We start from the raw sequence: 124,486 nt of genomic DNA, 5'->3' as shown, positions 1-124,486 counted from the left end.
CTCGAGCTGATCATCATCATAAGTCACACACTCCACTGACTGTGCGTCTATATTATCCTTCCTACAATGATCTTCTTCCTCACAGAGCTGACTTTTGAATGTTTTTTCATGTGCATTCTTGTAAACAACAAAGTCAGGTGACTTCCAGGGCAACTTTGCTCTTGTCTGGTCACATGCGTTGCTTAAAGCATTTCAGGCCCACAACCCAGTTGTAGTCCATGTCAGATTCAGTCAAGCATCTCAAAAAATAAATAAAAAAAATACACTCTATCCATCCAATAAAAGCTCTCCGTTTTATTATGTGTATCATGATGAACCTTCATTTAATTTTCAATAGCGCAGCGCCTCTTTTTTATGCAGAAATGTGATAATAAATTCCACTCGCTCCAAGGGCTGTGGCAAACTTAATATGGAGTGACATTTCCCTTTGCTGGGACAATCAGCAAGGTAAATACCAGAAGCATATACTGTATTTTCTAACGGGTTTGTCTTCAAAGCCCCTTGTCAGATGCAAAACTAATCTTTCACTAATTTGCTTCAAGCTCCTCCATTATTACAACCCACTAAAGGTTGTAATAATGGAGGTAACTAAAGATAACTCTTTTCTTTTTTTTGGCTTGAATTTTTGTCTGCTTGTTTTTGTGTGTATGGATGTCTGCATGCAGATGAGCAGTGTGGGTCACAATAGACAAACAAGGCAAAGTGTTGCCCACCTGCTACGTGAATCCCACAAATAGATATGCTGTGCAAATAGCTGTCTATGCCCCCCCTCTCAGGTTTCACTATAGCTCATATAAAAGCTGTTCCTTTGGGACCTCTTGCCTGGCATGGCTCTGAGGTGGGGGATTGAAGTGTATTTACCGAGCAATGGCGAAGAGGAGGGGCCGGTTTGGAAAGAGTGTTGACCATATGGAGAGAGGAACGCTGGTTTAAAGGTTTAAGGGCTAACATACTATACACTATTTTTTTTTAAAAAACCCACAGAGATGAACTATATGTGGTAATTATCCGTTAAGAACGTCCACAGGTCGACTTTTAAATTAATTCTGAAGATATTTCGAAGTGGAAAAAAAATGTACAATGTGTTCCCATAAAAAACCATAACAATCCCTCATGCTGCTCGTGTTTTTGAAACAGGCCAGCAAATGCAACACTCTCTTAAATAGGATTATATGGGTTTTTCACAGAGATTAGTTTTGGCTTACAAAAGCCTCTCAAAAACAGCAAATTCAGTATGACTAAATACATCCAATTTCCATAAAATCTCTGACTCAATGTTGTTTCATGCTATAATCAGTATTTTTAAGCCAACACTGGATCAAATGACTCTGTGTGATGTAAAGGGAGACACCTAAGTGACAAACTAAACTTCCTCTATATATTTTGGCTTATTGTTTTGCTTTGACTATAGCTTTTCTCCCTTTTTTTTTTTCCATTGCTCCATGTTCATACACAAAGTCTTGATAATTTATGTGCACTACCTGCCCTGCCCCAAAAGTTAGTGCACAGGCAAAGCAGATATTCTTTCCCCCATAGAGAATAAGAAAGCTGCAAAGAGAATGAATAATATGGCCATCAATATGACACGAATGCTAATCTGCTGAGGCCTGCACTGCAAAGCAGGATCTGAGGTTAGTCGGGTAACTTTGTCACGTTTACCCCAGTGGTTCAGTTCTTTGCGGGGCACCATGCAAGTCATGCATGTCTTCTTGTGTGAAATATGCAGCTGTTTGCAATAGGTCACCTGGTTACAACACTACTGTTTCTGTTCTAATGGTAGATTCAGAAAGCCGGTGTTTTCTGGGAGACTTGATAACTGCCATCAGCCGTTTAGGTTTAACAAAGCAAGCTAACAAAAACCCAGCTGCTTGACTATCTATTTCCTTAAATTAAGGCTTCAGTATTTTGGAGCAATATACTTTTTTTTTTTTAAATGCTATTTCAAAGCCAATCCTAATGCACCCCGATGGCAGCACACTTAAGTCAGCATATTCAGCAGATGGGAAATTGTAGGACAAAATTAAATAGGTTAAAAAGACAATACTATGAACACAGATAGAAAAAAATGTTCTTCATTTGGCATTTAAGACTGTACCCTGTGTAAAGGTTGTGTTGATTTCAGTCATGCGATTCACTGCACTTTTGCTTTAACCTGTTGGCCGCTAAAGTACAATTTGCTTCAGGTTATGTTTCCAGAAAAGAGCAGGAGGTAAAAATCAGCGCAAATGCGTGTGTGTAACAGTGAGACAGGTGTGTGTCTGTTTCTGAGTGAATTAGAAATGTGTATATGCGTCTGGCGGGCAGCAGGTGTGGCCTCTGTCATCAGCTCGCGACCCCACCCACCTGTCCAGGGAATAGCCCCCCCGGCCGTCGCCTAGCAATGCATTTGTCGTCAACTAAGCCACAAGGCTGTTTTTTCTCATCCACTGAGGACACGCCTAACATGTCCTTGTAGAAATGAAGCTGCAGAGACAATCACATTTACAATCCCAATTCCAAAAAAGTGTGTAAAGAAAAAACATAATGATTTGTAAATCTTATAAACTCCTATTTTATCCACAATAAAAGATAGAAAACAAATTAAATATTTAAACAGAGAAAATGTATCACTTTTAAAGACTATTGGTTAATTTTAAATTTGATGGCAGTCTTCTTGTCATAATTTTTGTTTCATGATGCACTAAATACAAACACAGCTGTTTTGGAATTGAGGTTGTAATTCACAAGTGTGTGCCGTCAATTTTATTCAGATCATCATTCAAAATGTAAGTTTAGTTTCCTGTCAGAAGCATAAAACCAGGAATTAAACTAGGCCTGATTGATTCAGGATGGCACTCTGGCAACTTTAGTTAATGAGGTTAATGTATATTATTATTACATTTGGTTTTTTTTGTTGTGTTTTTTTACTGGCCTGGCACTCCTTCCAGCCCCCACATGCTACTACCGTCTAACATCTTCAGCGCATCCTCTTTCCCTCCCATCCCTGTGATGCGTTCATGCTGCAGATGTAAAGTTGTGGTTGCAATACTTCAGCGTCTCACTAGTTACAGAAGAGGAGCTATCATAAACACAGTAACATGTTTATTTATTTTTTTAATGCTACATGATTCCAAATGCAACTTTTCAAACAGCTCAACAAATTTCACCAAACACACAAACTGTTTCTGTGAAGTCTGTCAGAAAACATGCCTGTGAGCTAAATGTACAGCTGGTGTATTTCACTAGTAGGGAAGATCAGAGATTATTTTCAAAGGTCAGCAAATTAGATTTAAAATTTAAATCTTATATTTAATATCCTTGTTCATTTTGGAGTTTTAGATCTATACACAATGTTTAGCCTAATTGTGTTTTTGTAAAAGCTCTTGCAAAAACAAATCGAAGCATAGTAATTTTGTTGCTCAACGATTCCATTAAAACACAAAGCCAGGGGTGTGGGGGAACTCCAGGCCTCGAGGGCCGGTGTCCTGCAGGTTTTAGACGTATTCTTGATCCAACACAGCTGATTCAAATGGCTAAATTACCTCCTCAACATGTCTTGAAGTTCTCCAGAGGCCTGGTAATGAACTAATCATTTGATTCAGGTGTGCTGACCCAGGGTGATATCTAAAATCTGCAGGACACCGGCCCTCGAGGCCTGTCGTTGCCCACCCCTGCACCAAGTAGTTTAGTGCAGGCTACACCGGTTAGTTTGAATTATTCTATCAAAGTTTATAGGGATGTTTGATTGAGGACTAGTTACATCTATGGTACTGTTACCAGGTTACAACTAAAGTACCAGACAAATCTATATTTAGGGTAATGACGCTGATTAGATTCACTCACTGGGTTGTGCCTTTCATACTTAATAGTGTGTAGGGATTGGAAATCAGCCATTTAGGCTTGCATAACATCAGCTTATATGATGTTTAAATCAGTTGGGTAAACCTACAAAGAGCAATGGATCTCTGTGTAGCAGCACAGGTCAGCTGATCACAGTGACTTATTATTATGTGACTTATTTCTAAGTAATTATTTTCCCCACCTTGCACATTTACACCGGAACTTGGGGTTTCCCCATCAGCGACATCCCACTGTAACCCCTAGATATAACCACATCATTTTTAGTGTAATCAACCAGCTCTTATACACAATTTCTTAATATAACAGCACAAAGGATGAAGATCTATCAAGCAATAAGGTTTATTTACCCAATGTATAAGGTCATTAAAACACATTTGCAGGGCAAAATGCTTTGCATCATATTCAAATAACAAAAATGTACCTATGGCTATTTTTCACATCAAATAACCACTTCAAGTCAAACAAACACTGTGTGTTCTTTTCCTTACTTCCTGCATTTCTGATCATCGCCAATTACTTTTTTGCCGGTACTTTTTCATGATGCTGACGTCACCGAAAAATGCAGGTTGTAAGCATATGGAGAACATTCGGAGCCACGCAACATGATAAAATATCATGAGGCATCTGTCGCATCTGGCTTTCATCTCAAAAGTTTAAATGTCACTGTCATATCCTGTCACATTTTTCAGTATTCTGCAAGACAAACAAATTGATACATACTGCTGAATCTTCCCCAAAGAGCAAAATTCTGCATTCATGCACCCACCCTGCCTGCCCCCACAGGATGCCAAACGCAGTTCATTTAATAACTCGTCTGTGGTACTGTGGCGATAAATGATTTCCAACTTTAATCACATCTCTCCCCACACACCATCTTTCTGGGAAAGATTAAGGGCCATGTGTTTTATCTCAGCATGAGCTAACAAGGATGTAGTCTTCACTGTCAGTTCCAGCTTCTAGGGAGGAAAATGATGGAGTACAAGGAAAGAAATGAAGTCTTTTGATTCAGATTCAGGTCATTTTATTAATCCACAAAAGGGCAATTTGTTTGCAGCTTACCCACACAGTCCTGAATTCAGATGACAAAACATTGAAAGGACGGTTAATAATGTTTTTGTTTTCCTTCTTTATAACCTGATTTTTCAGAGTGAATAACAATCTCTCTGACTGACCCTGATTTTGGAGCAGGTGTTAATGTTGCTGAGGGAGTTTTTATGTTCGATAGATAAAACACTAAACCAGCAGACCAAGATGAAATATTAAAAGACTTTCAATAAAATGAATAATAAAAATGACATAAAATCTCCTTATTAACATTTAAAAAAAAAGTTCAGTTCCTTAACAAATGAATGCTCTGTTGACCCCGTTTTACATCAGACTCCGTGTTAGATGGTTCAACCATCAACTCAAGTTGGTGGTTGTTGATGGTGTTGATGCCGAAAGGTTGAATCTGTTCATCTGGACAGAACATTAAGAGATGTGTTGATGATTTTTATCTAAGCTTTCTTCGACAGTCTTTTTTTTTTTTCCTTTTGAAAATGCGCTTATTTGCTTTCTTGGCAAGATTTGTCACTTCGGTCTCTCAACCTACAGTCAGCACACACAAATTCAGATAATCATGCCTCAGAACAGGAGGAATTTACTGAGCTTAAGCTGTGCTTATAGGTGGATATTTTCTAGCATTTTCTAACACATCCATGTACATATGTCCACTTTTTTCCAATTGATATTAAATTGGTGCGTTTCCACGACCCAGTGGAGTCACACTTTGGTTAACGAAGGGTCTCTCATTCAGGGGGGTGCTGAAAAGCAAAAAGATTAACTAGCTCGCTCACTGGAAAATGGACCCATTTCATTCAATTTCTTCCAGGCACTTACAAGAAGTTTCCTGAAACGCTCATACTTGTCTTGCTTCTTTTGCCTTTTCTTGTTTACTGTTACCTGCATTCATAACAGAAAGCAAATTGGACCTCTGCAGAATTTACATGTTCTTAGTTAGTTTCCATTCATGGTTTTATGCAGCACAGTCTGGGGCACTATTGCATTTACAACTTATCCTGATGGAGAAAATCATACTCCATTAGCCACAACAAATAAGATTTGTTGTGCAGTAAATATACCACGAGTATAAACAAATATATAGATATCTTTCAGTCGAATCAGGTTTTCTTGGTTGAGGAGGACAAAGAGGCCTACTACACCTGCATGGCCTATTGTTACTTAAATACCTCCCACTAATACACCCATTATTCTTCAGTACTGTTAATTCTAATATGCACTAAAAACTCCCACACACTGCATATGCTTCACCCTCCACACTGAAACCTCTTGATTCTGTTCATCACACTGCGCTGTGTTTATCATAGCTGAAAGATTTTCTTACTCACACAGTATCTCATATGAATAAGTCGGACAGTCTGCCTTTAAAAAATACTTCTTACAACGTCCAATCACAGGACTTTTAAACATTAGCTCTACCACTTAACCAAACTCAAAAAAGAGTTCAAATTCTGAAATGACAAATAGAATGATAAAATAGAACAGGACCATATCCTTTGTTTCCATTAAACATATAATAAGCAGTAGGAAAATGTGAAGCCTTTGTGCTGTGCCAGGGGAATAACTCCGGCTGTACAATAGGTCATTGGTCAAAAACAGTGACAAGAGAATTATTCTAGCCTTGAAAGTCCTTGGATGTGTGGGTTTCCCCCCATGGAATACCACAGAAACATGAGGAGAACATGCAAACTTCACACAGAAACACACAGGAAGGCCCTGGGTTCTTGCTGTGAGGAAAGAGTGATAATATTTTGCACAATGTCAGTCCTAGGGAACCAAAACACCAACAGCTATGCTGGCTACGTACGTGAGGGTCAGTGCGCACAGCGCAGGCTTAGCTTCAGATGAGCTAGCTGTTGCATGGCTGCTTGCCACGATCCTTGGATTTTATACCCAAGCTTTTGGGTTTTTTATGTTTGAAATTCATTCGAACATTTTTGGTTATCTTTGAGTTTGGGTTCTGTGTTCCTTGGATTAATTAGGTAATTCCCTTTTGTGTTCTCATTCTGTTCCTCCAGTCTTGCTCTATATTTGTATATTTATAGCAACCGGTGCCTCTGCTATTTAGGTCTGATATGCACTAGTCTATGAGAAGTTACTGTACAGGAGCATGAAATCTCCCAAAACAATAACAAATGGCCAAGCTCCTCCTTCAAGTCTCCTTAATCATTTGATTCAGGTGTGTTAACCCAGGGTGCGATTAAAACCTGCAGGACACCGGCACTCGAGGCCTGGAGTTGCCTTCCCCTGCTCTACAGCGATGCTATTTGTTGTTAGCATACAGTATATGCAAGTGTCTGATTTTCTCCTGAGACGTCACATCATTTATTTATGATTGATTCAAACTTATTGATATTTATATAGTCTTAAAGATTGTGTTTGCAAATTCCTTGAATATCCTCTTCTTTGCGAGACACAGCGTTTGTAGGTCACCCCATAAAAAACAACACTGGTTTTCTTGCACCACAGTCTTGTCTCGGGTGATGGCCGGAGTGGTTACACCTTGTTGACTCAGTGAAAGAGAAGTGACGGAGAGTGTGTGTGATATGATGTCTCATTTGGGACAGGGGCAGCCTCGGTCCCCTCTGTGCACTGACTGATCACATTACTATTAGTGAAAACTATTCTGTCAGTAAGAGAAGTCATGGCCCAGCAAAGGATGGCCTTAGGGTGAAACTGGGCATCCAGTGATGGGAAGCTGTCTTCAGGGGGGATCTGAGGTGATGAGATATGAAGTGTCTTAGCTGTCCTGTTCTCTTTTTTAACTCACAAAATCTTGAATCCTTTCTAAAAAATTACATTTTCCTACTCAAATTCTCAAAAGAATTTTTGTTGACAAGACTCGTGTGACCACATGCATGTAGAGCAGTAAACTGTCACATATGTAACAGGTGACTCTGATTAATGTCTTATCCTAATAGTTATGTTAACATATGTTTTCTGCATCATACACAACTGCTGCAGCTAAAGCTCATGGTCTACAACATCATCTTCTGACACTTGCCAGCAAAGATCCCTTTCTCAATTCACATTCATGTGTCCAAATGCTGGCGTCTCCTCTTATCAAAACACTACCATCAGTCACTGGTTAGAGACAGCACATCCGTGTCTGTGTATCATCTGGACATCTGGACTTTACCAGATGTGAATTTCAGAGCAAGAGAACAAATTTAGGAACAAGGTTATGGAAATTCAATCACAATCCAGATGCTTTCTTTTACACTATTCTGCAGTGGTAACTAAGATCATTTACTCAATCAATGCAAAAATTAAAGGTAAATACCTGTATTTTACTTGAGTATTCCAATTTAGGCACCCTTATCCTCCACTGTGTTACAAGGGTAGTTTATCCCATCAGCAAAAGTCTTAAAGAAGCAGTGCTTCCAAGTGATATCTCAAGTGAAAGTTTGCAGCACCTCTTTGGAGATCAAGGCATATTTGATGGATGTGTAACCTCTGTCTAACCTTGCATAAGCTGATGCATCCGACGACATTGCCTGATCCCGCCTCGTCAGATCTCTGTTGTTTTCATCAAAGTTACCGCTATGTGAATCACAGATGCAGGACAACAGCACAATGTTTCCAAGCCACCATCTGATTCAGGCCACATCTTTGAAGACAAAAGAGGGGAACAAACACATCTTTAGAAGCGAAGGATGTAAGGGATCTATCAGAATCAGAGAGGGGGGAAAACAAAGGGGGACTCACTGAGAAGCGGTATGAAGAGGGGGAATATGAAAGAGATCACAGGGAACATGAAACAAACAGGGGAGACATAAAGGGAATAAAGTACACACCAGAGAAGAACCTGGCAGAGAGAGCCTGGCATAATTTGATCAAGTTGTGGAAATTTTCAGCCAGAAGCACATCATAACTTAATCAAACCATATAATCTAAGGTCCTCTATCTTTCTCTCATGAACACTTCTGGAAAGAACTTATACAGACAGCTGCAGCATTACAGACTATAGAAATTGTAGACATAAAGCATATTTTTGCTTTATGAAGCTTCTTAACTTAGCTTGAGACAGGAATTTATTTGTGGGATATTATTTGACAGAACCAGGCTTCTTTCTAAATGTATTATTGTGTAAATTTAAGCTAAGCTACAGCTAGCAGTTGGCTAGCTTAGCTTAGCACATAAAGGTAAAACTGGAGAAACCTCTGGCTGAAGGTGAACTTCTTCTACAAATACGCAGAGTTTAAATAGCGGACAATACTTCATGTGAACATTAGCCAACTGTCAAGCTTACTGGGTACGCTTTTGTTCTAGCATGCAGTAGCTAAGAGCTTAGTATCCTGCTATACTTAAAGTTTTTTCTCCAAAAGATCAATTTGAGGCTCATTAGTGCTCACTTTGCTCCATTCAGCGATATCTGGTGTAGTGTTTGCAACAGGTGTTCTCAGAAAGATTACAATCGTACCAGATCACCAGCGATGATCAAGGTTCCCCACATTAGTCATCTTTTTGCTTTATGTACCTGATTAGCATCATCTGCTTTTTTATATATATAATTAATTCTTTTTTTAGGACACAAATTAACACTAAGGTGCTTCACAGCAGTAACTTTGGCTTGGTTTCATCAACACCAAATGCCTGATCAATTCTCTATCACTGTACACCAATAAGCCAGGAGAAATACATATCTCTTAGAACTGCAATTCAGCCGTTAGAAAAGCTAACTAGCGCATTAAATAGTACTTGTGTAGACTGAGGAAAGGATTTTTGTTTTCTGTTAACCATATAGTTACTGTGCATTTGCATATTCTTTGTCTTTCAGCTGCTCCCTTTAGGGGTCACCACAGTGGGTTGTCTGTCTCCTGGCTATCTACCTGGCACCTTCAACTTCAACCATTTGTCTACTATCCGTTCTCTGCACCTGTCCAAACCATCTCAACTCTTTCCTCCTTAACTTTGCCTTCAAACCACTCACCCTGAAATGCCTCTCTGATATACTTGCATCTAACCATGTTCCCTCCTGGTCACTCACAACAAAAACCTTAGTACTTTCAACTCCGTCACCTCCAGCTCAGCCTCCTGTAGTTTTGACAGTGTCACCGTCAAATCATGAACCGTAGCAGCTCTCATTACAGCTTGTAAACCTTTTCATTACTGTGCATTTGTATAGATTGCTCATTCCTATAAAATAATAGATAAAATCCTTCTTTTGTTGTAGGTATTATAACTGTAGGTGGTCTTCTATTTTTCCAACACATAATTATTTTGTGGCAGACTCAGCTGGCAGAAGCAGGTGTTTTTTTCAGCTGCAGAGTCAACATTCAGCAGGTGCTGACACAGGTGATCCATCCCCGTCTGTAAACACACAGACACACACACACAGACTTGCACTACTCCCTGAAAAAATGCAATAATAAGTAAGTTATTTATAAGTTTAAATGCATTTAAGCTTATGGGATCTCTATTTTGAACTCAGAAATACTTAAGGTCAAAGGTCCAAAAGGATTCCACTACAGAGAACTGTGTGACTGTGTAAAATGGATTTCTTACGCCCCCTGTTGGTGTAATATACATATGTATAAAAAGTCTAAAACATTTTTTAAAATGAAAAACTGTTACAGATTATTTCTATGATTTGGATATGCTTTTAGGTTGTTGTATGTTGCAGTAAACACATTATTCCACCATCACTCATGAAGTAAATTCAGATCTACTAAATATGAGTCAGTGGACTGTATATTGATTTTAGAAGGTTTTAGTGCAAACCTGTCATTCTCATTAGTCGCCTCTGAGCTTTTTTCAGAGTTTCCTGGCTTTAAAGAACAGCCCTCCAGGGGTGAAAGTACAGCAAGATTTCAGACCCATGGTTGCTGAGCTGAACAACTGAATCTTTTCTTCATGATGTTGCCGGGTGAAGCTAATGAGAAAAGCCTGTCCATGGAGAATGTCAGACACGTTTTTTCATGTAAGACATTTTGAGACTTCCCAGTCTCCTTTGTAATCTTTAGTTTTATTGTGTTTCCTTTTCCCCATGCTTGCTTGCTGGTGTCTTACTGTTTGTCTCCATGACTTTCTTTGTTTTGCTGTCAGGTACTGCCTATTTTACTTTCATCCTTATATGTGCCTTATAGTGGTGTGCTGTGTAGTTTAGTCTTCATCTTTGTCATTGTGTGCTATCTATCTATCTATCTTTCTTTGGATGGTTACATTTTGCTTCAGTTTAAGGTTTGGTTCTTTGTTTTTTTTTAACACAATTTTGTCTCATACCATAGACTGTATATAAAAAATGGGCGAGAATTCTACATCTTAAAATTGCATTTGTTTCTGACGGCCAACGGGGGGAATTCCATCTTCTCCTTTGCTCTTATGGTCTTACTGAATACAACATTATGTTAATCTTACTTGATGTAGTGACACCATTAGAGTTAACAAGGAGGATCAAACAGGGCATGCTATATGGTGCTGCTACATGCCATATTATACCATATGTTACCATAGTGCAACACCGTATACCATATTATATATATATGAAAGTAACATAGCATTATAGACACATCTGAGCACATGTCAGATATCCTATTATAGCACACAAGGACCAACAAATAGCCTTGAGCACACATATACACACACCTGGTGCTGATTTGTCTCACAAAGAAGCCGGACCAAATGATGCTACAGAAGGATCTGTCAGCAAGCCCCATCTGCACACTCCCACACAGTCACGAAAAGACTAATCAGTTATAAGTGAAGACACGTGTGAGCACTGCAGGCTCGCGTAGGCTTGCTTGGACGTCACCACGGAGCTCCAACTGGCCAAAACGATAGCAGCATGGCACCATCTTGTGGCTGTATTCTGTTACTTCCTCATATGCAAGCCATGTATGCAAACCCCCCCCCCCCCCCCCCCCCACCCGGAAATATACACACACACACACACACATATATATATATATATATATATATATATATATATATATATATATATATATATATATATATATATATAAACACTGCAGTTTCCCAGAAATTGCACTTTTTAGGCTCAAAATAAAATCAGTGGAACATGCAGTAAACTCAATGCACGCTAACAATGCTTCATTTATATGATATTTAATATTTAGACATGGGGCAACAGCCATTTTTACAGCACATTTTGCATAATTTATCAATACCTCCTGTATACAATCACAAAACCATGACATTAGATTTCTTTTTTTTTCTGTTTACTTACAAGTGAAAAACCAGACAGGTTTTACAAGCATACTCTTTGTACACTCAGCATACATCATCAATTATAAGTTTTCTTCATAACTTCCCCCTCTATAACATTTGTTCTATATCTCTCTCTACACCATTCTTGTTTTTTCTTTAATAATATCCGGACACAAAAATAGTATGAACCACCAACAAAACATGCAACATCCAGTGTGAGCACATTTAAATTCTCCTGCAACTACTTGAGTTGTTAAGATAGACTTCTGTGTTAGACTCTGGTAAACTTTTAGTGTTTGGTGTAAAGGGTCGGGTAAATCTGGGTTCCTATAAACAGACAGAAGCTCTTCCCTCGGCCTATCCACTGTACAGCGATCCAAGGAGAAACAACTCCCTGTTACTTCTAAGATCACGCAACTTTTTTTTGTTTGTTTTTTGTTTAGTTTTGACTGCTAAAAGACCTATTGCGTCCCCAAATCCCAGTATAAAAAAACTATTTATTTACAAGGTTGAAGATAGAGATGGCATCTGGGTGTGTGTGTGTGTGTTTGTATAATTCATTGTGTGTTATGAGAAATTTTAGATAATTTAGACAGATAACATGTAAAGGAAGGGATACTGCATTAGAGCTAATGACATGCATGGACTTGGTGTGAAGATGCTACACACACACACACACGAGCACATGGATAGAAAGTTAAGAAAAGCAACCAAAAATGCACGTTGCACCTTACGTTTGAGGTGTGAAGTCCACTGACTACAAGGTTTTCTTTAGTTGCTTTTTTTTTGGTAATTCATACACTTACTGGAAAATGAAACAAATCGAAGGGGGAGTGCAAAACAAAGATAGGAATCATGACTAGGAATGTTCGATTTTCTTCCTTTGATTTATAGCTACGTGGAATTGGCGTTTTTAATGTGAGCGTGTGTTCGTGCACAAGGGCAAAAAAGTTGGTTCTCTGAGTTTCAGGCCCCTCTAAATATTGTAAACAAGCACTACATAGTGTATAAAAACCTAATTTCTCTGTACATCTGATATGTACTGTAAACAAATATAATACAACATATGAAATTGTCTCACAGGCAATAAATAAAGATTCATATAGCAATACAAAAAAATCACACGGTAAATAAAAAAAAACAAACAGAAAACAACAAATCATATTAAAGCAGTAACCATTTCGTGGAGGACATGAAAACATAGCAGTGCAAAATAAACAGAAATGCTTCCTCTCAAATCAAGTGTCATATTTCTGGCAAGTCAGGGTGCAGTTATTTACGCTATATAGTAGATGTTGCATAGAAATCACTCGGATATTTCACTGAAAATTTTAAATGAACCAGCCTTCCAGTCTTTTGACACCTGTACAGGACCTTTCTCATGAAATAATGGGCATAATAGGCGTTTAATGAAGTGCGCGTGGAGGTGGGACGAAACATCATCATGCTACTGTTACAGCATCGCGTCTTAGGATCGTAACTCTGGGTAGTTCCTGGTCTATAGTTTCTCACTTTCCCAGTGAAAAAATAATAATTTAGCAGGATGATGATGTTAGTTTTACATTCTAAGCAGAAAAAGTGCAAAATACTACAAAAGCGAGTGTCGTCGAGTTGACTGCCCTTACGAACGAAAGCAAGACTGATGCAAGACTTCTAATGTGCTCCAATCTTACAAGGAAAAAGAGGAAATGCTTAACTCTCATATAGTAAACGTCTCACATTCTAAGGGGCGTCATGAATAAATAAAACCTCTATGCCACAATCATCAAGACTTGATTGTCTGTGATAAAGATATCTATATATATCTATATATCTATATCTATATATGTAGAATAATGTCCAGCTATGACACTTCACTATATACAAAGTGAACCTTGGAGGTGTCTTTTTTTTTTTTTTGTTGAACATGTGGCACTCCATACCAAATAGATAGACTCATGCGCACAACATGTAATGTCCAATTTGATATATATTAATATTGATGCTATATCAAACAATAGTCATCATTGGATAACATCAGGGAAAAATCTGATTAAAAGGGTAGGGAACAAGTAGTTTTTGTTAATAAAGTCAAAAACATGCTTGCAATTTTTTTTTTTTGTATTGAACTGGAATGCTAGGTAGTGTATTATAAAATATACTTCCTTCCCAGAATAGATTGTTAAAGTACTTAAATAATTGAGGAGAAGACAAATCATAGAACTCTACGCTAATATCATAATACAAAAATAAATAAGAGGTCTCTATAGCAGAGTCTTTACTATTTCATTCCCAAAACGCTTTGTAAATCAATACAATAATAAAGCGAGGGTGAGCGCCCCATTTAAAGAACATTTAATGGATAAAACGTCAAAATAAATCAATTCGAATCTATAAGTGTGTCCATTCCCTGTATCTATTAGATTTGAAGTTCTGTGTGAATGACTGTGTGCAATGTCGTGAGCGTGTGTGTGTGTATGTGAGATAAAGTGTGTAATACCTGGTTGATTCTGCACTTGACCTCTGAACTCAGCACCTGTGTTCTTCTTCTAAGTCCTGGCTACACTGCTGTACACTGTATGTCCTGTAAACATGTGTTTATTCCCTGTAAACACATAATGGTTTTTCACATAATCAGAGCAGATATCATCGTTTGCTGAAAGCATTTTTCCAAATTGCAAGCTATGCGAGCCCTGAAACAAAGGTTGAAGAAAAAAATCCCCCCTCTTCCCGTGCCCAGACCTTCCAGAAGACTGGATCAGCGTTCCAGATGTGGAACCCAGATGTCAGAAACCTGTTTTCCGCTTAAGCTTATTTCTTTTAGATTGAGTCCCCTCCTATGAGTGGATCTGGGCAGTGCTGGCAAGCAGCTTGTGCCAGCTCACCACTCGCTTGCGTAAATCAACTTTATCCAGCCACACGTAGGCCTCGCCTATTAAGGTCTTCTTCACAAATTTGCCACCGTTGGACACCAGGAATAGCTGGAAAGAACAAAAGGCAGCAGTTTTGTGCGTGCTTAATGGGATGCTAACGTGGCATGTGACTGTGAACATACACTTTGTGTGGATTACCTGTAGCGCGTGTCCGGTGGGGTTCATGCAGAAGCGGAAGGTCTCATTAAAGGACGGCTCACGGTCGTGGCGACAAACCCTGGTCTTCTTCTTGATGATCCTTTTCTGGGTGGCAATATTCACCACGTAGAGCTTCACATAAAGATCTGTGGACAGAAACAAAGCAAAACAAAACAAAGTATGCGATTTCTCTGAGTGTGACTTTGACAGAGTGGACAGGTTGGAGCACATCTGCAGGAAAATGTCTTCCTATAATCATTAGTTTTAGGTATTTTTTAAAAGGTTTATTTAGTTCCGTCCTATTTTTCCACTTAGGATTAGGGATTAAGAACATATATCTTTAATAACTTTTTATTAGTGCAATAAAAAGATGCCTTTTTTTCATTTTCCAGCTCGTAAATAAAGGCTTGATCCTTTCCTTTTGTATCATATTTCAGGATTTAAGCAGATATCTTTTAAATAATTTCCTGTTTTCCTCTGACAGTTGTTTCTTGCAACCTGCTTTTAGTTTCACTTCCCTGCTTTCTCGTTACCCTCCTGTGTCCACTTCCCTGATTACTCCTTTGTGTATAAATAGCCATGCCTTCCCTTTATTTTTGCCTCAGCATCTGCTCTCTTTCACAGTGTGGTTCACTTGCATATTTCTGTGATTACTTTGGATTCCCGATGGTTTGTTTTGGACTTTGTGTTCTCTGTATCAGTGCAATAAGATGGCTTTTGTTGCTTCAATCTGCCTTTTTGAGTGTGACTCCCAATTCTGCGAATCCTGACACTGGGTGTCTATAGCGAACACAGCTGCACTGAAAACTATACTTTTATATAATATATAAATAGTTTATATAACTGTCATAACTATAAAGTGTTACCATTATGAAACACCGAGCAAGATTCTGTACTGCAGAGCGACAGTGTATTCTCAGCTGAAATAAAGCCTTTTGTGCAGGTCCCATCTGGTAGCAAATGCAAATCAAGCAAGTGGCCGGCAGCTTGGGTATTAAGGAAGTAAATACTACAAGCAGAGGCAGTGTGGGCAACAATCTGCATTATATCAGCAGAAAGATTCATGTAATTGTGCTGTATAACTCCCAACGCATTTATCCAATGTGTCTAAATAATAATGCACAGAACAATCTTTAAAGGCTAAATAGCATACAATTGTACTCTAATGAAGCTATTTGTATTTTTTTTAACACTTTAATTAATTTTCAATTAAAGGGAGTTACATACTGTAATGTATGCTACTACTTGAACTACACAGTTTCTGTCAAATATAACTCATAAATGGCACATCCCACATCTTATTTGCCCAGGCTTATGTGTCATTAGTGAGCCTTTCCAGTCTTTTTTTTAGCCTTACACATATACAGTACATATTACTTAAGGGTTAAATGCTCTACGTGGGCTGGGAAACACTTTATTGCAACACCAGTTGTTCTGCTGCTATAAAACTGGCAAACATTTGAAGGGAAGCTAGATGCCAGAACACATATTTGTGTGGGCTTCTCAGCTGTTAAATGCAATATAAATTATGCGTATCATGGAAACTCTCTGTAAATATACTTTTTCCTCTCTTTCACCTTCCTCTTCCTAAAACACCATTCTTGACAGAATGGATGACAATAAGTGATATGTCACAACAGCTTGCTCAGTTGGTGTACTTTAGCTTGGCATTGGTTCGGTCATGTGCATAGATCAGGTATTTTCAGTTACCAGGCAGGTGATCTGGAGTCTTGAACTTGTAGGTGATGTTACGACACTGAAGAATCTCAAGGACCAGGTGTTCACCTTCCGTCTTCATTTCCTTCTTCAAAGCGATCTTTATCTCTCCCATTACCTGAGTCTTACCTAAATGCATACACACATGAAGCTAAATATGCACTAGTCAAGTTAACCTTATTTATATGGCACATTTTAAAACAACAGAGGTGCTTTCCAGGCACCTTCTAAATGGGTAAAAAAGAAAAAAGTCAAATAAAACAGCAATAGGATGTATTTACAGTGAACTTCAGCAAACTATTAGACCTCAAGTTAAAAGCTACTGAAAATAGGAAGGGCTTTAGAGCTAATTTAAGAAAATAAGGATGGGTATAAGCTCGATTATTACAATTATTTTAAATGTGGCATCTTTCAAAGCATCTGTACTCTACAGAGCACAAAGTGTGTGAATGCGATGACTAATATCAGACATGGTCTGCGAGCAATCACATTTATTGATTTAACAAGGATGAGGAGAAGTTATGATGAGCCTTGCCTGGCCTCTAGTTGCCTTGGCAACTGAATGGAAGTGGCAGTTGTGAAAGCTGGGTCAACAAGTCCCTGGCAAATGTAGGCTGTGTGTAAGTGCACTTTTATTACTCATGTTGTGGGGACATAAATCTGTTTACACAGTTACATTGTGGGGAAGCAGCTCCTTTCTCAGGGCAATAACATAAATCTTTACAATTTAGGATGAAGTCTGGGGTTTAAGGTTGACTATTTAGTCATATACAGGCAGGGATTTGGTTAAATCAGTGGATGTAATGTCTTCTGAAGTGATGAAAAGTGAGAAATCCAGTGGCACAAAAAGACTGAGCGCAGATGGTGAAACGATAAAAAGATAAAATAAGTCCATTTAAAATTACAGTGTCATAATTACAGTGTGGTATGTCGTAAGCCAAATTACAACATAAGAAGGAGTAAGAAATCATATAATAGACCAATAGAGCTGACTTAAAATTGGATGAGAAACTATTGTGAGCAGTTATAAAATATATATACTCCCCAGCAACTTTGTTAGGTACACCTGTTCAACTGCTCGCTCATACAAATTAGCCAATCACATGGCATCAACTCGGTGCATTTAGGCACATGGAAAACATGGTAAAGGGCAACCCACTGAAGTTGAAACTGAGCATCAGGAATGGAGAAGAAAGGGGATTTACGTGTCTCTGAATGTGGCGTTGTTGGTGCCAGACAGCCTGGTCTGAGTAGTTTAGATCTACTGGGATTTTCAAACACAAACATCTCTAGGATTTATAGAAAATGGTCGGAATATAATATAAAAAATATCCAGTGAGCAGCAATTCTTTGGGAAAAAAAGCTTGTTGATTCCAGAGTTCAGAGGACAATGCCCAGACTGCTTTAAGCTGATAGTTAGGGCACCAATAACTCAAACAACGACTTGTTACAACCAAGGTATGCAGAAGAGCATCTTCTCCAAGGTTGGACGTTTGTGTGAAAGCACAAAACATCCAACCTTGAAGGAGATGGGTTACAGCATCAGAAGACCACACCGACTGTCACTCAGCCGCCAGCTAAGAACCGGAAACTGAGGCTACAATTTGCACACAATTGGACAAAAGATTGGAAAAATATTGCCTAATTTGACTGGTGTGTCTTGATATCTGCCGCAACATTTAGACCGCAGGGTCAGAATCAAGATAAAAGTATAGATGTAGTGTGTGGTTATATCAATGGTTCAGGCTGATGTGGTGAAATGGCATAGGGCACTTTTCTTGGTACAGTTTGAGCTCATTTAATACCAGGTGAGCCTTATTTAAATGCTACCTGTCAGTAGGTGCCTACCATGTCCAACCCCTTTATGGCACATAACAACAAGGGACTAGTTTAAATGTTGGTCATGCAAACTTCAGGAGCCATTTGCTAATTGCACTCTTAGATAATCATGTCATGAATGTTGTAATGAATACACCAAAAACACACACAAAAAACATTTACTGTATAACAGATACATGCCCAACCTTCAGTGTCACTGTGTCCCAGTGATGATTTTATCACATCTGTGCCATTTGGGATCTTTCCACTGAGGAAGAGAAAAAAATATATAAATTATTTAAGTGCATAGCATATTACAATGTAGTACAGTATATCTTTAGTACAGCGAGGAATAGTTAAGCAAATTAACATGTTTAAAATGCTAAAGTGCCGCTCTTTGTGGGATAAATAAATTGACTCACAATCGGGGCACTTGGAAGATAGCACTGTCCACCTCGTTTGCCTCTGCTTCCTCGTCCAGTAGGCTGTAGGCGCTGCCGCTCAAGCCACTATCTAACGAGGCTGCTGTGACCGGGGCATCTCCTGATTTGTAGGTTGACCGAGCTGTGCATAGATATCACCACACCCATCACGACAAAGACAAAGAAAGAAAAATTGCCCCTTCCCCTCCTCGGTTGGTTCCAATAATTAAAAAAAGAAAAAAACATGGGCCAGGTAGCATTACTTATTTGCAGCAGTGGAAATCTGCTATAAAAAAAGTTTTTGCTAAAGTCAAAGAGAAAGCTACTTTAAAGCACACAGTACTGGATCGCAATGAATAGCACACAAACACTGAAGACTAGCGAAAAGCACATGGACAGACATCTTTCTCTCGGCAAAGACAAGACAGTAAAAAGTCACATTTAAAATTTAAAACTTAAAACGCACACATAGAACCAGAGCGATATCACATGTATATGTTTATGCAGACTAAACAAGAGACACGAAGACTCCACTGACATCGTTAGTCGTCTACATGAAATAAGAATCGCGTTCCGATTCCTCAAGTTTAAGTGAAACTGCCTCAGTGTGCTTCAGTTTCATATTTTCGGGACTTTAAAGAATGTTTACGACTGTCTCTTTATAATCTTTTTAACTGTTTAATGCAGGATATTTTAGATGATTTTAAATGTTTTAGCTTTTTTGCTCTCAAACTGCTGATCAGGCAGTGTGATAAGAGTATGAATGAAGTAAGATGCGTGGATGCGGTGCACGAGAGGATCCATGCCGACACGTTTTTCTTTCAAGCCACTCAACACGGCATCAATGCCGGATTGCGAAAAAGCTCACTAATAACAGTTTAATGATGCAGCAGATGTGGCAGTGGCAAAGTGTTAACATTCAATGACTCATCTCACAGTTTTGGATATTGACTTCCTGGTATTAGTGAACTGTGTCAGTGGCCTTCAAGAAAAGTGTGTGCCGTGTGTGCATGAATCTGTGGTGATGTGGCTGAGTGCAACTTTCTCTCTATCTTCCTGTCTCTTTTATGAATATTCCCCTCTTTCTTTCTGCAGGTGTGCGTTAGTAGTACTGCATCCTCTCTTTCTCTCACTCTCTCTTTCTCTCCTTGCTCCATCTGTGCTTCAGTCACACGACAGAGAGGAGACTCTTGGGCAAACTCTCACCTCCGGTGCTCTGCGGTCTCTCTTCTGACACGGCTTTCCTGAGGGTCAGGTGTCTGCCGTCTGCTCTGCTCCCTTTGGCCGACACAATCGATGGCAGGGCAGGCAGCCAGTCAGACTGGGCTCTCTGAATGGTGAGCACGCCCACTACGCTGTGTCTCTGGTGCCTCAGTGAGAGGCGGCCTCTTCGGCCTGGATGAGTTTAGTTTCACAGGCACGATGTCAAGGGGTCAACGCCGGGAAACAAAGGTCATGGTGTCGGAATTCAAATTGGAAGGAGGGAGGAGCGAGATGGAGATTCAGAGAGCGGTTTATCTTCATCATGGCAACCAGCTTGACTGTCAATCACATGCAGCCACAGTGTGCAGTGCCCCTCCCACATCACTATTGGGTGGGGCGTGCAGCATCTACTGAGGTGCATCGTGGGTCCGGTAGTTGTTTAAACAGAAAAAAAAGGGTTGGGAGGGGGGGGGTAGCGGACTGCATGCACAGCCATCTCGGTGGAGGAGCTTCAGAAAAGCTGGTCGTTGTTTGTTAACAAAAAAGGAAATTATATAGAATTCAAAAAATAAAAATAAAAAATAATAATAATAAAATCAAAGTAAAAATCCAAATAGGTAAATGATATAAGGGAGGGGACTGCAACTGTCTTCGGTTTTAAAGTCGGATCACTTAAATGAAATGATTTAAGTTCTAGCTGGCAGCAAAAGTCATTTTCTGAATTCTGAAGAATTATTTTCCTGATGAACTGTCCTCTGTTACGAAACTGTTTTATCAGTTATCTTTCATCATTAGAGCGAGCTGCTCTGACATTATCGCCAAGCTCGTTTGAACATCTTGTGCAAATCTGCTTTTTTCTGTTTCATTTATTTACTACTGTTTACACTGTCATCTTAAAATTAAAAGCTAATGTCAGTCAAAATAAAAGGTAATATTTATGTTTAACTCCATTAAAGTACATTTAAGCCTCTTTATTACATATTTTCTTTTAACACTAATAGGATTTTAAATAGTTAGAACTGGATACTTATTAGCTAGCATTATGCGTATTTGGAAGGAGGTCAAAATAAGTAAGGGTCAAAGACAGTGTGCTACTATACAGGTGAGGTGCTGGCTGCTGACACTTGTGAATACATACAGAAGAGAAGCCATGAAAGGTTGACACACTGTGGATACAATGCTGAAGAGAACCAGAGAGTGTGAGGAGTGAGGGGAAACTAAGTAAGGAAAAGGAAATAAAGGAACGGAAAAAAAAAAAAATTACAAAAAGGTAGAACAGATGAGTGCCAGGAGGCCATGCTGCGTAGGCTTTATTTGCGTCTTGGTTTACTTGGTTGGAGGCGTTGTGGCGGCTGCTGCTGTGACTGCTGTTGGGCATCGCCCGTTGCTACGGCAGCGCCTCCTCTGCTTCCATTGAGGCTTTCCTGATGGTGCTGTCGTGCTGCGCTTTTGCTGGAGCGTGAAGCGCCGTGTGAGCGAGAGTGTTGGCTGTGTCCGTGGCTGTGGCTTTGGCTCTGGCCCTCGGACGGGGAAGGCTTCGATGTGCCAGGGCTACTGTGAGATTTCTCGATAGAGGGCACCTGTGTGTCTAAAACAACCAGATTCACCAAATTACCAAAAAAAAGGCTACCTTTTGCTTTTCTTAGTGGTTGTCACCTGTTGAGCACCACTCACAACGAGCTGAGTTGCTGGCTAGTGAGATACTGAATCTAGCCAGTGTGTCTTATAGTCTATCGTGCTCATTAAATTTGATGTTACTTTGAGGTTATTTTTTAACTAGCATTCAAAGCCTTCCACGGCCATGTTGCCCTCTGTGTTAGGAGAAAGATAGAGGGAAGCTAAGGCAAGGCCTCTAAGCAGGGTGACATCATGGCAACCAAGAAAACAGACCACGAGAAAGCAAAAAGCATGAAGCGAAAGCTAGAATGGGTGCAAAAATGACTAGAGGAAGGTGGCGGTAATAAAGGAGACAAGACTGTAAAGAGAAAATGGACAGAGGTAGAGGTAGAAATAGAGAGAGCAGTGACAGGAAGAAAGCAAAAAAGAGAAAGAAAGGGATAAAGAAGAACAGACTACAGAGACGAGGAAACAGCAGAGAAGCAGCAGAGTGTTGTTAGGGGAAGATGGTGATTAAGTCGAGGTGAGGGGAATACATCGTGTCCTACCCTTGGCCGGATCTGGAAAGATCCCATGGCTTCGACTCTTGATGACAGATGATTTTGGGGAATCCTGATTATCATGCGAGGAGCCAGTGGTTTTAGGGGAGGAGTGCTGTGAGGAGGGTTTAGAAGAACTGTGACGACCCTGGCCTGAGTGCGAGCGTCTGTGGTGGTCCCCCTCGCTCTGCTCCTTGAGAGGGAGCCACCGCGGGATGTTGTCCAGCTGGGCAGTGTTGGACAGATCAATAAGCACCTACAAGCAAATAGAAAAGTTTTCAAAAGTTATAGAAAACCTTTATGGATTCATATATGTATAAAATATAATATCAAAGGAGCTTACCTCCCCCAAGAAATCATTAGAGGAGCCCTTGTCATAGTCCCACACGCTCACCTCCAAAGTCTTCTTCTTAAGCTAAAATGTACACACAGTTGAAGAGTTCATAAAAAAGTTTCAAGTTTAAAGCTAAAGTTAAAGCAGTTTCTCGCCTTCAAGCAGCTGAAAAACGAATAGAAACGACGACAGAAGTTGGCAGTTTTGCTGTGATTGATACAGGCTCACTGAATCTAAAATGGGATCTAAACAGATATAATAAATCTCAGCGATACATCCATCTGCTCCACTGAAAACCAGTGGCAACGATGACAGGTTGGCATAGAAGCAGTAAAAAAAAAGCAGTATATTGTGCTGCAGTTTTTTGTTATTTTCAATCTGGAAATGAATCAGTTGAGGGCTTTCTTATTTGTCCATTCATATATGAACTATTACAGAGTTATAGAAAAATGCCATTAAAAAAACAGCGTACGATAACAAGTGTCTGAGCTCATAGTGTCGGTTTACATGTACTAGTGGTTTTGTTACTCTGTACTTTGGCAGGGCATGCTAACAAGCTCATGATGAAGACACTTCCAGCTTATGATGTTATCATGCTGATACAATTGTGTTTGCTAAGAAAAAACCCTAAAACATTTAAGCAATATAAAGACCACCATGTACGGAAGCAATATAAGTTGATTCTATTTTCTTACTAATTATATCTGGATGTGAGAGTGAAGAGCAAAGTTATCAGCTAATGTTAGCAAGCTTGGTTAGCAGGTTGCATACAGTTAAAAAAAATGTTACAGATACTGTATATGTGCACTGCAAAGACACAGAATCAAAGCTGGGAGACAAAAGTTTTGGAAACATTGTTGGTATGATTAATCCCAATTACACAAAGTGAGTCATATTACTGTATTTGTCAGATAATTAAATTAATAATTCTCCAAAAAGCACCAACACCACAGTACAGTGAGGCCCAGTTCAGTGGCTCGAATTAGAAGAAATAAAGCTTAGAAGCAACCCATGGGTATGGATTTCACGATGTGGAAAAATAGTTTTTTTTATATAGGGTGGTAAAAAATTTTATTTCTTCTACAAATTTCACAATTTGAATGTACGAGACTATTTATTGGCTCAAGTGCACTTTGAATTGGAGATTTTGGTTTGCTGCTGGCTGTGTACAAAATTTCATTGCGAAATTGTGAGATTTCCTAAATGAATCCAATAGGGTTCAAACGTGTCATGTGTACCTAGACACCGTTTTAGTGTAATCAAGTGTCTCTGACCACACAGTACCTGTTCCAGGTGGATGTTCTTATAGATGACAGTTTGGTTCCACTCAGGGTTGATAGTCTTGCCTGCGTGTTTGGTCTTCCTCTTGTTTTCGGCACTGGGGGGAACACATCACAGCAACACACACTTGGTCAACGACATGTATGCAAATAACATGCGTGTCAGTGAACCTACGCATTGCAGGGAGCAGAAGATACTGGAGTAGGGCACAATGTCACAGTAGAGGGAAAAGAATGAATGTGATGCACATTGTTTGGATGGTAACAATGTATGGGCCTATGTGCATGGATAGCAGGGTATGATGTCAGGGTGTGCTGCAAAAAAGTCCATTTCGATGCCCATCAAGTCATTTAGTTTCACAGAATTTTGATGCATTGAAAGAACAAATGTTTCAGGTCTCCAGTAAGAAGAAAAGCACCAATAGTCCCAATGACAAAAACAAACATAATGACCGTATACCAAATGTTTGTTTTTTTTACCTATTCTGAGTTAAGATATTTCACATGAAAAAGTTATGCTGGGCATCAATAAATGACTTGTTGACATGGATATTTTTGCAGTGTGTAGGGTTTGAGTTCAGACTGTAGCATATGAGTAAGTTTGGAAGAGTTAGGTTGGAAAAGACAGGGACAATCTACTCTATACTGGACAACAATGGTATGAATTGGCCGTAGGGCAAAATAATAGTGCACACTGGATGTGGATGCAGGGCACTGAGGGTACATTATGATGTCAGGGCACAATGTAGGATATTACTGAGGGATTTTAATAACAAAACAGGGTCAAAATCTAGGGTATTGGGGCCGATGTTAGGGTTTCAAATTACGATGGTTAGAAAGGAAAAACAGACCATCTACCAGAAAAAGACAACAGTTAGCTCTGAAAACAACACAGGGGACTATTAGTTTATATGTGGTAAGGAAAACAGATGGTAAAATAATAATATCTGGGGCATCCAAAGAGAGTATCATGAAATAATGGGTACTAAGGGAAATATATTCAGGTTGAAAGGAGTTAGTAGGACTGAACTAAGTGACTTTTATCAATAAACTTCCAGAGAGAAATTGACCTTGCTCTTTTTTTGCCTTAACCAAAGTGACAACTAATTATCAACCAAAACAGAACCAAAGTGCCAAAGTGGGCAAGTCACATACCTGGCATTCTGGACAACCATGACCTGACTGAGGGGGTCCAGCATGCATTAAATATAGAGAACAACATACAGAAACAATAGTCAGAGGGAGGGTGGGGGGCGGGTCAAAAAGTGTCTGTGGACTGTGAGGGGAGATTGAGTCTACACTTAGCTTAGGTTTAGCGTGTGATTTGTCAAGTGTGCCTTTTAGAAAGGGGCATGAACAGGAAGCTGCGGTCTGCTGCAGTGGTGGAAAGAAATTTTGCTATAGTGTGTACATGACTGCATGTATGTGTGCTGAGAGGACTCCCAGGTCACATGACAGATCTTGTGGCAACCGGAGTGGAGATCTGTCACTCATGAGCCAGATCGCGCAGTCTGATTTATTTCTTGAAGTTTCTGCTGCAAGAGCTGGAGGCTCAACATTTGTTTTACGTAAAACAAAATAAAACCCACTGTTTTTTTTTTCTGGCTTCTCAGTATTGAGACGCTGTCCCACGTAGTTGCCAGAAGACCTGCGATGCAACTGAAAAGCCTCTCTATGGATTGCAGCTGGCATTGATAGCTGTGAGATTCCATGTATACACACACAGGGTATACACGAGTATGTGCACACATGCCTTTAAGTGTGCATGTTTCCATAACCACTTTAAAGTGGCCGTAGGGCTTGTGGCTGCCATTCTCTCAGTTTCTTTAGCATAGCCCCAAACCCATTCATAACTCACAGTGGCATCGGTGCATGAGTCACCCCGAAGGCGTGTGAGAGTGGCAGCTAAAAACCCCACAGCTATACAGTATATTATTACTTTTATCTGAAATGATCCCTGGAAAAAAACAAAAAACATTCTCTCGAGGGACCTCATCTCATGGCGAAGAGAAGGTGGGAGAGTCAATTGCATTACAGTGCAATCACAGTGGGAAAGGGAGCAGTAGATTTAAGCAGGAGTCTGGATTGTATTGCATATAAATATGAGAGCTATTGATTTTGACTGCACTCACACCTACAGTGGAACACACATCAACAGGGGCAACTCAAGTGCCTCATTATATTTACATAATGTTTATGCCATTCGGGAGCAAAAGAAATGGGCTGCTGAGTTTTGGACTTATACTATGTCAAAATAAAAGACAACCTTATGCATAGTAGCACATAGGCGTTATGGAGTTCATATCAGGAACATCCACGTGTTGCACATTGAATGATGTCATGATAAGCCAAAATCAATTGTACATCGATTTTAAAATGAATGGAAACTAAGTTACTGCTTAACAGACTGGCTGTCTGTGTAGCCTAGATGGAAAAAAAGATCTTAGCTAGAATGCTGCTACTGCTTCTGAAAATCTGTATACTTAATTACTTGTTCTAGCTCTGAAATCCTTAACATGTGCTTTCAGTCTAAACACTACTAACTCACCCTCTCCCTGGCAGGAGATACACTTTAACGAATGGATCGGAGTAGCCATTGTTATCCCGCGGGGCAAGGTTTCTGGCCTGCAGGACGTGAACTATCAAGTTGCCAAGCTGCTTGTCATAGTGGATTTGAAGCTGCAAAAAGAAACACAACTGAATTACAATAGATTCGGCTGCATTTTAGTCTTGCATCTATCTAATTTTAGCAAAAATAACATCCATCTACTCAGATTCTATACTCTTAGAATTAAATCTACACAGATTACAGATTTACAGTAATAGTTTTGTGTCACAAACCTGTATCTCTCCGGATACAGGGTGGGATTGGCTCTTTGTTCCCTCTGCAATCTGTAAAAGATGAAAACAACACGGTGAAACAGACAAAAGTGTAGGTGGAACTTTTGTGTGTACTGGTAGCTGATTATAAGGTGGTGTACAGTACTTTATGCTGCACTTTAGGCTAAACTGTGAAGTCTCAGAATCATAGAATCTGTGCATCTGTTTCAGGGATCCCTTCAGATAATTGACATCCTTTAAAAAAGACATATACTGTTACCTAATTATAACTAATAAATAATTATATTATACACATCTTAAATTCATATTGAGTTAGAGGTAGATATATCTCTTATGAAATCAAAGACAACTACTAGCAAACGTTAAAACAAAGTTTACAAGAGCTCTTCAGAAACTCTCTGCAGACAGAGGTATAGCTTCAAAATAAAATTTCCCAGAAACTCAATATTGCAATCTTAATGGTGCTTACGGTGCAGCCAGGACTGCTGTAGTCAAAAGAAGACCATGTACTTCCATCTCCATGGATTTACATGGATAGAGCAAGCATCAATATCAAAGGTTGTGACACAGAGTCAGAAACAGCAAAGGAGAAAAGGAGGAGCTGGGGCGAAGGTTGGTTGCAAAGCAGCTTGCAGATTTGCAGCAACTGTGGGTAAGCTAAAAAAGCCTGTGTGAATAGCATGCTCTACGGTATCTGTGTATTGTGGCTGGGGTTGACATGTTTGCTTGGCTGCCTAAAACTTAAAGAATGCGATTGATAGCGTGCCTCTAAACTCGCCTTGCTGCTGTGACGTTTCTTGCTGACTGAGGGGGATCCTGGCTGACCGGGGCTGGAAGTTGCTGAAGTGGTGGCAGGCAGGCTGGAGGAGGAGGTGGACAGTGGAGCCTGCTGCTGTGACACTTTCTGCAGCTCGGCCGCTAGCTGCTTGGGATCAACACCTGGAGATCTGGGAGGTCTGTCACCTAGAAAGTTAACACATATGGCTATGAGTACAGATCATCATCACTGCACATAACAAACCAAAGGATCTTGACAATGATCTGTCTAGGGACCAAATGAATCATCACTATGGCTCTTAACCCAATTCACTTCCAAGTCAAATTCAATGGAAAAGAAAAGTGAATATTAAAGTGACAGCTCTGTGAAAACAATCGCATGTTTCCAGAACTGTTCTGTGTAACAGACTGAGGAACTAGGCCACAGAAAAAAAAAACATGGCTCAACTTGAGAGAAAAAAGAGAGCTGAAGATAAAAAGCGATATGAGAAGAGCATCTGAAAATAACAAGAGACAAAAGTTAATAGGGAAAAATTGAGGACGGAGGAACAGCAGTGAGGACAAATCAGTGGAATCAGTTCCAGTTGAAATTATAATAAAAATAATTAGGTAACAACTTACCTTTGCTGTGCTCCTGGAAATCTAGGTGCTGGGAACCCTCAGACTCTGCCAACATGTTGAGATCCCTGTTGGAAAAATTACATTTCATACATTTCTGAAAAGTGAAACTAAAGGAATTAAATGACAAGGAAAAAAGACAAAAAAAAAAGGTACTAGAAAAGCCACGAAAACATCACAGAAATGGAGAAAAAAATGATGTGACAATAGTTAATTAAAAAACAGGACAGCAAAGCTAGTGATTAAGACTAGCTTTTAAATATTAGACATGGGGCAACATTAAAGTCATGAAGAGGTTAAAATGATCCATCTTAAATATAAAGAAAAGAAAAGAAAAGACAAGAATGACACTATGGCGGGTTGAACAGAGTGCACAAGAGAAAGATTGCAAGTGACACAGGTTATACTCACAGTCTGACACACACTTCTGCCTCATTGCATGGCTGTCCAACGAGCCCTTGTACCTCTTCATAGGTTTTCCCCGTCAAAAGAACACCATTCCACTCCAGGACCTGCATTCCTATATACGATTTGCACACCCAGAAGAGCAATCAATATTGATCCTGTATTTTCCCATATCCAGTGCTGTACAGACGCATCCCTCTAAATAAAAAAAGGAATCAAAACCTATCTCATAAAACAATCAAATGATTTAAAAAAATCAGTCCATTCATTTTAGTCATTAGTTATTAGTTAAGAGCAAGCAGAGTAAAAGGGTCTGTTTAATCTTAAAAATATATAGTTTACAATCAAATACACTTTTCTCCAACCTGCTTTAGCAGTGACAGATGTTTCCCAGGACAGGCTGATCATTTCTATATATAAAATAGCGCAGTGATATTCCACTCAGCACAGCAAACCCACCACATGCTCCAAAACACACCCTGCACGCTGGCAGGACTTACACGGATTGAAACAGCTCATCAGGAAGGTCCTCTGTTTTCGACGGTACTCTCGAGCTGCGTGCATATGTGACACGAAAGCTAGAGTACACTGTATTCCCACACTGGTATTATTCATCAACACCCTTGAACTGTATATAGTAGCTTTTGGAGGTTGAATTCCAGCGATCAAACAAGCACCCATTCATACACACACTGTGTCATTCTGAGACACAGAGCCTCTACCCCTGTTGAATCTGACAACGTTTCTCCATATTCGCACCAGACAGAGTGAGGCATCGTGTTCACACTGGCAGAACCGAAGTAATTTGCAGCCATTCTGCTCGGTGTTGATGACAGGGTTACGGGTGTTATTATGGTTGAGGTGTCTGGCTAACGGCACCACAGATGTACCTTGACTCTTGGACTACAGCAGCCGCTAACAGTTTTAGTTTTTTCTCTGTGTTAGAATAAAATGCATGACACAATTGCTCTGTAGAATGTTGTTGAATCCTCTGGCCTTTGACTTAAAGAACAACTTTCAGTATCATATTTCTATCTTTTCATGGCATTGTTCTCTCTGGAACCCTTTATAGTGTGCTTACAAAAAAGTGGAGAGCGTTAAAGCAAAATAAAGCAGCCATGTACAACAATAAAAAGGAAACAGGAGGAGAGGTAAACAAGAGCAGCAAGTGGTCATGCTCAAGTGCACATAAACACATCCTCAGAGTACAGGCAGATGGATTCTACACGTCTAAACTGTCCAAACTCAAGCTTTACTGATTGTGTGACACCCTTCATGTGAGTATGACTAGGAGTTCACTGATCTCATACTCCCCTATGTAAAAATCAATATAATGTGTTCCTGTTACACACAAAACACGCAATTTATTGTTAAAAAAAGGCCATATCTGTGGGTTAAGAACTATAATATAATGATTTGTATTTTAGAACAGTCATCAAATAATACAATAGATTTGTTAAGAAAATAACTCTGCTATCATGACACAGCCATTAGGTTCTATCTCCATTCCAATTAGTCAAAAGGTGAAAAATGATAATAAAATGATACAAATATAACTGCTGGTTTAAACACTCAACACCCATAAGCTTCTTGTTTTTGGTTCTCATCTCTCATGACCAAATGTCAGTCATGGCCCGTCGCCTGCAGGTGATAAAGCTAAATGCAAATGAAGACCTATTTTTGTAATCTCCCTGTTTCTCTCACTCCAACTACATGTTTGATTCTGTCAGTCTGTCAGCTGCGAACAACCAAAGATGTAAATGCACCCAAATTACACGCGTGAAGAAAAGGTTTGTTTGGCTTGCTTGTTGAATTTTATATGAGAAGACTGACACATTTTGTATCTTAATTTTGTATCGCACAATACCTTATGGCACCCCTTAACTGTATGACACAAGACTAGTGAGTTATCAGTCACATTGTAGTTACACTCCATTTACTCTACTTAATTTTCACAATAAGAGATTTAATTAGATGAAAGAGCTTACCTTCAAGAATCTTTCCTGTTTGTTCTGCCGCTCCACCAGGTAACACTTTGGCAACATATGCTCCAATGTCTCCATTACTACCAGGGACTTCTTTTCCTCCGACCACTCGGATACCCAGACCATTTCCTGTTAATGCCCCAAAAGAAAGACTGGTGAGTGTTTATGGTAGAAGTAGCCCACAGTCTACAACATTTATAATTCAATATATGATTTCTTTTGTATGACTGTACACAAAAATAAACTCACCAAAACAGCCAAATAACATAAAAGTGTGACTATTATGTAGAAAGCCAAATACACTGACTACAGAGTCAGACAAAATAAAGACTGTATAAAAGGCATGACCTGAATTCTTTTTAATGGCCACAAGGGGGCAATGCCTATGGTTTCAAAAAAAGGGAAAAGTGCTTTTGAGTTTGAGTCAGTTTTGAATCTCAGTCACTTGTTTTAGACCATATTTAATAAAGCATTAGGTCCATTTTCTAAACCCTTGTCATACCATGTTCCAGAACTGAGGATTATTAGAAATAAGCTCATTGGCTAACTACTTGTGATTCACGAGTCAACGCCCAATGAGCATGCAGTTTCACAGCCAGACGTGCCCCTTTCTCAAAACCTCTAAGTTTTGAGACCAACATGGTGAAAATCCTCATCTCGAGGCTCCTAAGGAGACTTCACAAACCAAAAGGTGATGTAGCTGTGCCCATCTTTTATACTGTCTATAGTCAAAATAGAATTAAGCCTGTAATTTGATATTTTGTATCAAATTAAACATGTAAGTTATTTACTAAAAATACAATAATTTTTCAGAGATAAGCAGGTAAAATGTAGCTAAAAGTTATGGGTTTAGATATCGTGGGAGTGGGAATTAAGCTAGGGAGCTAGCCAGAACTAGCCAAAGCTAAAGCTAAAGCTCATTATAGCATACTTGCTGGTTTTGGCTAGCTGTAAACTTTTGACTGAAATATATGCACTTTGATGCAGTCTCTGAAACTTAAATTACTAGATGCTTAATCCAAAACTGATGAGAAAACCCAGCTAAACTCCAGGTAAAGCTTAATAGCTTAAATTGATATGTTTATTTAAATCACAGTCTTAAAGAAATGTGTGCATCATTTTGTTTGCAGATTTTCTGTGTCCAGCAGCAGTTTAGGTCATATGTAGGCAGCACACTGTCTACACACAGTACACTGTTAGCCAGATTAAACCACTACCCTTGTATTGATTTTCTCAGCCTACATAAAGAGGCTTTCAATTACGCAAAAACAGAAACCTTACTAATTTTGAACCATGAAACCATTTTTTATGGTTATTGAAGCCAGAACAAAAACATTGCAGCAAAATGATTCAGTTCAGCACTGGGCGCTAGTAAACAAAACGCTTCCTTTCTGGGCTGCTTGTTAATTGCATAAGATAATCCTGAGTGTGAGGGATACTCCATTTTGAGCATGGCAATGACTGATGAGCGTGGAGGAGAGCCAAATCGAAAGGGAAGCCAGGAAATGAAATGCCGGGCTGCTTTGAGCCTGGAAGAGTTGTGTGATGCAACATATAGGCTAGCAAAGTGACCTGCTAGTTTGCTGAGATTTGGCTTGAATATTAAGTAATATGCATTAAGCTAACTAGTCATGCTCTGTAAACCCAAATAGATCTAGGTTAATGTCTATATTTTGTTATGCATATTTTGTTGTCCATCCTTTGTAAATATTTTTATTTCATTTATTTTATAACACTCTTATTCCTAATTATATTTGATGCATTCCTGACTGACTGTACAACAGTCAATAACACATGAACATACATGCCTTTCTGACTGTATAGTCAGTCACTCTACCATTAACATGATGCTCCTGTAAACTGTGTTACTTTACCTGAGACACTGCGGTCTTTAGGATCCCTCTGCAGTTTGACCCTGAGGTGAGGGAAGGGGTAGTATGGACCTTTTCCCTATGGCCCATACACAATGGTAAGACGTTAAGTGCCTTGTGCTACTATACAAAAACCATACACCATTCATGCAACATATTTATATATATATTTATATATATCAAGATGATTCCATGTGGATGCATGCAGCTTGGTATTTCATAGATGACACTTTGAGAACTTTACTACAGTGTATGTGTGTTTTTTCCTCTTTCACCTGTCTCTTCTCCTGTCCGTTCTCCGACCGCCCATCTCTCGGTTTGTCAAACCAATCTGTCTCTTCCCGTCTAAGGTGGTAGGCTTCAGGGATAAAAACAAGCACAGCTTCAAAACCAATCTGAGAATCTGGACTTTTTCATCCACTTACAGAGGATGGTTATCAGGTCATTTAAAGGTGATTACATGCCATTGAAAAAACGTCTACATATTAGTTGTTAGGTTCCAAAAAATATGAGGAAAAAATATGAGCCAAACAGAAGTTTAATCTGTTACACTTTTTGCAAAGTAGGAAAACGATGCCAAAAACCAAAACAATTCCATATGTATGCACAGAAAATAAGGTAGATTGAGAACGATTAAAGCACTATTAGTACAACACAGTAGCATAAACTAAATCTATCTTGCCATACTTGTCGATAGATGTAAATGTTGGGTATATTTATATAATTTTTCTCCAGTTGTTAGGAAGGTGAATGAGTCTCCTCCCCAACAAGTGTGTGATGAATCTTATGAAAATTGTAAAAAATGTAAAATCATTTAAATTTGTTTTAAATTTCCAATATAAGTATTGTTTGTATTTCCAAATTCGAAATGTCTTAAACCTCCCCAACATTTAGACACCATTTTGTTGATATGCATTTTATTTGTGGTGCAAGTTAATATATTAGCGTAGAGAACTGAACTAATACTCTACCATTGGTTGCATCGTCTCTGTTCAAAGCCATCAGGGAATCACTTAGGGCTGCAATCAAGGCAAACGGGTTTAATGTATTATAAAGTATGAATAAAATATTGGGATCCATATGAATCAATAGGTAAATAATTAAACTGCATTCAAGACAACTCAGACATGGCATCTTTAAGCATATGAAACAAAAAGATAGGAAATGTTACTATGAATGTAGTTTGCACTTAATGACAGCCCATTTTGCATCCTGTTTTAGTAATACATTGTCCTCAGCTTAAAGTTTAGAAGTTCTAGAGCTGCTTTATAGAAGTCGTTTTTGAAACGCATGATTTATTGCGAACCACTTCTATCACGACAGCAAGTGCTGGCAACAATAATGTTTTTTCCCCTTTCCTGTTGTAATAGTGCTTTTCAACCACTGTTTCAGAAAAAAACACTGTCCTCATATGTATGACAGCTCATTTGCTTTCACCTGTAGAAGCTGCAGAAAAAATAATGAACTATGTTTGCTTAACAGAAGTTAATCAAATGATCAGATTTTCGGTGATCTTCTTACATGAAGGAGGCATGCATGCATTTCATGCAGCATAAAATCACTCATGTATCACAGTGCACAAAAGCAGATATTTAAGACAAGACATGCATGTAACAGTTTTATATTTATTAACACAGAAGTATTGCAAACAAATATCATGCATTTCAAACAAAATGAAACAAAACAAAACAAAACAAAACAAAAACATTTTAAATCTTCCTATAGTTTAGTCTTACTGGGTACTAGTAGAAAGTTAAACGCAATCATTGAATAACTAAGTAAATATCCTGTATTCACATTGTACATCAATAATCCAAAAATATATATTTATATATTACTGGCTATGTAAATGCAGACAGGACACTATTATGCTTAAGAGGAATTGACTGAAACTGACAGGAATCGAACTTTTTGAGTGGCAAAGGCACTTTTTTCATTGCATCATTTACAGGGAAAACATTTTCTCTATGTGATCTATTTTAAAGGATCAACATACTACTGTCGTCTAAATGCTTAATTAGAAGGATTTAAAATACTTCAAGCATTTCAACAGCTACGTGTGACATCATGTTGAGTTTTAAAGTTGTATTTCTTGGGGGACGCCTTTCATGTATCTGAAACAGGATGTCAGACTGTACAGTGCAGTGAACTCATATAGGAAGATGTTACACAATAATTGGGATGAGAATAGAACAGAAAATAGAAAACAGTGTATACATAAAGATACATTCAAGTCTATAGGAAACAGAAAAGTTTACAAATGATTTGCATGCACAAAGGAACTCAATATTAAATGTACTTGCACTAGAAAGGAATAAGAAGACACATTCAACAGAATGCAAAGGAAAAACAAAAACACCTCAAAAGACATGCTGAGTCTGAATGAAGAAACACAAGCTATATTTTACCCACTTTAGTAATAAATTCATGCAAGACAAACCATAACCAAAAAGTGTTAATGATGAAACACTAATTAGGAAAGAAGTGGCAGTGTAACAAGTCTGTTTTTTACCTTCGCTATCTGACATGGTGCCCTGAAGATCATCCAGCAGCACATAACTCCTACCCCTTGTTGGCTCTTCCCTGATATGTTGCTGCTGCTGGGAGTCTTGCAATGAAAGGCAAGAACCAAATTGGTCCCTTGAATCGGCTGAGATGGGAGGCAGAGGTCCCGCTGATGCACGGGCCATACCCATAGGCTGCCCAACAGGGCTCAGTGGACTCTCTTCTTCTGAATTCTGGGCCACTATGGGTATTCTGCCGCGCCCACTTTGGACAATGGGAAGGCTAGTAGGTTTGGTGCGACCAGATGGGGTTTGATAATTTGGGCCGTCTCCAGATGCTTCACTATCTCCTTTCAGCCTGAGTGAAGAGCTTGATGGGTCTCTTTTGATAGACAAGTCCAGGCCATAGCAAGATGTGGGCCTGGAGGATGGTCTTGAACGACTACCACTAGGATAGGCAGAATCCAAACCCAAGCTCTGACTCAAGTTAAGTGACCCAGCCAAGTTAGCACCCAGGGTGGATCCTAAATACTTTTGCTGCTCTGCAATATTCTTCCGAAGACCAAAGGTAATCTCATCTTGCAAGAGACGGCTGGATCTTGGGGATGCACTGGTGGACCCCAAATAGCTAGTATAGTCAGTCTCTAAACCTCTACTGTCTGTAATAGAGGAATACTTGGAGGAGATTTTAGGATCTAGTAGTGGTGTCTTATGTTTTTGGTACAACATAGATGCTGGGAGTTGTTTAGCTGCCTGCTTCTCAAGAGTAAGTCGACTGATGCTATACTTTTCTGACTTTGGATAGTGTCTCTGAGAGTAACCAGAGATGCTAGAGCTTGGTGTATAGTAGTGCTGTGAGAGACCTGTCAATTGTTCTAAGTTTTCAGTCCCACCTGTACTTCTCCTAAACTCTTGCTTAAGCTGCTGCTTTAAAAGTTTCAGTTCATAGGGTTCCTCCATGGTATCCTCTTCGTCAGGGGTCTTTCCAAAGGTATGAAGTCTGGACGTGGATCCCAAATAGTCAGTAGACCCCAGATCAGCAGCACTCCTACGAAGCAGTTTCTCTGCCTTTGCCAGCTCCCTCTCAGCCAGACTATAAGATGAGGACAGACCTGTGGAGCCTTTAGCTAGTTCTGCAGCATCTTCCAGCAGCATGTAACTTCGAGGTGTGTGGTGATCTACATCTGTGTAGTAGGAATCAGAGACAGCTGACATTGGGCTACCTGCTATACTTCCCACTTCTAAGGCTCTGAGATCAAGATGATTCCCATATTTGTCATACTTAACACCAAGGTAAGCTGATGAAGTGGGATCAGGCTGACGGCTAATGACATCATATTTCGTTGCATCGAGCTCTGAGAGTAGGGCTGCTTGTCTCGCAGCTTTCTGCTGCAACAAAAGCATTTGGTGGTAACTCTGCTGCTGGGAGGTAGTGAGCGAAGGGACAGAGGAGTAGATTGAATGAGACTGGTAGGACTGAGGTGTCTGGTAGAGAGACTGCTGAAATTGACTTTGAGCGTATTGGTACTGAGAGTATTTTCCATACTCGTGCTTGGTTTGCGGTGGGACAAAGTCATCCAATTCTGACTGAGGAGCTGTCCTGGGACGTTCAAGACCATGACTTTCAATCTCCTCATCCTCACCACCTCCTCTAGTCTCTCGAATGTTGCTAACCTCACTGTCTGACATGTAGTCTCTGTCCTCTGCAACACTCTGTAAGTAGGCCCTTTCCCTCTTCTCTCTTTCTTTAAGCAGTGCGTCCTTTCTACGATTAATGCCCATCTCCAAGTATCTTAGCTTTGCATCTATCTCTTTCTCCTCCTCATCTAATTCTGCTTGTCTTTTGCGGAGCTTGGAAGACTCGCGCTCCACCAGATCTAGCTCTCGATCAATGTCTTGTAGGATCTTGGCGCGTGCCATGTTGGAATTACGGCACATTCTTCGACGGGCTGAGCCAGTGCTATATGCTGTCTGTCCAGTGGTTGTTGACTCATCCTCTGATGGAGGATTTGGGAGAGTCCTCTTCACCTTCTTTTGAGTCCCTGTTGGTGTACCACCTGAGCCTTTGCCCTGTAGGAAAAAAAGTGTTGTAAAAGTAGTTTAGTTCCCAAAATAATTGTTTAAGGAGCCTTCAGCTTCATAAACAATATGTTACTCAGATAAATTAATTAGTGATAACTGCTACATTTTATATGAGTAATTAAAACAGAGCAAACTGTATAAATTTAAGTTGTTTGATAGTCTTCCTCTATAAGGATGTATTGTAGTAGAGTGATTGAAAGACAAATTATTGATTACCTTTTTTCTAGGTAACAGTAACATATGTATTTCTGCCCATAAATATTCCACACTACTGTTGCACAAGAAATAATTTATTCACAAACCCTTGATGGATCTCTGACAGCTCAGTGTTTCCTGCAACCTCAGCTTATTTCCAACTGTTTATGTATGTATGAGATTCTCAGTGGTGAATTGCCCAGGCAGAAAACTGACTACAATACTCCATGATATTTTACCTAGAAATGGGATTAAGCTGAAGATAACTCTCCAGAAATGTCAAAATTAATCAACCAAAAGAAAAGTTTAAACACAGATCACACCATCTGAAAGTTAAAATAAATTCATATTTTTGGTTTGTGGTTTTGCTTCCTGGATTTATGTCAATTACGATGGTAGTACTTACAGTATAGCCTTCACCATACTGGGTTCCAGATGTTGCTCTTTCTTCTCCTGTTGGACTCATGGGCTTAGGATCAGACATAGATCTCTGCATGGATTTCTGTCCTCTGGGACTTGCTGGAGAGGCTTTTGATGGATCAGGACTTCCTCTTAGGTTTTGTGGGCTTGTATCACCAAGGGATTTATCATAAGACACAAACTCAAGGGATTTGCTTGGTGAGATACAAGGGGATACAGGGGAATAGAGCACTTTGGGGGATTTTGGAGGGGCCTGAAGAGTAGAAGAATCAGCTTTGAGGTTAGCAGACTGCCCTATTTCTAAGGGGGTAGGTCGTTTCTTTGGTGAGGTCCTTTCAGAATCTGAAAGCTCCATTCTGGTATCCATTCTAATGTTCCCATCTGTATCAGTTTGTATAGAAATCTCAGTGTGGGCTTGAAGAGACATCTCAGACTGCCCACCCCTATCACCTCTGGCAGTACGTGGACGGCTTTGTCTGCTTCTGTTCTGAGCCTCCCATTCATCTTGATCCTCATCATCTGTCTGCACACAACTGTCAACGCTCTTTTTAGCAGTTCTCTTTTTTCTACCTGCTGTGTAAGCTTTGCTGACTGCTTCATCCTCTTCATCTGTCTGGCACCCACTATCTGTGATCTTTCGGGCCAGTACAGTGCCATCAGGTCCTAAGACAACTGCCTCTTGTATGTCCCCACCTGGGTACATCTGACGAAGCTTTTGCTCTTCCAGTTGCAGACGGAGCTGCTCTTGGAGTCTCTGAATCTGCTCAAGCTGCTGCTGCTGCTGAGCGTAAGTTTCTTTCTGCATTATAAGGTGAGCCTGTCTTTCCTCTTCTTGCTGGGCAAGTATCTGCTGTTTCATGGCCTGCAGCTCCTCCAGTTCCTTTTGCACCATGAGTTGTTCGTGTTCTCGGAACCGCTGAATTTCCTGCCGTTCCCATTCTAATTCCTCAGCCAGGCGCTGTTGCTTGAGTTTTTCCATTTCTAGTCTCTCGCGCTCTGCCTGATACTGGCTGTCTCCAGGAACCATGGGTGAAGAAAGCGCTTCCAGTGAAGCAGCTATAGCCTCCAGAGATGCATCAGTATAGGTGTCAAGCGATAAAGAAGTTGCTGCAGTAGTTGCAGCATCACCAGCAGTAGTGCCTCCTCTAGATATCTCTAGATTGAGTGGGGCATCTGCTTGTTCTTCTGCTGCAGTAGTAGAGATGGTGGATAGAAAACTGTGGGATCGAGTAAGTGGTAGGTTCTGGAGGTTGGAAAGAGAAGGCATGGTGTCGCTGGTATGCATACCTGACAGGGTGTTGTATGCTGTACTAAATATGGACCCTGGCTGGGTGGTAATGGCATATGTAGATGGGACTGGAGCTGCGACAGAGGAATAAACCACTCCATTTGATGATCTCAAAACACTGCTTGTACCAAAGAGTGTGCCAACAGCACTTGTGATTCTATCTTGAGAATAGGGAGGAATTGTCATTCCAGCGTAAGTTCCTTTCTTGGAGTAGTCAACAGCTTCACCTGTCAAAAGTCAAAGATATCATTTCAGTCCCAGTATTACAGAATTATTAATTGTTGCAGCAAGCCATGCCTTGTTCAAATAATGAAAAAAGGTGGAAGACCAAAAAAAAAAACTCCAATGAGGTTCAACAAAGTAACAGCATGCAGGTACATGCAAAAAATATAATGGTAAAACAAAAAAATGAGAAAAAAAAAAGAAAAAATGTCCATGCAAAACAAAATAAAAACAAAAAGTAGCCATTATTTCCACATTAACCATGAATAAGTGGAAGCAGTTCAAAGTGACATTTAAGTGACAGGTCTGCAATGTCACTGCACTGACCTGCATCAGAAATCTTTGCTGAGGTAAGATCTACTGCACCTTCAGTTGTGCCACTGAAATTATAGCTGTTTTTACTCTTGTAAATGAAGAGACCAGCTTCTGCTAGGTTAGTATCTGACATAGAAGGTTTAATTCCACCAAACCCTCTCATGCCATAAGGCGACCTGTCATACTGATAGTGGTCGTCACGATATCCAAAGCGATCTTCAGGCAAGGGTGTGGTAGGTTGGTGAGTTGCACAACTTCCTGCAAATGGAAGCTTGTACACAACATCACAACATACAGCTCTTTTCCCTGCAGTCAGATCCACTGGTTTGCCATCGTCTGTGATTACAGCTGTAACCACTTCGGTAGACGCAGCATCCACTGAAACCACAGTGTTGAATGGTTTATTTGTGCTAAGGTCAACAGCTCCTGACACTGTGGTTGTGCCATTAGTTAATCCATTAGCAATACAACTTGCAACAGAAGCGGGTGCAATTGTTACAGGGGTGGCCTGGAGTGTTCCTCCACTCGTACTAGATCCAACTGAAAGATTAATAGGGATCTCAGCAGTAGCATGAGTAGACGGCTGAGAATCAATTGGTCGATAAATAATTTGAGAAACAGGTTCAAATGATTTGTTTTTTGTTAGCTGAAGGGGTACTGAAGAGGTCAAAGAGGTGTCCAAGTTGTTGCGTCGCTGGATTGTGGCAGCACAGGTCACGATGGTGATGCTATCAGTCACTATAGAAACTGTAGATGATTCAGCACTGAGGTTGACCACAGGGGACTGCACTGCACTGCTGTGACGACTGACATCAGTCGTAAGGGACTGATGTCTTGAGTCTGGACCAGCAGACAGATCCACACCACGTGTGGTTGATTCTGGATCCACTTTCATAGTCCTAAGATCTACCACCTCAGAAGGTTGAATAGCCTGTCCATTCTGTGCTGGCAACTGGGGCATAGGCTTCTGCATTGATATTGGGAGACCATTTGCCCTTGGAGCTGGCACTGGTGGTGGTGTCCTTTCATGAACAACAGAGACAGTGGTCCTTTGGACTTCTGTGGTAACCACTTGAGAGATGAGGTTGGGCATCACCACAGGTGGCTGTGCTGAGGCTGATATAGCCTCAATTATATGACAAGAGCTAGATACATGTTTTTCAGGGCCACAAATTTCTTGACTTTCAATGGATTCTGTGACTCGTGTATATGCCAGAGGCACCCTGGTTGTTTGAGGAGGTGTTTGTTGCTGCTGCTGTGAATATGGTTGAGGTTGAGGCTGCTGATGGTGGTAAGTCTCAGGCTGAGCTTGCCATGAAGGAGATGCTGGACCAGGGCTAGAGGGAGCATGAGTGGTAACACTATCTACAGGAGAGCTAGGCTGAGATGGCAGAGTGATGACCACATATGTGTCACGAAGATTGCTGGCATATCTTGGAGAAGAAGGAGACTTTGGTGATGGTTGAAACATTTTGCTTTCAGAAGTGGGGCTTAGATTAAGGGCTATGTCACTAGGACCTGTGGGAAGTACAGAGGGTCTTTGTGGATGTGGGGCATGGGCAGGTGATGAAGGCTGTGAGCCAGGCTTTGGTGCAATTGGTGGTTTAACACCATGTCCTGGTTTGTGGCTATCCCCAATTCCAACGGGGATGGATGGCTTTGGGGGTACAGGGGGGGGAACATGAGGTTTGTATGTTGGAGTAACTACTTGTCTTGTAGGTGGTGCTTGAGCTGTAGTCATAGTCACTGTCTCTTGCCTTACTGGAGCTGCTGAAGCCTGAGGTGGAAGTGGAACTGGAGCTTTCCTGGGAAAAACAGTAGGTTTTGGAGGAGTGGGAGGAGGGAGCGGCGGTGCAACAGGTTCTTCTGTTTTTTCCTGAGAATTAGCCCTACGCAGGATAGTTGGCTTCGGGGGCACAGGTGGGGCAGTTGATACTACACTTGGTATACCAGGTGTATACTGGGGGACTGTAGGCAAGGGTGATACACTGGCAATCACAGGAGCTGATGTTTTTGTAGATCCACTAGTCAAGTCCACAATATCACCTTGGGATGCTTTGATTGTGGTTTCAGGTTGCTGATCTGATGTGGGTGATGGAAAAGTTTCTTTCACAGGCTCAGTTTCCATTGCTGATGTGACATCTGATACAGGATTTTTCTCCACTTCCTTTTTAGGTATAATTTCATCATCAGAAGATAACTCTCCTGAAGAGCACTGCGTTACTTTTAAGTCTGGAATAGGGTGGAGTGCCTTTCTAGATGCAGTGGCTTCTACTTTTGGCTCATGCTGAGTTGGACTTGTTCCAGGAGTCAGGACTCTTTTCATTAGCTCTTCATAGGCAGTTTCAGCATCCAACAATGGCTTCCCATCCATGTCTAATGTTATTGTACTGCTTTTGGAAACAGTAATATCAGCAGGTTGTAGCACAATTTCTGGGTTAGTGCTTTCCTTTTTTGCCTGCATATTTTGGTATTCCTGCTCCAGCTGCATGAATTCCTTTCTTTTCTTTATCATGTCTTCATAAACTTCATCTGGCGATCGCAGCTTTTTGGGCTGAGTGGGAATAGTAATCTTCTCTGTGTCCTCGAGATCAGCTGTCGAATTGTCAATAAGAGATGCATATGCATAATCTTCGATGAGCATGCCTCCATATAGGGACTCTTTTTCTGGCTGAATCTCACCTTTGTCAGCTGTTGGAGACTTGGCCCTCAGCATTATCTCCTCATAAGCTTCATCAGCAGATCTGAGAGGTTTTTTCTGTGGTTTATCAATATTTTGATCATCTGTTGGGGAGTGAAGAGATACAGACATGGGCAGCTGATAGGTTTTCTGGACTGCCGCAATCTTTGCAGCATGGATTTCCAATCCTTCAGGATCTGATTCAATACTGGGTGAAAAGTCTGAGCAAGATGATCGTCTAATCTCCTCCATTTCAGCTTCTTGCCTCTGCTCTTCAGTTGGTGAGGCATCTTCAATAGGGGAAAGGTTGCTTGGCGGTGTCTTTTGATGCTCTCGCCTCCTCTGGGCTCGAATCTCATCTTTATCTTTTTTGGATTTTTTCCCTGAGCCCTTCTGTTTTTCTTGCTCCCTGAGCAGCTCCTCCTCTTCCCGTAACTCTTCTTCCTCAGAAGAGTCTTCGATAGTTGGCAGCATTTGACCAGGTTGTCTGTGTTTGGCTTTCCTGTGCTGTTTACCTTCACCACTGCGGATATGGCTCGGACTACTGCTATCACTGTCTTCATCCAGTGATGAGAGGGATGTTGGGGAAGTTCCAGGAGTGAAGCTGGACGCATGTAGACTGGAAGACCCCTCACCTCTAGACCGATCATCTGGAGAATCTGTCAGGCTTTCCATTTCAGGCTCTCCATCATCATTGGGTATAGACACAGGGCTACTAGTTGTATTCAGCTCCATAGTTTGGAATTTGCGAACTGCAGTACCACTTTGTTGCTTCCCTTCTTTTGTTTCTGCTTCCATATCTTTGTTTATATCAGGTTTATCCACTAAAGTACCAAATTCCTTATCTTCATCATCTGGGCTTATGGTGCTTTTCCTGGTAAGCCGTCTGACTTTCCCTGTCGTGCCCTTCTCTACAGTTTCTGTTTTCTTTTGTTCCTTTTGTTTCTTCTCGTCCTCTCTGATCTTTCGCCGAACTAGGTTTTCCTCATCAGATTGTGAAGCATCTTCATTCTCACTCATTTCCATTATCTGTTTTCGGATAAATTCTTCATCATCTCCTGACATAGGGCTTTCTTTTCCAAAGCTTTCACTGCTATCGTCCAGGGAATCTGCCTTGACATCCACGGGCACAAGGAGCTTTTTCTTTGTGGTACCATTGCCGTTCTTATCAGAAACCTCTCTGTCCTCTTCTGAGCTAGGAGAGTCAGGTGAGAGAGGAAGCACTTCTAATTTACGCCTGGCCTTTAGAGTGTCTGTTTGTTTCCCCTCTTCTTGTGTGGTTGCCTGGGCCTCAAGGATGGGCAGGACAGTGCTTTCTAGCTTTGCTAGGTCTGATGGGCTGGTTGGGCTGCCTTCCTTGACAGCTGCTTCTTTAATTCCAGGCTCTTTCAAGGTCTCCACTGTTTTCACCTGATGAATAAAAAAAAACAAACTTTTTCAGTATATATGCTTAATTTCTGACAATTACGAAGACAGTTGTTTTAAATAAGCACAACATGCAAGTTCATATAAATTTAGGAATGACAGGAATGAAAAATGAAGATTTAAAATATATTTCAGGAGTTAATAGGAATGACTAGTGTGGGGTATTTTCAACAATGACCATATGAGAGCAAAACCTTGAAATATTATCCAGCTCTTACTATTCCACTTTTCAGGAATGTCATATGCTTAATGAGTAATCCAAACATTAAACTGTATATTTAACAATTTAGACATACATTGTTTAATTTGGCACAAAATTCAGTGAGCATTTTTATTATAATTAATATCTTTGTGTACTTAAAGTAGATAATCATGGTATTGTAATGTAATGACTCATTGTGTTTCACTGTGTGTGTAATAACATGTCAGCTCATTTAACTAGCTCTTTGGAAGTGTCTACTACTGCATTTCCCTCATTTGTGCTTCTTCTATTTTAACATGTGAGTAATATTGCTTTCACTATCTGTCATTCATTTGGCACAACAAGAAGCCATTAAAAGCAACTCTGATTAGGGCTGCCACAAACGATTATTTTGATAGTTGACTAGTCACCGATTATTTTTGCGATTAGTCGACTAATCAGAACATGCATCCATTGGACGTACAACGTACAGCTTATTGCACCAGCATGCATCTGCTCTTATATAACTATAATTAGCTTACAGCTTTAAGTGTTTAAACTAAAAAATAAAGACAAGATGACAGTTTATTAAATTTAATGAAGTTTGCAGATTGTTTCGGTGAAGTTTAATAAACTCCTTGCTATCTAAAATATATCAGGACACTGGAGTATATTCTCGAGCATCTGGCACTTCTGATAATCAGCTGTCTGAAAACGATTTGCCGGGAGTCCGGTGTTCTAACGGGCTCTAGTGAGCCGTGCCCCCGACTAGCTATCGAGCTGGTGGGTAACAGACGTCTCCGAAAACGTCGGAGCGCTTTTGAAAATATGTGGTGTCTTGATAAACTGAGCAGATATTTGAGGTTTACACAGCTACATTCTCGCCTGAAAATATGTTAAACGTTTATTTTGTGACCCAGAAAGAATAATAAGAGTAATATTAAAACTAACTAGCTGCCGCCATTGTTGACAACTGAGCAGGGCACTATGGATTCTGGGACACAGCTTCTTCTTCTTCGGGGTTTAACGGCAGCTGGCATCCTTGTACATGCAGTGCTGCCATCTTCTGTTTCAGTCCGTTATTACACTCTTAAATCCTGCTACTTATTCCTGCATCTTTTGGGATCTTACAAAGCCTCAAACGAGGCGTCGACTATTAAATTAGTCATCGACGATTTTAATAGTCGACGTAATCGTGACTAGTCGACTAATCGTGGCAGCCCTAACTCTGATACATCAAATTAACTGAGGAGGAATCTATTTAGTGTAGCAGCATGTTTTTAAAGAAATATTAATATTTGGTCCAAGATTATCAATAATTTTATTGCAAGGTGAGGCAGTAGGATATATTGTTCTACCAATACTTCATTCAACCTCTAGTAAAACACATCTGGAATTAACAATTTTTCATTTCCTCCAACTGTAAATTCTTGTTTTATATTTAAGTTATTTAAGGTTTTTTGTTTTTGCAATGGTCAAGCAGTTCTGAAAGATCATTTTTTCTAATCTACCACTACATCTGCTAAATACTATGGTCACCTCAGAAAGTTCGGCTTCATCATTGAGTTTTTCAAGGGGCTCCTTTTCCTCCTCCATGTTAGTGTTTTCCTCCTTCGGGCTGCTGTCCTGCTCACTTACTACAGAAACTGGGATTTCAGGTTCTGTGACAGGAGCTGAAGATACTGATAGAGGCACACCTCCATTTTCAAAAGCTGTCTCTGATACTTCATCCTTCTTTGATATTGCATCCTCGCCTACATCAAACTCTGCAGTGCCTTCTTTGTCGCACACTGCGTTTGCCTCTGATACTGAAATAGTTGTCTGCATGTTGCCAGCAACAGGTTGTGACTCATCGTCTTTTTTGTCACATTCTGCTTCGTTCTTCTCTTTGATTGACAATTGCTCATCGCTGCCTGTCACAGCTGATGTATCTTCCTCTGCTTCGTGTTGCTTTTCAGCAATACTCTTTGTCTTTTGTGAGCCCATCTCTGACTCATCTTGGAAAAGGTTCCCCTCACTGGCTTGATCGCTGACATTTGTCTTACTGGTAACAGCTGAGGATAACGCGCTGTCTACACTTTGCACTGGCACCTCATTGACCATTTGTGGCTCTTCGAAGTCAGGGGATGGTGGAACAGAGATAACCGTTGCATTGTCAGATTTATTATCTGATTTTAACACCGTGGCTTCGGGTGTGCACTCTTCTTCGACCGCAGTCTTTCCTTTCTCCTGTGACTTCTCTGGCAAGCATGCTGTTTCAATAATGCTCTCCTCAGCTGGCTCATTCTTTGTTCCTGCTTTTATCTTGTTCTGTATATCTATTTCTTCTTTTGGCATTTCCTCTGGAACAGTTGCAGCCGGCTCTAATCCCGTTGCAGATTCCTTCTTGTCGAGAAGAGGAGACGAATTTTCTGTATTAGTAACATTCTGTTCCAGAGGTTTCTGGTTACTGTCATTATGAACTGTATTCTCCTCATTTTCTTTTTCTTCAGCAGCTTCCTCGTCACCAGGTTTTACCTCAGTAGTTATCGGTACACATGCATTTGTTTTAATCTCAACTGATGTTCCCTCATCAGCTCCCTCGGGTGCTTTCTGCGCTGTTGTGTCTACCTCATTATTAAGTTCCTGAGAAACTTTATTTTCAGCAGTGTTCTCCTCATTTGATTTCTCCACAGCTTTCGTTTCTCCTTCAAAATGAGCAACAGGAGAGGATTTATCTGCCAGATCAAGTAATGTGGGCTCCTGATCTTTTTCTGACTGTTCATTTTTCACTTCATTTGCCTGACCTTTTCCCTCTGAAGCTGAGACAGGATGCTTTTCTGATACTGCAGAAGAAATTTCAGGTTCTGCACTTGCTGCCTGTTTTTGTTTTAATTCTTCATCAGCTTTATCAGGTTCAGGGACATCAACTTGTTCAACAGGGGACACAGAGTTTTTCGGTTCTACTTCTGTCGTTACTTCTGCACTAACATCACTCTTGACATTAGGTGTTGTTCCACTGTCAGGTGGAGTGTGATCTGCTGGAGTAACTTGTGGTTCACCTATCAGGGGTTTCTCGGCTAAAACCTCTGTTGTTTTCTCCTCTTTCACACTTGCAGCTGTAGTATCAGGTTGAACAGGAGCTGTTTCCTGTCTAACTGCTTCGGGGATCAAAGCAGGCTTTGGCTCAGCTGCATTTGTTGTCACTTCTGGATGCTTTTCTTGACTGGGTTCCACTTTCTTACTATCTGCCAGGGGAGCGGCAGCCTCACTTTGCGTAATCTTGGGATTTGGCTCAGTTTCTGCCCCAGCAGGGTCTGTTGTCTTGTCTAAACCTGCATTAGTCAATGGATTTTGTGTCTCACCTTCCACAGGGAGAGAAAGGTCCTCTGTGGGTTTCTCAGAACTACTCTGATGTTGCACAACTGCTGGGATTTCACTGACAGTTGCACTCTGTGCTTGTTGCTCATCATTAGCTATCTCTGTACAGGGATGAGGATGGTCCTCTGATTCTTTCTCAGAGCTACTCTGTTGTTGCTCAGCTGCTGGGAGTTCACTGACAGTTTGTTGATCAGAATCAAATGGCTCTTTCCCTGGCTGAGGGGGATCCTCTGCTATTCTCTCAGAGCTGTTTTGCTGTTGCTCAGCTGGTGGGGCTACATGGGTACTATCAGCTAAACTCTCTGAAACAGGAACTTCTTTCTCAGGGTAGATGGCATTCTCATCTTCTCCTTGTTGTTCTGTTGTCTGTGGTGGGTCATGCGAACTGTTCTCAGGAGGAGGAGTGCTATGATTAGGTGAAATTACTGCACTATCAAGCTCAGCCTCAGGGGGTGCTAATTTGGTCTGAGAAGTTGGTGGGGTTAGGTTTGCTGGTTCTACTACTGGAACCTCTTTCTCAGGGTGAATAGTATGCTCATCTGCTAGTGTTTGATTTTGTTCTTTTGAGTGTAAACCATTCTCAGGAGAAGGAATACTATGATTAGGCATGGAGTCAGTAGGGGTTGTGGTCACTACTTTGGTTTCAGAAGCTTGTGGGGTTAGGTTTGCTGGTTCTACTACAGGAACGTCTTTCTCAGAAAGAATAATACTCTCATTTGCTAGTGTTTGGTTTTGTTCTTTTGATTGTGAACTGTTCTCAGGAGGAGGAATACTATGATTAGGTGAAATTGGTGCAGTATCAGGTGTTGATTCAGAGGGGGTTGTGGGCACTACCTTGGTCTCAGAAGCTGGTGGGGTTGGCTCTGCTGGTTCTACTACAGGTTTGCTATCTACAGCAGCAGGGGGAGATGTGAAGGAGGGAACAGGACCAGGAGGCTGCTTCTTCGGGGAAGCCATGGATGATGGTGAAACATCTCCCAGCTGGCCTGACATCGCTCTTTGAGTTTGACAGGTGAGGCAAAGCCATTCTTTCTGTAAGACAAACATTAAAAAAAACCACTGTTAGTAATTTTGCCTGAATGTTTTTACAACCCAAAGTCCAACTGTGTAGCATCCCCTCTTCTTGTGAGAACAGTTCATAAACTCTGGGAACTCAGGAGACCAGTAGATGGACTTTTGGGAGAGAAATGAAGTTCCATACTTCTTTGTTTGATAGAGGATTATAGCTGCTCAAAAGTCCTGTGTTTTCTTTGCTGTATTTTGAATTCCATGGTGCTCCAAATGTTTTCCATTAATGAAAAGTTTACTGTATGTTGCCTTCTGGAAGAGACAATATGCGGCTCTAAAACCAATACATATACCTTTCAGCATTGACGGCTGGCATCAGATGCAAGCTTGAGAACTGATCTGTCCTCTTTAGTCCTCTTAGAGAACATAGCATCCAAAGAGACTTTTAAAATTTGATTAATCTGACCTGACCACAGAATATTTTTCCATTTTACATCAGTTCATTTTAAATGAGTTCTGGCACAGAGAAGACAGCAGTGTTTCTGGATCATGCTCGCATATGGCTTCTTTTTTTGCATGACAGAGCTTTAACCTACAGTTGCGGATGACACAGTGAACCACGTTCTCAGACGGATATTCTGGATGTGTTCCTGAGCCCATGCAGGGATTTCCATGACAGAGTCAGGCTTGTTTTTAATGTTGTGCCTTGTTCCTTGCCCACATAGATTTGTATACTGTAAGCTATTCAAAGTCTTTACAATTTTGAGGAACAGTATCCTTATTATTAATTGTTCTACAATTTAGAAACTGTTTTGCAGGTTGGTGAGACTCTGCCCAAAAGATGCTCTTTTTATCATTATAACTCTAACACTGTGAAACAAAATGTTTCTGCACATTTAAAATGTCACTGTGACAAGTTACCCTGTGACAGTATAACTTCTATTTTCAAGGGGAGCTTTTACTTTTGTGGGACTTAAGAGATAGGTCCATGCATAATGCATAGTAATGGGACCAGGGGTTTACCAAGGCATGTCAGAAAGGGTTGGGTGGCCTATGCAGACATTTATGAGGCAAACTAAGCACAGAGACTGCATTATTATAGGACTTGCTGTGTATGTGTACAAGTATATATGAACATAAACAGTGCATCTGTATCAGCAGAATTTTTACATCTGTTGTCATCAGCAAAATGTTAATTAAACACTTCAAACATTAGCAATTTCAGGGGTACTGGTTTAGTTTACCAGTTACCTAACATGGAGGTCCAAGTTTGAATCCACCCTGTTACTATTTACTACATAGCTTTCCCCCAGCTTTCCTGTCTATTACTGTCCTATTGCAAAAAAGCCCCCTCCTCACCCCCCCTTCCTACTTAGCTAGCATGCAGAGGATCTTTTCCAAAGATCCTCAGGTTCTTAAATATGTCATTTACCTTCATAACATCTCTAATATGATTGTGATACACAAAAAACTGTAAAGAATATTTTTTTTGCAATATTTTCGCAATAACTTCCTGCTTAAAATTGCGTGGGATGTAATTCTGGAAGAGGACACGTGCTGACATAACTCTAACTTCTAATGTGTTGTCTCTGAGCTCCAGTAAAGCTCTGCTGGAATGCCAATCCTATTATGGCTGGGTTTTCCTGGGCACTCACGTAAACAGAGGACACTTGGGGAGCAAGGAACTATTTAATGTAGGGACACAAGACCAGACCAAGTAGTCTGGAAAAGCAAAGCAAAAAACAAACAAACACACCACAAAACACCTCATTTCACATTTTGCCAAGTGCTCTGATATTCTTCTGTGAACCTCTCTTGTGAATGTCTTCGCCTGGCTTAGCAGCAGGGTTTATGCTAAATTCATAAAAGATCACAGGCTGTATGCTAAGCCATGCAGCAGACAAGCCACCTCTGTCCAAGCGCAGACAGAGAGAAAGAAAAAAGGAGACGGGAGGGGAGAAGAGAAGATGACAGAGGGAATGTTGCAGCAGCACAGTCAGATTAAATAAGACATGATATGCCATGTTTTAGACCTTGCCTATAAAATAAACCTTACTCTTGTACCGAACTGTACACTTTACCCGAAATGACAGTTGGGTATTGTAACTCACGAAGGAACAATATTTTAGTATATATGAAATAGCAACTCAAAAATGATATTACTGCATGTGTGTATGTCCAAGTATTATCCATTTGACCTCTTCTGTGGGTCCCTGCTCAAACAACTTGAGACAGGAGCTCCTCCGGCTTGAGGGCTGCATCAGTTAAACCAGAGAGGGCAGGCGCTGATAGCTGGAGTGATGGCCGCCGATAGGAAATGCAGGAAATCAACTCAGACTGTCGGCCAGCCTCAGCCACTTCACAGCCAGTCATCACCAACGTTATCAAGACATCAGAGCTGGAACACCTACAGCTATTACTGCTCCTTTTAATACACTTACTGTAATCATTGTGTCTCTTATAGCTAGTGAGATAAACCAAACCAAGCCTTTTAAGCCTTGAATCACTGCCCCATTAAATTAAATGTGCTAATTTTATCTACAATACAACTCACTGGCAATCTCAAATGCAGTTCCTACCTTACAGTTATCACTCTGAAAAGCAGTCAATAAATTGTACCGCTAGCTTTTAACAAAACTAGACAAGGCAACTTTTTCACTGCAGATGTCAGAACCTTAATACATATGCCGGATGTCCTTTGGCCCCAGAAAATATGCAGTGAATAAGTAACTTCGGTATCTGAGTTTTGGCTTAGCATATGCCTGACAAAATGAGCAACTTGGGCTCTGGTAAGTAACAAGGGACAGAGTATTCTCAAACTTATTTAGCAAAAGAAAACTAGAAGTCAGACTGTAATACTTCATTCACAGTCATCATCTATTTCTACCATCAGAAAAGATTTCTCACAGGTCTCAGCAAAGTCATCACAAATTCTATTTACAGGGTGATGAAACAGCATCTAAATTAGCAAGAATCTTACACTACTCTCTGAGACTCACCATGTAATCAAGCCATCTCATCTCGCGGTGAAACCTGAATTAGTCACGAAAGCAGTCTTTTTGTACTAGTGCATTTAGACTTGTGTGTAATGGACAAACTGGCCTCAGACTGTATGACAACTGTATATCCATGTACATGAAAAATGATGAACATCAATCGACAGCTTCCATTCTCTGACTAAATCACAAAGGGCCAGAATCTGTTTCACAGCAGGAAGTAGTTGGCATTAGCTGCTTTCTTATTTCAGATTAGAGTGTGCATGACGCAGAACAGGTGAGAACTTCTTACTTGTTGGGAATTCAGTGGGAATATTACCTGTACTATTTCTACATCAGCACAAATCCAATGAGTTGAACACACTAGGGAAGTTCAAACTGCATCAAGAATTTGTGATGTCACGAGAACCAAGAGGAACGTTCAGGGTCTCCGTTTACAGTGCAAAACTACTGAGCTACCGCTGATTTCTTATTTTATTAGAATTTTTTTTAAAGTGGTCTTGAGAAATAGTGAAGGTCTTGCAATGCTTTTCTTTGGATACTGGGTGTTTTTTCACTCATTGTCAGTCCAGTCTTGTACCTGACCTTTTTTTCTTGTTTTTTTCTTTTTTATTCCCTTGTTTGCCAAACCACTTAATGCTGACTGCTGAGTCATTCAAGCATAAAAAGGTACCTCACTCAAGGAAAAAAACAGTATTCCGTCTGCAAACAAGTTGGCAAAGAATCAATTTTAAAATGTATCTTTAGGCATTCTTTTACTTGCAGCCTGTCACAAAACAAGAGGCAAAAGGTTTTACTGAGTGATTAATCCAAATTTGAACATTTTGATTCAAAGTGCCATCAACATGTATGGAGAAGGCCAGGACAGAGGTACAACAGTGAGAGCCTATAGCAATTTGGAAAAAATGGTGGAGGTCCATGGTCATGTCATGGTTTGAGGTTGTTGGGGATCATGCCATGACAATTTGATTCACCATATAAGATCATCTGGAAAGGGCCTGGTTGGCAGCAGTATGACAATGATGCCAAACACTGCCAATGAAGTAAAAGCATACCAGGATAGAAAAGCCCACAATGGAACACTGTCAGTCATGGATTGGCCTCCTCGGGCCCGGACCTCAAAATTATTGAACCGTGTGGAATCATTTTCACAGAGAACAACACAAAAACCAGCCAACATCCAAGGAAGAGCTTTAAATGTCTTTCAAGGAGCCTGGAGAACTATTCCTGAAACCTACTTGAAATTGAAAGGAATCTTGCCTAAGAGGGTTCAGGTAAAAGTGTGGAAAAATAAAGGTGGTCATACCAAATATTGACTTTCATTATTTCATTATAACTGCCTTTTATCCTTTACTTCCATGTGTGTTGTCATGTTTCAATAGACTGCTGGACCTACTTTCTATTTTCCTTACTAAATATAGAGAAATGAAAGATGGCTGAAGAGTTTTGCACAGTACTTTATCTTTCCACAAAAACAAAACAAAAAAATCTGAATTTTTTACATAATGATCTTTTCTACATCAGCTTTCAAATAAATGTGACATGCCTCTGTAAGATAGCTGTGATGGCTTCTGCAAATCGCATCATGGATGATTCATGTAACCTAGGGAGTCACTCACGCACATCACCGTCAAGGATTTTCTGATATCACGTGGGCACCAAAGAGCTGACAAACACTAACACCCACAAAGATGAATTTGTGGCAATGTTGTTGAAATGCATATACTCAGATAAAAAGCATAAAAAACCTTGGAAAATAAAAACAAACGCCCTCTCTCTTCCTACATGAAGCTCTCAAACAAGCACGAGCTCAAACATGAATGAATCATGACAGAGTCAGAAATTTTCCATCTCCGTCAGGCTTCCTCCAAGGACGGAGAAAGAAGACAAACTGAAAACCGCAGACAGGAATCAGATGCTGGGACGAGGCTGACCATACCCATGTTAGGTTATTGTCTCCAACTGAGAGTAGGAGTGTTGTGAAGGTCGGCGCAGCTCTTTGATTAACACGAAGGATCCTATGAGGGTTTGGCTCATCTAAATTTAGACAGCGCCTGGCCCACAGACTTGGTGAAGTCGCTTCCTCTTACCACTGCCTGCACTTTACACATTCTTGGACATATCCACACATACATATACTTTTCGTGTATTTTGATGAGATTTCTTTCTATGACTTTTCCTCTGAACTTCAGAAGCGTCGTTTTAAACAGATGACTTAGAGGAAGATGGGACAGATGGATAAAACAGATGAAAGGGAGGCAGTGGAAAAAAGACTGATAATGGTGGGTTAGATGCAAGACAGGATGAAAGAATGAGGGGAAGATGATAAGTAGAGAGAGTAACAGACAAGGCTATAGGCAGAAGGAGAAAATGAACATAATACAGCACACTGAAGGACAAGCTGAACAGTAAAGGGAAGGAGCTTAATGACCATTGGAAATGACTCAACATCAGCTACTGCCAACAAGCTTAACGTTATCACCCTGTATATCTGCAAATCAACTGCCAAGAGGACAGGACAAGCTGCAGTTTGTGACTGCCCAGAATGACTTTAAAATGTTACACTAGAGTCTGTGAATGTTTTTGACGTCATTTGTACATACATTGGCAAAAGTTCCTGCCATTCTTCCAGGTTAACGCCTCTTCATCAGCTTTTTTTTTTTGTAGTGTCTTTTCATTAATTAAGTTTTCCTTTATCATATGTAGATTGGAGAGATAGTTCCATATTGCAGTTAACTTGCCTCATGTCTTTATGTCAAGTAGATGATCATTTTCATCCTGGTTACTCTCATTGCTCTCATCATCTTGGTTAGCTGATTTTAAAAAGTAAAATGCGCTAAAACACCCTCTATTTCTCTAAAAATAAGATGCATCAGAGTTGTTTCCACCACTGTAATTTTTCCTTAAGCAAGCGAAATAAAAGGTGCTCATGATGATGTTTCTAGGTGCTAGCAAGTTAAATTTGCCACCTTCAGAAAGAGCCAGATTAGCTGTTTCACACCCTTTCTATTCTTTATGCTTAAGCCAATGCTACCCACCTGCTGGGGTTACCTATTCCAGTCAAGTACTGGCAAGAAAGGGGAATAAAAGGACATTTATGGGTCTATTCCTTTAATATTTTAATATTAACGTTATTTTACATTTAAGCCCACAAATGAATGACATGTCTTGGCAATGGTGATATCTGGATGTATATCACCAGATAATTAGCAAAAACACAATATAATCCACTATATGAATGATAAGGTTAAAAGGCTAGAGACTAATGCTCTTTTTGCAGCACCGCTCGTGCATGTTTCTGTCATAAAGCTCTAGCTCAAATTAAAATCTGGAAGTCTCTGCCCTTTTCCCATTGATGAGCATGCTCAGTGGCCAACTTAATTACAATTCACTAGACCGCAAGCAGCATATCACAGCATCAGCTCCTTTGCGAGCCAAAAAAGATCTTTGTTCTAATCGATGTCTCCGCGTTAAGGATGTTAACATTGTGGTCTCAATGTATTGTATTCACACTTACATGCACAAATGTTTATGTAATTCTCAAATGAATCATGAACGTAAACGTTACATGAGTGGTAATCGCCTTAAGGTTTGAGAACTGGGCTCGAGACGAGGAGATTGTAGGCTCTAATGACAAAATAAGAAGCAAAACCTGAGTGGGGAATTTGAATAAGTCCCATCCTGCTACCATCCTCTGGGAATGCATTTAGCAAAATGTTAGTGAAGCAGAATGTTGCAGGACAAAGTATAAGCCTACTGAGGAATATTCCCTGGATAAATGAAGGTTTAACAGGTTAATTATCCCATTCTAAATACAAATCTTTTACTCAAATCAAACCTGACAGTTGACAGAAAAGAGCCTCAGTGTTTCAATTCTGTCATGACGATACTGTCAGAATATTTCATTCCACTATGGAAGGTGAATGAAGACGAGCCGGAAGAGAGAAGGACAAAGTGTTTGTTGATGTGTAAAAAGTCTGTTTTTAAAGTGGGTTTGACACAATATATATACACTTCTAGCCTAGGGATTAAGGACAGGGAGAAGTTTCAGTACATATTCTGTGTGCATCTGTGTTTGTTTATCTAGTTTATCTCATAAACTGTCTGCATGAGTCAGCTTCTTATCGAAATCAAAAAAGTGACAGGGCTTTGTTCAAATTTTAAATCAAGTGTTTCGCTCCTTTCAGCAGTTATGAATTACATTTCAAAACAAAGAAAGAATCTTTATAGAAAAGTTTTTACTCTGCACATCCCCTCGGCTATATAAAGAGTTTTTGGTTTCTTCAAGGTCATTATTTTGATTTTATAGTTCAAAACATTGATATAGTCGCTATAGCTGACTGTTGGATTGTCAGATATTTTGGTCATCACACGGGTAGATTTGTGGCTTTACATTCATGAAGCCAATTTCCTATTCCATCACATCCCAAAGCAGCAAAGATTGAGTATGTGGGTAACACCCATGAAAACTTGCCAAATATTCTCTGCCTATGCCAAACCGCTTATTCTGCCATTGACTGTTGTTTTGAGTTTCTGGTACCCCAGGTTCCTGGTTAGCAGTACCTGTGAGCATGGACACTTCTACAGAGGTCACTTGGTGTCTGCTCCAAGAATGCCATGTTTGACTGATCTGAATAGGACATGTGCCATGGGGCAACTGCAAGCTGGTGTTCTGCAAACCCAAGTTGCAGCATTATTTGGAGTGAGCCCTACTACCATCTCCAAATTAAAGCCCAAATCCCATATAATCAGGATGTCAGAGACAGGCCGTGAAGTGGACGTCCCAAGAAGACGACAACACAAGAAGACAGTTCCCTCACCCTGTCAGCAGTCAAGAACCATAGGCAGTCTTCTACAGCAGCGGTCTCCAACCTTTTTTGCGCCATGGACCGGTTTATGCCCGACAATATTTTCACGGACCGGCCTTTAAGGTGTCGCGGATAAATACAACAAAATAAAACTAGTACCGGTACCGAAAAAAACGAAGATTTATTCATAACACACGTGAAAAGACCCAGGAAAACCGAGTTAACGATAAAAACGATAACAAAATAACGCTGAAAACCGATAAAAACCCTGAAAACCATACATTTCACACCTGAGCCTCAACTCTCGCGGCCCGGTACCAAACGACTCACGGACCGGTACCGGTCCGAGGCCCGGGGGTTGGGGACCGCTGTTCTACAGTACAGGTTTGGAGGATGTTATAGCCGACTGTTCTCTACCCAGACAATCTGGGATAGACTGCAGACAGCCAAACTCTAGTGGAACCTGAATATGTAGAGAAACTTTATGTCCAGCAATGAGTCCAGATTTTGCCTCTTGCAGTTGATCAGAGGGTCAAGGCCACTTAACACTTGTGGGATTAGCTTGAGCTTGGGGCTTGTGGCTAACTTTGCAAAGCCCTCCCACAGCAGTGTGTTACCATGCTGGTGACCACCACGAGGATGAGGTGCCTTGCTGTTGGGGCTGTGTAAGGTTTTTTCCACATTCTACTGACGCCCCTGTTTGTTAAATGAATAAATTGTTAAGTTGGCAATTTGTCTTGTTTCTTCAGACTTCAATCATCCAATGCAATAAACGACAACAAACAACAATCAATAGCAAAATAAGCTATTTGGCAGCCCACATACCCACAACCCACATACTCAACTCTCTTTTTTTAAAGCAAACCACACAATCACCTTTAAGTCACAACTGCAATATTGGTCATACTCCAATTACATGTTTCCTTCAAACTTGCAAAAAGAAAAGTGTGTATTCTAACAAACATTACTCACGACAGAGACACAATTCAAGACAAAAGCCAGAAATGCGTGCATATTACACCGATGTCTCAGCATATGACAGATTTTTTTTTCAGGCAATGCAAAAGAAAGAGGCACAATTTGGCCTCCAGAATCTATTAGCACGACAATATAGTGCACAACCATTTTTATGTTGGCATAACTAGGGCTGGCTGTTTCCTGTACATTAATAAAATCTTATATTATGTTAGGATTCTTGCATTATCAGATTTTCTGCCTGACAGTCAATTCTGCCCACAGGTGCTGTTCATGTGACTCGCAGGCGTGAGTCACGAGTGCTAAAACAAACCGCAACAGTCAGGTTGTCATGGTCTGCGCTGCTTAGGGCAGCATGGGCTGGCACCCATATCCTTTGTGACACCCCTTTCTTCCTCCACCCCCTCATGGGATTCCTCTTTCTGTCACAACCATATCTCTTGTCTCCTCTCGCCTCTGCTTTGGGCCTGTCCTCCTCCATTCTGCAATGAAATGTTATCTGTCACCGTGTTTTTTCATCTCAGTGCTCTCTTACTTTCATTTCATGCTTAAAAAGAAGACTGTGGTTTTAATATTTTACATTTTAATTAAAAAACAAAATCATAAAAAGACGCTTGTGAAGTTTCTGGTCTATTTCTTATAACTTGTCAGTCAAGGTAGCTCCCTCCAACTGCTCTTCCTTTACCAATACCTATATTCTCCAATAAAGATGAAAGGGACCACTTTAAACGTGGGATAAAAGTTAATCCTCTTGCCTTTTTTTTTTTTTTTTTTCAAAAAATGCATGAAAATGATTTTTTCACAGGTGAAGCTAAGCTGTTTCCCCTCACCCACTTAAGGTCACTTAATAGTCAGACTGAGATAGTCCAAAATCCACAAAACCAACTTTCTGCTTTATTCAAATTAGACCCTTCCCTGCTGGTGAAGTAAAAGCACGTGTTGGAGTGCTGACAAGAAGGGGCCAGTGCCAGAATCTGTGTCTTCATGTGTCTCTGCTTGCCTGTCTTTTGCTCTCAGTGTGATGAGGCCCCACTGCTGGCACACTTGACGTATTCGCTTGGTGGTGAAAATTTAAGTCTTGCTAAGCATTTAAAATAAATTTTGAAAACTGCAAATTCGAAAGGGGATCATTAGAATTTCTTCTAGAATAGAGCATGAAGGGTTCTATATAAAAAGGAAGGATCTACCATTCATAGCCTAACCAAGGTGTAATATCTGTTAATATGGCAACTGAGACAGCAACTTGCTAGATGCATTTCTCAGTAAAAATAAATAAATAAATAAAATCAGTATAACTTGTGAGGTATATTCTTACTCAGGTGCCAACAAAATCAACCAAAACACATCCGCAAACACACACACAGACACACACATTCACCTTAATGTCTAAAAATACCCTCACAGCCTTCCAATGTGGCCATGTGCGGGTCTCTGTGGGTTGCCTGGTGCGGCAGAAGAAAATACACAGTTAAAGGAGTGAATATGAAAGAGGGAACACAAAGAGCTACAAAAGGGAGTGTTGAGGAGGAGGAGGGGGGGGGGGGGTCTGCCCTGCAGTTGCTTGTGTTCTCCCCCCTCTCTCTCTCTCCCTCTCCTCTTTGTGGCTCTCTTTGGTGGCTGTGGCTATTTTTGTATGCTTCAGCCTCCTGACCAACTGATGGGAGAGCTGTGAGAGCAACTGGACTGTATGGATCGGATTGAAAGCTTTATAACTGTGATATATAACTGTGGTTAGTTTCTAAGTATTGTAAACAACAGGATCATCTAATATCTGGATTCTGCAATGACGTGTGACTTAAATAAGGCAGAAGTTTTGAGCGGGGGGGGGGGTTCAGAGATACCAAGCGCTACACAGAAGCCTATTCAAGCATGTGCATAAGTGTATGTATGACCACGGAGCAAGCCTTTATCTGGCTGTGCAGACTCAAGAGGATTCAGACTGTGGGCGGAGGCGTGGGCACGATTGCAGAATAACAATGAGGAAGGAGGACACGGGAATAAATGCAATAAATGCAGGCTGAGGTTTTAGAAACATGAGGATGCCCAACACGGGGACCTAGCGCTCAAGTGGCTTTTTGGTTTTAACCGAAACTTTACAAGCCTAAACTAACGGCTTAACTTAAGCAGATATTAAGAGAGGTGAAGTTAACGAAACAATCTTGAATGATCCTTTCCTGTCTGACCCAGAGGAGCAGATTCATGACATCTTTATGTCATAAATAAGGAAGTGTTTACTTTTGCGCCAAGAAACCACTAGCCTAGCATTTGCATTTTGCTCTGCTTACTCTCTTTGAGGCTAAACAAATCTTGAGAAGAAAGTGATGCTAGCCTCCTAACCCGAATGTCAGTTTGACAGCAGACAAGGGTGACCTACTTACCAAAATCCTAAACTATTTCTTTCCACCATTCCACAAAAATAAGTGTACTCAACACTTTATGCTTATTCATTTTCCAGGATGACGATTTTTTAAGATCTTGTAGTTGTGACTAAATACAAAAATGGCAAACTGGAATAAAGCAGTTCAGTTTCTAGGATACATTAACCAACAGCCAGAAAGTATTTAATAATTAAGTTAGGGAGAGCAGTTGATACAGGATAGCAAAGCATAATCTTGTAGATGTTGGCCAATGTCAAGTGGGGGGAAAAAGCAAAAAAAAGAGGAAACACCATGCATCTTCATAACTCTCATTTATATGTTTTTATACATCTTTTCATATTTAATTTATCTAAACAAGGCTCGCTGGTAGAGTGTACTGTGGTGACAGTGGAGGCCATTTCACGATCAAGAAACCAGCTTAAGGTGATTTTGTGACATGGTGCATTATCCTGCTGGAAGCATCCACCAGCAGATGATCCTCTCTGTGGTCGTAAAGGAATGGACGTTGTCAACAACAATACTCGGGCAGGCTGTAGTGTTTACATGATATTCATTTGCTGTTAATGGATCCAAAGTGTGCAAATAAAATATACCCCACACCATCACACCTCCAGGATCCAGCCACAGCAGTTGATATAAAGCAGCATGCTTTCATGTTGTTGACACCAAATTCTGGCTCTACTATCTGAATGTTGAAGTACACATCGAGACTCGTCGGTCCAAGCAACATTTCTCCTTCTGTTGTCCAATTTTGATGAGCCCGTGAGAACTGAACCCTTAGTTTCCTGTTTTTAGCTGATAGGAGTGGTACATGGTGTGGTCTCCTCCTGCTGGAGCATTTGATGTGTTCCACAGTCAGAGATGCTCTTCTGCATACTTTGGATCTAATGAGTGAATATTCGAATTGCTGTTGCCTTCCTATCAACTTGAACCAGTCTGGCCATTCTTCACTGACTTCTGACATCAACAAAGCATTTACACCCAGAGACGTTGTGCTCACTATATATTTTCTCCTTTTTGGACCATTGTCTGTAAACCCTACAGACGGTTGTTTGATAAAATCCCAGTAGATCAGCTGAAATACTCAGCTGATCTACTGGGATTTTATCAAAGCACCATGTTTGAAGTCACTTAAATCTCCTTTCTTCGCCATTCTGATTCCTGGTTTGAACTTGAGCTTGTATTGACATAGTCCAAATGCATTAAGAGTATGAACTAGGGTTGGGCGATTGGACAAATATATCGACAATCGATGATAGGCTGAGCCCATTGGCGATCGTTTTTACAAAGGCGATTTATTTATTCATTTGCCCATGAGTAAGTTTGCTAATAATGATGGAGCTATTCGGGCACTTTGTCCAAAGGTTGTTCATTCTGCGCTCCAGATGGGTTGAGCGCGTTAAAAATTTTAATCGCGTTAATTGTGATGACCTGTTAACGCTGACAGTCCTATTTTTTTTTGGGGGGGGGGAGTGGTTTGTCCATGTTTGGACTTCTGAGTTGTAAAGGCGCAAATCAGTCCATGCATGATTACATTGCTCCGCCCATCAAAATGTCTGCCCATGCGCGAATACATCGCCCATCGTCGATTATTGGACTGACGAGTGTCGGTTGGAAATTTTTTTACATATCGCCCAACCCTAGTATGAACATTACATTAATATGTTCAATTTCAAAACCACAGATTACCTTCTGCAGAATTTAAATAAAAAAGGTGGAAATCTCGTTGGTTTATGTAGGTGACTCTCTGATTTGCACTTCCCATTTTACGTAAGGCTCCTCCAAAAAGCACACTCATTACTGATAAGGACAATATGACATGGAGCCTGAGCTAAAGTAACACTGCTGAGCAGCAGACACACATTTACACACTTTCCCTACTTCAAAGGGGGCCCCATTGGTAAAAGCAGGGGGATAGCACTGTTCAGGGAGGGTTCTCATAGAGAATACACAGTCTTTAAAAAACACAGGTATTAGGAAAGTCGTTCTTTGTCTTATAAGGATAGGAAAAGACCAAGAATACAAAAGAGTGGGAAATACAAAAAAGACAGAGAAAATAGGACAAAAATGCAAGGAAGGGAGCTGTGTTTGAAAGAAAGCAAGCAACAGAGAAAACACATTAAGGTGAGTGCCTTTCCTTCCAGGGTGGCTATTTTCACAACTCATATTGATGGGATTAAGCAGAAACACCTGAGTCGGGGCTCACGCCTCAACAGAAATGGCAGACTTCCTGTTGCCCTTTAAATCCTTTCAGGACACAGAGATTATGGCTACACATGCTGACACATTACAGTGCAGATGGACGCTCACCCTTCAACATTTCAACAAAATGACACATTTTAGCAAACAGACCCTGAAATGCCTTATTTCTAATCCTTGCACATGCACACCGTGAGAACAAAAACACACTAAAAGAAGCAGCTCTCCTGAAGTGTGAAGGCTCACCTGGGCCTACTCAGCCAAATGTCAATAGCTCGACATTCTCACAAATTAAACAAACTGTCCCCTCCCACACACACATACACACACTCTGCACCACTCACGTCAGCAACTAAACCCTCGCTGACAGCCGACATTATGGCAGCGAATGACACACGAGTGAGGCGTACTACGTAGGGGGCAGATGACTCAACCTAGGTGCCGTGTGTGTGTATGTGTGTGTGCGTGTCTTTTATGCCAAACCTTCAAAAGCTTGGTCACAACTTCAGTCAGAACCTTTCATTTTTATTCAACGTATGTGTCTTATTCAGCCCTGCAAGAGAAAGAAATAGTCATCCCTCGCCGTAAGAATTTCTAGCTACGCCTGTCCTAAAAACAAAACGGAGTCGGGCTTCAAGAAAAGAGGATGTTAAGAGGACTAATCTATGTCCAATTAGAGCATCAGTGGCTTGAATGCCCATCTCGCCTTTGTAATTACATTTCCCCCTCCATGCTTGGCCTCAATTAAGTGATTCAGCTCCTCAGTCTCCCAGCAAGCATGTGCAATTAAAAAAAATCCGAGCTTCAGAAGACGACAACAGTACAAAAACTTTAATAGTCCTGTCACCACTGTAAACTAATAGTGGTCATATATAAAAGGGGAGTGTAGCTGTGACTGTGACCTGCTTGTGGACTCTGGTCACTGGACAAACATGGGAGTGAGGGGTGGGTGCAAAAACTTGAGTGTAAACACAGAAACTCCCTGTTTAAAGGTTGTTTGTGTGCCAAACTCCAGGAGACTCCTGGGATTGCTGGCTGTAGCATTTTCTTTAACAGACAGATATGAAAGCGGAATGGGAAAATGGGAATAAGGATATTTTTCATAATGTCAAACTGCCTCTGAACTGGCAGCGTTCACAAGCTCATTCTCAGCTTAGAGCCAGAAATACACAGCAGATTACCAAACCTTGACCTAACAAAGCAGTTATCACGTGAAACCAGGATACGGCTTCGGCCTGGCAAACACGTGTTTGCGCTCTGAGTGGCATGACCATGTCGAGGATATTAGCCATCCCAAGTGACCACTAGCTTTAGTTATGTTATACTTTAGTTCTCAATGGATGTTTGATCTAATTGTGAGATGTGACTCAGATACGCTATAAACAAAATTGGGACAATTCACATGTTCACGTGGGTGCAGCATATGTGACTATGCTTTGCCTGCATGCTGGGAAACTGCTCAACCAAAAGCACTTTTTGGCCTCTGTTCCCATTATATACTGATTCGACACCACAGAGTACCATCTGCTGTGTGGAACTCAAAGCACGGTCTCACAGTGCTGCTTCCACATAGAACAACACGTGGAAAACACCAGCAAACCTGTCCCCGCACCTTGATAGATAACCAGGCTGGAAGTGACTGGTTGGAGATGCTTTCACATGCAGAAAAGCAGACAAATAAGCATTGGCATTTACAGATTTACCAAGTCGCATGTATCCAGTTTCACAATTAAAGACTGCTCTATATAGAGGAAAGCGTGCATTCGCTACACATTACCACACAAGCGCACACAGCCACATACACACATATACAGACACACAGTGTTCAGTCAAGTGCTCTTTGATGATGAGTCCTCCATTTAAAAAAAAAAAAAAAAAGCTATTATTCTTCACGTGTCTGGCCGCGCTCTCAGCTAAAGAAAGCTTGACAGTAATGAGGCTTACAGATTTTTTTAAACGCTGCATAATTGACCACATCCATTAATTCAGCGGTCAAATATGTGCAGATGCCATTACACTGTCTATCTGAGTCAAACTAATAGACTTAAAAGAAGTAATAAAGGGTATTTTTGTGAGATGCTAGTGGGGAAAACGTTCAACTGAATAGTCCTAATTGTATTTCTACTGTGACCTATTTCAACGAAACATCTAGAGGATGTTTGTGGTCTATTTATATACACCAGAATGCATAAATTAGCAGTAGGTGCACGGTGCTGAGAGCGCAGGAAGCTGTAGGGGCGTAAGAAAAGAGCAACAATGATAAGGGTTTCTTACCTCTCCTAAGTGAGGAGTAGGATTGAATCCACACAGATTGCACACTGTCTTCTTGCACTCGGTGCAGAGGCTGTAGTTGGGCGTGTCTGTCGAGCCAACGTTTAGCTCCACATTACACAGAGGGCAGTTTTCCTTCGTCGCTGGAGTTGAAGCGGGCACGGGTTTGGTTTCCGGGGCTTTCTCTTCCCGCTCCACAGAAATGGTTCTGGGGGGTTTCTTGGTCTTAGGGGGCGGTGTTTCAGGAGCAGAGTCTGAATCAGGGGGAGAGCCAGGGCCAGAGAGGGGGGAGTCAGGTGGTGAACCGGGACCAGAGTCTGCAGGGGAGTCAGGTGGTGACCCAGGAGGTGAACCCTTTGCTTTATCTTCCTCTCCCGTGACAAGACTGGTGGCTGAGCTCAAGAGGGATGATCCAAAGCTAAACATTTGAGATGTGGCCGCAGGAGGTTTAGTGGACTCTGTCAAGCCTCCAAAACCTCCAAACAACTTCCCAGCAACAGATTCCTCCTGTTTTGGAGCAGCCTGGGCCTGAGGCTTCGACGACTCCATCAACCCACCAAACCCACTAAACAGTTTTCCCGTGACTGACTCAGCAGCGTGTGAAGCAGCTGCTGGTGGCTTAGCTGCATCTGTGAGCCCCCCTAAACTGATACCTCCCAACCCTCCAAAGAAGCTTGATTCCTGCTTGGGTTTAGCTGGGGACTGCTGAGGACTGGACTTCTGAATAATGGGGCGACCTGTCTTGGGGTCGATTTTGGGGGATCCCGCGACTGAGGAGCCTGGTGAAAGTGGTCCTGGAGAGGTAGGACCTGGGGATTTCTGCCTTGGTGTGGTTGGTGGTGTTAACCCTTGGTCGGAGGTGCTTTGCTGTTTTATCAGGAGCTTTCCAGGTTTTCCCGATGCCTGTCTCTGAGGAGAGGGTGGGGCGGAGCCTTGCTTGGGCTTCGTCACACCAGGGGGATCCATTCCTCCCATGGCTCGCTGCATCTGACAGTTCAGACACAGCCACTCTTTACCCTGTGCATAAAAGAAAAGATACAAACAAAGCATTAGTTAGATGCACCAGTGACAAGTGTAAGTACAGTATATGCCCAATAACTAACTTTAATCGCAAATAAAAGACACAACCCAATAATTTGCATCTCAAATGATGCTAATTCCTGTTTTTTCATCAACAACATTTACACAAATACTAATCAGTCAAAAAAAGCAAATACTATTCATGCATCAATGCCAGGTTATAGTAGCTTTATTACAGGTGGTCTATATGTTGATGATAACTGGCTGTCTTTTGTTGCCTTTGTTTACACCATACAGGAATTATCAACACCTGTTCTTAAAAAAGCCAGGTTTACAGCAGAGAGCTCTTTGTTCTGTGTTTGGCTATCTCCTTGGTTTCCACTGTGTGCAAAGTACAGTGTTCAAAAGGGTCAGTGCTGACAGGCTGATCGCTATCTAGAAGAATGTGTATTTGTATTTGTAGCGTAGAGCAGTGTGCGTATTTTTGTGTGTAATGGTCACCTATTTATTGCGTAAATGTAAACAGATCAATCCGTCCAGCATATGAAAATACGCTGGCTTTCGAAGAACAACCCAAGTATAAATGGCAAAGCTGTGTAGAGTCTGTTGCAGATAAGAGTAATAAACATAGGTGCTGATATATTATTGTATCAGCTGCTACTTGCAGCGATAGAAGCACGCTCTAAGAGTTGTATACACCCTTGGTGGACTTCCCCCTTTGCATATTTGGGGATATTTTAAAGGCCTAGTGTCTGTCTAAACATGCACCCAAAAATCAAAGCCTCTTGTTTTAAAAATGTGCCTTCTGAACTATCCCCAGTGTTATTACGCACATCAGCCGATCCCAAGAAGAAACTCAAGCAGACGGAACCAGCCATTCTGCTCTGCTATAATCATGGCCCACTAGCGTTTACAGTCCATGTGTGACTGAGTGTCCTCACGGCTGGCACAGTATCTTCCTGTGGCCATGACATGAGTCACCTTGATCAACATTCCCTGGGTCCATATGGTCCCTCTGTTCCTCAAATCGTCTGCAACTCTTATTAAATGCGCTCCTTCTGCCAGGCTCACGGAACAGCGATATGCTGTTAACAGGCGAGCGCTGAATTCATCTTCAGCGCAAAGATGTGTACCTTGGCTAGTTATCTTGACTTCTTTTTTATGCTGCAATCATTTTTCTTTGTTGGTCTATTTAGGATGAGGACGCTAACTTCCATTGTTTACAAATCGGTTTGACTAGTCATTTTATGGTGATTTAAATGCAGAGCCGAGACGTCTTCCTACTGGCAGATTATATTTATTAAAAAACCCCAGAAAAACTGATGTTTCACTGACATAAAATCTAATGATACTTGGCCTTTTCCACACACTGTCATCATAACATAAAGTAGATTGTGTAATATTAGTTAAATGCCAGTATACTAACATAGGAATTATACATGTTTTTTTTTTTTACCTTTAGATGTCTGGAAAGCACAGATCTGTGGGTGCTGACATGAAATGAATCATTTGGGATGTTATACAAGGTGTGATAACTCTTTTAAAGTCTTCATGACAAGAAAGGGGTTCGAGGAAAAAGAAAAAAGAAAAGAATGAACAGTCGTGTCTTACCGCTGAGTCTGGGGGGCTGAATCCACACAGGCTGCAGACCTGGTTCTTACACTCAGTGCAGTTATTGTAATTAGGTGGATCCTTAGATCCAACGTTCAGCTGGGTGGTTTTACATAGTGGGCAGATCCCAGCTGCAGGCTTTCCAGTTCCCTGCTTAATAGGGGGCCCAGCAGTCTTTCCTGGGGCTTCAGGATGTGCACCAGGCCCTTGTGGCACTTGCTGTTTGAGTCCAGGCTTCCCAGGTCCTTGTTGTTGTTGTTGTTGCTGTTGCTGTGGTGGCGGACCACCTTTTTGTTGGAGAGGGCCTCCCTGTTTGGGTCCTTGACCTGGGGGTCCTTGCCCTGGTCTGGGTGCCTGTGACCCTGGTGGGCCTTGACCCGGTGGTCCCTGACCTGGTTTGGGGGCCTGATGCCCTGGTGGTGCTTGGCCAGGAGGACGTTGGCCTGCTTTTGGCCCTTGGCCTGGTGGTCCCTGAACTTGTCTGGGTCCTTGACCAGGGGGTCCTTGCCCTGGCTTTGCTCCCTGTCCAGGAGGGCCCTGACTCTGTTTCTGGGGTCCTCCCTGCTGTGGTCCCTTCGGACCTGGCCCTTGCTGTGGGCCTTTCCCTTGTGGCTTCCCTCCCTGCTTGGACTCAGAAGCTGCAGGCAAGCCTTCCTCCTCTTCATCCCCAAACAGTCCAAATTTGGGAATGTTGACAGTATCACCCATGGAGGATATGGAGGAGGAGACAGATGAAGTCATAGAAGATACAGCGCTGAGGGGGTTGGCCCCGCTGAGAAAACTGGAGCCAAACATGCCGGATGACTTGGTCTCAGGGTCTTTTGGCTCCTGCCGGAATCTTGATTCAAAAAGGCTGAGAGACGAAGGGCTGCGGCCTGGTGTGGGCTTTCCAAGTGGACCCTGGTTGAAGGCGTCAACAGTTCGGCTTTTGCTAAGACCTGTTGGGCCCCTGGAGGCTCCTACCTGCTGGGAACGCTGCTGTGCGTCAGATTCTGATGGTCTGGAAGAAAGAAAACAGACACAGATGGGTTTATCTGTTAGACAGATAGATAATAACACCTAACTGGAAACGAAGACTTTAATATCTGGATAGTTCCAAAATCCACTTCAACTCCACCTTCATCCATTAATCTTTGTATTTTTAGAGAACAAACCAACATCTGGCGGCAGTTGAAAATTTGCCTTTGGCTGAAATTAACACATTTATGGAGCTTCAGATAAATGTGCACTGTCCCTGAAAAACAACTCATTTGTGTTATTGTTTCTGCTTGAATCATTCCTATTCACTTTGACACTCCAACACATTTTCTGAACAAACGCTAAAAAAAACCCCAATCACATCAGCACCATACGCTTTAACATCTACCTGAGCCTTTTGTCTTAGTTACGCGTACATTAATGCTTAATAAAGCTTCCTTCTTCCAATAATATTGTGAATTACAGAGGATAGGAACATTTATCATCTCCTTTTTTTCTTGGACTGTTTGCATGCTATGCTATTAATCCTTTCAACAACAAAACCTGTAGCATCCCTCTGCTAATAACACAAGCTAAGCCCATAGCTCTCAGGCCTATTCAACACATCAGTGAGCACAAAATGTGTAGTGGCAGCCCTGGGGTAAAGCTGACAGGAAAGTGAATACCGTTGAATGACATGGGAGTGTAGATTGTTGAGATAGAGAGGGGAGATGCTTGGCTCCACAGGGGTAAGCTGAGACGTGTTTGTTAGCTCAGACTGAGAGGCAACATGCAGTAAGCACAAGCCTAGCCAAAGGACTGCAGGATATTTAGAGAAATGCATCAATGTGCTAATGGACCGACTGGATACTGTTTGTTATTGTATCAGCATGTGTATGCAACATACAGCCGAGATATATTGGTTCTGCTCTTTTAAAGTCTCTGAGGCTTTGGCCATTATTAAATTACATCCTCAGGCAATAAAGTTTAATGCAGTAATGAATACATGTGATTATTTTTATAGTGAGCACAGGCTATGTGGGGGTACTTTAAGAGCCGAGCAAACAGTGAAAAGTAGTGGCGGCGCAATGCTTGCTGTGAGCCAGCCCGCTGCATCGTGGATTTCAGGACCACGGACAGCGATCAGCCTCATTCCACAACAGAGGATGAAACCCGACTTAGTTAAACATTCAGATGTGAAGACATATATGAGTGATGACATTAACGCCTGTTCTGTTCTATTTATAGTCATATTAATATTGTATTGATGTGCCCCCTCCCCCCACTCTCAGCCTCTAGCTCAGATATAAATACCCCCCCCCCCCCCCCTCCCCCTGGAGCCAATTAGTAAGGCAAATCTTGGCATTTTATCCCACACCTAATCACAAACCTTTCACCGTGATAAACATGACGTAAAACCCAAATCTGCATATTGTTTTCGTCGGCAGGTTTCTACTCCCCAGTTTCACAACCCAGCACCCTCCCCCCCCCCCACTCCTCCACGACACCATCGGTTAAAATCCAATTCGGTGAAATTCAGGGGTAAACGTTTAATTGGCGACACCGGGGCGCGCATTCACGGCTGACGGTGTCGGGTTTGTTTTTAGCTGGGTGTTAAGGCGTCGTTCGATCGGAGAAAAACACACTGGGCACGACAGATTTTCTTACCCAGCAGGCATTTCGAAAATTTCGCATAAATACTGGAGGTGTGTCTCTTACGCACATACCACACATAAACAGTGACCAATACTGTATATTTCTTAATACGGAACACACACACATACACACAAATCGTTTGCTGGGTTAAAATGAGACTTGCATGTCTGCGTTAGAAGCGCGAATGGCTGTACGACTTAATTGCCAAGAGAGACATCACTCTCAGCCATGCAGATCATCAGATCTCGGTGATTATCCATAAGAGCGAGCTCTAAGAAGGGAATCATTTCTTGGAGCGGTTGACATGATTTTTTTTTTTTTTTTTTAATGAGCGTGATCGGGCTCTCTGCCTCCTTTAGAGCATCTCAGAGATTCCCAAACGATGCTTCACACAACCACAACACATCCACTCGTGCCCATCCTCTCTCCGTGTCGTATAAAATGGCCTGGTTAGTGTGGGTATTTGAAGTGCATCATAAATGCGGTTTAAATTCCCTGCCTTCGTCCAGCCGCCGCGCCTCCGGGCTGCCTGCCTTGCGCCCTTGACATCGCCGCGGAGAGCTGCCGCCTCTGCTCCTCGCTCAGTTCACTCAGGTTGACCGGTGTCCCGTCTGAGACCCGGTAAAAGCCCCCCTTCCCGTCAGGTGCCAGCCCCTCGGGTAGCCCAGACGGCGGCCCCTCGCCTCCTTCAAGGCTCGCTTCGTTCCCCATGATCGGCCCCTCCCGTCCCCCTGTTTTCGGATCAATGCGCGATCCTCTTCTCGGTTTTTTATCTCCAGCGGGAGAAAGCGCTGCGAAGATGCTGCTCCTCGGTTTCTCGAAACATCTCAGATGATTTGTGACGGCGGTTACTTTACGTTCAGCTTCGGTGTTGCCCTCTGTTTCCTTTCTCGACGTTTTTCTGTCCCTCGCATCTCTGCAGCTGTAGCTACAGCACAGTTAACCACAGTTTTCCGTAAGAGGGGTCTCCGTTTTTACAACCGCTCACAGCCACAAAAGCTGGTTTCCGGTACAGACTTACAAAATAAAATCAAAATTAAGAGGAAAGGAAAGCGTTTTTTTACTGAGCATTTAAAACGTAAATTGAGCACACAACGACGTATTTGGACTAGTGAAGGTTAAAAACGGATTAGTAAGGATCGTAAATGAAAATGAAAGAAAAAAAAGAAACCAATTCACCCTTAAACGTTTCATCTTCAATTATGACATTTGGATGCCTTTATAGTGAAGCGGAATTCGACTTCCGCTTTGTGATACTTGACGTTTTCACGCAGGTTTTCCACCAGCCTCTCAGCTCTGATGCCCACCGCGCATGTTCCTCCTCTGACAGGTGATCCGAAGACATCAGCGGGGGGAAATATGGATTTAAAGGAGACCTATTCGTCATAATGTATGGAACAGCCGGGTTCACTGATGCCTTCATTTTGAGTCGTATGTTCAGCTTCTCACAAGTTAAAACAGGTAAAACAGATCAGACAGCTGAACGCATTTGGAGCTCCTTGGAAGTGTTTGTTGATGTTGCTGTATAATGCCCACACCTGGACTAACCATTCAGTTATAGTTAAATTATATAGATCTAATATAAGGAGGAAAACAACCACAAAGTATGTAACGGACATCTGCAGTAGTCCACAGATGACTCCTAACAAGAAGAGTAATTCATATGCCTTTTCAGTTGGCAGCTGTATTTCTCAGTTTTTTTTAAAATCCAAAATACATTATATTGTCAGATATGATAATGTGCATTTGAAGGCTGGCTGGGAAAATCAGGTTTCACTGACTGAAGCCAAATAAGTTGCAATGAATTCTTTATCTCCTCTCTCCTTGTGAAGATTTAATTGCTGTTGTTATCATGAAGAACACAGCACAGGATCAAATGAGCGTAATATAAAAGGAGGGTAATGAAAAGACAACGCAGAGGCAGCAGTATGTTGCATCTTTACACCATAACACCACCACAGCAACACACACACAACAGTCCAAAGCTGTAAACAGAATTACATTAAACCTGCCCACATGTTGCAAATTAAACCTACAGTGTATTTAGCTCTATTGTCTTGAGAACATGCACAGCAGGCCACCAGATTTGGCAAGTAGGATATTAAAATATGTTGTCTCCACTGTACATCAAGGAGATATGTCACGATATGACAGCAAGTGCTCATTTGCTGTTTTGCATGTGGAGCTCTGAGGGGGGAAATGTGTCCTCACTTTACCCAGTTCAAAGCCCTTAGTACCTGGACTAGCTTGGTAAAGGGAAAAACTGGGTAACTAGACAGTGCGGTAGAAACAACAAAGACCAGAGCTTTAGTGCTTGTGTCTATTTCTTCCTGTTATATTAATAAGAGAATGGTTAGGAATATGAGCATGTGGCACTACAAATCATCATTTTACCACTGTTTACATGTCATGACAGCCCCTGCAAGTGGGATGATATTTGTTTGTCCTTCAGATATCTTTGTTTTTAGGCATTGAAAGCCATAAGCCTACACATGAGAGTACAGTCTTTTGATTTTTTGCTATAAATATGTTGGAATAGAAATAATTAGATAAAAATATTTGATAAAAATCTGCCATACAATCTATTCAGAGAGATTATTTAATTAAAGTTTGGTATAGATGACATTTTAGATCAGATGATCACTCTTGTGTCTAAGACCAAAATTTGGGGCAAACAGCCCCCCCACCCCCTCAAATTTAGAGTTTTTAATTAGCGTTTTTTTTATATATATATATATAAACATGTACACAAATTATGGAGAAAAAAAAGTTATTTCATCAGAGTTAAAAACCAGCAAGGATTCCAGAAAGTTACTCAAAACATAGGTCAAGAAACAGTCCAGCACATGATTTGCACAATGTGTTTTTTCAGTGCTGATTAAAGAAACAGCACCAACAGTACCCAACAGTACCTTATTGAATATTTGTTTCATCCCCCCATCATACGCTGCTACTCCCTTTATTCTATTGCACAATACTATGTCACTTTCTAGAATCGCCTGCACTGATAGTTAAGTTATTTATTCTCCAGGATATAGTTATATATATTACTTCGTTAGAGTTATTTGATACTATGTCTTGCACTATCCTACTGTATATTACTGTATACTACTATTCTTATTGTATATATTGTTTATCTTGTTCATCTGTTCCTCTGTCTCTCCTGCTGCTTTGCGCATGTACGTGACAAAAGAATTTCCCTTGGGATAAATAAAGTTATTCTTATTCTTATTCTTAAAACAATGAGTGTGTAGGGTTATTTTTGGGGTGTGTGTTTAGCTATTATTTTTTGGCAAGATAGTAAAGAGCAGACAGGAAAATAGGGAGAATGACATGCAGCAAATGGTCCGGGGTGGATTCAAACCCAAGCCCTTGCAGCCTTTTGGCATATGGCTCCCCCACACAACCAGGTGAGCTATAATAGCCTGTCCCCCCCCCCCCCCCCCCCCCCCCCCTTTAGCCTTTAGTACCTCTTTCTGCAAAAACATGCTTTCTTCACCCTAACTTCACCTCTTTGGCTTTCACAGATGTGGATATTTTTATAGTTGTCTCCCTCTTTCTGCTTTCTTCCTGCTTCCTCTCCTCCTCCTCACCTAAACGAATGTGTACGTGTAGGCAGAGGTGAGTTTCGGTGTCTGTCTTCGGTGATAAATGATGGTGGTGTAGCGATTGCTCGGTTCCTCCCCTTCTTTCCACTGACTGCCGAAGCATGCCCTGATTGTCTCTACGCTGTGAGGCGGAAGCAGTCCATACATGCGCCTCCGTCTCTGGCGTGTGTGTGTGTGTGTATGTCTCATCCACATAGTCACATAAACACACCGACTGAAGTATTCAGTGATGCAAAGCAAAAGCATTCACCCAGACAGACGGACGGGCAGACAGTCACACACACAAACACAAACCAGCGTACAGGCGCAACATCAAACACAGGCCTAGGGACAAGCACTCTCTGAGGCATGTGCAAACCCAGCAATTTATACAGACACATACACACCTGCATACAGTGTACACATACACTTATTAGTACAGTGCTACCAGGGCCCTTTAGGCATGCTTCTGTTATAAAAAGCAAAACTGCAGAGGAGTGAAATGAGTATCCAGATCATCTTGTTAATTAAGAGAATGAATCAATACAGAACAATCTGAAAGCGCTGCATTACAAGTAGAAATCCAACACTCCCAGGACCATGAAAAGTAATTTCAATACACCACTTCACTGGACATGTTCACACTCACGAGGCAAACATACACTAAAGCATTGATTTAGCCTTTAAGGAGACATATATTTGTTTATTTTTTTAATGTTTTATGAAGAACCTTAAATCAAAAATGCAACCACAGCTTTCTGGACTAGAAATGTACAATACTTCCTTCTGTATTAGAGTAGAAGTTCCTTAAAGTGTAGCTTAAAAGTACAATAAAACTAAACTTTAGTAGTACTTTAGTACCCTGAATCAGGTGTTCTTCTGGACACTCCGAGAGGTATGTGTGTTCGTGCTGTGTAGCCTCATAAGTGTAACTTGAGTCTGGTAACCAGATAACACACACTGGGCTGTGTTCATTAAATTTGAATAGTCAGCTGGGGTATGAAGCAAAGAAGCTAACAAATGCGATATGTACATAATATGTATTTTGCTCTTGCACACCACTGCAAAACTCAAGTTTAAACTACAATTTCCAAAGCACAAGAATAGGCTTACACTGTCAGAAAATGAACCAAATACGTCCAAACACGGCCTTTTAGATTGATTCCTTTGTGAATACAGTGCAACACCTGTTTTTCCCTTCTTATATTCTTGTCTAAAATTTAAAAAAAAAAAACCTGCTAGAAATTTCCCAACTTCCTCCAAACTGCTGTCCTTATTCTAAGAAGAGCAAGCAAGAGCTACATACCTGTGTTAACGTGCACAAGTATGCGCCGCCTTCTCTCTCCAAAGTCTGTGTGCGATGAGGTGAAGCAGCTCCCAGGTGACAGTGTACTTGCAAGTGACGTTTAATTTCTGGTACATTAGGACTGAGCTTTCCTTAACCTTATTAGCGTCCTGGCACAAGCCTAATTCCGCCTTCAGTGCCAATTTTTTCCTGACCACTGAGGCACGATGGACTAAAAATATTTTTAAAGTCACAGAGGCGCCTTCCCTTTCTTTCGTTTCTCAATCTTACTAACCTTATGCACAGGAGCGGGAGCGCGTGGTAGGCGTGCTTGAGTGCACCTGCTGCCAACACACACACACACACACACACACTAACAGACAAAGACACACTCATGCACAGACATAAGCGGCCACTCTAATCCGCTTTCCCTCTGAAAGATAGGCCAATCAGACACTGCTCTGCACTGTAAGCTGTTTTCTTGTACACAGACTTCATCTGAGCACATCTCTGCTGTGACTTGGTGCCAAACTTGAGGGTCAAGTTAGCCCAGTGGGGGAAAAAAACCACCCAAACAAAAACAAAACAAACAAGCAAGAAAAAAAAGGATCCATCGTCAATTATTCACCTCTTGCCAGACTTCATTTTTCCCCTCATTTCTTTGGCCTCCAAAACTGCACCGAGAGGCCTCGACACCACCATCTGTTGAACCCACTAAACACAAACAAGGGGAGTGGGTAGCAGTGGATGACATGACAGCAGCATTACAGAAAACATAGGATTACTCTGTGGTATTTAAGAAATAGGACGCTCTTCTTTCTCAGAGTATTGCTGAGGCCGTTTCCTTGGAGCTAAATTCTCTGTGAATAGTGTTCCTCGCTCCCTGAAGACACACAAAGGCGTCAGATTCAGAGACTCAACACAAGTTATATAAATCCCTTTGTTTCATACAAACACACAGCAGCACAAACACAAAGAGCTGAGAATGTCGACGTATATATGAGCGATGAACTGTTGAAAAGCCTGAAATCATGTTTGAAATGTGGCTTGAAATATGATGAAAACCAAATAAGACTTTTTCTTTGCTTCAACTGCACGGAGGAGGAGATGGAGTCTCACAATACCTGTCCTCATCTGCATCTTCTACTCGATATACAAAAGGATCACAGACTCGCTGCAGTATCACAGTGGTCAGCTCAAAAGTCTTCAGGCTTCCAGTTTTAAAAAAAATTGCAGGAAAAAAAAATCTAAAATCGATGTGTGTTGGATTTGCTTCCCGGAGGTTGTTATGGTGCTAGGGTGAAGGGCGTGGGAAGGAGACTTTAACTGGTAACAGAACTGTTAATAGGATTTGCAGGTCATTGTCTGGGAGCCAATCTCCAAGCCAATTTTCCAGTAGCTGACTGATGTAACAGCAGCGTACACTTCTTGCAAAATAAAGGTGAAGTGGATATGGAAAAACTACAGGAAAAGCGGGTAATTATAGCACAAGTAGCCACAGTTTCCACTTTAGGCTCAGCTGGTGAGAGGCACTTGTTCCCAGTGATCAGTCAGCGTGACAGCACTCTGATGTTGTGTTCCTCGGAAGTTTGAATTCCTGTGAGCATACCAGTCATTGCGAAGTCTGCTCAATGGAGGCGGCAGCTCGTGCTAATTAAGAGAAACTTTCTGCAGCGCATTCCACAGAAGCTGCAGTCGAGTGAAAACACAGCGCAAGGATCTTTCAGGGGGGAAACTGCCTAAAAACTGGGTTTTTAAAACAGCGGTGAGCTCCTGTGATTTAGCATTAATTTTAATGTAAATAAATAGATTATTACCTTAAAAAGGCTTCTTAGAATTTCTTTCTGTTTCCTGAGAAGTCATAGAAGAGATATGGGGAGGGGGGAGTCGCCTCAACAGGCATTTAAGCAAATGAGACATCCCTGCTTCGGAGCTGTCATTTTAAAGTGATGTCAATTAATTATGGCGTATGGCACAGTTGCAAAGCCTGCTGCTATATTTTATGATCTCTGAGCATGACAGTGTTTGTGACAACTTATTTACTTTTAATTGAACTCACAACAAGGTCTAGTGAGACAAGAATCTATTAAAGTCATACAAACACCCACTAACAGTGAAGGGCTTTGAAATTCACGCAGAGCTGATTATCTTTACAGCTAATATAACTCACGAATAGAAAAATAACATTTATTTGTCCTGTTTCCACCATGTTTTTTTAAAAATGTATTTATTTATTTTATTCCACTTCTGTGTCCTACCTCTTTTATACTTTACGGATCCAAAAGACTAATGTTAAGGATATACCTGTGCATCCTTCTCACATCTCCTCCAGCAGGCGTCCGATCTCATTGCTCTTCTTTTCGCCACATGCATTTTAGGATTCGAGATACCCTTCAAGATGGTACACTGGGATGAATTTAAGAGTCATGGACAAGAGGAACGTGGAGATGATGAGGCTGGTCATGGCTGTCATGGTCATGGGTTGAGTTTTATTGGACTTTTAAGTTTTGTTTATTTAATTATTCGTTGTGATTCCTGGTGCATTTGCTGCTTTAGCCTTATTCCTCCCTTGTTGTTCTTCTCTCCGGTGCCATGACATGGAAGCATGCTATCCTTGCACAGGAGACAACTAGAATCATAAGGGAAACAGCCAAAAGTCTCCCAAACTAACAAAATTCAACTACCAACAGCTTTTAAATAGAAAAGATTGAAAAAAAATAAAGGACCCACATAAAGTCAAAGAATCTGAAAGTTTAGCTAATCATTGCGTGGTGCTGGATTTATAAATTTAAATACATTTTCAATACCAAATCACGTGCACATGTTTGGACTGTGAGAGGAAGCTGGAGTTCCTGGAAACAACCCACATAAACCGCACACAGAAAAGGCTCAGACTGGAATCAAATCCAGGATCTATTTGCCGGGGAGGCAAGATTGCCACCACAGCACTGCCCCAAACTATTCTTTAATTTGAAAATGATCACGTCACTCTTTACATCAGCAACTCATCTGCGCTGTTGCGCATCAAAATATGTACTATGTATTTGCAATTCTAATCGCTGTTACTTTATCAAAAATATCTCCGTGAGTCAGATAGTAGATATCAATCTTACATTTCCTTCCATATTTCATTTTCTCAGGGTAAATATTCAGTTTGAGAGCACTCTCCTAAAGCACGACTCACTGCTATAATGGATTTGTGTTGTGCCCCTCTCCCACTCTCACTCCACATTCCTCTTTTATTCATTGCAGTGAATTGACAGAAGTTGACATCTCAACTAATGCTACTCCAGGATCTAATGAGCTGATTCATCAGTAGTGGTACAGGACTGGGAGTAGCCCTTTGTTGGGGGAGAGGGGGAGGTAGAGTGCTCATTTTGGAAAGAGAGGTGAAAGGGTTAATGTCAAAGTAATGTGGCTTTAAATGCCAATCAAGTCATGCACACCCCCGTGGTTTATGAATCATTAACAACACACACCTGTTGTCAGGGCAGTGCGTCACAGATCGTGGCATCGTCATTTTGCCACAGGGGAGTAAGTCCCTTGTGTTTAGCTAAACTAAACACAGATGAGTCATAGTGAGGGCAAATTCAACTGAGCATGTCCATTCAAACACATCATATTTTGGAGCTAACAAGGGGGTTACATAAAATACTCCACAGGACTTGGGGTCATTCTCTACATGCTGCCGTATTTTTCATGTAGTATTTTCCTTGGCTTGTAAAGCTGCTTGGACCAGAGAGCTTTGGCAACCCTTGAAGATTTACCCAATCCTTGAGTGTAACTCTGCAATCTCCTCTGATTCAGTATTCTCTCCAGAGATGGTCAGGAATAGGTCATTGATCACCTCATCAATCACAAGCAATCAGCGAGTGGTACGTGACTGAGGTCAAACTGGTGAGTGCGAATCAGTTTATATCTGTACCAACACAATAAGGAGGACGGATAAAAATAATCAATCATAATTCCACAAGAGAGACCAACAAACAGGACACCTAGAAGGCACTGACACCCTCATAGGCAAATTAACTTGATGTTTGAGAAGAATATGGAAGTCATGCATGACTGAATGGCTTTTAGTTCAGTCCAAATTAAGGTATCTTTAAAGTCGAGTATGTTAAGAGGCATGATTGTGACTCATTTGCATGTTATAAGTAAATAAAGAAATCCCTAAAATTCACATACTTAACACAACAAGCACCACGGGCAGAAACAGTACAAAAAAGAGGTAACTATTTTGAAAGATGTGGATTTTATAAAGCAATAATTCTAGTGATTCTTGAGATGCATGATGGGAAATGTAGGCTCGAATCCACTGTTTTGGATTTGATGATATTAGACGGTAAAAACATGAAAGGTCTGGTTACTGACTGTGTAAAAGATAAAAAAATCACTGTTAAAAAATCGAGCTGAGTGTTTTCACAAACCACACTGCCATTTTGAAACTGGACATGGCAAGTGTATACCGAGGGTACAGATCAAAGGATGATTTATCACAGACCATACAAGGAGAAGAGGAGTCGCCTCATGCTGGTCATTAGAAAGAATACAGGTTTAAAGATTTCACTCACTTCACTTTTCATACCCCAATCCACAGCCATCCTATATACAGACCATAGATATGCTTCACCATTATTATTATTATTACTCCTGAATGTTATCCAACCTGTACGTAAAATACTAAACTAATAGAATAGAATTTTAATGGAGTAAAACCGCTATTTATTTGTTAAGAGCAGAATCATAGGACTTTATATTAAAGAACTCCTAATTTTTAATTTGAATTATAGAGCCAGATCAATTAATATACTTTAAATACATATTAGACTGAGCAGTGGGGAAATATATATTCATTTAAATCTATTTTCCATAAACCTTTCTAGATCTTGGAAGATTTAGAAAATTTTCAGCACTGTGCCAAATCCAGTAAATTAAATCAGTGTGTAGCCAAGAAAAGAAAGCTGCACCTGGAGAACACAGTAGGGTTCAGTCTTGATGGGAAATGTCATCTATCATCAAGAAGAGCTGCTTTGTATTACATCCCTCCCCCAGTTGCCATGGTTTCCAGCTGCCACTCAGCTGCAGGGTTCCTAATTATGGGATCTCTTGAAGATTACTGCAACATGTATTTTTTGTCTGCTTATTTTGTTGGTTTTTGTTTTTTTGCCCTTTATCACCATTCCTCTTCCCCGCTGTTTTTCTTTCCCTCTTTCTTTCTCCCCTTTCTTTTCCCCAGTCAAGTCTGCCCCGTATTTAGCAGGTTAAAATAAAATAAACAATAAAAGGCGAATCAAATAGACCAATACGGCAAGGCTGGGTTGGTCGATTTGGTAAAGTAAATCCGTTGGGCATCTTTCTTTGCCTTTAGACAATAATTCTGATGGCAAAAGAGCCAAATGGGACAGGCCAAAAAAAAAAAAAAAGAAGATTACTGCAACATGCATCAGTTGCATGAAGTATAGTGCAGCTAAGGAACATTATAGACTGTGTGTCTATGCTTTAAGAATTTTTTTGATGCACGAGCATGTGCAGGAGTGGACAGTTAATGAACGTGCACGAGAACCTTCTGTTGTCATTTCCACAGTTCGCCATAACATCCTAACGCCTAACGACATCTATCTATCGCTCTCACACAGACGGACACACAAACACAGACATCTGTTGGATGATCTTTGGCACATCGCACCATGTCTCTGCCATAACCAGAAGCTGACAAAACTGCATTTGCTTAATTGAACAAAATGTTGAAATGCTACAAACTGATTAATATGTCTATAAGCCTAAAATGTTTCTAAAATGTAACATTATTATGTCCTGTTTTTGCAGAAAATATGTGAGAGTTAAATTCTTTGAACAAATATTTGGGTGTAAAGACCAAAAGCAGCTCAGATAACTTTAACCAAACCTCAGGAGATGACCTCAGAGACCAGCATATTTCTTCTTTCACCTGATGTTGCTCGCTTCTTCTCTCTTCTTGCTCAGTGTGGCAAAATGCATCATACACCCACAGACAGTGTAACATAGTAATAAAATATTTGTCTGATAGTTGCCTTGAAATGTTCCAAACAGTACTGACACTATCAACATGGTTTAGTTGTTCATGATTCAAAGTCAATACTCAAATGAGCTCAGTTGAAGCCTAGTGGACAGCTAAAGGACAGAGTTAATGGCTACCTGTCAGTCAAAGCAGCGATGCCCCCCAAAAAGCTCATTTTAAGCCTTAATAACATTTACATTGGAAAGTTATAAAATAAATACCTCCACACAGTCGTACTGAAGAATTAAATTAGCTGTAGAAAACAAAATGTCTTTTGCACCAGACTGTAAACATGTTCATTCATGCTTCATAGCTAAACACTTTAACATGGCATGTATGAGGTTGACTTGCTTTTTGAAACGGCCCCAAGTGGTCGGTGCAGGAACTGCAATTTTTGAAACTTGCCTTCTTTTTTGAGCTGCTGCTTGACCACTGTCTGTACATATGTGTGCCAGTTCTTCTCACAGCAGCTTTTTACAAGTAAATGACAGTTGTATTTAATGGCTGAAGCATGCAGGACTACATCTAGGGTAGAGTAAGAGTTGAGCAGCACCCCTTGAGGTAAAACTGAGTTCAAAGAGAATGAAAAATTATAAATTGGGGGGGAAAGCTGCACTGTATCTTCTGTATCTTTGAAATATACTAAAGTAGCAGAGAGAGGGGACTAGCAGTGAGCTCAGCATTTTGCTGCTATCATGTCCTGCCATTGACCTAAATCTCCTCCTCTCTCCTTGCTCACAGACTTTATTTCCCACAATCCCTTGGGCTAGCTCCTGGGCAAGAAGGAATGAGTCAGAGCTTCTGAGCAGTGCAGAGCCTACTTTCTAAAAGTCGTGAGGCGCTTTGGATGTGAATACACATATATTGCAAATGCACTAGCACATATCATGTACTTTATTTAAATAAAGTACAGTTAGCTAGAAGAAATCTGAATCTGGACGTTTTGACTCTACCAGTACCTACTGTAAAACACAGTCTGAGATACTATTATAATACATTTGTGTGTAGACTTTTAGTAATACATTTCAAAAACTTTTTTGTTCATCTTTCACACATTATGTTGCTCTTACACTTTCGTAAGCAGTCCACAGTTTAATAATCCACAGTTTAAAAAAAACTGTGGATTATCAGTACCACCCCCTGAAGAAATAATATGGTTTCAAATAGAAATGTAGCTTTGAGGCACGGCTATGATAGGAGATGTTAGGAGCCCTTCAGACAGTGAGAAGCCCCCTTGAAGCAAAGGAAAGAGGAATAAAATCACCAAACATAATGGTCAAGACATCCTGTTTCTACAGCTGAAAGTGAGTATCTTAAGAACTCAGACTGACACACAGGACATTCAAGGACAGTAGTCATGGTAACAGGAGCAGTAAATTCACAATGTGCATAAAACTTGAGGGGCAGGGAAACTGTTTGCACCAGTCTAATCACTTCAGCTGACATACAACATGCATGCACTTACACATCCACACGTTACCTATGAAGTCATTGCACCTGGATTTGAATGGAAACTATTTCTATCTCTCTATATATCTATATATATCTCTATATATATCTCTATATATCTATCTATATATATATATATCTATATATATATATATATATGTGTGTGTGTGTGTATGTATGTGTGTGTGATAGCGTTATAAGGGTATAAGGTGGTGGGCCAGCAGCGACCTCTGGTGGATCCTCATGAGAAGCATATTTGGGTCTGAGTTTAAGGCTGTCTATAGATGGCACGTGATCACTAGAAAACACATAATTAACAATATTTTTAAAGAAAGACGAGCGTTGCAGTTTCAGGATATAGAACAGGAAGATTGCTGATATTATAATAAACATCAACAATGCATCCACTCTGGCAAGTAAAAAGGTCAGTTTTGCAAGTCATCAAAAACCGAGTTAACTCTCCAGAAAGCTTCAAATGTGGGTGTAGATGTTTGCTAGCAGTGCAGATCTAGTTTAGTCAAATTCCAGAAATAAAAATCTCACTTATCTCAAGTGGCATCGAGCCTTGCAGTCAGTTTCTATTGCACAAGTTGCCCCTGAGATCTTTGGCAGCATTACAACACAATAAAGGCGCATTCATTATTAAAGCACTATGCAGATTGCACTTTAAAAATGTAACACCAAGACATTCCAGCTTTCCAGAACAGGCAGACATTTGGACACTTGTCATAGCCGGGCACGCACAAGGGACAATATTTTGGTAATATGCCTCAGTAAACAGTGCCAGTGAGCCGACATGCACAGAACCTTGCAAACTAATTCACCTAACTCATTATGTGCTGTGCCAGGGATATTCCAACTGTGGTTTGCCAGAATGTCTGTAATGACTCTTTAAAACCAGAAGCTTATTATGCTAAACTTTTATTCCAAGAAATAGTCCCGATGGAAAGTGTTTTCTGCGAAGTTAATAAGCAGAGTTTAATACACTGCTGTGGAAATGTTAGCTATGCTCCCTTACCATCACCAGTAGAGCTTTCATCTGTGTAAAATACACTAACTGGCCACTTCATTAGAGATACCCGTCCAGCTGTATGTTAATGCCAATTTCTGGCAGCAGCTCGATGCATTTATGCATGTCAGTATGGTCAAGACTACCTGTTGAAGTTCAAATAGAGTATTAAAATATTTCACCAACTGCTGATCTGAATGTTTTTTCCACACAATCACCTCTCGGCTTTACAAAGAATGTTGAGGGAAAAAAAGAAAGAAAGAAAATATTCATTGAGAGGCAGCTCTCTGGGCAAAAATGCCTTGCTGAATCCAGAGAAGGGCCAGACTGCTCCCATCTGAAAGGAAGGCAACAAATAACCACTACTAAGGTATACAGAAGAGAATCTCTGAATGTCAGACCTTGAAGGAGATGGGCTTCAGCAGCAGAAAACACACTGGGCACCACTCTTTTCAGCTAAGAACAGGAAACTGAGGCTACAATTCATACAGGCTCGCCAAAATTGGGCAACGGGAGATTGGAAAAATATTGTATGGTCTGCTGAGTCTTTATTTCTGTTGCAACATTTGGATGGTAGGGTCGGAATTTGGCATTAACAACATGAAAGCATGGATCCTTTCTGCCATGTAGCAGAAGTTCAGGCTGATGGTGCAATGCGAACCACCTAGTTTAGCCAGTTTACCTAATGAAGTTGAGCATAAATAAACAGTGACTTTTCTCCAGAAATTCATTTTCTGTGTGGACGTTCCCAGAAGATGAATCCAATGCCGGTGGGTCTAGACTTCCAACATGACTTTAAATGCAGTCAGAAGTCACTTCTTCTATAGGCTCTCAAAATCAGAGTATAGGCCATGCTTTTTTTCCTTATATCGGTAATAAAGTGCCTGAATGAGCTGTTTTGGTTGGCAGCCTGCTGTGATGTCTTGAAATTACACATCCTTGATGGGGTGGCTGTAGCTCAGGTGGCAGAGCAGGTCAGCCACTAACCAGAAGGTCGGTGGTTCGATCCCAGGCTGCCTCCTGGCTGCATGCCAAATATCCTTGAGCAAGATACTAACCCCGTGTTTGCCTGGGATGGCGCCAGTGTCCGGCAGCCTCGTGTCTGTCAGTGCGCCCCAGGGCAGCTGTGGCTACAATGTAGCTTGCCGTCACCAGTGTGTGAATGGGTGAATGACTGAATGTAGTGTAAAGCACTTTGGGGTCATTAGGGACTAAGTAAAGCGCTGTACAAATGCAGGCCATTTACCATTTGAAAGGCATGGCCAGTCACCTCTCCTCAGGAAAGTCCAGCTCTGGAATGGCGGAGTGTAACGCAACAGACATTAAGAATATCAATTTTAGAGCATAACTTGAAAGCAAACAAACAACAACAACAAAACAGGTGTATACACACATGAAAGAATGAATCTACATGGTGTTATGAGCAGAAACCTGAGAGACACATTCCAGGGTCAGAAGGGTGCCCTTGGGACCTTTAATTGTAGGAGGGTGAGGGCGGATCGAAAGGGTTTTTTTTGGCATGAATGAGAACAAAGACGCTTGTTCTTGTAACAGAGATGTTTATTTAGACAACTGAATGCATGCCAAAAAGAACTGTGTTACAGCAGTGGTAACTTTCAGCTCTCTCACATTTCTAACTCTGAGGGAAAGACCCGGATTAGGGACACAACAAACTTTTGAGCGTTGGTAGGGAACACTATCTTGCCCTAATTTATTGCATTGACACATTACTCTCGTCATGAACTCAGAGGGCGCGGGGAGACAGGCGGTACCATTGTTGAATCAAAGATTAAGGAGCTTGGACCTTAAAACAGCTTTGGCTAGGATATCATGAGTTGTTAATATCACTGTTTGGCAAAATTAATTCACACATTGCGTTGAGGAATTTTTTTTTCCTTTCTTTTTTTTTTTTTTTTTTTAACCTCTCACACAAAACACGTAAAAAGACAATAAAAAAGATGCACTTACTGTAGGTAGCATTCACATGCAGTATAATGTGTCTTCTCCTCAGACTAGATTTAACATTTTTCTCCACTATTTCTTACAGAAATTCACAGCTAATGTTTTTCAGTTTGGGGAAATTATCTTACACATAATAGCTACTGGATGAAAAATGTTGATGGGATCAGGAGAAAATAAAAGAAGAGGAAAACAGTGAGATGATCTGGTATGAAAGGCAAAAAGAGACAAAATTGTGCTTATTGTTGGTGGGATCTCTGTCAGACGTTTTGTTTAATGAACACACAAACCCCTGCACTCATGCTTCTAATTAATTCATGTTCAGCTCCCTCAAAAAGGGGGATTCCTTCTTGACACACAGACATCCGGCCACTTGGTCCATCAAAGATTTTTTTTTTTTTTTTTTGCTGCTGTTGCCATTGTTTCTCCAATATACCGATGAGCCAAAAATACCATAATATCAAAAATAAATGCAACCCTTTCACAAAACAATGAGCAAATAAATAATAATCAAGTGGTGTTCTTGTACTGTATATGTACTGTATATACACAGAGAGTTACGTTTGTCGTATATATGTACACAAACAACTGGCAGTCTTGTTTCAGACTGGGCTTTTAGCATAGCGGACAACTGGGATTTGTGCCCTATAAATCCCAGAAAAAGCAACAACAAAATAACTTATACACAGAATCCTTGGGAGCAGAAGGGGTTACGCACATTGAAGACTACTATGTCGCCTGCAATTTTTGCCCCCCAAAAGTAGAAGCACTGGTTTCGAAAGGAAAGCAAATTTTAAAAAAAGTAGTAACTTTTTGCTTTTTAGGAAGGGTGTAAAAAAAAAAAGAGCCTCTTAAAATAATTAGCTTATTATTAAAACATAACAACAACATGCACGATGCTTTCCGAGCCTCAGTTGGAGAGGGTTATGATGAAGCACTTTTGCACAGTTGCATGACTTTGCAGTGGGTTTTTTTTGTTGTTGTTTTTTTTTTCATTTCTCCATCTAATAATGCTTCTGTCCTGCGAAAACCACCGGTGCCATCTGTGCACATGTCGAGGCGAACCGCAGCCCCTCTGTGCCCTCCTGTGAGCGTGCTGCTCGTCTTGAATTGAAAGACGACACGAGAGGTTCTATTCTCCTCTCAAGCAGTTCTTCAAAATAAGAGTTTTGAATCCTTTTCTTTTAGCAGTTCACATGCTCAGGTCAAACGGGCCAGCGGGTCGCACTGAATTCCCACTTCTTTCAACGTCTCCACGGCTGTCCTCCCAGCATGCTATGTCCATTTGCTTACCAACAAACACCTCACTAAACATTTTTTTTGTCCCGGTCTTATTTTAGTAGCTTATGTACAGGAGGTTGACGTGTCTGCCAGCCAGTATCCCAGGCAACCAGCATATCCTCACACATTTACAGTATGCATTCCAGTTTTTCAGTCCTCTTCTCATCTTTGTCCTTTTCACAGGTTGTGTGCTTTTGTGTCTGAATGAGAGCTTCACTGACGTTACATGTGCGGAGTTCATGTTTCTACCTAAGTAGTGTTTCAGATGTTTTGCTTTTTCTGCTGTTATGGAGAGGTCACTGAATCACACATTGCATCTATAGAACGTATTTGTGTGTTTTTGTGTGGATGCGTGGGTTTGTGCTTGCATGTGTGTCGGTCTGGTATAATGTGTCCTTTTTTTTCTTTTCTTTTTTTTCAAACGCTGCGTGGAGGTCTTTGAAGCTCATGGGTCCTCCTGTTGCGTCCCTTCTTATTTTCCTGCATCCGTCTCCACTTGGTTGCATGTTGGCTGCTCGCCCGAGATCCCCCTGCGAGCTGAGAACCAGCTAGCCTGGCCTGCCCCTTCTGGCCATTTTGGGTTTTCTGGTTGTTCTTAGGTGCCTCACTGCTCAATATACCCTTTTGGGTATTCTGACTGAGTGTTGGCTCTTCTACTGTTAGAGCTCCAGCCTGATGCCATGGCCGACTGAGAGGTGGACTGGCTTGCTGTTTCTGAGCAGTGGGAGCTAAAGCTCTAGGCTGTAATGCAGAGTTGGACCCGCCTGCGCTGTCAGGCTTGCCCTGACTGTTGCCGTTAGGTGTCTTCACCCTCTTCTGTTTGCGCTCTTTCTTCCACACTCTGTCACAAAACTCCTCCACGCTGTTTAGCTCTGGGTGGTCCAAGAGAGACAGGAAATCTCGGTACCACATCCTGTGCTTGGCTGAGTGACCTGCGCCACCTCCCGCGCCAGGAATTCCAGGCAGGATGTCACCCAATCTCTGGGTGGGGATGACCTGGAGGTTGAGGCGTAGAAGAGGCTGGATAAAGCCGTGTTCCACAGCCTGGCAATGGTAGACCCCTGTGTCAAACTGAGTGAGGCTGCGTATCAGCAGACCTTGGTCTGTACGCAGCACTCGGTCATCTAGCTTTATCTGAAATGAAACAAAGAGGAAGACAAAGAATACAATGGGTGAAAATACTGAAAAAAATAATAATGGAACATGAGAATGAACCAGAGTTTTTAAATGTACATATTCGATAATCTATATCAGAGATGTCTGACTCAATTAATTCACACTTGTCTTGCACTGCTCAAAACTACCCAAAAATAACCCATTAGAAAAACTCTTTCTAGAAATCATGACCCAGTTACTCAGAAAAATCCATAAAGTTTGATGTGAGAAATTTTGTGACAGAACTATACAATATTCCTTCTATTAAATTACACCCCCAAACCAATTTCTGATAATCAGATCAGGATTTCTGGAAGGAGATACTGCCATTTACCCCCCTTACATTCAGGGGAAGGGATATATCTCTACAGCTGGTATCACTTAACCAAGGAAAGTCACATCAGAAAAAGGAAACACGTTTTACATTATAATGTCAAATTTGGTCAGGAAAGAAGAAGAACAATGAACAAGGGTTCAAAGGAAATGCCTTGTTTCAGGTCTCACTGAATACATGAGTATTGGTAAGAAAGATCGAAGCAAACTCCAAAGGTTCCTTTCAAGCTAACGCTGCTTCACACTGCATGGAAAAACTGCAGCTACATCAATCACCTGGGCTGTCAGCACAGAGTGATGCTGTCCAGAAAAGTAGAAGCTGGCTTAAACTTAGCAGCAAATCATGCAGCAAGTGTGGGTGGGCACAGCAAATTCTTATTAGGTTAATTTCTTAGCTGAACACTATTTTTTGCTGAAACAGTAATATCCTTCCATATAAAATTATTAACGGCTGTGTTTCACATTTAATACACCCTCTGACTTGTGGATCTATTACACAGCTGGACTTTTTTGTATCGTATTTCTCTTTGCTTATTGGCACCTAAAATACCACGCCTAGAAAGGCCAGCTATAAAAATATAGCCGCAGTACAAAAGTTAATCTAAACACCCACACCCAGTGGTTTTCACCCTTTTGGGTCTCTGAGGTTAAAGATTAGAAGTGTCATAAGTCACTAGATGATGGAGCAGGAAAGGTGGAGCCCTGGATGGAGATATTTTGTCTGAAGAAATCTAACTATGTGCAATATATTTTACAATCATCTAGCAGTATATTAGCAAGTCATCTTAGGCATACACACCTCAAGCTTGCGCTCGTCGTTGGGCTTCTGCAGTTGCCAGTAGATGAGCGCTCTTTGAGACTTGGGGCTGCACTCTAGAAACATACTGCTGTTCTCCACACCAAACACACTCCTGTCCTCCACGCTGTCCCCTAAGCCATCCATGTCATCTGCTCAATGCAAAGCACATGCAGACAGACTAATGAGACGCAAATGGCATGAGGATGAGACAGTGTGTATGTGCTTGTATGAAATCTTTAAGGTACCGTGATGCTGAAGGTCTGAGCACTGGGAAAGAGGATCTCCATTTCTGATGTCTTGCCGTCTGGTTCGCCTGTGAAAAAACAACAGTGAAACTGAATGGAAGTGGTGGAAACAGACAGCTATGAGGACCTGTGCAAAACTAAGTACTTAGACTGAATCACTGAATCACAGCAACACTTTTCTCTTTTCTTTTTCACCCATTCTGTTACAGATTTGTTGCTATGCTTGGAGTCATTGACCTGTTGGATGATCTTGTCTTGGCCAAGCTTCAGCTGTCGGACAGATGACCTCATGTTTGACTCTAGAATACCTTAGTACACAGAGGAGTTCATGGGGGACTCAGTGACTGCAAGCTGCTTAGGTCCTGGGGCTGTATAGCAAGCCCAAATTAATACCCCTCCACCACCGTGCTGGCTGTTGGTTTATGGTGTTTGCACTGATATGCTGTGTTTGGTTTTCTCCAAACATGGTACTGTACATTATGGCCAGTTCCAGAAGTCTAGTGGTTTGTTCAAATGCAATTTTGCAAACCTAAGCTATGCTGTCATGTTCTTTTTAGAGTGAAGAAACTTTCTCCAGGTGATTACACCACACAAGGCATACATATTTGAGTTCTTTTTCAATTGTACTGTTATCATCTTCACTCTCAGTTGGCATGCTAAATGTTAGGGTTGGAGATGTTGCCCTTAAAGTTTTTACAGTTTATCTGAGCATTGTGAGGTCTGACCCTGGGGTGAATTTGCTGGAAGATTGTGGAATTATGTGGAACCCAACTCTTTTTTGTACATAAATGAGTTTAACTGTACTAATTAAAGTGGATCTGGACAATCCTCAAAATTTTTCAATTACTGTCAGTTAACTCTTTTAACCACATGTAACTATTAGCTTCCAATTCCATTGCTGTAAGCTAATACTTGATTTCACACGAACAGAGACCAGATTTGACCTGCTTCGCCATAAAGTTTAGCTAACAGTTAGCTGACACTGTTAGCTAACAAATTCAACAAATCACTTTTTATCCATATGCTATTTAACCTTTAACATACACCATTAGCTAATAGTTAGTTGTACATTTAGCAAAAAAACCAACAAAAACATCTTTTTAGTTACTGAATGTGTTGCAACTGTTTCATTTGTTGACCCATGTCATTAGATTTCTGTTTAATTTCTCCGTTTTCTTTATTGCATGGTTATTACCTTACAATATAAAGCACCTTGAGGCCACTGTTGTTGTTATTTGGGGCTATATAAATAACATTTTATTGAAAATCATTACCCATGCTATCAGGTAAAAACTGTTCAACTGTTATATAGTAAGTGAGAGATCTTAACCGTTTATTCACTTTGTTTCCATTGCTTTTTTTTAAATTTAAATCTTTTATGAATTTCTTTTGGCTGCTACAACTTAGTAAATTATACTTTTACTTAACTTATCTAAGATTAGCTTTGCAAGTATCCAGTGGTATATTTGTAACCTGGTTGGGAATCATTGCTGTACATGACAAGTTATTTCTTATGTACTTTTTTATTCCCACCACTTGGGGGCAATGTTTACCCAATGCCCAAGAAAACAGGCACTAACTCAACCTTTAACTCCACTGTTAAATCACATGGATGGAAAAAAAAACAAACAGCAGAATGTAAGAAACATAAACCTGCTGAGCAGTGAAACTGTGTGCTTCATTGCCTTCCGATGAGCCGTTATTATGAAACACATACAGCATTGTTTTGCCCTTGAAACGCCTTGTAAAAGCAGGCCCAGTCTTTGTCCTCTCCATATGAAAAAATCTACTGTGTAATTTGGCTTTTTAATGTGATGGCAAGGCGTTTTCAAAGTCTGGCTTTACTGACTAGCTGTGAATGGCTCCCTAGTTCCTAGTTGTCATGGTTCAAAAAACGCTGATCGACGCTGCAAAATTCAAATTGGGTGCAAGCCAAACATGAGGCAAGGGCTGGAAAGAAGAGAAAGAACCAAGGTAGGGATAAAAAGTAGAACCACTGAAGGTTTAAAAAAAAGACTAAACAAACAAACAAACAAAAAAACCAAGATAAAAAATGCTCAGCATGTTTGTGTGAATTCTCCACACAAAATGATGACCACTTACATCCCACTTTTTTCACACGTGTCCCTCGTCTGTACATTTCCTGGGCTAACATTCCTGTCTTTTTTGGCCATCTGAGCACGTGCAAGGTTGGGTGTCTGGTTCTCATTCTGGTAGCGAAAATATTTGCAGTGCAGTGGAGAGCTGAGAGAAGCCTGTCCCTACTTTAAACATGGGGTGTGCCACCTCGTCTGTAATCTTGCCAAGCTGGAGTATACCCACTGGCCTACTTCTGTTGGTGTGAGAAGTTCTAGATGAATGAGACGACGTGGGGGTGTCGCACCATGTGTGTGTATGGGAGGGTAGTAGTGGTGTAGTGGTCAGCTTAATCCTGCTGGGTACAACAGAGGGTAATTTGAGGGTGTGTATGTTCCTCCTGGCTGAAGGGTGAAGTGGTCAGGCAGCTCCTGGTGGCTATAATTTATTGTGTGTTTGCTTGTCTTTGGATATTTGTGCATATTTTTTAATGTGTCTTGGTCGGTAGGATGACTGAAGCACAACTCAGAACTGTTACTGGCTAAGTTGCTGGATTGTACTTTCTTGGAATGCATAATTAGTGCGTATGTGTGTTTAATAACTCAATTTCGTGCTGGTGTAATATTCAGATTACTTCCATGTTTAGAAGTTTTGGCATACAATGGCTATCTGTGTCTGTTTTTTGGAGGCGCCACACTTACTAATAAGCCAGTGGAGGTCTGACGCTAGAGAAATGAGGCTGCACATCAGGATGCCCTTGAGCATAACATTTAAAACCAATTGTTTTAAAGCCAACCAAAACAGCAGAATGCAGGTGTACTGATAAGTCCCAGGTGTGACTGCATGTGACGACATTAATACAGGATGTTGTTGAAAAGCAGCGTGCATGCTCAGCAAACCCTCCGAGGATACATAAAGGTTAAAGAAGGGTGTTTAGCGATTGCCGGCTCCTACCTCTTGGCAGTAGGAAAGTATCTCGAGCACTCAGCACCGTCCCAGGCGCAGTAAGGGTCTCTGGCCAGGCAGCACTCAGCGCAAGCTTTCCCATACACTTCGCAACGGTGTAAAGACATCTGCGATACGCCCAGGGCTGAGCCAAGGTACAGCTGTTGCTGTGGGAGTCAGAGAGAGAGCAAGGATGTAAAAATTAAATGTTCCTGTGCGCCTCAGTTGGAAGGGTTCTTGCAAAAAAAGAAGGTGCTTGTGGGTTTAGTTCTCAGTGGGCACATTCTTTGCTTATGGGTAACAGTGTATGTTAAGACTGAGAATTTCTCGCTTTTTTTGTTTCACGTGGACCTTCACCCTTGTCAACAGCTTTTGGATTAATTACAAAGTGAGAAAGCAAGTTTTTACCTGCTTGGTGGACAGCTCCATAGCAGTGATGGGAGTAGGCTCCTGTACAAAGCAAATAAACCCCATTTAACACCACTTCTACGGACAATATGTGTTTTTATAGGAAGGCTATTAGCACGCAATTACAAAACGTCATACCCTAAAGACAGTCATCTCTTCCAATACAACCTCCTCGAGGTCATGCCAGCTTTCTCTGGGGATCGTCACCACCTTCAGCACTGTTCCTTTATCTGAAATGCAAAAGACAGCATACAGTTAGTGTACATGCAGGCCTGTGCTGGTCATAGATTAACATCTGTGGTGCATGTATGTATGGTTTAAGTAATAGATTAGAAATACGTGTGTGTGCCTTCTTCAAAATACATGTTAAGTGCAAGAAGAAACATGGAAATAGATCAAAAAATTAAAAACGATTAAAATAGATTCTCTGGAATCTTCGACATGCCCGACAAGTGCATTAAGCTCTCCAGCATATTTTCCTTTGTTCACTCACTTTTCTTTCTGTTTGGTTTTTTTTTCAGTCTTTCTCTGTCCAACGTCCGTGTTCTTTTACTCATCCTAATCTTTCTATTTTATTGCCCAGTCTAAAACACAGCTTGTTCTTTATAACCCAGCAGAGAAAAGCCAGCATCCAGGACTCTCTTCATTGTTGACACTGAGACTGGTGTTTTTCAGTTGCCATTTAATGAAGCTGCCAGGTAAAGGCACTGCGAGGCATCTGTTTGTCAAACTATAGATTCTGATGTGCTTTTTCTCAGATGTGCACACAGAGGCCTCCCACTTCTCTCTCTATTCTTATTTCCTGGAACAATGATACTCTGTGAGTTTCAAAGAAATGTCTTTTCTTTGTCCATTACAATAATCCAGATGCTCAACTATCCAAACATTTTGCTCCTTTAATCAGTGCAACAGTTTTCAGCTGTGCTAACATCACTGGGAAAGGGGTTTCCCACCGATCAATCAGCTTTACAAAGTTGATAAACTGGAATTAAGTACCACAAAGAACCACTGGAACACAGGAGGGGTCTTTGTGTGCCTAGACAGATATTCCATTAAAAATCACTAATAATTTATGACTAACGGTCCTGCTAGTCGTTAGTTGTCTTTCCCAAAATTTCTGATTATTTTAATCCCATTTTAATTAAAAACAAATTGAGCTCAGTGGTTCAGGCCAAGAAGTTAATCGGAATCAACTGGTACATCAACTGATCCCAATGCCATGTGATGGCTCATGATGATATGCTTTTATGCACTCGGGTTGCAATCTCAAAAAGTGAAATTTGGATTCTGCAAGCTGCTTTGAAACCCATCTTCACCCAAGCTCCCCCTATTTCAACATAGACATTTGTTAGTGAGATCAAGCTTTTTAAGTGTATTAGATACTGATGCCAGTACACTGTAAATAAAAATAAAATTAAAAAATAAATTAAAAGTCGGTTAAAAAAAGGAAAATATTATTGTAATTTTCTGTATCCGTTTTTGAGTGGAAATATCTGTAAATACTAAATCATAAAAATCTGTGGTTAAAAATGTCTTTAATTGTAAAACAATACACTGGACTTTATTTGAACTGATTTTGTTTGCAGTGTACGCCAAAGGTACTTATGGTGGACCACCCTGGCGGTGAAATAAACATATAGAAGCACAATATTTATTGCAGTGTCATCTGTTGCATACCTGTGCCAATGAACATGACATCATATTGCCCATCCTCTGCCTCCACTTTGTCCACCACCAGCTGGGTAAACTGGTAGTCCACGTCTGTGCGTACCATTATGGGTCGTCCCCCTATTGGGTGCACCGGGTTGTACATGGCAGGGTGACCCCTGGCAAAGGTGATGACATCATCCGGAAGGTCCTTCGTAGAATCGAAACCTCCAAATGTCTTGCTGGGGCACTGAGATCAAGACGTGATATGTTTGTTTCTTCTAATATCGTCTTATAATGTCTCATTATTACTTATAAATTTACAACATTTTTGCTAAATTGCCTTACAGTTCCAGGGCGAGGGTAGGGCACCCTCCCTTGGAAGGGCACCCACTGGTAGTTGGGTCCATCTCTGTGGGCATAGGGACCCAGGAAAACCCTCCTGATGTCTGCCATGTTGTACATGCACACCGCTGAGCCTTTAAATATGTTACTGTGGAAGGAGAGAAAAAGAAATAAATCCAGAAGGGGTGAGTTTAAGGATCAAGAGGGGGAGGAAGCAAGAGGGTGGTGAAATAAAAGAGATGACAGAGACAAACAAAGGGGATTCGTAAATGATCGGCCACAAGACAGGGATTAGGAGCTTGTTAAAAACTGAAGAAAGACAACAAAATGACCCATCATCGCACAAAGACAGAGCGGAGCAAAGTTGTCATTACTTGAGTACAGCAATGACAGATTGGAACTTCTCTCTGATTGCTTCCAGCCTCTTGAGAACAGACAGGAATTTGGGCACACCACCAACAAACCAGGAGACCTGGTTCAGAGCATATTTGAAATCCCCTCCAATATTTTGTGAGCATTTGCTTGAGCCAGATGGGTGGATTTTGCTTTCACAAGGAAAGCAGGCAAGGTCGATCAATCATGCTAAAAAAAAGGGAAGTGATGTGGATTTTATTTTTTCAATTTAAGCTCTTTCGTGGGTCATCCAGAAGACAGCAATTTGAGACGTGAGTCATTAAATGGGAGAATCGGGGAGTTTCACATGAATATCCCAACATGCATACTCCACAAGAGTTATTAAATATTCTTGTGGAGATTATGACAGAATAAGCACGATGCTTGCAGTCTATGGAGAACGTGAAGTCTATAAACCTTCCGTCATATCTATTCATCTATTTCACAGTTTTATAGATTTAGAATTATTTACTTTATGAGGATAAATGCCCCCAAATAATCATTCATTTACTTTCCAGGTGTCACATTTTACAATTACAGATTTTCTTTTGGACAGCAAATCTCCTTCACTTGCAGGAACCGAATGCTTCAAAATGATTCGAGATGTCCTTTGTCTTGCTGACTGCAATGGGAAGTTGTATCAGCCTAATTAGGGATGTGGCTGGCAAACACATAGCCGACAGTACTCCACAAAGCATGGAAGATAAATGGATTAGCATTTGAAAATGTTAATTACAGAGAAATTCAATTAACTCCAGGGGCAAAAAAAAAAGACGCTCCAATATCTGTGCTTATGAAGAAGGGTGAAAATGTGTTTGTGCAGATACACACACACACACAGAAAGAGGCATGCAAATTCACCCCTAGAATGCACACACACACACACACACACACACACACACACACACACACACACACACACACACACACACACACACAGAGGTACACAATCAGACACTGATCTGTCAGTGGCAGCTTCTTTGTGCCTCATTAAGCAGTGATATTAAAAGCCGGTCCCTCTGAATCTCTGCTCTATTCATCTCTGAAAACCGGCCACTTAGAAAACCAATTAAACCACTCTAATTCCTCAATGCCCCATAATTGAATTTTAAAGTGTACGCGTGTGTGTGCGTGCGTGTGTGGGCAGACGTGGATACGTGGGTGTACGCCCACCAGCGCCCACCAACCTCTGGGTTTTAATACATCCCTGAAAGCAGTGAAAAGCCAAACAGGTCTGGTAAAGCAAGGCGCCTGTCACCATGCGTTAGCCTGCACCACTCCTCTATTCAGCTCGTCTTATCATTAGCAGTGATTGATGATGAAGTGTTTGTCCTCCTCTCGAAGCGGTGCAGAAACAGTACCGGACACACACACACACGCACGCACGCACACACACAAAAAGCCCTCCTCCTTCCTGAATGCAAATTCATCATCTTCATCATCACGATAAGTGCCACCATCTGTGCCATTTCAACTCACTTATCTGCCCTGCCCCATGCCTTCACCTCTCCACATGCTTCAGTAGAGACACACCCGGCTTCTGAAAACCCCATTCGAAGCTGGGGCGGTGGCCGAGGGGGGTGGGAAGAAAAAAACAACAACAACAAAAAACCCCCGTGGATTTCTGTTAAGTGAATATCATGTTTCTCTCGCTCCCTCCTGCTCCATAATCTGATTTTCCTACAAGCCTGCCAAGGTTTCAGTGAAAAACAGGACAGGTAGTGAGGAATTGGGGAATTGGATAAAAGCAATCTCCAAATCTGAGGCGAGGGGAGGGCTACCCTCGGAGAGAAAAGCATCCGTGAGACACCTGTAAGTGGATTACGAGAGCGCCGTCTGGGAATTTGACAGAGGCGCACTTGGTCGCTTGCATCGTGCCGTGCCATTTAAAATGATTAGGAAATTACAGATAAAGGGGCAGGATAAAGGAGGAGAAAAGAAAGGCTTCTTGAAAAGAAATACGAGGCGCGTGTTTTTCAAATGCAGAGGATAAAACCTATACAGGAAGGCTGACCATTGAAATAATCGAGTCTTTCTGATCTCTTAGCAACACATCAACAAAACAATTCTGATACTACCAGCATCTGTCACGCAGTTTGAACATTTGAAACCCTTGCATGCTCACTTTGGAGGTCAAGGGCAAAAGACTGTACCTGGATGTGGTGAATACAGCGTAGATAACTGGATTCTTTGGGTCCTTGGAGCTCATGAGAAACACGTCCTCTAAACAGCAAGAAGAATAATGTGTGAAGGTGAAGCTCTGAGGTGAGGTTGGAATTTTTCCACATCGAGCAAAGACACAAATAAATAAAATAAAACGCACTTACGTAGTTCGTCGAAATGTGTGTCAATGCCATTGACGCCAGGAACCGCGCATATTAGCCGCGCTTTGAGAAAAGTGGTCCATTTGTTGACCAGGCTCCTGTGACCTCCCATGTCATTCTGCAACAACATTTGAAGTGCTGTCAGCTCAAACCTCCGTATGCACTTTTGTTAGTATGCTCCTTGCAAATATCACATTTATTAAAAATGTTACAGAAGTATTAAGTTTCTGTTTATAAAACATATTGCAGTAATAAAAATAGGACTGCAGTCTCCTTCTATATTGTATCATGTGTGAAGTTTTGTGATAATATCGTATTGTGGGGAGTTGTGTCTGAAGATTCCCACCTCTAACTAACTTATACTTTATAAGGCATTTATAGGGAAGGTAAAGGTTGATCGTGAACTTTTTTTCAGCAACTATGACTCTGGCTGTTCATTATTACTTTGATTTTCTCATTAGGACACGTACATGTTAATAAATGGCTTTTTAAGGGCTTATAAACTGATAACTAAGGCACATTATAAGAAGTATGCTACTTTTTTTGTGTAACAGAATCGTATTGACACCACATCACACTGTTATAACAGTTTTGTGGGGTTGTGTGTGTTGTTACCTTACACAGTTGTCCTATTCTGGCAATAGTAGCTTTCCCAGTGTGCTCCCCGTCCATGGCGTTCTCTTTGAAAAACAGGAAGATCTTGTCATCTTCGGGGTTGTCACTCTCAGGGATCAGGTGTATGCCTACGAATCTGGGATCTACAAGAAAGAAAATAGAGGAAAAATAAACAAGTAAAGCACATAATCTTTGTTCACACTCATAAACTCACCCCAGCAGACACACAAATACAATTTTACAATCCAACCTCTGCCCCGGTGACAATCATTTCACCCCTATTTTACACCTCTGTAACCAATCCCCCCCCCACGATATTCTCCAGTCACAGCTCGGTAATAGCAGCCCTTCACTTTACACCATGGTGTTATAGTATGTGACTTTACCTCAAGTGAGCGCTCCAAATCCAAATCCCACATAAACCCTGTCTCTAGACCACATCCTCGCAAACACACATGGCTCTGATTGTCCTGGGTAACACTTGAATAAATTTATCCTGACTTTAAGCGCAAGAGGAAATCAAAGCTAAACGTAGGAGCCAAGGCCTTAGGGCTGGGATCTTTTGGCATAAAGGGGGCGTAAGAATCGAGGAAAAGTCGCCGCAGTGAGCCTACGTCCAAAAGCTCGGGGGTTTAAGCGGAGAGAAACAAGCAGTGCCATGTTACACCTCCATGGGCGTTTAAGATATAGAGTAGCTGTGAAAAAGGAGCATGCGGCCAAAGTGGGAGGCAGATTTATAAGGGTTGCGCAGGTGCGAGACCTCTGCTGTGAATTGTGTGTACCCCACACACACTTCATACTTCCATCATGAATGTTTGCCCTTATATGCAGACCACCATAAATTTGTGTGCGCACACCACAGATAAAACAAAACAAAACCAAGCTGCTGACCACTGAAGTCATACCACTGATTACCTATAATCCAAAGAAAAAGCTGCTTTATTCAAAGGAAATCCAACCATCCATATAAGCAAGAGGTCATTAAAATGTGAAGGAATGCGTAAATAAATCTGGACTACCAAACTACAGTTTAACCCCAAATCCTTTTAGAATCTGCTATTAGGGATTCATTCCCTGGTTTCTCTCTTAATACATTTGAGTACCATATAACCTTGTTGATAAAGCCTCAATAGAATATCTCCACCCCGGTAATCCATGCAATTACAATCCCCTCATTGTGCAGAAGACGCTGGATTCTGCCGAGCCGAATGGATACAATCCCCAGCGTATTTGTTTGAACAAGGTGAAAGATCGATGAGGATTAACGCTATAACAATGACTTCCTCGGTTTATACTGCTCTTTATTAATATGTCACAGTAATCAGCACTGGCGAGACCCGTGTTTGTGATTTTTGATGGTGCCTGGGGAGGGGGACGTGGGCGGTTGAGGGGGAGTGGGAGGAATTTGACTCCACTACAGGAGGAAAACAGCGAAGAGCGGATTAGTTCTGTGGGAAAGAGGGTAGGGTGGGGGGGGGGGATGGCACAGCTTGAGGGAAAGGTTCAAACTGACCTTTTGTGGCTCCCTAAGTCCTCTGCGGTGCCGAAAGATAGCCAGACAGACTGAGCAGTCAATAACCCTCACTGCAGCGCTAATCTTGCTAGCACAGGCAAATCCACTGACTTTGTGAATGGGCTCTGATATCTGATGTCTGCACATGAATGGAAATGATTGGAGACTTGAGGCTTGCGAGAGAATTTAATGCCTCAAAGTCTGCTGAAAAGCTCAATGGTATACTTTTCCAAATAATGGCCAATGACAGGGATTTCCATCCAGCTTTTAGGGAAAGGTTGAGGTCTATAGAGACCACAATGGTCTAATTTTACCTTAATAGCAAAGTATTTTGAGTCATGTTATCTAGTTTTTGCAGTCTCAAGTGGTTTATACTTAACTGTTGCTACTAGGAATAAATATAATTGAGAAGTCTTCAGCAGAATACACCATGATAAAAAAATTCAACTGCTGAATTGAACATGAGAAATAAAAGAATTCACTCTTAGCTCATCTTCTACGATTTTATTTTATTTTTTTTTACCATTCAGCCATCTTGAATCATGCTGCTCTGTTCTGATTGGATGATGATCTCCCAGCGTACGGAAAATGGCAAAGTCCCTTCCCATGAAGTCAGCAGATGTGCCCGAGTACAGCTCTCCATCTGCCAGAGAGAAAGGATAGTTAGGAACAAATGACCAGCTCTGAAGTGACTGCGTCCTCCCTGGAAGTAATAAAAGCACACATCAAACTTACCAAGGAGAAGTGAGGCTGAGAGCATTTTGGGGTCGTAGGGGCTTTTCCCGCGGCCGTTCTCAAATTGTGAGGCCAGTCGGAAGATGTTGTCCTGCAGTGGGAAAAGGTCAAAGATCGAAATGAGGGCAGTGAAAGCCACAACGAGCATGGTTAAAGGTACATTTATAGCATGTGTTTCAAGTTACAATACATTCTCATTATAGCGCGCTACTTTGGGGGAGTGGGATGCAAAAAAACACGTCCTCCACACAGGAGAAACAAGAAATGTTTTATTACACTGCTGCCCTTGGTTACCAAATGCACCAAAAAAGGGAATATATGCAGTAAAATTAAGTAAAAACAGACACAACCTCTGAGTCTTTTAAAGAAAAGCAAGTGAGTTTTTTGTGGCTTTTAATTTATTCAATCAGTTACAGACTGTCAGCACTACTTTAAACTGAAGTGAACGCCTCTAGGGTCTACCCCTCCCTACTGCTGGACGGCAGGATCCATGCTAGTACACTGATTAACCTGTAGAAGTTTCTCAAGATGACTGATTAAACTTTAATGCAGGATGGAAAGCTGTTAAATATTCGACAGCTGTAATTGAACCATGTAGTGACCGCTTTTTTCCACTGCTTCGCACAAAAGACAACACTGATGAGAAGATAAACGTCAGAGAAAATGAACACGGCTGTACGTTAGACAATACTCAGACTTTCTCTCACAAGAATTTACTATAGCGCTGTTGTCACATTTCATGCCTTCTTAATGAATGGTCAGTTTAAGATTTAAATGACTCTTTGCATATATATAACTGATTAAAACCCCAAAACATTTGGTTACAATAAAAGCCCCGAATGAATTACCTCTGCCTTCTTGCCCATTTCCAGATAAGCGCAGATGGGGTGGAAGGCTCCTGTGCCACAGATGTACAGATGGGTCTGGTTGTACGGTTGAAGGACACGAATGAAGTTAGAACACTCCTTCTAAAAAAGAAATGAGACACAGGAACATAAAGCCTCCGCTATTATAATAACTTAATACGGATCAGGCATATTCAAATGAGAAAACTGGGTTTATCTGTGGAAAAAAACATGATTTTCCAGTGAATAATCCAATTTTACATAAGCTGGTGTTGGCGATATAAAGTTTGTTCTAGTGATGAAGTTCACACAGGTTTCAGTGGTAATCGTCAAATGTAAATAGTTGGTTTTTTGATATATTAATGCAAATACTTTTTACCAAATTATGGCGTAAAATTTGCATTTCTTCTAATAGCAGTTTGCTAGAAATTTAAGCATTTTTATGACCATAAAAAGTAAAAAGTAAAAACCTTTCTTTATTTTGGAGACTGGAGTGTGGCAAGCAAACAATTTTTCACAAATCCTAAATATAATAAAAATACTTTTTTAACTTGCAATTACTGAGAATATATTTTTATTATATGAATATTATATTTACAGCATGCATGAAGATCGCTTGACTATAATAATTCGTCTTCATATTAATATGTTTATATGTCAATATGTGTGAAGTGCATAACTTTATAGTTACTGTTGCATGGCTAAACTATTACTTTAAAAGACTGAATTATTTATAACTTTTATATATCCTACGGTTATAATATGCTGCAGTTATGCTGCAGGCATAAGGTTAAATTATGTTACAGGCTGGTGGAGTTTTGTACAGCATGCATAAAGTTTTACACCACATTTCACATGACAATAAAGTTAAACAATCATAAAAACTAGCATAAAACAGACCTACATTTTGGCCAGTAATGTGAAGTTTTTGGCTATAAGGCTGTGGCTTACAGGATACCGTGAGAGATAAGGCTGGAAAACTGTTTTGAATACATTTTTGTTAATGTGATACCTATCTTTGTTTATGCTGTAATGTTACCAGTGTAGGATATTATACAGCCACATGCAACTTTGTGACCTTTGGTCTTCATGAAAGATCTGATATGTTAACAGTAACCTCATTCTGCCAATTGCCACCTTCATATCATAAAGTTTAAATTAACTGGTATGCTTTATGAAAATAAACTTGACGTTTTTATTAGAGAAAAACTGAAAATAGAGACTAATAGAAAGCAGAATATAATATAGCAAAGATTTGCTGGAATTTAATTTTAAACAGGGACTTTCCAGTTGGTGTGTGAAATTGAGTCTCTTTTAAGGAAATCCCACCTGTAAGGAAAATCAGGCAAATCTACCACAGATCTTTAACGACCCATATGTTTGAATTTACTGAGGATATTTGGGTTGGCGCTGCAGTGCGTGTTGAAAGTCCCAGTGGTGTGAGACTGTTTATTAGAGTGCTAATCAACGGGATTGGTTAATGTAGGAGGCCTATTAGCAGCCTTGAGGAGCTGATTTGGCCACATGTGTTTAAGAGATTAGGCTGGGGTTTGCCTAATTATAAATACATGCTGGATATCTACCTAACAAATAAGTACACATTTGCTCAGGGATTTGCAAATACAGCCCTCGTCACACAGGCAGCCAAATTATCCTTCTTCTTCCCTCCCTAAAACACATGTATCTCTTCAGTCTTTTCAAGCTCGCAGACATTTCGCTTTGATGATTTGATGGTGTCTCTTATATGAGCTGTAAATGGATGCTGACATTTTCCAGTGCTGCTTAAAATAAACTCTAACTGTTTCTCCTCCACAGTAACCTGCATGAAGAGAAAGTTTGACATTTTGGGAAAACCACTGACTTTTTGTTTTTAAAGGCATGAATACCACTCACATATCTGTGTGCCCGAGAGTTAAATAGCTTAGCAAGGTTGTTAGCTGGAGGTCTGTTTGAAGGTTAAAAAAAATGAGCTTGTTCATGCATTTGTTTGTATTGTAAAAAGTGTAAAAAAAAAAAAAAATAGAGTTTGTGGTTTTACAGGAGGCTACTTCATTGATTTTTTCATGGTTGTAACGATAGCTGAAAAAAGACGCTACAGCATAAGGTAGAAAAACCAACTAAACTGAATATCTATGCTATTAGTATTTCTGAAACATGAAATTATCACTAATATGACCTACTGTGAGGTACAGCCCATCCAAGAAGATGAGGCTCCAGTTCTGCTGAGCTAAATTCTAGTATTTCTGGTACATTGCCTTAATTAGCAGGGATTGCTAGTGTTAGCTGATAAATATGGTAATTTCAAACAAACTAGCATGGCATTAGCCAAACTGCTAATGTTGAGCTTCAAAATATGAGGTTCAAAACCATATACTGACCACAGTACTGTGCAAAAGTTTTGAGCCACCCTTCATATGCTCTTGGATAATTTGAGGATATCAAAAAAGTTTAAGGCCTATAAACTACCTACAGCAGTATCTGGGAATCATTTGCTTAAGAAATGAGAAAAACTCATGATGCATCTGACCCATCAGTCGATCAATCTACTGTTCATCAAAACATCATTAGGAATGCTTTGAGGGGAAGGGTAGCTGTCATGAAGCCATTCTTATGGAAGGCAAACATGGAGAAAAGACTGCGGTATGCTATATTTCTCAAGAAGTGGAAAGAAAAGCAGCAGCGCTTATTAAGTGATAAATGCGAAGTTTAAATGTTTGGCTCAAGTCGTCGAGGAGGAGGTCAGGAGGGAGGAACAACAGTGAGTGTCTACGGCCATCTGTAAAACATGATGGAAGCTCTGTCATGGTTTGGAGCTGCATTTCAGCCAGTGGTGCTGCGGATCTTATCAAAATTGATGGAATTATTAATAATACCATGAGATTTTGATAGACAATTCAGTACCATCTGGAAAGCATTTGATTGGAAACGGCTTGATCCTGCAGCATGACAATGATTACAAACACACTGCCAATGCAAAGCATGTCTTGATAGAAAAACACACAAGGGAACACTTTCAGTCATTTGCTTGTCTCCCTGGAGCCTGAACCTCAATATTATTGAAGGAGTCACCTTGACAGAGGATGGAAATAAAGACAGCCTTTGAATGCTTTTCAAGAGAAAGTCTGGAGAACTTTTCCTTAAGATTATTTCAAGAAATTACATGAAAACTTTTTGTATCCACAAGTCCATTGGACTCCACTTGCCTGCCTGTGTTTTGTGAGCATGTGGTCTCACCGTCCTTGGGGCACATGCATAGTTGATGAATTAATTCAATGCCTTAACTATGCATGTGCCCCAGGCCGCGGACTTCGAGTGGACTTCAAAGAACTATAACGGGAATGACTGGGCTGTTGTATCTCCAGTTGTCCATGTCCGTGTGCGCAACCAAGTTAAATCAAGGCTCAGGAGAGTTTAAGCTTTGGTCATATCAAATATTGATTTTCAAGCTCATTAGAATTGTAAAAACTCAGCTTTACCCTATTATACTGTATATATAATGTATATTTATAGATGTTTCAGTAAATCTCTGCACCTACTTACATTTTCCAATAAAAAATATAAAGAAACAAGGGGTGGACCAACACTTTTGCGCAGTACTGTGCATCTATCCGTCTGTAGTGGAGACTCCATTAAGTCCTTTCCACTTATATTTCATTGATTAAACAAACTAGATCGATGTTAATCAGTGAGTGTTAGAAGTGTTGGCAGGCAGATTTTGTTACCTGTTGAAATGGGCAGACTGGTTAATTTCCTGTTTCCTGTCTGTTTTTTAAGGTAACTGCCTGATGCTGTTACAGCATCTTAAAATTTATCTTACAGACTGTAATATCAATATTCTTGTCTAACTGTTGGAGGAAAGCAAATAACTATCTCCTTTAAGTGTAACTGTTCTCTTAATATAAAATCTGTGACAGCATGCTAACAGACTGGGGTTTTCCATGTCTTTAAACAACTTTTAACTATGTGTGTTATCATTAACTTAACTTGAAGTCCTGTGGCTGACCTTAACCCTGCAAGTCTTTGTGTGTCTGTGCGTCTAATGGTTTTACCCTCTGTGTACTGCTGAACAGCGAGCGCGCATGTCCCCCCACATCATTCTCACGGCCCTCGTTATATACATTTCATCAGCTTCTATAATCCCCTCCAGGGTCAGCTCTGTTTGGGATTTTACACGGCTGTCTCAGCTAGAATCATTAGCTATGTGGTAGGTAGGTCACACCTAAACACTGAGAGACGGTCGTTATGGTCACTCAAACTTGCGGCTCTTTCTTATTCTGTGGAGAAAAATGACTTCCCTGATCACAAACCATGTCATTATGTGAAAACCGCAACACACGCAGAGGATAAATGAGTCATTACCAGATGATATTAATGGCTCTCGTTGGATTGGTTGTTAATGCTGACCTCCCATGGGGAAAAAAGGTGGACAGATTTGTAAACATTTAAATGACTTGAATGAATTTTGAGATAATTCTGAGTTCTCTAGTTCAATAAAGAAAATGCACTGGAAATGTGGGATAACTCGAGAGTATTATTTTCCCATTAATGTCTACAATAGCTGGACAGCAAATCCGAAATGACATCAGGCACTTCTACGAAATCGTAAATCCACACTCTGAACGCTTTGTTCGGTGAATCAAATGCAACAACTTGGACCATGTTTCACAGCCATTCTACCACGGATAATGATACAGCCATCAGGCATTTTTTAGGGGGCAGCTGTTACATTTGTTCTGCCGCTGTAAACTGTGGTTTGGGGAAATGCATCACTATGGGAGCTCTGAATGCTTTAGTAATGTCCTAATCAAGGCCTCTCCGTGCTGTACTCTGTCTCTGCTCTCACCGCCTCATTTTCAAGGGTAAACATTTTCACAGCAGGCAAATACCTCATCATTGCATTTTGTGTGATGTTGTGCTGCCAGAGCACACTCTTTCCACTGCACGAGGGAGTGAAGGTGAAGTATTGCCTACGTGGTTGTGCGAAACCCAAAAAGTCGCTAGTGAGTTAGATCCCAGCGGAACCACTATGATTTAAAAAGACTGCGCAATTCCTGATAATCCTAAAAAACCCAGCAGCACCGCACTCGAGACTCATCCAGCTATGAAATTAGGATCAGATACAATGCAGCCAGGGCCTTTCCAAACAGAAACACACACACATACAAATAAAGCACACTAACACCATTGTGCTTACAAAGTCAGCAGCATAGAGTGCGTTCAGCAAACTTGCGACATGTGAGCTAACACACCGCGTCAGATAACGAGAACTCAAACAATACACTCCCACATAAATATGCACACAAACGCGCACTCTGAGGCACATAGATAAACATGCTCCCAAAATTAAACTGTACATCGCAGAAGCAAATAAGTTCATTGTCCTTGTGCCCCCGGCATGCTGTGTACACTATCGTGTGACTGAACATCTGCTGTACAGTGTGTTTAGATGTAGGTGTCATTGTGGGACAGCCTATAGAGAGTACAGCGTGCCAGAGGTGAAATGGAACACGAGTGCTGCACCACGACTTTTATCTGAGCTAATTTAATACCTCTTCGTCCTAGTGTTTCTTTAACGGCTGCTGGGCCCTGAAATTATTTCTGTCTTATATTGTTATTAAGATGTTAAAAAAAACAAAAAAGGGAAATTTGAAGACAGAGCAGACATGTAATTTCCGTGACAAAAAGCAAACATTACACGGAACAGCTCTAATCATGACGCTGTTATAAATGTGGACTTACCCCTAGGTCTTTCCCTGCCCACTTGCATTCATCCCTCTTAGAGGGGGTGGCGGGCCACGCAATCTGTGCAAATGAACAAAAAAAAAGAAGAAAAAAAGCAAAGTCACATCATGCTGGGGGTTGAGAGGAACATTTAAAAGTCATTTCATGAAACACTAAACTGGAAGGCAGTGAGTCGATAGAGTGAATCAGAGGAAAGAAGCAAGCCTCGTGTAATTCCAGGACATGATTAAGAAAGATATTTCCTGGATTACCCAGTTCTTTATTTCGCTTTATATCTTTGGCAATTCCATCAGAAACATATGTGCACATATAATAAATATAAGGACGTAGTAGAACGGCGCAAGATTGACTGCATTAAAGGGAAGCAAAGAAGAGTTTTATTGACAGACATGAAAATGAAAAAAAGAAATCAAATCTGATGTTTTATTGAAATTGACTAATATACGTTTTATTGCCCTCTCTGACATTTGCTGTGTCAATACAGGCATTTTATACAGTCTAAACAGGGGTTCTGGTTTAAATTACAGCGTGTCTACGCTTGAAATCCTCGCCATAAGGTTGTACTTTTCACTTCAAATATGAAAAGAAACCAGGGTTTTGCTACTTTGCTTTGGAAGAGATAGGTCTCATTGTCATCCATCTGTGGCCTCTGGTGTCACATGAATTAAACACACATGGGGCATATGAAGTGTATGAGCATGCATGTGTGAGCTGTAATAAGTACGGGAAAGATTATACGTAATTATACCGCAAAAATGGGTGCGACAGAGCTGAACTTTTTGCTCCTGGCCACACAGATGTCTGCAGACAATGGAAATGTATGCATATCTCCATGTCCAAATGTATGCACGTACACATATCCACACTGTTATGTGCTTACAATAGACACACGCACTGCTCACTCTATTCCTAGATTTATCTCCTCTCTAGATCAGCTGACTGCTCCCCTCATGGGATTCTGCATTGCACATTTTTTAGGATAATTACATTAGATTTGCTTAATCACTGCTTTTTTGGCCTTTTTTGATGCGAAGATTAGAACAAAAGAACGAAAAGGAAAGGAGGGGGGGGAAATACACATCTGAGCCAAGGGCAAAAGATTTAAAAGATGCACTTTCCCCTCTCCGCATTGACTATGTATTTTTCAGCACTTTCATTCCCTTTTTCAGCTCTCTGCAGCCTGCAGGCAAGTCTGTGTCAGTCTTGTGTGTCTGTGATAGAAGCCCGAATCAGATAAAAGAGACTGTTAACCTAGTCCAGGTGGAGTAATGGAATTATGGACAGCCCCGTCTGGACCGAGACAGACAGTGGGAGGGATGAGGGGAGGGGAGAAAGTGATGGAGTAATGGACTCCAGAGGGAGCAGCAGGCAGGGAAAGATGGAACGAGAGAGACGACTTTTAGACAAACCTGAAACGAAAGTTTTACCTGTTTGTTGTCCCTGTTGATATTAACGAGATCAAATGAGAAAATGTGGTCCTCAGCTCCAACCAGCAGTCTCCCTCGCTCCTCGTCCAATAGGAAACTGTCATAGCTCGAGCTGTTTGCCAAGCCATTGAAGGTGATGAGGTTACTAGACTCTAACATCTCTGGAAGGAAAGAAGAAAAACACGGTGATTCTTAGATGCACAGAAAGGGTGAAGAAAAGGCTATACGACAGAAGAAAAGCTTTTTTAAATGACAGAAACAAGTCTATATTTATCCAACGCACTTCCACCAAGTTTGGACTAACCACAAAAGACTAGTGTAAAAAATGCATTTGCAACACACGGTATCTTTTTGATTAAATATTGCATGAAATCACAATTATTCATATCTTAAATCAGTCAGTACCAGTGAATGCTTTTTAATCAAAGCCACGTTTCAATGGCAGGAAAAAAAAAGAACAAACAAAGAGTTCTTCCCCATCTATGATAATGTTGTAGGATATTAAGGAGATTTCATGTTTCCTTAATTGTGTTTCCACACAAACACTTGCATGGACACTTGTCAGTCAAGTATAGCGTGAGACATTTTAAGTGAACACAGCATGTCCCAATCAGGGACGCGGTTCAGACTGCTCAGCCGTGTGATTGGCTGAATAATTCATATGGAGTAAAGGCCAGGGGAGACACTTTGTGTAAGCAAGTATGTGTGGAGGTGTCCATGTATCTTTAAACGGGTTACTATGTTACATAAACGAGTTTGCGGCTGCACGTATACTACAGCACATGTGTGCGAAGCCATCATGCATAAACTTATAATATGTGGTCAAGCTGAATGAAAACCAAAGACCTGGCATATCGGCTGAAGTCTAGCCAGTCAGTTAAAGTTTAATCAGCAAAGATGAGTCCCTTTCACTCTGCAGGGTCAGCTATCACAAGAGCAACAGTATTATATTAACAAAGAACAGCACTCCCACCCCGGATTATGTAATCGTTTATCCTCGTGAACCTACTTGCCCGAAACAACCAAGAAAACCAATTTTTACAATTATGCAAAGTCAAAGGCAATTTCATAAAAAAAACCCAAAATAATCTACAGTATGACATGACCTGACATGGATATTAGATTAACTGCTTAGTACGTGAACTAAATTATAATAATATAATAATTATCACAAAAATAAGAAAGAAAATATGTATCAAAAGATTGTTGTTTGCAGTCCTAATTAAATATGAAAGAAAATCCTTTACTGTGTATAAAAACACTTTAGTACGGCCATTCATGCGATGTTTTTATTTATTACATATTTCTGTTGTGGAGAGAATACGTTGACCAAACCCATTAAATTATATTTAATTATCATTGTGAATAAAACTCTGTAACATCATTACATGGCAACAAAAATGAATATCCAATATGTCAACCATCATTTTTGCTTTTCACTGTATACTGCTCCAATAACTATCTATCTATCCATCTATCTGAAAACACGCACAAGAGTATACAGTCCAGTGGATTGTGATCTCCGTGCTCTCCCGACAAAGCTCTGATTGACGGGCTGCTATAGGAGCCATCTGTGCCCGCTCACAATGTGTAAGATCTTAGACATCTGTGTCCACATAAAAAGTGGATTGATGGAAAGGGGATACGGAGGAAGTGGTGTGTCAACCAGCTCTGTGGATCGAGGGCTAGCCGGGTGGATGAGGGCTGTGAGAAGGAGCGGTCATCACCTAATAAAGACGCTCGCAGCTCATCTGTGTCAGTTGGATTTCTGTTTGAGGCTACCTTTGAGGTTAAGGAACCTGGAGGGGAGTGGGAGTGAATTTGTGTGAAATTTTGTACTGTACCACACATGGGTTGAGCGCATGTGTGGGGGTTTCAGTGCGTGTAGGTATCTTTTCCTACGCGGGCCATTCCCTGCACACTGGCATGCTGGCATTCACATTTGCACACACTCGGCTGCCATGGGAAAATAAATCCACAGTGCTCAAGGAAGTGATTGTTTAACTTAAGAGCAATTTTCAAAAACATTTTGTTATCATATGCTAACCAGTCGGGACCCACTTTTTTCAGTTTACCAATAAGACATGACATAGCAGGGTCAGGAAATGAGTTTGAGAAGGGAAGTCAGGAAATGCTGTTTCCAGCCGACAGGACGCCAGAAGAGGTCTTCTCGTGTTTTCGCTATGGCGTAACGGAAAAAGTGATGGACGTGGCAGAAAGCCAAGCTGGGCATAAAAAATGAGAATGAAATGGAAAAAAAAAATAGAAGATGAAAACAAAGGAAGAGAGGAAGACTGGACGATTTCAAAAACGGCAAAATAACAAACCAGAGGACACATTTCAGTTTCATCATCGTGTGAATATGAGTTGAGTTAGAATTGCGGTCCAGTTGTCAGTATCTGAGATCCTTCATGAAAAGTTTCCTCCAAATGGGCCAAAAAAAAAAAAAAAAAAAAAAAAAAAAAAAAATCACCGCACACATATTTCAACACGTGGTAATCTCTGACAAAGACAAGGTGGCCTGTGCGCACAAAAACACACAGAGAGCCTTTATCTGGGGCCGGGATCTACTGTGGTTTGGAAAATCGGAGGAACTGGGGCGTAAGCACCTAAGGACCTCCAACCTAAACACAGACACACTCGTTTGGAAAAGGGAACAAGCAAAGATACAGAGCACAAGGCACAGCTCATACAAAATATAGTAACCAAGCAAACGCTCAAACAGTCAGCGGACATATAGAACAAACACACACACACACACACACACACACACACACACACACACACAAAAACACACAAAAGAAAAGCAGGTCTGACATGAATTCACGGCGCTCTAGTTTTTAAAATGCCTGCCACACCCTTGAACTTACATGCAGATATTGACCTAAATGTATACACCACATTAGTTCTCTCTGAACACAAACACACACACACTCACACACATGTATATACATATATATATATATACACACACACATGCACATAGTCCAAGTTGTAATCCAATCAGAATTTGTGCTTATGCAGCACGAACTCGTGGAACAGTGAGCGCACTCAGCAGCTTCCACCTCCAGCGCTCTTCCCTTGCCCGGACCCCCGACACACACACACACACACACACACACACACACACACACACACACACACACACAGAAACACACTCTTCCTCACGTATGCGTTCATACAAAGCCACATGCCCCCTCACCACACACAGTCTGCTTACACTAGCCATTGAACACGGAGACGTTTGAACACATACTGGTGCATGCTTATACATTCCCCTCATTTCACACATGCACACACACAACTCTGTGTCTGTTCCTCACTGTCTCTTGTTACACACATCCTCTGTCTGCTGTCTTTCTCTCGCACAGTTTCCTTTTGCAAAAGGCACAACGGCCGATGCGGACGGCTTCAGACAAATATGCCAAGGGCACACCTACACACGCAGATGCAAATATGCAACCACACCGGAAATTCCGTGCCATCAGTGTATTCTTTTCCCTTTGACATTAACACAAGAGTGAATGGCCATATATGCTGATCTACATTATTACACGTGTAGGCTACTCGACAGCCGTTATACGTCTTTGTTTTCATATTCAATAACTGCAAACAAATATTCAAGGACGCAGCTTGAAACAGGCAAATACAAGCAATTCATTCAAATAAATTACCATTTGCTCACCGTCATACTCCATTATGGAAAATAACCTGGCTCTTGTCTTAAAAAGCTAGAGGGGAAAAAAGCTACATTCAAAATTCAAGTGCAATTGTCTATGGAGTACTCTTCACTCCCCCATTCTCCAAACAGCCAGGCGTTTTAGACGCCTACATGCCACGCAATAGCAGAATAATGAAACCACATGAAAGAAAGGCGACGAGGCATTAAATTATGTTTATCTGAATGCGTGTATGTGAGGATGTGTGTGCTGTGCGAGTGACACGAAACATAAAAGCCCGACAGAGGAAAACACTTGACTAGGAATCAACAGATGGATAATATTCCACTAAAACAATGTCCCTCTTTTTTAAAGTCTTTTTTCCCCCTTGTTCATACATCCAAGTGAATGCTTGTTTTATTCGACCACTTGTTCTTGTTTATATCCTCTTTTTTCTTGTTCGGTGTGTGATTTAGACCTCAAAGGTGCCGTTTCTGTGGATTCAACGAGTGTGTAAATCTAAGTATTACGAAAGACCTACTCCATTCACATGCACGCGGGGTAAAAAAATGGCACGTGTTTATCAAGCTTAGCTTTGCAGAAGCAAAGGCGAACAGTACTATAATATCTCCAGCGGTTTGGTTTGGCATCTCAGCTCTTGAATGCTTTCTTTTCTCTCTGTGTGTGGTGCAGTGTACATTTTGCCTCTCTCGTGATGGCCTCGGCCACAAAACGCAGGTGTGAGGCAGAAAAAGAGGAGACAGCCGCCGCATGGAAATTTGCAGAGAGCTTTGCTTAACAAAGTGCTCAAACATTATCCTAAGCTCAAGGATATCCACACATGCCTTAAAAGTTCACCTCCCCTCTCGGTGTTCCTCCCTCCCTTTTCGCTCTCTTTCTAAGCACAGTAGCAGGTGTGGGTTGGTTTCCATGGCGACTGTCTGTATAACACAACCTGGACTGTATGATTTCTCATTCAGGTGCAGCTGAGTGACAGCTCTGACAGGAAATGTGCTTCCTTACACACGGTGCCCCGAACACTACAATTAAGAGGAACTCCCATGAGTGTTTTACTCTAGAAGAACGGAGCACGTGTGTGTGTGTGTGTGTGGTTGTGCGTGAATGAAGCCCGTGTTGATGGACTATTTACTACAGCCACACTAAATATGTCACAAATTTGCTTTTGAAGCCACAGTGATGGTGCTTTGCAGGAAGAATGAGCAAGTTTCCTTTGATTTCTACACAGTTTCAATAATAATTTTCTATTTTTTAACCAAAAGTGACTCACAGCCATAACTCATAGTCAAGTACCGTATCTTATGGGACATTTTAATACCATATTCTGTCCTGTGAATATGACTCAGTGTATGTGAAAACAGATTATGCATCAGAGGCCCTAATAAGGAAAACGTGACCACAACCCAAACCGCACCAAATCTATATGAATAGTTTAAGTATGTGTTGAATTTCACCACACAGCTCATTCATCTTTTTCAACCCAAATGCTAGACTTCCTTGTCACCGTATGCCATGCCTGTTTTCCCTCGAGAGAGAGAGAGAGGGAGAGAGAAAAAGACAGAGCGAGGAGGAATACAGGATACAAGAGGACGGTATACTAGAAAATCTGATGGGAGGAAAAAACAGAGAGACTGAGAGAGAGAGCAACAGACAGAAACCTCCTTCAAATCAAGGATAATGACAAAACAGAGGCAGAAACCCGTAAAAAGCTTGCGTACAACAAAAGCGGTCAAATATGGAACCGTTTCATTAGCGTGTGTCTCCTCCTGTCATTGGACGGCTGGACCACAGACCAGGCCTACGACCACAGACGGCTCGAGGCCTGGCCGTGCCTACCGCACTCACACACCACTAAATGTTCACGGTATAATGAGGCCTGCCCTGGTTGTTATTACTTTTAAGGAAAACACAGACACACAAGGGAATCTAAACACTGACTTTTGTACGTAAGCAGTCACCCATCCAAACTTCTCGGAGTATGAACAAACTGGCAGAAATGGTCGTGTCTATCCAAGCACACATACGCGTAGACTCAAAGAATAAAAAAAAAATCGCTCCTCTTGCAAAGCCACTGGTGCTATCACCAGGCAGTTTGATGGATGGACTTTGAGAGGAACCAGGCTGTGGTTATGGTGGTCATGTCTGGAGCCACTGCCTGTTAGTGCAGCCTGTCAGCTGTACAGTGTAGCTGAATGTCAGCTCTGCCATTTTATTACAAATTAATGAGGCAGGGCCAGGAATCTGAACGTGACAGCAAACACACTGATGCGACACAAATCCACGGGCGAGGATGCACATTTCAGCTCTGTGCAGCATTTTTTAGGGGGGGAGTGTTGTGCAAACAAATTAGGTTTCGTGTCAAAAACAACAAAAAAAAGAATTATTGCTGTGTGCACTTTGTTAAAGGCAGTTCCACTGGAAAATGATAATGAAAGCAATTTAAACTGTCAAGACTAATATTGTCATAATGAAGCAATATGTTTTCAACCCCTCCTCATTATGTCTTATGCTGTTCCTGTTATTTATGACAGGAATAAAACAGCAAGTCTGAGGAAACGGGGAAAAAATGACCTCACATTAAATTGAGTCTTAAATTAAAGTGATTTTTAAGGCGCTGTTATTTCAAGTTGACCTCTGATTTTGACAGTATAACACTAAAATTGGTAGAGTCAGATTAAAATCGTTAACAGTGTCTATAATTTTTTATAAATAGCCACTAATGCTTAGTAATATCAGCCTGTGCAAAAAATCATTACACACTCTACTTTCTCTTAACATTTTCTTGTTAGCCGCTCCCCTTTTATTCGTCTGTTGTCGGTCCCTCGGTCCGTCTTTCTGCAGAGATGTCCCCCTCATTTGTAACGCGACTCTGCTCAGATTGAACGGTGCACCCTTTCTCCATCTGACTGACAAGACTTAGCAGGTGGCGGGACCCATTCATACCCACGGTTCAGCAATCTGCACCATGCTGTAACCTAAGCCTACATCCCAAACACAGATGCAAAGACACGGGATATTTTTCCCGCGTGCATGCCCGTACTGTGTTTATGCGCGCGCAGGCACAAAAAATGCACAGCGAACATACACAATTGCAGTGCGCACACATATTCATCTCCCGGCAAACACCAACTGCGCTGACGCTCCCTTCTATTGTGACATTTGAGTGCACATGCAGATTATTTTATTATGACAATTTAAAAAAGAAAATAGCTGATTAAAAATGGAAGCGATGGGAAGAAGACACATGCAACGGATGCTCATAGAAGTTGCAAATTACACAAAGGGTTCTGCTGTCTTCCTCCTGCATTATATTCTTATATGCCACAGGATGAGATCAGCTGGTGCGGTATAAAAGCTCAGTGAAAACAGATTTGCTTTTTTTCAGGGATTTGATGAATGGATTTTTGTTTTTGTTTCCCAAGTGGAGCTGGGTATCTGTGGGGCAATGAGTGTCACATAAATACACACATATGCACAAATTCATTCTGCCATCTTTAAACTTGTGGACTCAGGGTGGTGGGAGCTCACCAAACTCTGTGGTCAGGTTTGTGAGTCAGGGGAAGGAAAAGTAATATATTCCGATGTAACACAGGGGCATAGTTGAAAACCAAACCAGTGCAAAACATTGGTTTATACTATTGGAATGTGGCTGTGTGGGAGAAAAGATGAGGGCAGTTCAGTGTGTGTGGGTGTGTGTGTGTCCAAAAAGAGTTGAAAAGAAGGATAGCCAAAAGATATGTATCAAGTGAGCTGCAATCAAAGAGACGGGAAAAGGAGATGAACATAAAAAAAAATTATAAACACACACACACACACACAGAGCTTGCTTGAAGATTGTACTTAAGGTCTGCGGTGTTGTGGTTCCTCAACTGAAGCGACTGAGCCACAGGAGAGGGAGGAGGGTTAGGGAGAAAAGGACGATGAGAAAGAGAGAAAGAGAGAGACGAAGGCAGGCATCTCCAAAGTTGCCGTGTTGTACGAACACCTTATAATTATCTACATCCGCTCTGTCAGCCCCAGCCCACAAGAACGGACAGACACAGCAGAGAGAAGCTGAGAGCGAGACACCCAGATGCTCATTCACATATCAAAGAATAAATAGAAAAAACACACACTGACGAACCCAACGCACATGCAAACACCCGCAAACATACAAACAGCCGCATATTTTCACAGGCGAGCAGGCACGCCCACACACAAGCACACATGGACGCACAGACAGGCTTATTATGGGGGCTGAGTCCAGACTGACTGCGTCGAGTGCGGTTCCACACCAAGTGTCTATTTTGAAGGGTTGTGAGCCAACTCCAGATTCCCCGGCTCCTCATCAGCTCCACCCATCGAGCCAGCGTGGGGCGTCTGCGACGGCGCTGAGAGGTCATACCTTGGCTCCATAATCAAACACACTGAGAGTATTTATCAGGTTGTTTGATGGGACATTTTAAAGTTTTTAAGTCTCGCTTTTCATTTCATTATAAGACCGACACACTGGGTCTTGGTGGGAGTTTCACAGAAAGGCCCCTCATGCTGCATGCACCTCAGATGACCTTTAGGGGTCAGTCTTCCTCCTGATGGCACAGTAAGGGAGAGTGCTGTACATCGATTGTTCAGGAATGTGTGTGCAGGTATGCATTGATCCATGCGAGTGTACCCGTGTTTTCTCCTTGTGATTCGCATGCATGACGTATTGCAGTGGTGCAACAGGACTGTGGAGCAGTCGCAGTTCACTCTAAAGTGATGATTTCCACATGTGTTGCTCAAAAACTCAAGGTGGCAATGACTCACTTTGAGTAACAAGTCGGCCTCTCTTTTTTCTTTTGCTTTAAAACATTACACACACAGCGTTAAATTCTTCTTCACGCGAGCAGAACTGTGATGAGATGGTATCAACACGTGCCACAAATTTAAGCAAGATCATTTGAACTTGGACTTGAGTTTCACCTTACGCCTTCCTTGCTTGTGTTACTACTTCAAGGCGACGTAAGTAAGCGCTATTTCGGTCTCAAGGAGACTAGAAAATCATTAACTCTTTTGATCAGCGTCCCGTCCCCGCAGAGCACGATCCCTTTTTTGCTGAACGTCTAACTGACCCCACAGGGAAATCATTTACTCCGCGCTTGCCCTGCCAGCCGTCCCATGAGAGGTCATTTTATCTACCTGTCTCCCATTTCTCAGTCGCTCTCCGTCACAAACTGCTCACTCTGCAATCTTCCGCCTGTCCTTTCCAGAAGAAGAAAATCGCTCCGTCTTGTGTGACTATCGGCCCCTGGAGGCGTGTCATCAGTGCTCATTTGAGAATGATTTCATGGGCCCCTGCTCACATGCTCTGTGTTTATATGACTGCCACAAGTAACAAACCTTGCTAGTTCTTGTGGCCGTCCTATGCCTGGGAGTCTCTCCTTCACTCTCGGCTCTCGTGCTGGACTTTTTGCTCGGTGCTTGCCCGACTGTCCTTCCCGGGAGCTTTCCTCCTTGCTGTTTATTTGACTTAATTACGAAGCTGGATTTGCATGGGGAGAAGGGATGAGCGACACCTCACTCGAAGCCCGGCCTCCCATCCTTTTGCGTCATCAACTGTACGCCTGCCAGCTCTTCCTTCATTAAACGCGAATCTCATCCCCTCCACCATTTCTACCAACGTCCTCCCTTTCCTCCCTCCATCCGTCACAATGTGGGTGTGAACTGCGAATTGTCTCCTGACAGACATCAAGAGAGCCATCAAACACCTGTGGGCCCGAGACACAGGCGCAGATGCTGGCGAGCGGTGACACACAAAGAGAGCGGCGCACGATACGCTCTCATGCCTTTACACCCCACGCCCGCTCGCGCTGTGACATGCACAACGGCGCAAGCCAACAGCAGAATGCAATCACGCATAATTATAGAAACACTGATGCAACGGCACAATAAAAGAAACTTATCTGTGAGCTCATGCATATGCGCGCGGGCACATGCACATGCACACAACCAGGTGTCTAATTATATGGGGACACGCAAGACCTGACACATTTGCGCCACACGCACACTCGCATGCAGAGACACCACTTACAGTCTAAGGGGAGGAAATCACAAGAGAGGGTGTTGAGTTCTCACACCAAGATGTGGCAAGAACATTCGCACACATACATAAACAACAAAGCTTTGATGCACTTTTAGCACAAAAAAAAAGAAAAAAGAAAGAAATCCATAAAAGTACGTCTAGCGTGACAGGCTTCCCGAGCAGACCTGCTCTCACTCGTCCATCACTCACACAGTCAGTCAATACAGACTTTGATGGTTGATGACATATCTCTTGTCTAGTGCTGTTGTCAGCAACATGTTCACTTGTCAGACTGAACAGTGAAGAGGATCACAAAAAGGGGGCAGGAGGGAACTATATTCACATTCTTTAAACAGATGGCTGGGTAAAGAAGGGATGACATCGTCTCATCATGCCTAGAGGCTTGGCTTCGTGTGAACTGAAGAGATGGAGCCCAGGGGATACATGACTTGCAGCAGGTGAGTTCAAGAATGATGCTTTCCAGATTTATTCAGCTCATGTGGAAAATGCATGTCATCACCCTTTGAATTCCCGTATGATGATGGCTTTATTTTTCTTTTTTAGAATTTTAAATACTATTTCACACAGATTTTATTTTGGATTCAAAACACATACAATCATACACATTTGGAAGTTGAAAGGGTGATAAATGAAAATATACTACTCCCAAATTACAACGTGCATGTCATATGGCAGGCCTCTAAACATAAGTTATAGTAAAGGTTTTGTCTAAAGATAGAGAATGAATTTGTGACAAACATCATATTCACCCTCCTCAAGCCCGAAATGTGATTTTCCCTCAACTTGGACTGAAATCATGTGAGGAGCAAAAGCTCTGGGTGACAGTCGCGTACTTTCAACCGCACGCTCGTGTTTTCGGCTGCAACCCGACGGCAAATCAGCCTGTTCGTAAATTTTCAGAGGGCACGTCTTACGAGGGAAACGGGACGAAAATAAAGAATTGAGAGACCACACTCCCAGGCATATACTTTCGGTCATGTTTTAGGACAAAGAACCACAATAGCCTTCCCTCACTGACATTAAAAAGCAAAAAAAAAAAATATGCCAAAAATGTTGCCAGTTATTTCTAGCTGCGATGAAAAGTCTGCTATTACAAAGAGCCTGATTTAGTGTAGGGTGTGAGAGAGGAGACGAGACACAGAAAGAGAGAGAGAGAGAAAGAGGGAGGAGGAGAGGAAGAACCGGCGCTCCGCAGTCTCCCCTCAAAATAACACACAAGGAGAGAGAATAACATGTTTGCTATATACGTCAAAAACTTACACGTGCACGATGTAAAACAAACAAAAAAGGAAGATGAAAAAAAGGAGAAAACTAATAAATTTAACCATTAATGTATGCTCTAGTGCAAACGGTGATTTAATACACACACACACACACACTCCAACTGTTGGATCCGTACAGGATACAGTAATGTGAAGTCGAGAAATCTACCTGGCCCCATAAAGAGGGGCTCTGTGTCACAATCAAAGCAGATCTCCCTCTTTTTTTCAGGAGTTTTTGGGACAGAAGCCATTAAAACAGAGGCTCTACTGCCCGTGCAGAGCACTTAACAGGACTGTACAGTACTAGCACAAGGGGACAGCACAAGGGAAAATTGGTACAGGGGCCAATATATACATTTAACTTCAGGCAAGAGCCGTTCATAGCATATGGAACCAATTTGACTATTTGTAAGTGGGATAGTGACAGACAGAACCGGCCAGAAAGAAGGGGTGAGTTAATGGGAGTGAGGAAGACAGTAGGTTAAGGAGAGAGTCAGATCATGTATGCTGACCAAGAGGGAGAAAGAGTGAATGAGACAGACACAGAGGCAGAAATAGATCCACAGAAATAGAGGAGGAAAAAGCCATACTCAACATGAGGAAGAATAGATGAAAAGCAAAGCATAAAAGAGAACCCATGGGCAAGAAAAATAAACTGGACAGGCTAGTGTTGGCTAAAAGCACCAGCTACTACGGTGAGCCTATATAACCTGGAGCCAGGGGAGAATGGAGAATGGGCTTACCCTTGTATGACAGCTTTAGTCTGGGTACGTTGTGCTTTGGATTAACTCCTCTTCCCGGCTGCACCGCCCCACACAGCAGCACTACAATCCCAAGAAGGTATTCCATGGTGCTGGAGTGCTGCTGGCCGGCCTCCAGACCAGGGGGGCACTCACAGCCCGACCAGTGCCCTGAGAAGAGTGCCTTCCACTGGGGTACACCAAGCTTGGAGAGTCCCTACACTCAAGCCCTGAAAGTAGAGACTCCAGGGAGAGGGGTGAAAAATCCTGGTTGCGCTCCCCAGCTCAGAGTGCAGACTGTGGAGGGGGACTTCTGTAGTGTGAAGTCGGTAGTGGTGGTGGGGTGCTGCTCACATGGCTCCCCGTGTGGAGGTCCAGGCAAGATAGTCCCCCGGGCTGATCTGTCCTCCCCCAGGTGAAGGCGCAGCAGCGCTTCAGCTTGGTGCGATTTAGATGAGAGGTAGATGCTGTGCAAAGGTAAATCAGAACACTTATCCACAACAGTAAGGCTATCCTGTCCTAGAGATTTAAAAAAAAAAAATAGAAATCTCTTTCTGCCTTCTTCTCTTTGAGCAGACACTCACAGCAACCCTCTAATCCTTGTGTGCAGCTCCACCAGACTGCGAGAGAGAGAGAGAGAAAGAGAGAGAGAGCTACACCATCCACAGAAGGGGAGGGGAGGGGAAGGAGAGTGGCGAGAAAGAGAGCGACAGGGAGAGAGAGGAGAGAGAGAGAGAGAGGAGGGCGCTATGACTTGAAAGAAATGATGAAGCCAGTGTAGTGGATAGAACTATTGTGAATGGTTAGGTTTTTATAGTTTCCAGTCATCCCTCCCCATTTCCTGTTTTTTTTCCTTTTGTTTTATCATTCGTCATCAGTTCCTCTCTAATGCCATTCTAACGACTTATTTTAAAACTCATATGCTTTCAGTTTTTCACCCAGTCTTTCTCTCTGGCCACGTACAGTAACTCACAGCTTGATCTCAGGTTGTAACGATTAGCAAGGAGAGTAAATACTTTCACACAAAAGAGCTTGACTTTAATTTAAAAACTCCAAATAAATACAACTGACAGAGCCGACATAGATGTTTGAGTTTCTACATCCAACAGCAGTAGCCCTAGAGGAAGGGTTTTGTTTTTATTTTTCATTTGCTTGCTTCAAATTTTCTGATTATTTTAAATGAATACATTAATTTACTTATTAATTAAAATTATTTTCTTAGACATGAAATACATTATTGTCTACATGTTTATGTTCTCGGTTGAAATCTGGAAATTGTAATTATAATAATAATTTAAAAAGTTAATCATTGGCTCAATTTTTAAGTGAAATAGTGAAAAAAGGCACCTTTTATTAAATTATTGTTTAAGTAATGTGTGATTTATTTTGTTACACATGTTTATGATTTTTTACGATCTTCTAACACATTTTATATCTTTTATTGCAGCTGTTTCAGGGTGCCGTCAGGATGTGTGATTATACGCCCAATAAAAATTCCCAAATCAAATCGTTTTCCTGTTCTTTTTTTTGGTTAGCACTGTTTCCTCGCAGCAAGGAGGTCCTGGGTTCAAATCCACCGGTCGACTGGGGACTGTCTTGGTGGAGTTTGCATGTTCTTCACCCCACGGCTGTGTGGATTTTCTCCGGGTACTCCAGCCTCCTCCACAGTCCAAAGCCATGGATGGGGTTGGCGATTCTAAATTGGCCGCAGGTGTAAATGTTAGCCCTTTGACCTGTCCAGGCTGTATCCTGCTTCTTAGCCTACGGTAGCACTTATGCAACCCTGAAATGGACAAGCAGAACCTAACCAATAATATGGGTGGAATTAAATACATACAGGGGAGAAAGTCTTGCATTATTTTATTCAAGGTGAAACTTTTGACTTTTTTTTAGGTTTTTATTTATTTTATCATTTTTTTTTATTTGAAACTTTCAGTATGAAGATGGTGGTGCTAGAAAAAGTACCGACATGTGAGTCTCAATTCCTTAATAACAATATTATATTCATGCTAAGACTATGCTTGGCCTAAAATGTGATTACTTTCTGATATACTTCTTTGGATTTTTTGAATTCCAATATTTTATTCATAAATGTTTCCATGCACACGGAGAATGTAGCGCTCCAGTGTGTTTTCGACTTATCCAGATGAAACCTCATTGTTACAGGGAACACATGCTGGTAGTTAACCTGCATAGTCTGAGAGGGATCCTGTCTCTGCTAAAGTCATTCACATCAGCGAGGCAGGTCAAAAACACCCCCCTCCTCTTAACCCCCGCCGGCCCCTGGAGGTGCTGGTGTGTGTGAGAAAGAGGGGGCACCTCCTGTTTGGGGTGACATAGCAGTGGTGAAGTGATAAAAGCTTTGATAAACAGGAGTGCTGATGTGTCAACTCACACACCTCAAGACACTAAAGGAAAACAACCTGAGAACTGGGCCGGTGAGTGTGTTGTAGTATGAGGGCACCCCTATACGCCAGCGCTCCCACCAGTGTGTTTGTGTTTTGAGGCTTTTGTTGCTGTATCATACAGCATATCTGATCTGTGTATCTGTTTGTCTGTAAGATTTTAGCATAAGCTTTGATATCAGTTGCCCCCCTCCAAACAAAAAGTTTTGTTTGTGATATCTGCCTCTTTCAAGAAGGTTATTTCCAGTTTATTACAACTTGTATTACATTTTTGGAGTTTCAAACATCTTCTATTTACTAAAGTATTCTTTAAGCGAGTGGTTCTGAAGGGGGAGCCAAAAACCCCTCGCTGAGGAGTGTTTTAACATATACAGACTGGGTAGAAAAAGTTCAAAACACATCTTGTACCTTTGTGGCAATATAAACTCAAATATGACACCGCATGCTCCACAGGTGAAAAAGGTTTTTGTAAAGCAAATAGCTCTGTCATCAATAGGTTAACTACAGAGATCAAGAAATGCAGCAGCATATAAGAGTTTAAATAAAACCTAGTTGAGGCTTAGTTAAGTTTTCTAGAAGACTAGATGGAGGAAAACTGTTGAATTATGATAGATGGTGTGCTGTGTCAGGTGGGCTATTAAGAACAATTCAAATGTTAATAACATAACATAAAATGTTTTACAAAATCAGGCTTAATGATCATCTTGATCATCTGACCTGTCTGATTTTTAAACCTCGGGGTTATTGGTCTTCTTTAAGCTCCAATATTACCACAACTTTAACAGTTTAATTAATTAAAGCTATGGCGATAAGCAGTTTTCCTTAAAACCCCTCCCCTTTATGATGCTCAGAGAACTGACCTGTTGATTTAAATTATAAAGTTATTTATTTTTTGTACATTTACAGTCCTTATTTCCGTCTTAGTGGGTGTAATTGAATCTTGATGCGCATCCTTGTTCCATTATGCATTCACTTCCACCACCGTGGTTTCCCTGGCTTCGTATCTCATCACCCCTTTAGTCCAAACAGCCTTTTTAGCTGTTTACCCACAACAAAAAGATGTGTGGACAGACACGTGAAAGTACCCTCTCCCGTCTCACTCAGCCAGTCTCCATCGACCTCGGCCTCTCTCCTCTGCCCCGATCCGCCACCTTCCTTCCATTTATCTGCATTAGGCAAACTAATAGCGGCGCAGCTACCTGCATCGATCCTCACCCCTGGAGTGAGATGTGCTGGAACACGCCTTTATGGGTTGCCCTTTAGGGAGTGCAGCAACAGTCTGACCTATCGTTGCGGATCTATTTGCGACACCCCCCTGGCACGCCGGCAGCCGGAGCGGCCCTGAGTAATGACGGCTTAATAAATGGTGACACGCCGTTGGCGGCAGAATGAGATGCCCATTGACAAGGAGCTTCCACAGGCTTTCAGCGCCTGACGGTAAAAATAGAAGAGGACACGAGACACCCTGCTTATGAGGACACAGCAGATAGGAGAGCGGCGTCAGGCGGGTCTGTGTGTGCGGCGAGTGTCAATGTGCTGTTACTGATATGACGGTGTATCTTCATCCGGCGGTATGGAAACCGCTGTTAATGCCTTGTGTGCGCGTTAGAGAAAATGATTATGGTAAGATGATCCCAGATGTCTGTTTTAAAGAGAACATCGGAAATGTCCCACCCAGTACTTCGTGCACACCGCCCTCTGACCTCTTCTCTTCTTTAGCACACACCTAAAACCTTCCTGCTCATATCCTAACTGACCCCAAGTTCCTGAGGCCATTGCCACTGGGAGCAACACCGCAAAACTCCTCGCTGTCCCGATAAATGACATTTCAAGTTCAAGGTACGGCCAGCCATCATTTCCTTGATACTGCCGGGGTTCCTCTTCTTGTTCACTTCCTATTCCCAAACACCCACACCCACTCTATGTTAACAAAGGTCACACAGCAGCCCCTTACTCAGCAAATGACATATCCAGGAAATGAGAGGAAAAGGTCAGGATAGATAGGAGGAAGGATAGAGGAAGAACAGTAGTATGTCGTGGGAGTTATGAGAGCGGCATCTCCTTGCGTGCGTGTGTTGGAGAACAGCTAACCAAGGGCCTAATGTTGCTTATTTGGCAAGCAAAAGAAGGATACTAGGGTCAGTGTGGTGTATGTTTTTCATATACGCACATATGTGCGTGGGACGGGCAGGAAAGGGGTGATCGTGTAACACCTTAAAAGATACAGTAACTTGACAAGTTGAGAAAGGAAACTGTAAAATATCAGCTATAGTAATCATGACAGTATTTACTGCAAAGGGAAGGAGAAGGAAAGAGTAAGTTAAGACTGATTACTTTGCAACTACGTGCCTTTCCATCACACACATTTTGTTGTGAAAAAGGAAAATCCCTTTATATGTCACCACCAGCTGCGCAAATGCTATGTCACAATTAAGCATTTGCCTGAGCATGTAGCAGTGTATGGGAAAGCAAGAAAAAAACCCAAAACATCTGTGTGGACAATCATCATTGGAACGCGGTAAATGTATATTTCTCTGTCAGAAGTTTACAAAGAGCTATATATCAAAGTAGATGAAGCCTGAAAGTATTTTTCCGTAACCATGTGAAAGTGTTAGGGTATTAGGGTCTCTAATAATTCTAAAATCCGGAGAAACAGAGAATTTTTGAAGAAAAAGCAGCTGAAGTGGGACAGAAATAAGCCATTATGTGACCCCTTGCTAAGCCTTTTAAAAGGAAAAATTAAAAAAATATAAATAAATCACAAAACATATAAAATCATCCTCTTAATTTACTGGCTCTCCAGTCAACACCTGTTTCTGCTCTCACATGCTCTTTTGCCTCTGCTCTTTCACTCGTCAAACAAAGTGGTGGTTTCATTAAAAATCAATTCTAGAGCTCATTAACAATGCTTCCTCTACCCCAGAAGAGCCTCCAACTCTGGTGGAGGGAAATGGGAGGTTTCCCTCCATTTCATCGCATCTCGAAAGGTCAGAGGTCGTCCTTCAGGTTTACAATGTGGGTCACGCAACCCCATCGTGTGCATGGCAGAACTTGGGTAATCTCTTTTAGCGAGAAGCTCCGCCGACGCAAA

The 124,486-nt window shown here is 41.3% G+C and overlaps 2 protein-coding genes across 12 annotated transcripts; both read right to left on the bottom strand.

The window, feature by feature from the left end:
• Positions 1-11,951: 11,951 nt before the first annotated feature.
• Positions 11,952-70,107, bottom strand: pcloa (piccolo presynaptic cytomatrix protein a). Of its 9 annotated transcripts, XM_084910993.1 has the most exons (27): positions 69,596-70,107; positions 66,484-67,483; positions 63,856-64,869; positions 45,397-48,249; positions 39,584-43,661; positions 37,733-39,261; positions 35,058-37,119; positions 33,517-33,564; positions 32,821-32,903; positions 32,549-32,624; positions 30,678-30,803; positions 28,696-28,804; positions 28,288-28,352; positions 27,668-27,852; positions 26,890-26,940; positions 26,597-26,727; positions 25,204-25,230; positions 24,053-24,146; positions 22,778-22,849; positions 22,444-22,690; positions 21,609-21,866; positions 20,282-20,470; positions 19,076-19,217; positions 18,860-18,921; positions 16,830-16,964; positions 15,120-15,265; positions 11,952-15,029 (listed from the first exon to the last, which is right to left on the bottom strand). In XM_084910993.1, exons 1-27 carry the CDS (start codon positions 69,805-69,807, stop codon positions 14,886-14,888), a joined length of 15,138 nt encoding a protein of 5,045 aa, XP_084767119.1. In that variant the 5' UTR covers positions 69,808-70,107; the 3' UTR covers positions 11,952-14,885. The 9 variants fall into 9 exon arrangements, with proteins under 9 accessions (XP_084767119.1, XP_084767110.1, XP_084767112.1 ...); XM_084910984.1 differs by lacking the exon at positions 20,282-20,470; XM_084910986.1 differs by lacking the exon at positions 21,609-21,866.
• A 13,895-nt stretch (positions 70,108-84,002) lies between these two features.
• On the bottom strand, positions 84,003-120,194 carry sema3aa (sema domain, immunoglobulin domain (Ig), short basic domain, secreted, (semaphorin) 3Aa). 3 transcript variants are annotated; one of them, XM_084909313.1, is made up of 17 exons: positions 118,994-120,194; positions 107,251-107,411; positions 105,821-105,883; positions 100,085-100,204; positions 99,237-99,327; positions 99,025-99,144; positions 96,989-97,131; positions 96,377-96,491; positions 96,203-96,272; positions 93,660-93,804; positions 93,342-93,561; positions 91,803-91,894; positions 91,665-91,706; positions 91,266-91,423; positions 88,236-88,303; positions 87,991-88,139; positions 84,003-86,837 (listed from the first exon to the last, which is right to left on the bottom strand). In XM_084909313.1, exons 1-17 carry the CDS (start codon positions 119,097-119,099, stop codon positions 86,121-86,123), a joined length of 2,580 nt encoding a protein of 859 aa, XP_084765439.1. In that variant the 5' UTR covers positions 119,100-120,194; the 3' UTR covers positions 84,003-86,120. The 3 variants fall into 3 exon arrangements, with proteins under 3 accessions (XP_084765439.1, XP_084765441.1, XP_084765440.1); XM_084909315.1 differs by lacking the exon at positions 118,994-120,194 and adding an exon at positions 116,286-116,633; XM_084909314.1 differs by lacking the exon at positions 118,994-120,194 and adding an exon at positions 110,936-113,427.
• Between the last annotated feature and the right edge of the window lie 4,292 nt (positions 120,195-124,486).

The sequence above is a fragment of the Perissodus microlepis genome, chromosome 17 (genome assembly GCF_051167445.1).
Source record: "Perissodus microlepis isolate ML-2025 ecotype Zambia chromosome 17, ASM5116744v1, whole genome shotgun sequence".
NCBI classification, from domain to species: Eukaryota; Metazoa; Chordata; class Actinopteri; order Cichliformes; family Cichlidae; genus Perissodus; species Perissodus microlepis.
The sequence above is the reverse complement of the archived record's forward strand: the minus strand, read 5'-3'. Positions and strand labels throughout refer to the sequence as shown.

Coding starts and splice junctions, on each gene's coding strand:
- pcloa (XM_084910993.1), bottom strand. CDS start 69,807: ATGGGGAACGAAGCGAGCCTTGAAGGAGGCGAGGGGCCGCCGTCTGGG. Junction 20,471..21,608: donor GCCACAACGCCTCCAACCAA/GTAAACCAAGAC, acceptor AAACTCATCCAG/GCCGAAGAGGCCGCCTCTCA. Junction 15,030..15,119: donor CCACCGGACACGCGCTACAG/GTAATCCACACA, acceptor TGTTCTTTCCAG/CTATTCCTGGTGTCCAACGG.
- sema3aa (XM_084909313.1), bottom strand. CDS start 119,099: ATGGAATACCTTCTTGGGATTGTAGTGCTGCTGTGTGGGGCGGTGCAG. Junction 107,412..118,993: donor ACTAAAGCTGTCATACAAGG/GTAAGCCCATTC, acceptor CTTTCCTTCCAG/AGATGTTAGAGTCTAGTAAC. Junction 88,140..88,235: donor CTCAGACCTTCAGCATCACG/GTACCTTAAAGA, acceptor TGCATTGAGCAG/ATGACATGGATGGCTTAGGG.